Source organism: Pristiophorus japonicus, chromosome 1 (genome assembly GCF_044704955.1).
Source record: "Pristiophorus japonicus isolate sPriJap1 chromosome 1, sPriJap1.hap1, whole genome shotgun sequence".
Classification (NCBI taxonomy): Eukaryota; Metazoa; Chordata; class Chondrichthyes; family Pristiophoridae; genus Pristiophorus; species Pristiophorus japonicus.
Window position 1 is genome coordinate 102,263,427 of NC_091977.1, and position 144,179 is coordinate 102,407,605.

Genomic DNA, 144,179 nt, shown 5'->3' on the forward strand with positions numbered 1-144,179 from the left:
GCAGTCTGCACCTCTTAAAGGTGAGTTGCCTTCTGGTGATGAAAAATGTTAAAACTGCTTCAGCACAACCCCAAATGACTCAACAGGCCAGGGAAAGGATAACCAGGGTCTCGGACGCAGTACTTGATTCCTTTGCACAGTAGAGGAACTCTCGAAGAGAGGTGATCTACCCAGAGGTGCCAGGTGTCCCTCCAGAAAGAAGGATGTGGGACCAGATCATCGAAGCGATCACTGACAGCAGTGTTGCCTCCAGGATGTGTCTAGTGCCCAAAAATGTTTCATGAGCTCAGACGGATGGTCACGGTCAGTGAATGGATCTTCAGAAGCCATCTCCTACCAACTGTTCCATTAGTTTCACACGCTGCTCAATGCACCACACCCTCATCACTCACCTACCAACAATCTCTACCAAACATTAGCAACACCTTACATTCCTAGCTTTACCTCACGCTCACATACTTACCACTGCTGCAAGCCTCACACCCACATTTCACAGCTTGAATACGCTGTCAATTATTCGACCATTATAGCCATAACACCCAAACACATTACCCAACACTCACTGACACAATTCCCTTTCTTTTGCAGGAAAAGGTGGTGCATAACTGGCACCAGCAGACCTTAATCGGCAGGGGACAGACTCGCCTGTATCACCTCACCCTCTTGGAGGAGACAGTGCTGGCCATTCTTGGCAGGGGCATGGCTGAGCTCATGACCAGTGACGGGCTGAAAGAATACCATTCCAGTATCCTCATATATTACTCTCCTTCTCACATCCCACTTGCCTCTCATCCCACAATCTCTTCTGATTTACAAACTTGCACATGGTGTAAACATGCACTTCTTGCTTTCCACTTGTCCCCTCACCACAACCCTACCCTTGTGCCATCCTCATTTCAGACACCCAGGAAATTCAGCCTGCCCAGCCAGTGGTTGATCAAGAAGAGGGAGAGGAGAGTGAAGAAGAAGAAGAAACATTGTCGCTCGCTTTCACACTACCAGCCACCAGCTTCTCGAGATCATCCTGCAAGTCCATCTGCAGTCTCCCTCACTGAAAGTCAGCAGCCTTCCACCAGCCATGCTGTAGCCACTGGGGTTGCACTGCGTATGAGCACTATGATAGGCATAGGTATACGAAAGACAGACACTAACGGAATGCACAAGTGTGATTAGTTGATTTTTTTGATGTTACATTGGATGCATATATGGATAAAGTTGGATTGGAAAGTTTGCTTTGTGGTGGCTTTTTTTTCACTGTAATGGTCAGTAACAGAGGGAAGGTAAGGTGTGGGACAATTGTTGAAAGGGGAATTGGGGTTGTGTTCACTGGTATTGCAGGCGGATACTTCGATCCTGGAATGCCAACTAGAAAGGGGCTGTCTACATTGCATCCTTCCATTTCCTCCTCCTCTTCTTCCGCTCCCTCCTCTTCCACTTCCACCTCTTCCTCCTCCTCCTCCTTTTTCTCCTCCTCCCTCTGCAAGCAGTTTGTCCCTTTTGCTGCCTCTGCTCTATCTCCATGCCATTCTGCAACGCAATGGGGGATTGCAACTAGAGCCCTCAGGACTGGGAGCAAATGGTGTTCTCAGAGGTCTTCCTTCAAAGAGCTGCAGCCTTGCAAACGTCCAGAAACACTCCCTGAATTTCTTGCACACTTTAACAACTTTTTAAATGTCTTACACTAAGCCACTACTCAAATAAACAGTACAGCAACCAGCACAAAAGCAAAAATGAAAACTTACCTCAAAGTTCTGTCTGTCCCTTTAAGTTCCGTTGATGGGAGGTCTTTCCTGCAGCGCGTGCTTTGGAGAGGGCATACATTTGAGTGGAAATGCCCAAAATATCAGGTCGTGCATCAAATCAGCATTGCCATTTTACTATTTTTCTAGCAAACACAGGCAACGGTCTCGCTGCTGACCTGCCCAAAATGGCGGCCGCCGCGGGCTGCGGCAGAAATGGGCAGAAAGGAGGCAGCTGTTATTTTTTTGATGAAACCTGCCTTAACAGCCAGCACTAAGGTGGCGAATTTCACAGCCAAATTTTTAAAATTCATTTAGAGAACACCTATTTTACAAACAAGTAGCAATTTTCATTTGTTCACAAACACAGCATAAATCACATTGAAAGAAATATTTAGTGTGGTTGGAAATAAAGGAAAATCTGAGACACCACCATGACAGCTACCCAGGGATCTAAATGGTATTTGTATCAATTAAGGAAAATGTGTTCAAGGAGAAAGGTATGTGGGACAATGTGAATGTTGAGAGATTCCTGTAGATTATGACAATGGGTCTGAAGAGATTTTTTTAATGGTGGTAGAGGTCTGCCCTGTGTATTTGAGGTGAGAAGAGATGAATAACAGCGAATAAGAATTTAGGACACACGATTCAAGATGGGGTAGTATTACATATTATTAACAGCACAGAAACAGGCCATTTGGCCCAACTGGTTTATGTTGGTATTTATATGCTCCACACAAGCCTTCTCCCCACCTTACTTCATCTCAACCTATCAATATATCCTTCTATTCCTTTCGCCCTTCTGTGCTTATCTAGCTTCCCCTTAAATGCATCTATGCTATTCTTTTCAACTACTCCATGTGGTAGCGGATTCCACATTTTCACCACTCTCTGTGTAAAGAAGTTTCTCCTGAATTCCTTCTTGGATTTATTAGTGACTATCTTATATTTATGGACCCTAATTTTAAACTTTGCCACAAGTGTACATCTACCCTATTGAAACCCTTCATAATTTTAATCTATCACCTCTTAGCCTTCTCTTTTCTCGAGAAAAGAGCCCCAACCTCTTATATTAATAGTAATAAGGAAAAAAGATGTGCAACTGTGGGTGAGAAAGATATCTGGCATTGAGGTGAATTAGAGGAACAGAGGATTCTTATATTGATTACCACAACTATTAACTGTTTCCAAGCAGAAATTAGATCACAAGCTGTATGTGGGTTGCCACATATGGTTCAGGTCACTAGGTTTTATTTCTTATTAATTCTTTATCATATGTAGAGCATCTTAGTGGAATATGTATGACATGACAACGCATTCAGTATAAGTATGGCAGCCTAGTGGTTATGGTACTGGATGTTCAAATCCCCCCTTGACAAGTTGTAAAATAGAATTGAATAAATCAGGTAATTTGTGGGCTAGCTAGAATAACTATGAAAGCTACTGGATTGTTGGTCCTGCATATCTCCTGGGAGGATAGACGCACCAACGTCAGTGTTCTCGATCAAGCCAACATCCCCAGCATCGAAGCACTGACCACACTCGACCAGCTCCATTGGGCGGGTCACATTGTCCGCATGCCCGACACAAGACTCCCACAGCAAATGCTCTACTTGGAACTCGTACACGGCAAGCGATCCCCAGGTGGGCAGAAGAAATGTTTCAAGGACACCCTCAAAGCCTCCTTGATAAAGTGCAACATCCCCACCGACACCTGGGAGTCCCTGGCCAAAGACTGCCCTAAATGGAGGAAGAGCATCTGGGAAGGTGCTGAGCACCTCGAGTCTCGTCGCCGAGAGCATGCAGAAACCAAACGCAGATAGCGGAAGGAGCATGCGGCAATCCAGACTCCCCAACCCATCCTTTCCTTCAACGACTGTCTGTCCCACCTGTGACAGAAACCATAATTCCTGTATTGGACTGTAGTCATCTGAGAACTCACTTTTAGAGTGGAAGCAAATCTTCCTCGATTTCAAGGGACTGCCTATGATGATGATCTAAGAATGCTATTGGTTCACTAGCGTTCCTCACTCATGCCTACCTGTGTGATTCCATTCTCACACTACATCATTGACTCAGTGCCCTCCAGCAACAAGGGATGGGTAATAAATACTGCCGTGCCAGTGTTTTGCCCACACCCTAAGAACAAATTAAAAAGCTATTGATTTACTTGTGTTCAGATCAGCCCATGCCCAATGAGTAAAATGATACTCAGTATCAATGCATGTCAAATTACTTGGTACAGTATCACTTCTATTAAATTACACAGTTCAAGCAGTATCTACAATGACACCCTGCTATTGTTTTTGTTTAATGACATCAGAAATGATAATCAATCAGGACACCTTCGAAATTACACCGTGGAATAAGGAATTTCAGGCAAATCTATTTAAGCATTTGTCTCCCACCGCCTAACTTTAAGGCTCACATTTATATGCATTACACAGAAGATGGTACTCCGGAATGGATAGGAAGGCAACAGCACATCTCCGAGTGATGAATTAGTTAATTTCAATCTCTCCACATTTGTTAACTGCCTTGTGACACAATGCCTATTTATGGAGGGGAGGTGAACGATGATTTTAGATCGATTAATTAAACCTGCGAATGCCTCATTCTCATGGGAATTTCAGTCACTCAGTCAGCAAAGCTGGGCCAAGCCCGGCGCTGAGCAGTGAACCAGGCTGGGGCCATGTGCTCCCTGCTCGGGTAGAATGCCCCATACCGGCCTTCGCCGCCAGGCCCGGGGAGCTATTGGCGGGAATCGCCGTATTCCACCAACTTCACCCAAGTCATCTCCATCCAGATAATAGAACGGCATTACACAAAAGCAACACATTGTTTCAGTTTGTGTTACTGTTGTTCAAAAAAGAGAATGATTTCACTTTTGTCCCCATGTGGAAGTATCTCAGTGTCTTCTCTTGTCAATTTCCCGCTTAACTGTTGCTACAAAACCTTTCCATTTGGCCAGGCCTGCTTGGTCATTGAGGCGGCGAGTTAAGACTGGGAGATATTCGACAGATATTAAAGGCTATTGTCCGTGTTTACTGGCAGTAAGATTTTTTTTACGTTACTTTAATGAAATGTCACAAAAACTACTAACCTTGCACGGGACCGACCGCGCAAAACTACATTGCCAAATCAAGGAAATCCGAAATATTTAATAGTCTGGGTTAGTCCAACTAAAACAGACGCATTTCATTGGGGTTAAAATAAGCGTTTTTTCCCTATTGTCTTCCATCTCTGTCTTCTCGTCTCGGAGAAAAATGCAATTAAAGTAGCTCAACACATACTCTGACATCTGTGGAGTGTTTTCAGCTTCGAGGATGAAAAGAGTCCTCTATAATTAAAATAATAGCTTAAAAATTATGAACGAGCAATAAGGGTTTCCCTTTTTTAATAAAATATTCTCGAAAAATAAACCAGACCCAGCGTCGTCTTGTCCTTGCACTATGCGTTTCTTGTGATGAACAAAATTGCCATCATTGATCGCTGCTCAGCATGGAGTAAGTTTGTAAGGGTCCAGCAATCTGTCGTATGTACTGTACAACCACGTGAAACTAACAGTAGAAAAATCAAGAATGACTGGTCTGCAATTAGCCCTGTATGTCTTGGCTCTGGTACATAGGTAGAAACCAATCTATGCCTTGTTTAACAAAAAATGAGCTACTACAAATTGCACATAGATGTTTTATAGTTGATCTCTTTCGCACGCGCATTTTGAAGCTGATTCCTTTACTCACTGTCTCTGTGTCTCTCTAACCCACACACACCATCACAGTTTATCTATATTTGGTGTGTGTCTCTCTGCGTTTCTTACATTTTTCTGCCTTTCACGCATTGTGTCTCTATCTTGGTGTCTCATTATTTCTGACACTGCGTTTTTCTGCCTTTCACCTATTGTTGTTCGGTGTCTCGTTCTCTTCCTGTATCTATTTTTCTCACACATACACATCTTTTTTTCTCCCTTTATCCCACTGCCACACATCCTTTTCCGTGTTGATACCATTGTATTGAATATTGCGACCTTATCTCATTCGTTATTATTCATCTCTTCTCGCCACTTCCCCTCACATTACAGTTCTTAACTAACGTTATGAATTATTAAACGATAAAATAACGGTAAAATATTTAAATCCTAAAACATTGAAATACCTTTGACGAATTGTGTCAGAGCATAGTATGATAACAATTCATACCTAATGCAATGTCTGGATTGGGGCGGATAACTGTCCAAGGCTTATCACAATCATGTTTTATTGACCAATATTTTAGGGTGATTGAACTACTGCTAAGAGAAAGATGGACTAAATGGTTCTCTCACATAAACGTGTTGGTGTAAAGTATGCAGTTACACAACAATTTCATCTTTTCAAACCGAGTCATGTCTATGTAACAATTGTTTTCCCATTCAATATTGTACTATTTATTTTTCCCTTCTCACAAAGAATTGATTCGTGCGATTTCAAGCAGAGGATAAATCTGTCCTATTTTAGTTGTCAATGTTTCGGAGAGCTTCGTATGGATTTCACAGCAACTGAATGCATGGTTCCTGATGGTTTGTGCTTTACTGGCTGTTTACACAGGACTGATAGCATGCTAGTTTAGTTTAGATTTAAGTTTAGTTTATTGTGCAAGGAGGGGGGTGTTGGGGTAGTCACGTGACGGTGACAGGTCCTGCCTATTGAGAGCAGACCACCCACCTCGAGGATCGAGCTGCTTAATAGAAACAGGCATGTAATTGTGAGACCTTCCAGCACACAGCAGAATGACTGCAACCTAGCAGGATTATTACACTCCCTGTTCCTTTAAAATCACTTTTTAAACCTTGTGAAAAATAACATCGTACAGCTTCTGAAAATATAAAGCAAAGCAAGACCAGTACGGTCACACAGGGGAGCCTCGAGGAAGATGGTGAGTAAAATTACCTTTGATTAAAAAATAGACTGCAGAGCTCTTGGAGTGAACTCTTGGCAGATGGCATGGGCTTGTTGTTACTGATATAGTTAATTCAGCCACTGCTTCTGTAGCTAATAGTGGGATTATTATGGTTGGGTGGTATAACAACGTTGATATGTAGTATCTGAGGTGATTTTGTTTTGTCACTGTATTCGAAATACTCACTGTTAGGCTTGGCTGGTTGCTGAACAGACGGGTGCTTGATGGAAAACCTGACAGAGCTGGGGGTCCTCAGGATCCCTCTAACCCATTTCACGCTCCGAGGGGTCGCCCCCAGCTTCCGTTCAGCGCAATTCCTATAGAGATGCACCTCTGGGACAAAAAGAAATCCCTGATCACTGCTGTCTCCTAACAGGAAAAAGACATCTATATTTTCTCCAATTGAACCTCTGTAAGTAGTGTGGCGTGCCATAAGATTGCTGCTTTCTTTACTCTATTTCTGATTTCTAGAAGTGCCCATTTATATTGTGCTTTCTTCTTTACTTTACTTCCAGCAATGTAGTATTTAACACTTAAATGGTATTTAAAATCAGAATCTAATCCAGTTAGCTCGTCCATAAAAGTAATCCAAAGCGTGGATGATAGAACAAAGTGAATCTTCACAGATGAAAAACATTCATAAAAATAATTTGTTTCTGATCAAAGGCGACAGTATATAGTGAAATCAGGTAATTATATTTAAAGCGTAGCCCTTTGAAAATAAAATCTCCCACCACGAAAAGGGATGGTGGAGATCGCTGCGTGTAAAGAAATGTCTTAATCTTTCTCATTTTCACTTAAATAGTTTCCCCCCCTTAGACATCAGCAACCGCCACCCCCCCCCCCCTTTATTTTTTGCTGGTAATAGTCCTATTGAGTGATGTAGGCGCGAGGTGTAAACCGGATTAGCAGAGTCAAAGGGTGAGCACAATGAGGCGGAATTGTTTTACTTCCTTTCATTTCTCACGCCTATATATCCAATAAATTTGTTGCTACAGCGGTAGGTCAAAGGATCGTGTCGCCAATCGTGTTCGACAAGACGTGATGCTAGGTTGTCAAATGAATAGCCCCTGAAATGATTAAAATTACTTACTGAAAGCAGAATTTTTGTGTGTGTTTGTCAGTGTATATCTGTCTGTGTGTTGTATCCCTAATTCGGTGTCCATGCTCTGGCAGCATGCAATCCACTTCTCATTCAGCTCGATCAGGGGTAATTAGTTGCATTATTTTGACAGTTTTTGTGAGTAGTGCTTTTCCCCCCATCGTGTGTGGGAGAAGCAGAGGGGGAGGCTTGACATATTGAAACCAGTTACAAGAAAAACTACTGTGTGCTGTGTTTGAAGATTAAAGCTCATTGGAGGACAATATCTACTTCAGTTGAAAAATCTCTCTTAACTGAAAATAGTTCAAAGAAAAAAGTGCAAACATCTTTCACAATCTGATCAATCCTGACAAAAACAGCTACACTGAAAAAGCTAAATATGTTGCACTCTGAGATGAGTCAAGGTGATGTGTAATGTATTTCCCCTCAAAGTGCTCCAGAGTAAAACTCAAATGGAGCTAAAACAACATATCTGTAGGATATATCTAATTCATATTCAGCAGTCATATCAACCAGTTCCAAAGGCACACGGTGCGAGTTTGGAAACGATGTCGAAAGTCCCAGTTCACTTACGTTTATTGGAATTGAAAATGGGATGAGTGATCCATGTCTGTCAGTGAGACATTTATAGAGAGCCTGCACTTTTTGTACCGTTGGCGCCAAAGCTGCTTAGACATGAGTGGTATCTTTAAATCATAAAGATTTAAAACCTATATATGTTGGATTTGGAAGAGACAAGGGCGATATGCGATGTCTAAATGTGCTATAAATGCTGGCATTGCCGGTTTAGCAGGAGAAAATAATGAAATACTTCAAAATCTACAGACTGGTGGCAGCATGGGCAGATGGACATGGCATAGTAGATGGATGGGGGGATAGACTGAAAGAGGAAACAGCACAATATAATTACAATATACATTAATTTATGCAAATATACACAACTGGTTAGATCAATAAATAAAACGTACAGCGCAGATATATATAACCGTCTAAAAAGTTGTAAATTTAAATCATAAAACTTGGTGGGTTCCTCCAAATCAGGCAATGATGTTCAAAGAAGGATTATCTAACAATTCAGGGTATTGCATTTTACATATGTCTCCATCTAACCATAATGGTAAATGAAAAATAACACAATAAAAATCTACATAACGTAAATCGTGAGTATCCTTTTAATGTATGAATGGATCATTGATTAAACATACAGAAATCCTGTTAATAAAACACCATTACAAAAAGGGTCAAACGCAGGAGAGCCAAAGTAGCTTGCTAGTTGCACTGTGTAATACCCTACTGACAAATAAAATTGATTAAATCCATTTGAGAAAACGATTCTGACCAGTATGAGGAGACCTTTAGTGATTTGTTGAAGTTAACTCAACCGGGCGTCGAGCGCCGTTTACATGAGCAAGGCATGCATATTAAAGACAACAATGCTTCCAAATGTAAATAAGGCTAGATTGATTACGAACAACATTATCGCTTCGGAATGGAACACTCGCATGCATTCGCAATGAGGCAAATTGAGGGCATCCATAGCTGACCACCCAAGTTGAGAGTTTGTGCTCACACTTCTTCCTTTCTCTCCAGCCATACAGAAGCAAGGCAATTATATGCCAAATGTACTCCATCTATCCCCTTTGCCTTTAAAGCAGTTAACTATGGACCACAAGATTAAAATGCACCACCCTTTTAAACACTTTCTTCTTTCAAATAGAACAACCGTTTATAATAAATTGGAGGAAGAATTGTCATTGCATTTTAAACATTTTGTCAAAAACGGGCCCCAGAACACATGGAGCCATTATATTTTACCACCAACCAAATGTTTAACATATCACAGATTTGCACACACACAATCAGTACATTTGTCAATGGGTGCGCGGCAACATGACAGGCTAGATACGAGTTTCAGATAATTGTGTAATGTTAAAATAGAAAATACATTCACTTAGGCCAATGTCATAATCTTAGATTAAATTAATAAGAATTTTCATCTTATGAAGCTTTAAATTAACAGACGTTTAATGATGCATGATGCAGATTGGCAACAAAATAAATTGATCTTATTTCCTTGACAATTCCGATATGAAGACATTGTATATAGATTAAATTTCGCAGACAAAGACATCCACTTAAAAGGGTAATGTTCCTTTAAAGTGTCGTGGTACTATTAAAAGTAAAACATTATCAATTAAGATGGGGTGGTTTTTACCCGGATTAATTTATCTCTTGAAATTGGATATTACTTTATTCTCCTTTCACGTTTCATCTGTTGTGACGATATTCGATATTTATAAATGTTTATTATAAATGGAAAAACAAGACCCATAACACACAAACACCGTATTAAATTATATTTATATACACGTATCTGGTGTATATTGAACAGAATTTTGAGCAGAAACACCTGTCGTGGTAGTAAATGCTAGTTCAGAATTTAGATTGCAATTCGACCAATTCATTAATCTTCAAAGTGGTTCGTTGCAGTACCTATTGGGATCTCTAAGGGGCGTAGTATAAAATGTACTTTGGGGAGAGGTACAAGCATATAAATGTATTCATTACAAGAGTATGGTTAACGATATAGTGTTGCATTACAATTAATACCAGCCAGATGAATATTGACTATGGTGTGTGTGTGCATGTCATATATTCATAATTGGGGCCATATTTGATTTCACAGTCCTAATACCAACATGAATACTAATCCATGAAAATACATATGTTTACCATATGTAGGATACAGTCGAACTAAATTTAAATAGAAAATGATTAAATAAAACTCACTTGTACTTAAATAGTTCATTTATAAATTGAATAAATTAAATAAGTAAAAGAGATAGGTAATCTTTAGTTATTTATAATAGTGGAGAATGAGCCTTCCATTTATTCAAAATATGTATGAATTATGAAAGCCAGCTGTTCTAAGAATTAATATATTTGCTTTAAAGTAAAAATGCAAAATGTGTAAACATTCGTTGTATAAACGAATTCGATATATATTTAATATTGTAGTAAATATGCTTTGTTATGGAAAATATGGTCAATTAATGGTATTTGCTTCTTCCTATTTCTGAATTTATAAAGCTCGACATGTTAGATTTATCCTTTCTCTGGTGTTTATGTACTGTTATTCTACTTCCGTTTGATCTCAAGTCAAAACGTTAGAAATACTGAGTAAACAATTCCGAACGCCTACCCGATTCACCGGGTGCATTACCCACAAGGTCATATTTCAGTTCATTCATATCATGTGATTTCTGGCCCCCGTGATTATGTACTGTTATTCCAATTTAAACTTGAATTTGTTATAACATTCTGTAGTGTCACGTTACAGTATTGCGCACGATAAAATAATACATCTCAACGAGCCCAACTTAAGACCTTGAAATACTATCTAATTTTGAGATTGAATGAAAGGGCGATTGAAAAAAAATTCCTCCTAACGTGGATTATGCCTCTTCAAACTTCCACCCGGAGTACTGGTAAATGGTACAGTATTGGATAACGGCGAATGGACAGATCTTGTTAGGAATGCAAGCTTGTCTCAAATGCTTTACGCACCAGCGCACATGAAGGTGAAATTCAACTTAGCAGGTTTCCTTCCCCCACCACCTTCTTCCCTTCCAAAAATTAACAGAAGTCTGTTAATTAGCCATGCAAATCACATTGATCCTGATGGAGTTTGACAGGACCACTGAGGGGTTTGTTTTCTTCCTTTGCTACTACTGTAATTCAGCCATTCCCACATTGTTGCAGCGCGTCGCCCTGGGTACGCCGGTCACATGACCTCCAGTGAAACTCCCCTATCTCTCAATGAATAAAATGAAAACGTGTATGTGTGTGGTTTGTGCGGAGGCGGGCGGGAGGGATGTGGGTGATTTTTTTGACTAAAAATGAAAGATAACCTTATTTGTATCTAAAGTCCCCGGTGGAAAAAAAAATAAGGTTTAATGATTTTCCAAAGATTTGTATCCAGCCGGATAACTTTCCCATATATTCTGGGCGATATTTAAAAGTTTATTTTGTTTTTCATTTGTGTGGTTTGGGAAAAAGCAGCTATTAAGATTTCGAGTGAAAGCACACAGAAAAAATTCTGGCACTTCCCACTGCACGATCCAGGGACTGTCATTATTTGTGCAAGTCTGCCAGTTCAACGGAGACCTCCCAGCATTTGTTACAACTTGAGGCCAAGATACCGCTAAAGGATTTTCATTTAAACAAGAGCAAGTGCCTCAAAAAGTTCAATCTACTCGGGAGAATCGGCTTCTCTGTAAGCTACAGAATCCCCGATGTGTGGCTAAAGGAAGAAAAATAATCCTAGGATCGTATCTTTATATATTAAAAAAAACTCTTGTTTTACCAAGTGCGTGCGAAAGAAGAGAGAGAGGGAGCGGGGAGTGAAGGGCTATGATTTCTTTCAGGCGAACCGCGGCTCCCCTGAAGTGGGGATGGATGCATTCACAGCCTGGGTGGTCTCTCTACTTTGGTGAGCTGTTGCTAAGCAGCTAATAATAGTCGTGTTTGCTGAGTAATTTCTGCCTTCCTCAGCCAATCAGAGCCAAGCAATACAAGCCTTCTCCCAGCCATCTGACGGCCCTGGAGGCGGGTTTTTGCTTTCCTTCCCCCCTAAATGGAGAGAGAGGCTTTTTTTCTATTGAATCAAGACTCACAGAGTTCCAGGGCCTGTTGCACAGAATGGTTCAAGCGAGTGATCGGTGCGGGTAAACTTCCGAGTCTCTGCAAGAAGGTGAACATTTTCAAGCTTCCCTCTCCGATCTCTTTTAAAGCGCACAGCTCCCCGTGAATGTAGAAGATCGCCAGGATCCCCCAGATCGCGAAATGTGGGAATGGAAGGCGCAAACTTTGACTCGCCATCGCTACGAGGAGTATGAAGTTTGCCAGACAGCATCTACTTTGTTGAGGATTAAAGTGGCCGTTTGGCGGAACCTAAGACGGTGTGTGATTATACTACCCCAGTCCCATCAACAACATGGCCTCGGCTGTTAACATTACGGAGCGCCGAAGGACAGAGGAGGACCATGTTCAGCAAAACAGGAGGAGGATAAGGAGAAACCTGCGGCATCCGACAGCGGTTTTAGATTATCTGGAACGGCCGAGCTATTGCGATGCTGCCTTTGCGCTGGATCAGATCTCAAAGGTGCATTTCCAATTTGTAAAACCCTCTTTTTTCCTTCTTTTTTTGTGCACCGGGGGCCTTTTGTGTTCCCCATTATTATCCATAAGCGGTAGAGTGGGAGCTGAACGCCGCCGGATCATTGCTTATTACCCGTGTTATCACTGAATATCTAAAAAGGTGAAAGTTTTAATCAAGAGTAAACAAAGCTCAGCTCTCCGAGCGGTGTTTCCATAGTTGCTGCAGTACAAGTAGCACGGAACATCGACACACTTGAATGTGTGTGTGGGATTTCTTGTTTCTTAACACGCCATTTTTTGCATATAAAAACTTTAAACCGAAGAGGATCCCGCAAAATCTTAAAAAAAGACAAGAGACAGAAAAATCTCGGCTACGTGTTTAAGATTTAAAGTAAACAAAAAGCGAAACATTCTTTAAACGATCGTATCTGTTCAGAGTAGGGTTATAAGCTGAAATCCATGTGGCTGCCCTCTTCCGTTCGCAAATATTGTAACTCTCAGATGGCTGCTTCACTTCCTAATTCAGATCACAGCGTCCTGATACTGCTATGGAAATGAATTACTCCAGCTTATGATGTTACAGCAGAGCAACCACGTGGATGTACTGTTTGCTACTATGTATTCCATTAGATGTTGACCCTATAAATGGTTGTTTTGCTAGTTCCGAAAACTTAACACGTTGATCCTTTTTGGGGTTTAACTTTTATTTTTCCTGTAAAAAGAGTATATGCATTTCTGTTGTCCTCTTAATTCATTTGCTTTAAAAAAATATATCGATAGATTTCAAACTATCAGAAATCAATCTTTTTACAACATCTGTATTTCACTCCCCACAGTCTCCTGTCACCACTGTAGGTTGGATTGCAACGATATTCAACTCAGACAGATGAAGTGACAGTCGCTGCAGAGACTTGCCGTCACCTTTAGTAATATAATACGTCCGCGCCAATATGTTCCGGACATTGTTTCAGGGTGCTAGTTTAGATAAAAACATTGCGATGTAAAATTTTATTTTCTAACAGAAATATTATTGCCACTGGAAATCGTCAATCAAAAGGAATGCTGTCTCTTTAAGGATGCGATTGTCCGCGGAGTTCTCTCAGTTCCTCAAGTGTCTCTTCTGGTCTTTTTTTTTAGGGAAAGGCTACTGGAAGGAAAGCACCGTTGTGGCTTCGAGCTAAGTTTCAAAAACTGTTATTTAAACTAGGCTGTTACATTCAAAAGAACTGTGGAAAGTTCTTCGTTGTGGGCCTGCTAATATTTGGGGCTTTCGCAGTAGGATTAAGGGCTGCTAATCTAGAAACCGATGTCGAGGAGCTGTGGGTAGAAGGTAAGACCTTTTCTCCTCCCCGTTTTTTTAACCGAATCTAGCTTTAAAACAAAGAATAGATCTGCTATTAAAGGGTGGGGGGGAGCAGGGATGAAGAACCATCATGCCAGAATGGGATTGTTTATTGTATAGCTGTTTGGCCAAGAGCCAAGGAAAAGTTACAAAGAACTTGCTGTAATCCATTATGATGAATTTCTACATTTGTGTAAACCTTGCGGAGTCTGGTGTTGGGGTGATGATAGTGATTTGTGGCATATTGTTTAGGGGAGGGGGGCATTAAAAAGTTTTTTTTAGTGGAGTTTGTCCAAGCCGCCATTTTGTGAGTGCCCCCAGCAGCAGAATTTGATCAGTGCAGCTCTCTGTGAGTGAGTGTGTGTGTGGTCCTGTTTTGGACAGCTTTCAACTTTCAAAAAAACATTTGTCTCAGGAAAAAAGTGAAGTCGTACAGACTGGAACGCATGTTTGCAAAGTAGATTAATGTAACCTAGCGGGTGGTGACGTATGTTTAATGTAATTGCAGTTAGTATTGCATTTAAAAAAGTTTTCTATAAGTAGTGTTTTTTTTCTGTGGGAGGAAACTAAGTTCAATTAAGAAAGATTTTGTGAGCTTTGATTAAAAACAATGGGACAAAAATGGTGAATTGTTAATTGATGCATGAGTAGTTCACGATCTGAAATGCGGTTAGTGAGCTTTTAGTACTGCAAATGAACAGTTTTTATTGTTTGGGAGGGAAAATGAAAACATTGTATTTTGTTTAAATGCTGTCAAATGTTTGTCATATGCAAATCTTACAAATTAAAAGTAGACTGTGAAGCTTAAGCTGTGTAGGGGGAAAGTAACTTTTTATTCAAAATTTTAGTGTAATAATTGTGTATAAATCATATGAAACCACATTTCATGTGTGAAAGGTTTTTATGTTTCTTATATATATTGGTATAGTCTCATGAAAGAACAACATTTAATAAATGCTTCATTTTATGCTTTTTAATATAAAAATTTCAACATATGCTATTTTAATGACTATCCCTATATATTCTTTTTATTTTCACTTGTTTACGGTTTTTTTGCTATCTGTAGCTTCTTTTTATATGATTCAGAGGGATATTGCCTTTGTCCCTCTGTCTTCCCTCCCCCTCCCCAAATGGCTGACAGCAGCAGGAATCTTGTGTAGCTGTGTGTGTTCTCAGTGGAGTGTGTAACGCTTTGGTCACGAACATGGGCACTGCACAAATAAACCAAATGAGCAGCAGTTGCATATTTCTGTGGTTAAATGTATAAACATAAGGGAGTGAAGAGTGAGGAACTGAACAGGGAGACGAGTTATGGGGGGTCTGTATGGGGACCTGTTTTCCTGGTCTGCAAAAAATTGACATTTTAAATGACAGGGATAAAAATCATCACTAACGACAGTTTGACACCCTTTAATGTTCAGTCCATCAATTTTAAATCAAAAAGCTTTGAAGCATTTCAGTGTAAAGCTAATTTGACCTATTGCGGAAAGTATTGCTTTGATAGTCTACATAGCACCAGGTGCTGATGAGACTGTGCTCAGGGTTTCAATTCAAAAATTGTATTTCAAATTGATGTGAGGATATAAAACCATTTTAATCAACTTATTGTTTTGACCATTTGTCATATAATTATTTGTCAGATTCTCATCATTCATGGCAGCAGTGTGTGGATTTCTGTGTGCATATTGAGAAATGGTTTTGTTTTCCTTGGAGCTGAGAAGACTGAGAGGAGATTTGATAGAGGTGTTCAAAATCATGAGGGGTCTGGACAGAGTAGATAGAGAGAAACTGTTCCCATTGGCGGAAGGGTCGAGAACCAGAGGCCATAGATTTAAGGTGATTGGCAAAAGAACCAGAGGCGATGTAAGAAATAACTTTTTTACGCAGTGAGTGGTTAGGTTCTGAAAGGGTAGTGGAGGCAGACTCAATCACGGCTTTGAAAAGAGAGTTGGATAAGTATCTGAGGGAAAAAAAATTGCAGGGCTACGGGGAAAGGGCAGGAAAGTGGGACGAGCTGAGAGTCGGCAAGGGCTCGATGGGCTGAATGGCCTCCTTCCGTGCTGTAACCATTCTATGATTCTATGAAATGTGTTCAATATCTATCCCATTGAATGAGGATGGATGAACACAACATTTACTACATCTAGTCTTCACAAGATTCTGGTTTCTACAGGAGTGTGATGTTCACTAAATATAATAGGATTCTGTACATTTTCAGTTTTCTCCCAACAAACTCTTAAAAGTTATAATATGGTTATTCCAGAAGTGAATAAATGGTACTTTTTAACATTCCCTAACATATGAACCTTTCTACACACAAATACATCGATTTAAATGTTATACAGCATTTATAGCCGAAAATGTAACTTGTTATCATAATGGACCTTTGGAACAGTGTTAGAAGATTCATAGCATACTCTCTTAATTTTTTCTTTTAGCCATTTGTGCTTCCATCATTATTTACCTCTTCATTATGTGGCCTCATTGTTTTTTGCTCCACGTTTTATTCACCAGCAGGCATACTTGAGTAATATAGGATGTCTTCACCATCCTCATTCAATGGGATAGATATTGTACACATTTCATAGAATCATAGAATGGTTACTGCATGGAAGAAGGCCATTTGGCCTGGCAAGCCCATGCTGACTCTCAGATCATCCCACTCCCCTGCCCTTTCCCCGGAGCCCTGCAAATTTTTTCCTTCAGATCCAGATTTTCTCTTTCTTTTGGCCATGATTGACAGATGCTCTCTAGGAGAAACTTGAGTGTGGATGTCGTTTGTTACTGGAATTGATGTAGTTATAGGGCTTCTTGCGATCATTTTTCAAAAAAAAACATCAATGGATTTCCTTTTGCAATTGGCTTTCCGAGTAGTCAATTGATAAAAAGAATAATTGGGTACATTGAATCATCAATAAGTTTATATTCAGTGTCTGGCACTGTTAGCATCCTTCAGAACAAACTACAGCTTATTCAGATCATCTATCCAATTGAAACAGTCAGTGCCAACTGCCTTGTCAACGAACAAAAAAAACCAAAAATATTGTTCAGTGTTTGGTTAATATGATAACGTATCTGTGATTACATGTATAGAATACTAAACATCTGGGAGCAAGTTAAGAACATAAGAAAGGACAAAATGAGAAAAGAAAGACCACTTGGCCCATCAAGGCCATTCCTTCCATTACAAATTTAGCTTTTTTTGTTTTCAAATTGTTCTTTACAGAGCTTCCCAGTCCATGTGGAACAATCCACCTGCAGAATAAAAATAAAGCAATCTGCCAACAACAACACCAAATTGTATTTATATAGCGCCTTAATCATAGTGAACTGTCCCAAGGCACTTCACAGGAGTATTATGCGATAAACATTTGACACCGAGCCGTGTAAGTAGAAATTAGCGCAGGTGAAAGAGGTATGCTTTAAGGAGTGTCTTGAAGGAGGATAGAGAGGCAGGGAGGTTTAGGCAGGGAGTTCCAGAGCTTGGGGCCGAGGCAACAGAAGGCACAATGGTTGATTGATTATAATCAGGGTGCTCATGATGGCAGAATTAGAGGAGTGCAGACATTTCGGGGAGGTTGTGGTACTGGAGGAGATTATAGGGATGGGTGAGGCCATGGAGCGATTTGAAATTAAGGATGAGAATTTTGAAATTGAGGCATTGCTTAATTGGAAGCCAATGTAGGTCAGCGAGCACAGGGGTGATGGGTGAGTGGGACTTGGTGCGAGTTAGGACACGGGCAGCCGAGTTTTGGATCACCTCAAGTTTACGTAGGGTAGAATGTGGGAAGCCAGCCAGGAGTGCATTGGAATAGTCAAGTCTAGACGTAACAAAGGCATGGATGAGGGCTGCAGCAGTGGATGAGCTGAGGCAAAGGCGGAGATGGGCAATGTTACGGAGGTGGAAATAGGCGGCCTTAGTTATGCTGTGGATAACTGGTCGTAAGTTCATTTCAGAGTCAAATATGACACCAAGGTTGCAAACAGTCCGGTTCAGCCTCAGACAGAAGTTGGGGAGAGGAATGGAGCCAGTTGCTAAGGAGCGGAGTTTGTGGCGGGGAGCGAAAACAATGGCTTCAGTCTTCCCAATATTCAATTGGAGAACATTTCTGCTCTTCCAGAACTGAATGTTGGACAAGCAGTCTGACAACTTAGAGACCGTGGAGGGGTCGAGAGAAGTGCTAGTGAGGCAGAGCTGCCACTACCAACAATAATTGTCACTGAAGTATGGCAACTCAAAATTAAAAATATAATACAATTGGTAATTTCATTACCAGTTTACACAACTACCATTTATTGGATATGGATTATAATTATGGCAGGTCAGTCTGTGTCAACAAAATTGAATGTAATCAATTAAGAATCCAGCTCTACAACATGTACCAGCATGCAATAAACATTAACATTTCCTATAATCTACCCTGGGCATCACTGTTACAGTAGCACAGTGATTAGTAAATTACATTTTTCACTGAGATATTTTCTGCCAGTTCATGCAGTCATTTTCAAAAATACTGGGATCGGACCTTATTATCTTCTACACATCTTCATTCGCTAAAATTTGGTTTGGAAGTTGTTTTGGGTTCCCTAAGACAGTATAAATGATCTCTCGAGAATCATAGTGAACTCAAGAGTAATTCACTTTCAGTTCACATGGTGTCGTGTAACTGCACCTTTTGATCATCTCAACGTGTACGTTCTCTTGTAATCTTCAATTGTGTTCCCAACTCTTGGGGGGGCGAAATTGATGGCCTTACCGCCCACTACCGCCTACATTCCTCCTTGAGTTGCGCCCAGTGCCAGTTTCGATTTGGGCTGGAGCGGGCGGGAGGGGAGAGTCAGCGGGACCTGCCCGCTGACGTCAGCGGGCGGCCGAGTGGCGTAAGTGGACTCCCGCCCGCCGAGATGTCAGATTGGTGCGGGTGGGAGTCGGCGCCAGAGCGGGTGTGGACCGCTGTGAGGAGGCTGGTCTGTCTCCGACGGTAGGTATGAAGAGCGGAAAAGAAAGGTTAGTAAACAATTTTTTAAAATTTTCTTTTCAGCGACTTACCTTAATGGGGGTCCATTGAAGGTGTTTCAACGTTTTAAAAATGTTTTTCATGCTTTTTATTTGCTGCTCTTAGACCCTCCATGGGCCCAACTCCATTCTCGGCGGCACTTGGGCGGCAAGCACCTTTGCTGCCGAGGATGAGAGCTTCTGCCCGCAGCCGCCCAGATTGATGGCGTAAGTCCCTCTTTTGCCGCCGGCCACTCTTTCAAGGAATTTTTGCTGAAAACCCTGCCCAGAGTACCATCAGGTATCTCGGCGGTCCTTTGGGCGGCACTTGGTTGTTTTCACATATCCTGTACACTTTGGGGTGTGGGGGGTGGGAGGCGGAGGTGATGGAATTCTTCTGTTTTCCAGACTTGTTTTAGGCTTGTTAATTTTAAATTGTGTCCTCTGGCTCTGCACTCACTATGCTAGTAAAACAGTCTGCACATATCTACATCTTGTTTGCCTCTCAGCATTTTAATAACCTGGACCATGTCCATCTCAATCTTCTCAAATGAAAACAAGTTCAACAACTCTCATAACCTAAAGCTCTAAATCCCAGAACCATTATTGTTACTTTCACTCTAAGCGCTCTCTAACATATCAATGTCCTTTTGTAGGTAAGGTGCCCAAAGTTGCACACAGTATTCAAAATGTGGCATCACCAGTGATCTGTACAGGGTAGAACAGTGTACGGTTTTGATAGAGTGGATACAGAGAGAATGTTTCCACTTGTGGGGAAGAGCATAACTAGAGGCCATCAATATAAGATAGTCACCAAGAAATTCAATAGGAAATTTAGAAGAAAATTCTTTACCCAAAGAATGGTGAGAATGTGGAACTCGCTACCATAGGAAGTGGTTGAAGCGAATAGTATAGATGCATTTAAGGGGAGGCTAGACAAGCATATGAGGGAGAAGGGAATAGAGGGCTATGCTGATAGATTTAGATGAGGAAAGATGGGAAGAGGCTCGAGTGGAGCATAAACGCTGGCATGGACTGATTGGGCCGAGAGGCCTGTTTCAGTGTGCCGTATATCCTATGTAATCCTATGAATAATTTGTTTCGACTATTAATCAAATTTCATGATACAAAGTTGGCAAAACACATTTTAATAATTCAGCTGAAACGATTCATATTCAACCTAAATAATATCATCATGTGACATCAACACTGTAATACTGTACATATATTATAGGATTCAGCCACTTTCCCAAAAGCCTATTCCACTTGCTTGAGATTTTTAACACCTCATAAAGCACCTTGGAAAGTTTCATTATGTGAAAGATGCTATAACAGTTGTTACTGCCGTATACTATTGGAGGATGCACAATTGTGCAGTTGCTTCTTGAAAAAAAATTGTCCATGTTATTCCACAATAATGCACAGTTCACACCAATGGGTATTGCATTCTTGACTACTGTTGCGATCTCAAAGCTATATTTGGCTATACTTTCAGTTCTGCAGGGGTGTCCTCAGACCAAAGCTCCCTTGACCCAGGGAATCTTTGGTTGAAGTAATGGCCAATACTTTCAATCCATCGACAGTTCTAAAAATGGAATCCTAGCCATATGAAATGCTGGCCTTTAAAAAAATGTTGTTTATTCTCATTTTATTCTCATTTTTAAAAGTTGTAAAACATGTCTGTATCTACTGTAATAAACGGGTATAATAGGTATTGAAAAATAACTCACAATCCACATCATCAGAAATCTGTATGAAGGTGTGGCTATTACATTGACACATTTTATTATAGAGGTTGGGCTACTGGTTCACCCATTTTGGGATTTGCTGATAAAAAAGCCATTTTTCTATTGTGCATATTAATTCTGCTTTAAGCAAAGTCCTTTAAATTTGTACCTGATTTTAATCAATTCTGTCATCATAACCATTCCTATTACTGTGAAAGTTTGGTTGGGAATCATTTTTGTCTGTTATCAACTTAGCAAAAACAATTCTACTTTACTTACCTTCTTTATAAGAACATAAGAAATAGGAACAGGAGTAGGCCATACGGCCCCTCGAGCCTGCTCCGCCATTTAATAAGATCATAGAAACATAAAAAATAGGTGCAGGAGTAGGCCATTCGACCCCTTGAGCCTGCACCACCATTCAATAAGATTATGGCTGACCATTCACCTCAGTACCCTTTTCCTGCTTTCTCTCCATACCCCTTGATCCCTTTAGCCGTAAGGGCCATATCTAACACCCTCTTGAATATATCCAATGAACTGGCATCAACACCTCTCTGCGGTAGAGAATTCCACAGGTTAACAACTCTCTGAGTGAAGAAGTTTCTCCTCATCACAGTCCTAAATGGCTTACCCCTTATCCTTAGACTGTGTCCCCTGGTTCTGGACTTCCCCAACATCGGGAACATTCTTCCTGCATCTAACCTGTCCAATCCCGTCAGAATTTTACATGTTTCTATGAGATCCCCTCTCATCCTTCCAAACTCCAGTAAATACAGGCCCAGTCGATCCAGTCTCTCCTCATATGTCAGTCCTGCCATCCCGGGAATCAGTCTGGTGAATCCTCGCTGCACTCCCTCAACATCAAGAACGTCCTTCCTCAGATTAGGAGACCAAAACTGAACACAATATTCCATATGAGGCCTCACCAAGGCCCTGTACAACTGCAGCAAGACCTCCCTGCTCCTATACTCAAATCCCCCAGCCATGAAGACCAACATACCAACATGGCTGATCTGATCATGGACTCAGTTCCACTTCCCTGCCCGCTCCCCATAACCCCTTATCCCCTTATCGTTTAAGAAACTGTCTATTTCTATCTTAAATTTATTCAATGTCCCAGCTTCCACAGCTCTCTGAGGCAGCGAATTCCATAGATTTACAACCCTCTGAGAGAAGAAATTTCTCCTCATCTCAGTTTTAAATGGGCAGCCCCTTATTCTAAGATCATGCCCTCTAGTTCTAGTCTCGCCCTTCAGTGGAAACATCCTCTCTGCATCCACTTTGTCAAGCCCCCTCATAATCTTATACGTTTCGATAAGGTGACCCCTCATTCTTCTGAATTCCAATGAGTCATTCCAATTCCAATATCAAGAAGCTCCACAAGGTATTAGTAATTTCTAGTTTGGGTTCAATACTGAAACATCAATTTTAGCATCTTTTTGTTGCTGGTAAATATGGATGAGTCTTCCACAAGATTACAGTGTAACATCTAATTTCTTGTGCGTCACAGTAAAGTAGCACATTGGAATATTCACTCATCAGAGTCTACTTTCATTAAATCTATAAACTAGATATCTTAGACATTTACATGTTAAATCAACTTCTGTTGTACTGGTATTCCTGTATATTTTGTATTCTTCAAAGTTCAGGTCAATGGAGCAGCGTTTTAGTTTGGCAGAATTACTAATTATGTTAAGAGTAGTTTTGAAATAAAATTCCTTTTTAATATTGTGTTATAATCAAGTACCTCACATTGCATAATATGCAGTTAATAAAAAGCATCTTCTCTGACACATAAAGCTCTCCTCATTACAGTATTGGACAATAGAGGACAACATATAGTTATTCTTTTAAGCACATGTAGATTTTAGGATTTATTTTATAAGGCTCTGACCCTCATGCATGTAAAGAAATAATTTGTATGCTGGACCAGTGTTTAAACTGTACATATCTGTGCTTGAAGACTAAAATAAGACAGCTTCCAGATGTATGAACTGAGTGATCCATTTGTTTAGATTATGCTCCACAGCTGATGCCTAGATTAGTGCTGGCTGGACGAAGCTATGGGAGATTTGTCTGGTTTCCACGATGCCATGTTTATATTTCATTTGGATTGCTCCTTCAAAGCTGACCTCCCTGTGACCTACTGATAGGCTATGTCCACTAGGATACTAGCTTCATCTTGGCCGCAACTGATCTCAAATTGAAAAACTCAGGTTATGTCTTTTTTTCTATTCTGTTTTTATTGTCCTGTTTTGGGATTAACTTCGTCCAAATAATTTTGACCTTGTGCTGTGATGTTGCTGGTGGAAGTTGAAAATAATCGGTCCAGTACATCTTGTTGTACTTTGAGAATGTATTGTGACAACGGACTGGCTTACTATATATGTAGATTAAGATGTGCAGTCCTATGTGTTTATGGTTTAATTAGATTAAAAAGTAGTTTAATTCCATTGTTTATGGGATGGAGGGCAAAGTGGTTGATGCTATCATTATATTTAGTGATAAATATCAAAATAAAAGTATTACAAAAGGGAAACAGAAATAAATGGCTAGTGTACAGTTTTTAAAATAGTATTGCTTCAAGGCTTTTGGCCCAAAGCTAAGGAATCCTACCCAAAAATGCCATATGTATTACACAATCAAGCACTGCAATGTAAACAGAATACTGTGCCATGGAAGCAGGGTGGTCTAAACCGCCATCCCACTCCACCTCCCCCCCCTCCCCCCCCCCCCCCCCATAAAAATCCTCTCTGCTGTGAAATGACCACAGTAGTTGTAGTGTTATTTCTGTTTTGGCTGCTGAGCAAGGTTTTGGAACAAAACTGACAGTGAGCATTTGAATTATTATAAGGCTCTGCACTGCCAAAGAACTGCAACTGAATTCAAAATCCAGCAGAATCTGGTCAGATGTAATTGTCTCACTGTTTTTAAACAGTTTATAATATATATGTGAAATTCTAGTAACATAATGCATTTCATCTGTTGTATATATATATATACAACATTTTCTGCAAACAGTATAGCCCAACTTGTCTAAAACCTCATTGCCTTTGGTGTAGAATGTCCCTTTAGTTAAAGGGAATTCTATTTTAAATGTAAATGTCTTTAAACTGCATCTAAATATGCAGCCTTTGAATGATTTATTCTTTGTCAAACTCTGAAGGTGTTTGATATTTAAGTGGCTCAAAATGTGTGTACTATTTTATCTTTAAAAGTCGAAGGCTGTCTTTTTCCTGAGCATTCTGAAGGTGATTGTTGCAAAGTATCTTTGACCAGTCCAGAATTATTTTTTTGTTGATTGGTAACATTTATTCTCTGTGGAAATAATGAAGGAGGTGAATTCTTGCTATAAGTTTTTCTCATTACTTTTATTGTTTTAATATCTGCTGTAAAAGAAACAAATACTCTTCATTCTGGAGATCTTGGGAAGAAATGGGTGGACCTAGTGGTTTTTCTTCTTCTAAAAGCTACTGTTTCACATGGCTTGCAAAATATATTTCTCCTTTTTTGTTTCCCACACCAATTGATTTATCATTTTGCTTGCAAGCAGACTTAGAATGTTAGGGCAGGAACACACTCACTTTTTTCTCGTAACTTTTTTGTTGCAGGCCGAAACCAGTTGACTTGAATAAATTTTTCTGCAGTCTGAATGAAACCAGCAACGTGGAAAAATCTTGCCATTCAGGGTTGTCTGAATGTACATTTCAGCCACACAGTAAGCTGTATTTGTAGGCAGTGGACTGCTAAATACAACCATTTTTCGCAGCGGAGAGTTAGACAGGTGATTAGCATAATTAGCACAGACCAAGCTATACATATGGAAATGCTAAGTGTGTAAATGCCAGCTGCAGTGTAAAATTTATGTCAGGGGGTCGACAGGGCTGTGTGAAAGTATTGTGTTACAGCTGCAGGTCAAAGCCTCCATTGCCTACCCCCTTTCTTTTGATAGTGAATGCGCTAAACAGAAGAGAGGAGAGAAAGAACGAGAAAGAGAAGAGAAAAAGAAATATAACAGATAAGGCTTTGATAAAACATTATGATTGCTCTAAAAGTTCCTATTTTCTTCAGTGGGTTTATTTTTACTTTTTTTTCCTATCTTCAGTGCATCCCTGCATTTATTGATCGTTGACCACTTCCCATCATCATTTCCAGGCAATGTTGCACCCATTTTAGTTTCTAAAAGATATCTCAAATTTGTGAACTACTTTTGAAAGGTAGCATCTGTTTTAATTTGCAGTGAAATATAACGACAACTGCTTATAAACATTTAAAACATTTTTTGTGTTTAAAACGTTTCTTTCATGTACATAGATATCAATTTGGTGGCAAAACTGAATGAGTGTCATCTCTACTGTATCATAAGATGTGATCTCAATGAATATTTTTTGAATAAAACAGTCTAGATTTATTTTTTGTTTTTTCATGTGGGTTATTAAATGTATTTCTAAAGTTTCATCTTACCTTCTGACGGGAAAAACACACTAGGAGAATATATTTGGCTGTTTTGAGAGGAACCCATAAATTGGTTTGCTATAAATTGTTCATTCAATTTTTGATTTTGTATCTATTTTATGATAGCTTGTGATGTTGGTGGTGGAGTATAGTTAACATCACACTGACCCTGTGATGAGACTTCCTCATGACCGTAGGGGGTCCTTATGAGTCAGCCCCTAATCCAGCTAATCCTAGTCGCAACAAAATCATGAAAGTGGCCCCCAGTGATGTGTGTTTCCCTGCACAGATGCAGAGGAAAAGTGTTGGTTATAAATCACTCCGAAATGATATTCCATACAGACTGGGGAGCTTGTGTGAAGCTGGGGGCGACCATTGTGTTTTCCCCATGTGGCCTACAGTGGAAAACCAATGAAAAGAGACTTTGTTGCCTAGAGGTGAGACCTGCTCAGAACTGATCGGTGATGTCAGCTTCACAGAATGTGGATAAGAGGAGTGGGGTCAGTGTGACGCAACAAAAGTGAATATAGTGACATGAGGTTGCAGCCTTTAACCAGAGATTGTATGTTTCCTGAGACATCTACTTCAAGTTTCTACAACACTTGTCATATGTAATAAGACTAGTCATGTAGATGTTTGAGGTAAATATTTTTTGATACTTTGATGGAATTTAATTTTAATTTCTTTGATGTTAATATTAGTATTAAATGTTGCCAACATAAATTCAGATATAGTTTTGCAAGAGGATCACGGTAGTTATTTTTACATGGTTTTACAATTGTGAATATTTACTGTTCAAATTTAGATTTCAAACATTTGTAAAAATTGAATTCTACAAAATTGTCATCTTCAATTCTATACTTTTGCAGTGGGTAAATTCACAGAATGATGAGGTGCACAACCACGCAGACCATTTTCTCAAGTCCGATCTCTGATCTGTGCTGAGTTAACTTATCCAGTTAAGCAGGCACTGCAGTTGGTCTTCAAACCAGCGGTTAGGGTGGAAAACCAGCCCAAGGTTCCTGCTCATGATCAGAAACACTTGCTGGAAAGTAGGCATGTCTGAACATTGACTGACGATGGCATCAGTTCAGTTATATGTCAGTGCTGAATAGCACTTGTGCATGGTAGCAGAGGCTGCTAGCATTCATGGAATGGTACCACAGCATGACTTGTCTCCTTCAGGAAAGAAAATTGAAACAGTATCCATATTGAAGTTTTTGAGGTACAGAATCTTAACATTGCTTTTGACGAGCATGGTACTGGCTCAGGTGTGGTGGTGTTATGAACCAGATCAATATCCTTGTAAAGATGGTAAAACTTGATTCTTTCATTTTCATCTTGTGTTGCCTGAAGATTGTGGGCCCAAAATTTACCCAAACCGACACTCCTGGGGTGGAAGTCGGGCATGGGAGCCCGATCGAGATGGGATATCTTCCAAGACCCAGGGATGTTAGATCACCACTCAGAATCCTACCTGCTGGTACCCTGAACTTCAAACAAGGACCTGATTGGGGAGGAACTTGGGTCCGCTGAGGGGAGGGAATTCCAACCACTGGTAATTTCCCAGCTCTTGGCTTTCCTACTGCAGAGCAAACTGAACTCGATGTACAGGTCTGCTCAGTGGCATAAAAGGAGCTCACAGGGAGTCCAGGCTTGGTCCCAGCCCAGATTCCCTACTGGAAATCTGGTAGCATGACATGCACCGGGCCTCAGGCCTCATGCAAGTTTTTTTAATACTGTCAGCGAGTGACTTGCCAGCACTTTCCCCACCATCCCTTCTCTAGCAAGATGTGACCATCATGGCAAAGGCATCCATAATTTGAATACAAATCAATTGACCCTCCCTTCACTTTGGAAACTTCAGCAGGGTTAGGATGGGGATCACCAGCGCCCACTCTGCCAAGCTTATGCTGGCAGAGCAGGGCCAAGGATTTTTGGCTCCATTTAGTTTAGTCATGATATTAAAACTAATCAGAATGTGGTTTTCTGTATAAGTTGATTTTGAAGCCACTGATTTTAGTGCTGAAGCAGAGTGGAATAGCAGGAGATACTAACTACTAAAGATATATTTCCCCGTACCTACTTTTGGATTTCCAAAAGGCATTTGATAAGGTGCCACATAAAAGGTTGTTACATAAGATAAGGACTCATGGGGTTGGGGGTAATATATTAGCATGGATAGAGGATTGGTTAATGGTCAGAAAACAGAGAGTACAGATAAACGGATCATTTTCCGGTTGGCAGGCTGTAACTAGTGGAGTGCCGAAAGGATCTGTGCTTGGTCCACAGCTATTCACAGTCTAAATTAATGACTTAGATGAAGGGACTAAGTCTAATGTATCCAAATTTGCTGATGATATAAAGCTAGATGGGAAAGTAAGCTGTGAGGAGGAAACAGAGAGCCTGCAAAGGTTCTAGGCAGGTTAAATGAGTGGGCAATAAGATGGCAGATGGAGTATAATGTGGGGAAATGTGAGGTTAGTCACTTTGGTAGGAAGAATATTAAAACAGAATAATTTTTAAATGGAGAGAAACTATTAAATGTTGTTGTTCCGAGAGATGTAGGCGTCCTCGCACAGAAAACACAGAGGGGCCGAAATTCTTCATCCCACTGCCCGCTGTTGCCGACTGCCGCCCACTCCTGCCGACATTCCTCCTGAAGTTCTGTCCAGTGCCACTTTGGAGGTGGCCTGGAGTGGGCGGGAGGAGAAAGCCGCCGGGAACCGCCCGCTAACGTCAGCGGACAGCCGAGTGGCACAACCGATCCCCCGCCCGCTGAGCTCCCAGATTTCTGCGGGCGGGAGTTGGCGGGTCTCGGCGGCAGAACGGGGGTGGACTGCTGACTGCAGGCTGGTCTGTCCCCGACGAAGAACCTGAAAAAAAGGTAAGTGAATATTTTTTTTTAAAATTTCAACAGCAACTTACCTGCATGGAGTCCCCTGGAGGTCTTCGGATAGTTTTTGTATTTTTTATTGGTGCTTTCTTTTACAGGTCTTTGACCCTCCGTGGGCCCGAATCCATCCTCGGTGGCACTTGGACGGCAAGCGCCTCTGCCGCTGAGAATGAGACCGCCCGCCCGTTGCCGTCCAGATTGGTGGCATACATCGTCCATTTGTCACCTGCCGACCTTCAAGGGACCTCGGCCATGAATATCCTGCCCAAAGTACTGTCCAGTACCTCGGCAGCACTTTGGGTGGCACTTGGTCGGGCGGAGACCTTGATGAAAATCGGTCCCAGAGAGTTAGCATGCAGGTACAGCATGCAATTAGGAAGCATGTTGGCCTTTATTTCAAGGAGATTGGAGCACAAGAGTAAGGAAGTCTTGCGATAATTGTACAGAGCTTTGGTGAGACCACACCTGGAGTATTGTGCACAGTTTTGGTCTCCTTATCTGAGGAAGGGTATACTTGCCTTCGAAGCGGTGCAACGAAGGTTGACTAGATTGATTCCTGGGATGAGAGGATTGTCCTATGAGGAGAGATTGAGTAGATTGGGCCTATACTCTCTGGAGTTTAGAAGAATGAGAGGTGATCTCATTGAAACATAAGATTCTGAGAAGGCCGGCCATTTAAGACTGAGATGCGGAGGGACTTCTTCATTCAGAGGGTTGTGAATCTTTGGAATTCTCTAACCGAAAGGGCTGTGAGTGCTGAAATGTTGAGTATATTCAAGGCTGAGCTAGATTTTTGGACTCTAGGGGAATCAAGGGATATGGTCATCGGGCAGGAAAATGGTATTAAGGTCGAAGATCAGGCATGATCTTATTGAATGGTGGAGCAGACTTGAGGTGTTGGACAGCCTGCTCCTGCTCTGAATTCTTGTGTTGTTATGGGAGTGGTATTTTAACACTCATCTCCTGTAGTCAAGAGAGCAATGTGGATGGTTTGACCACCACCCGTGCTGTTGTTGGCCAGCCAGCAGGAGTGGCTCAGTGAGGGTTCGTTTGCTGATTTTTTTCTTCTTCTCCACATATCATGTCTGTGCTCAATTTATGCCTATGCAGTATAGCTGAGATTGGGAATTCATTCTGGTGATAAATTTTCTATTTTGTAAATTACTTTTGGCCATGTAGGTAACTGAAATCTTCTCCTTGTATTGTGATATTGTCCAAGTAAAATTCAGTGTAAATGGATGACAGAGATGGAATATTCAAATATCAAATTGCAAATTCCATAGTTCCCAATGAAAAAATAGAAGGTGTCAGTATATTGGCAAAAAGTTAGCTTCTACCTTAATTTGCAAATATAAAATGGAAGCCAGCTTCCTTGTTTCTAGCAGGATTATCAGCCAGCTTTAGTTTCCAGCAGCATTATCGCGCTCTTTGGACAGGCATTGCAACTGTGCATGCAGTGACATGATTTTAGTTTTACACACTGGGAAATGTTGATCTGACCCGATCATGCTCAGCAGAAGGAGAGTATACAGAGTAATTCTGAAGTTCTGCACCAATGCAAAACAGTTTTGAGTAAAACTTCAAGGCAACAGATGGCACAGACTGCAGATGGTGGTAAATCGTTTCAGCAAATTATACCCTATCCCATAATACTTTCATTCAGTTAATATGTAAAATGGCTGAGGCCTTGTTGCAGCCTGTATAAGTCTGTATTTCCAAATATAAATATAAAATTTACAGAATGTGTGATTTAGGCCCTAATCCTTTCCTTACAATTTGTTGAAGTAAAATATGTTTATTTACATAGTTTCTTTGAAAACCGATTATTAATCCATATCAAGATTCTTTATTATACAAATATTGACTGCGGTTAAGACAGTAGTTAACTATTGGCCTGAGGGTTCCTGAAGTGAGAGTGTGAGGAAAACTTAAGATCATTGGGTTGAAATTCCTCTTTGTGATATTATTAGCACACTGTTTAACGTGAAAATGTTCTGGCCTCTCGACTTTGGGTAGACGGCACGGATGCATCACCGATATTGCGCCAATTTTGTCCCGAACCAAAAATCTGCCCTGTGGCTCATGTCATCAGCATACATATGGAAACTGACACCATCATCATAGGCAGTCCCTTGGAATCGAGGAAGACTTGCTTCCACTCCTAAAGTGAGTCCTTTTGTGGCTGAACAGTCAATGCGAGAGCCACAGACCCAGTCACAGATGGGACAGACATTGGCCGGGGGAGGGGGTGGGGGGCGGTGGGACTGATTTGCCGCACGCTCCTTCCTCTGCCTGCGCCTGACCTCTTCATGCTCACGGCGTTGAGATTCGAAGAGCTCAATGCCCTCCCGGATGCACTTTCTCCATCTAGGACGGTCTTCAGCCAGGGACTCCCAGGTGTCAGTGGTGATATCGCACTTTACCAGGGAGGCTTTGAGGATGTCCTTGTAACTTTTCCTCTGCCCACCTGCCCACGGCAACTGACACCATGCTTGTAGATTATGTCATAAAAGTGCTGCATGTAGATGAATAAGAGGAAGGACTCCTAAGATGACAGTGTGGGGGTGGGAATGGCCAGGCCAACATCCCCAGCATCGAAGCACTGACCACACTCGATCAGCTCCATTGGGCAGGCCACATTGTTCGCATACCCGACACAAGACTCCCAAAGCAAGCGCTCTACTCGGAACTCTTACACGGCAAGCGAGCACCAGGTGGGCAGAGGAAACATTTCAAGGACACCCTCAAAGTCTCCTTGATAAAATGCAACATCCCCACTGACACCTGGGAGTCCCTGGCCAAAGACCACCCTAAGTGGAGGAAGTGCATCCGGGAGGACGCTGAGCACCTCGAGTCTCAACGCCGAGAGCATGCAGAAAGCAAGCGCAGGCAGCGGAAGGAGCGTGCGGCAAACCCGTCTTCCCACCCACCCTTTCCTTCAACGACTGTCTGTCCCACTTGTGACAAAGACTGTAATTCCTGTATTGGACTGTTCAGTCACCTAAGAACTCACTTTTAGCATGGAAGCAAGTCTTCCTCGATTTCAAGGGACTGCCTATGATGATGATGGGAATGGAACCCATTGATAAAGATGCTCTGGTTGCAATTGGATTGATAAGAGTGGAATCAAGCAACAGCATTTCCATGGAACTGAACAACAAGGGAAGCTTTGCAGGAGAATGGTGTGGTCAACCATTTCAAGAGGTCAAGGAAGAATAATGCACTGTGGCTGGAGTCATTCATGTGTGGGGGAAGGAAGCCGGATTGGAAGGATTCAGAGAGCTATGTGAGAGATGGTCATGGAACTGGGAGGCCAAAGCACAGATGGAGTGGTAGTTGGTGAGAAGAGAGGGGTCAAGAGTAGGTTTTTAAGGAGGAAGTAATGATGGTGGTATTCAAAGGGAGGAGGACAGTACAGTGCCAAAGGACAGCAAACTATTTACAATATCAGCTAGCTTAGGGCAAGCAAGGGGAATGGAATAAAAGAAAAAAGAATGAAAGACTTGCATTTATGTATCGCCTTTCGCGACCACCGGATGTCTCAAAGCGCTTTACAGCCAATGGTAAGAAGCTTAGCGGGAATGTTGTCAACAAACCAGGGGGAAGATGAGCTTGGAGAGGACAGAGTGAGACGGGGAAGAAACTAGTGGGAGATAGGGGTTTATGGCTAGAGTGGAAGGGGATGGCTTAGGGGGCAAGAGGAAGTGGGCTGGAGCAGTGAAGGCACTTGAACAGATGACCTCGATCTTAATGTAGTATAAACATCCTGCCCAACTTGTTCCCAAAGTAAGGGTTTAGTGTTTGAATTCAGATACTATTATGAACTCTTGATAATTTCAGTAACATGAAAAACAATTTGCTGTTATCATTACAGCTTTCAGTTACAGTCAATTTTATCCGGTGATGAGGGGGTTGACTTACGAAGATAAGTTGAGTAAGTTGGGCCTATACACATTGGAGTTCAGAAGAATGAGAGGTGATCTTATCGAAACATACAAGATAATGAGGGGGCTCAACAATGTGAATGCAGAGAGGATATTTCCACTCAGCAAATTGTTTTTCATGTTACTGAAATTATCAAGAGTTCATAATAGTATCTGAATTCAAACACTATACCCTTACTTTGGGAACAAGTTGGGCAGGATGTTTATAGGGGAAACTAAAACTAGGGGACATAGTCTCAGAATAAGGGGCCACCCATTCAAAACTGAGATGAGGAGGAATTTCTTCTCTCAGAGGGTTGTAAATCTGTGGATTTCTTTGCCCCAGAGAGCAGTGGAGGCTGGGTTATTGAATATACTTAAGGGGGAGATAAACAGATTTTTGAGCGATAAGGGAATAAAGGGTTATGGAGAGCAGGCAGGGAAGTGCAGCTTGGTCTATGATCAGATCAGCCTTCATCTTATTAAATGGTGGAGCAGGCTCGAAGGGCCAGGTGGCCTACTCCTGCTCCTTTAAAAAAAACATATTATGGACTGTATAGTTAGTTTTTAACAGAAGAAGTCTATATTCGCCTGCTTAGATTTTTCTATACATTGAGCTGAAGATTAATGGTTTCATGTTCATGGATAGACATGTTGGCCAACAAAGAAAAGTTTTTGGACAATCTGAAATCCATGGAAATTTTCAGGACAAGCATTGTAAAAGAGAAAAGCTGATCTTCCCGTGCTGGTAAAGCACTCTTGTAAGGAGATCTGAACATAATGAAAATATGGCAGAAAGTTTTGTCACACAGACTGCAGTTCAGTTTTAAATTAGTTGGAGTTCATAATTTATAATCTAAAGTAACTGGTAATGTTCCATCACACCTGTATTGAACAGTACAAGATAATCAAATCTCAGAGGGTAGGGGAGCCTCAGATTCTTGTAGCTGAGCAAAGTGTGTATAATCTGGGCACATTAAAAGTGTGTCCAATTCCTGGGAACTGCCACTTAGTTAAGTATTGCTAGGTTCCTATGAAGTCGTATCAAATGTGAATGATTTTTGGCAATTGTATTAAGAATCTATAAACTGCGACATGGCTTGAGTAAATGTAAGTAAACCAAAATGTGTGTGGTGGAACTATTAAACAGCTGTGCGGTGTAACATTTACTTCAATTTAAACCATTTTTTGTTGAATTGCTTTAGAAAAAAAGGTTGATTTAAGATGATGCTGTATTCTGGGAAATGTAAATTCTACTATGCTCCTACATTAGTTGTTGCTACATCCCATTCGAGATCTGGAAGAATAACATCCCCAGGTATAAGATATGAGAATGTTTTACTCGACAGATAGCTGAACATCAGTATATGTAACCTTTAAATTATGTAACTTAAACTTGCAGTTTCCTACTTTTCATGATGTTCTATTGAAACTTACAGATAGCATTCATAAGTTCCTCTATATATACATGACGACAACTAGTTGCAGAATTTTGAATATACCATATCAGACTTCCTCTGTGGATAAATGCAAAATTTATATTCCAATTTAACTTGTATATATTGATCTTGAACAGAAGACAACTTATTGGCAAATGTTCAAAATTATTCAAGGATGTTACAGTATGCACTTGCATCTATCTGAGAGGTCTGAGCAGTGTTTGACATTCAGTCACGTCTTATTGAATGCTAAACTTTGATTTGCTTAAAGACCTTTGGGTATTGAGAAACCCTTGATGCCTTTATGGTGGTGTCTGTCCTATTGTCAAAAGTATGGAACTGAACTATAATTATGTGCAAGTTGTTATTGAATACTAACAATGGAATGTATTTTTTCTCATGGGACTGTATATGTACTGTTGTCTCAAATTGATGTTAGACTCAAATGGACAGATTGTTCAGCCTTCCGGCCTTTCCTCCATTTGGCAAGATCCGACAAACATGTCTATTATTGCTGAATTATAAGGTCATGTAACATGTTCAAATCAAATCAAATCAAATACTAATTGGTTTGGGTTGAGTTAAAGGCTTTGGGGGCTCCAAAACATTACAGACATTGATACTAGTTTACAACTTAGTAACACCCTATCCGATCTGCTGCTATCATTTTTTGTTGTTGTCAAATTTTGTTTTATAACGCTTCTGTGAAATGCCTTGGAACGTTTTACTACGTTAAAGGTGCTATATAAATACAAGTTGTTATTATTGCTGTTGTTGTTTTGGTCTACCTAAAATCAGATGTCATATGATAGTAAGAGAAGCCAATTTGATACATCACATATTATGAAATCTGCACTGTTGATCTGGATTTAAGGCCATTTTCAACTAAAAATTACAAATGATGGTGTTTATTAAAATACTGCACTGGAAGACCATGAGCTACTATTGGGCACCCCTTTTGTAGCTAATCACTGAAGTTCTGGATAGCGAAATCAGATGGATCTAGGCTGTAGAGCCAAATGCTTGTGTCATATTTGTAGTAAATTCAAATGGAGCGACTGATGGTGGAATTTAGAGTTGTCCTTTTTAAGTGTTGAGGCAATGTCATGTAACATTAATCAACAAACCATGCTTTTCAGATCGTTAATGGAATTTGACAAGAGCTTGTTTAGGAAATAATAACTAGTGTTGATAGTAAACAGTTGGCCAGTTTGAGAAAAGATGAAGAATGACTTGTTTGTCCTGGTAAAGATTTGTCTTTGATGCAAATTAGTGTTAAATTCCATTGATCCCAAAAGGAAATATCATCTTGAGCAAGAATTCCTAATAGGGTACCTTTGGTATTGAATGAAAGACTGGCTTCTACAGTTGGTGATTTTTTTTGTCTTGACCCTGGTGGGGATTTAACATACCTGCATCATATTAAGCAATACTTTATCCGTATGGATGTCAGGCTCTCTACTGTTCCAGCTCTCAGTATTTCTTTGATTAGGATGATTGTGCTGGAAAATGTTACAGCTGTACTGATACTAAGCACTGGTGCAGACTGTCTCATTGCTGGGGTAATGGAAGCTATGTGCTGGTGATTGTTAATGAACTGTGTAAGTGGATCATTTTGGCTCCTTTTGGACAATGCTGATTGCTTTACTATTGCATTTTCCAGAAATGGAAAAATCAGATTGAGAGTAGAAAAAACATGCAGTTTAAGTTCCACAATATAGTGATTAATGAGAACCAGGAAGTAATTGTCATGATGGGAAATAATGATATGTAGTGCACAAAATTACTTTCTCGGCCCCACAGTAATTTAGATTTAAAGTAAAAGAAAGTAATTTATTATAGTGAATGCTGAGTATCTTTACCTCATTTTGCTTGTATTACTCATTTATTCTGGCGATAACCTGCAGCATTTCTTACAACAGTTTGTCAAGTGGACCATATGTAAAATTGTCTTTGATGCAGAATTTTACAAAGATATTTATGGCATAAAATAGAGAAGTTTTGCTGGGTAAACAGTAACTTTGTCATTTGTTGAAAGTGCTGTATTTAGGCAGAAAAATATTCAGATTACTTTAGAAATTGCATAAAATGTCAGTGTTTTTTCTACTTGGAAAGGGGAACATGTCAATGTTATTGCAGGGTTTTCACAAGTACTATAGAATATAAATTGAAAATAATTATCATTACATATATTGTATGTAGCCCATTTATTCTTGTGGAAGGTTGAGGGAAGGCTGATTTCAGTGCCAAAATCATGGTTCTTTGGTCTTGGATAATAATGGTAACATTGTTCTCAGAGAATTTGATCTAATACAAAAAAACATTTTAAATAACTTTTTTTTAATACATTAATTTGACCATTGGTACACACCAGGCGACTGGTACACACTATCCATGTGCCGGCTATGGGAATATTGTCATAATTTCAGCTACTTTCATTAAAACGCGCGTAAATAAACAGCAAGTGAAGCAGTAGCAGTAATTTTCATACCATTTATACATTACTAATCTATTTATTATCCTAAAATTTAAAATTATAAACTGTTCCATATTCACTTCTATATAATTTACCTTATTTTGTGTCGCAGTAAAGCTTGTTTAATGTTCCGTATTCTTCTGGTACTTTGTAAGCCACAATTAACCTGAATTAAAAAATTGAAAATATAATTAGATCTTTTCATACCTGGCCTAGGTGTGAATTACCCTGTCATTAACACCATGAATATATTATTTGTGGCCACAGAGTTAATCTTTTAATCTCTTCACACCTGTTTTGTAAAATATAGACAATCAACATTCCCATTTCTAAGTTTTTTTAGCCAATGTTATTTCTCATACTTTTTCTTATATGTGCTGTTTTCAAAGATTTTTCAGTCCACTTAATATCACACATTTGGTAAGAAAATCAAATGATAATAAGACAGCCTCATTGTGTTGTTTAGTGCTATTTTGTTCCCGTACTGCAGAATGCATTTTATACATCTCTTGTTTTGTAATAAGGATCTCTAATTATAAGGTTATCAGATCTTAACTCACAATTTTATCATGTTCTATTTAATACTAGATACTGAAAAATTCACAATTTTTGAGAAGCATTTAACTCCAAAGGAATGCCTTCCATTAAGGACGGATCGTACAAAAAATGTAACTTACATTCTGTTGTTGTCGTTTTTAAATTGTCGGTGGCAAGAAAAGTACTTTTAAAAAAATGTGCAAGCTTTTCAATCTTGATTCAGAGACCTGAGCAAATTCAAGGCACTTCCTAATAGCTGTGTTAAACTGAATGTGGGCTGTGCTGACATATCCAACACAGTGGAGGAACTGTACTATTACACTAGCACATCCCCCTTAGCATTGCACACAGTCTGTCGGAGGTTTGATATGAATAGGTATGTTATTTCAAGTAGTATTATCAAGAACACTGATTAAACAGGATTGGGAGCAGCCTGGGGTTTGTTAATGTGGTGGGGGTCTCAGCATCTGGGACTGCTTTGGCATGGGTTCAAGTACTGCGAGAGGAGATTGCATGGTTTTGGGAGTTCTAGGAACATTGCAACAGATCTTGGGATCTGGGATCATTGCGATAGAGGTCCTGCGAATTGATAACATTTGGGGGGAAGAATCCATTCTCAATAATAATCTTTGCTAATGGTTTGAAAAGAAAATTAACAAATCACAACTGCTACTAAGCACTGTCCCCAACTAACTGAGCTCTTTGCAATAGAAAAGTTGTTAATACTTTAAATTACATCAGCCTGAAATAAATCCTTGAGAATCCATTTTCTGGTTAGTTTGATAGTCTTCTGAAAAATCAAGAATCTTACAAATCCTCACAGGAAGAGGAGATTCACCTTTCTGCTTCTAATACATGCTGGGAAATTCTGCAAACAGCACAGATATGGTTGGAAGTTCAGTGCAGCTTCTTCCAAAGATAAAAGCATCAAGTCATTTGGGGGCGGGGGGGGGGAGGGGGTGGAGATTGGAAAACTGCAAATGTAACGCCCCTATTTAAAAAAGGAGGCAGACGAAAAGCAGGAAACTATAGACCAGTTAGCCTAACATCTGTGGTTGGGAAAATGTTAGAGTCCATTATTAAAGAAGCAGTAGCAGGACATTTGGAAAAGCAAAATTCGGTCAGGCAGAGTCAGCATGGATTTATGAAGGGGAAGTCATGTTTGACAAATTTGCTGGAGTTCTTTGAGGATGTAACGAACAGAGTGGATAAAGGGGAACCAGTGGATGTGGTGTATTTGGACTTCCAGAAGGCATTTGACAAGGTGGCAGTTAAAAGGTTACTGCACAAGATAGAAGTTCATGGGGTTGGGGGTAATATATTAGTATGGATAGTGGATTGGCTAATTAACAGATAGTCAGGATAAATGGTTCATTCTCGGGATGGCAATCAGTAACTAGTGGGGTGCCGCAGGGATCAGTGCTGGGACCCCAACTATTTACAATCTATATTAACGACTTGGAAGAAGGGACTGAGTGTAACGTAGCCAAGTTTGCTGACGATACAAAGATGAGAGGAAAAGCAATGTGTGAGGACACAAAAAATCTGCAAATGGACATAGACAGACTAAGTGAGTGGGCAAAAATTTGGCAGATGGAGTATAATGTTGGAAAGTGTGAGGTCATGCACTTTGGCAGAAAAAGATCAAAGAGCAAGTTATTATTTAAATGGAGAAAGATTGCAAAGTACTGCAGTACAGCGGGACCTGGGGGTACTTGTGCATTAAACACAAAAGGATAGTATGCAGGTGCAGCAAGTGATCATTAAGGCCAATGGTATCTTGGCCTTTATTGCAAAGGGGATGGAGTATAAAAGCAGGGAAGTCTTACTGCAGCTATATAAGGTATTGGTGAGGCCACACCTGGAATACTGCGTGCAGTTTTGGTTTCAACATTTACAAAAGGATATACTTGCTTTGGAGGCAGTTCAGAGAATGTTCACTCGGTTGGGCCTCTACTCATTGGAATTCTGAAGAATGAGAGGTGATCTTATCGAAACATATAAGATTATGAGGGGGCTTGACAAGGTGGATGGGGGAGACTAGAACTAGAGGGCATGATCTTAGAATAAGGGGCCACCTATTTAAAACAGAGATGAGGAGAAATTTCTTCTCTCAGTGGGTTGTAAATCTGTGGAATTCGCTGTCTCAGAGAGCTGTGGAAGCTGGGACATTGAATAAATTCAAGACAGAAATAGACAGTTTCTTAAACAATAAGGGGATAAGGGGTTATGGGGAGTGGGCAGGGAAGTGAAGCTGAGTCCATGATCAGATCAGCCATGGTCGTATTGAATGGTGGAGCAGGCTCGAGGGGCCGTGTGGCCTACTCCTGCTCCTATTTCTTATGTTCTTATTAAGTCCAAGCCCAGGCTTTTTAGATAGGCTGAGAGCAATGCTTTGAAGAAGGCATTAAGACCCCCAAAAATGAATGATGATTTTAATCATGTTGTTGTGAAATATGTCATTAAAAATATTTTATTAAACCTTATTTTGGACATTATAAATTTCAGTTACTCAGAAAAAATGACAAACATAACATTTTTGACAAACATTTTAATTGGTTTGACAGGCAAAAGTTTAAGTTTCAAATTACAATTATAAATATTTATATAGGCAATTTCAATTTTTAATATTGACATAAAAATTATGACAATAATTAATGTTTGTGGATAGAAGGTGTATGCACATGCAAGATTGTTAATAAGATAAATTGGTATTCTGGAGTATATGCAAAATGTTACGTAACAAAATCCTGATGCATTTCAGCCTTTAGTTCCACATTGTTGACCAGGACAATCCTATCTGCATTTTGAAGCTGCTGGTAGGAAATTTCTTGTCAGCAATGTGAAACTTTTGAAATGCATCTTTACTGCCTGCCTGCTGCTCCCCTCTCCCCCTCCCCTCCATCCCCCCCCCCACCCCCCGCCCCAAGCATGCACACGACTATGTGTATACAATATATATATATATATTAATATACACATACATACATACAACAAAGATTTGGTCATTTAAAAGTAGAAAAATGCAATATTTAGATCTCTCGCTATGTAAACAATTGTGACATGATAGAGGTGCACCTGAGTACTTAACATTAGTACCCAAGCAGTAAACCTTAAATACATTGAGGAATGGGGCATTTTGTCAGCTTGTTCCTGTAAGGTAATAAACAGTCTGGCATATTGGTGCTAAACTGGCTACTTGATACCATATCAGTGGACTAAGACCCCCAACTAGGACAGTGTCTTTGAGTGACATAAAAAAGTGTTATTGGGAGTGTATTTTAGATTGTTTCTTTGTTAATGAAAGTGCTATAATCAATTCATGATGTACCAACAGACATGGGGTAGATTTTCAACCGAGGCATCTGGATGTAGTGCAGAGTGGGAAATTAGGTGGAGAGGATTGCACGCTTGTTACAGAACCTGCCCCATTTTCTTCCCGTTAATTTAAATTGAAGGAAAATTGGGCAGGCTGTATTACTGGTGTGTAATCTTCCTCAACCCGAGTTTACTCTCTGTGGTCCTCTCAGGCAGTGCTTAATGTCCAGGCAGAAAGATGAAAATCTACCTAGCAGTATCTTGGAGAGTGTTATGGTGAAATGTTTGTGGGTGTACATAAAAAGAATAACAATGGGTAGGAGGAAGCCACAAGACAGTAATCTAGTTATGGAATTTTGTTAAAATGTGCAAAATGAGGTTGAAGAAGTTTGTACAGAAGTTTTGAATCTGATTGTTTTTAATTATTCCCCTTTTTGATTTTTATGACATGCATCATTTCAGGAACAGGTAATGATAAATGATAGTAGAAATGTGCTTCTTAGATGATAATTAATGGTTGGACTGGCGAAATTCTAATCGTTTCTATATTCTGAGCTTGTTTTAACGCCATGCATATAGAGAAGTGGTACATGCATGCATGTACACCAGTCTGAATCTAATACCGAATCCCTGCAAATTGCTTCTACAATCAACCATTTGTTTCTTAATTTAATATACATATGTGGAGACTTTCTTCCTACTTGCCTTTAATCTTAAGGAAGTTAAGGTATGTAAAAAAAAAATCATGGATAACATCAGAAAAACAGCATTGTGATCGACATTTGAAGGAGTGTAGGAAGCTCTAATAAAAATATGTAAATTAAACACCTAAATTCTATATAAATCCGGAGATATAAAGCATGAATTTGTAGAAAAGTTTTGTATCATATCTATATCCTAAAAAAAAATCTTGGTAGTAATAACTGAAAAATGCCTTTTGTTCCCTTAGTTGGTGGTAGAGTGAGTCGAGAATTATCATACACACGACAGAAGATAGGGGAGGAAGCCATGTTCAACCCACAGATCATGATTCAAACACCTCCTGAGGAAGGTGCTAATGTTCTAACAGTTGAAGCACTGCAGCAGCATCTTGACTCTGCACTTAAAGCCAGCAGAGTGCAAGTTTATTTGTACAATAAGTAAGTGGCATTGAATCAATCACACCTTTTTATATTTTCTAACTTTGTGAAGAACTTTTTTCAAAATCAAAGAAAATGTTTGTTCTTTGTAGGAATTTGAACCTTTAGCGTAGGCAAATGTACCACAGTGCTACTTTCAGGATGTTAATCAAGTCCAGTCTCCTTGTTGGATTGCCATCTGATCTTCCTGCTTTTTCATTTTTAACTTGTCTATGTATGTTTTAACTAAGCACATTTTTTCTTTTCTTTTCATTTAGACAGTGGACTTTAGACAACTTATGTTATAAATCAGGAGCACTTGTAACAGAAACGGGTTGGATGGATCAGGTAAGTTTCAATCCCCCTTAACATTCATAGAACATTTTTTATCAAAAGTATGTTCTATTTGGCAAAGTAATGTTATATCTGTTTCATTTTTGATGCTTGCTTATTAAGCTAAGTGATGCCCTTCTATGTTTTTACCAGCTTATCGAAAAATTGTATCCCTGTGTAATAATCACACCCTTGGACTGTTTCTGGGAAGGTGCTAAGTTACAGTTAGGAACTGTCTACCTGCCGTAAGTAAATCTTAGTTGCCTTTAGTTTTAATTCCTTCAGTTAAAATGCCAACTTTGGATTCTTAGAAAATAATCCTTGTGATTATTTTATTTTTTAATTATAAATACGCAAATCCTTTAAAAAGCAAAGCTAACTGCAAGATAAAGCACAGTCCATACATAGATTCAGAATTTTAATGAGGTCCTTCACTGTTGTAGGGGCCAGGAACTTTAAAATGATGAGGTTTAACAATGTCAGCCTGTAGACTATGGTTAAGGGTGGGTGGGCACAGGGAGCTGTTTAAAAACAGGCAGGTATAGAAATTAGACCTCAAGGCACCTGCTTTATGGGCATAAAACAGGTGCAACAAAGCCTAATTTTGGGGACCAACATCCTGTGCCCCAAAGACGCCTGAAAATCATCTGATCCAAAATTGGGTCAGGCCACTTAAAACCACCTAAAACAAGCATTACATCCCTTACAAATGTAGGCTCAACACCTATTTTAGGCACCTGTGCAGAAATTGGATATGATAGAGTGGAGCATGCTCCGCTCTGGATTCTTCAGTGGCCGTTGCTGTTGAGCCAGGAGGAACAGGAGTGCTCCCGAAACTCCACAGTGTACCGATTGCCACTCCACACCCAACCCTCTTCCTGGGACTTACCTTCGCGCCACTGCCAGCGAGGCAAGCAGCCCAATATTCATTTCTCCAAATGGTTGAGCTGCCTGTGGACTTGCGACAGGAGCCAGCAGCTCGCCCAATTAATAGTAATAAGGCCTGAGGCCCAATTTCGTGCCAGACTCTGGCCTCCTGGTTCGAGTTACGTGTTTCGGCCACATTCGCAACCGAAACCAGGCACCGACAAATTTTTACCCTACAATCTTTTTACCCAGTTCGCACAGCTTATAATTTGGTGGCATCAATCTCTGTTCTACTGTCCATTCCCATCAATTAATGGAGACTTTTGCCTGCTGACATCAATTAACAGGGAGTAGTGAATACATATTTTCTCACATGTAACTGGTTATTAGTCAATAATGTTTAGTATTTTAGTCATGGAATATTATATAGATTTATACGATCATGATCCCAACAAGAATCGTGGACTACTTTTTCTCTGAGTCTGGAGGTTTGTTGGAAGGGTGGGCAGGCACAAGGAACTGATAATGTAAAAATGGAATTGTAAATAAGGGTTTTGTGTTTTCTGGTTGGGAGAGTTGAAATAATGACTCAAGCCTGGTTAAGCAGATACAATGTGGTTTGAACCACAAAAAAACCCCAGCCAAAAGCCTCTCCGGTCTGTCAGCATCAGGAAGAAATTCAAAAGGGGGGGGATGTTGGTCGATTGCCAGGTTGTCAAAAAGCATAAAGAAGTAAGGTATCATTAGCAGTAATAAAGGTCACGTACTATGATTGATTCAAGTAAAAAACAGTTATTATTATTATACAGGAGGACTGTAATCTGACATTATGTCACAATCTTTTGATGCTGCCAGATGCTAGTTTCTTATCCTGTTAATATGTAAAAATGACATCATATTTTCACAGTGGAAAAGTCTCAGTGGGTGCAGGATGTCAGCACTTTAATATTAAATACTAATTTATCTCTCAGTATCAATCAAAGTAACAGAGCAGAATTTGGAAGAGCTCATCTGGTAAAATATATATATTTCTTCAGATTAAACAGAAACAAATAACTGTCTTGGGAAAGAGAGAAATATTGAATTCTTTGGAGAAGGAAGGCAACCAATTTTTTGCTGTTTTCACATTTCCAATTTGAAGAAACTTAGACACTATGATAGTGTTTTTACTCCACTTTGATATCTGCGCATATAAATGTTCATATTTTTAGCCCCACTCGCAATGTCTATTTCTATGAGGATATTTTTTGAGCAAGTTATTCCTTTAATTTTTGTATTTTATTATTTTCATCTACTCAGCCTGATACCTGGAGAGGATAGGCTCACAGCCCTCCAATGGTGTTGGCAGCCGCCAGGAGGTGCTAGAGATCACCTAGGTGTGTCCCTCTGAATTTTTATCCTTTCTGCTGGGAAACTCTTCAGCCTCCCACTTGGTGCAGATTATAAATGCAACTTTATCGGACTCCACAGCACTGAATACTAGCATGCTAACCCTCAATATCTCTGAACCTCCCCAAAAGTTCATTTTAACACATTGTACACTGAAGAATTTTAGCACAAAATTAAAATGTTAATGTTATTTTTCAAGCGTAGAATGAATTAAGAAGCTTTTTGCAGTGAATTCTTTAAGTATGATTCAAAATCTTTTTAAAGTGATGTATTTATAATTGCAGTTCACAAAACTTTATGTTAATTATATGTTAAACTTCAATGAAATTGGTAGAAGAAACGAGGCTAAATTTCTTGTTGATATATAACAGAAAATAGTGGGGTAGATTTTAAGTTCATCAAGGTGGGTAAATTCAATAGTGTGAATTGGCCGCCAGTTAGACACACCTATAAATTTTCCTTTCCATTTTGATAGAAAAAAATCGAGCTGGGTCTATAGCAGGTGGTCGACTCACTTCCGCCAGTTTTCAGCTGACAGTGAAAATTTAATTATATAATGAGTGGAAAATCTGTGCACCGATTTCCCAATATATGCTTTTGGTGTGGCAAGCTCTGTGTTGGGAGTGCTGAAGATGAAAATTTACCCCATGATTTTGCACTTACTTACAGCAGCAACATTTCCATGCTTTTGATTTGTCTTCCTGTCTCTAGTTATAGAGCTACCAATTGGGCTCAGGGTTGAGATGACATGGGCTACAGGGAGAAGGTTTACAGCATTACCACTCTGGCAGCCTTCAAAACTGGCTGCTACAAATGTTGCACATTTTAACTTTGTTTTTGCCCTACAAAGTGAAAGCAGAGATTTCACCATAGCAGCAAACCTGCTACCCTCTCTTAACATGAAAATCTAGCCCACTGAGTAATATATAATAATATGCAATATAATATGTGAAACATAGAAACATCGAAAATAGGTGCAGGAGTAGACTATTCAGCCCTTCGAGACTGCACCACCAATCAATAAGATCATGGCTGATCATTCACCTCAGTACCCCTTTCCTGCTTTCTCTCCATACCACTTGATCCCTTTAGCCGTAAGGGCCATATCTAACTCCCTCTTGAATATATCCAGTGAACTAGCATCAACAACTCTCTGCGGTAGAGAATTCCACAGGTTAACAACTCTCTGAGTGAAGAAGTTTCTCCTCATCTCAGTCCTAAATGGCTTACCTCTTATCCTTAGACTGTGTCCCCTGGTTCTGGACTTCCCCAACATCGGGAACATTGTTCCTGCATCTAACCTGTCCAGTCCTGTCAGAATTTTATGTTTCTATGAGATCCCCTCTCATCCTTCTAAACTCTAGTGAATACAGGCCTAGTCGATCCAGTCTCTCCTCATATGTCAGTCCTGCCATCCCAGGAATCAGACTGGTGTAACTTCGCTGCACTCCCTCAATAGCAAGAACGTCCTTCCTCAGATTAGGAGACCAAAACTGAACACAATATTCCAGGTGAGGCCTCACGAAGGCCCTGTACAACTGCAGTAAGACCTCCCTGCTCCTATACTCAGATCCCCTAGCTATGAAGGCCAACATACCATTTGCCTTCTTCACCGCCTGCTGTACCTGCATGCCAACTTTCAACGACTGATGTACCATGACACCCAGGTCTCGCTGCACCTCCACTTTTCCTAATCTGCCGCCATTCAGATAATATTCTGCCTTCGTGTTTTTGCCACCAAAGTGGATAACTTCACATTTATCCACATTATACTGCATCTGCCATACATTTGCCCACTCACCTAACCTGTCCAAGTCACCCTGCAGCCTCTTAGCATCCTCCTCACAGCTCACACCGCCACCCAACTAAATGTCATCTGCAAACTTGGAGATATTACACTCAATTCTTTCATCTAAATCATTGATGTACATTGTAAATAGCTGGGGTCCCAGCACTGAGCCCTGCGGCACCCCACTAGCCACTGCCTGCCATTCTGAAAAGGACCCGTTTATCCCGACTCGTTGCTTCCTATCTGCCAATCAGTTCTTTATCCACGTCAGCACTTTACCCCCAATACCATGTGCTTTAATTTTGCACACCAATCTCTTGTGTGGGACCTTGTCAAAAGTCTTTTGAAAGTCCAAATACACCACATCCACTGGTTCTCCCTTGTCCACTCTACCAGTTACATCCTCAAAAAATTCTAGAAGATTTGTCAAGCATGATTTCCCTTTCATAAATATTTGATGCCATGTCTAATGAACTAACTATCTGAATAGTTTATTCTATAACATTTACAGCATAGAAACAAGTCATTTGGCCCAACGGGACTATCCCGGTGTTTATGCTGCACATGGGCCAATTATGTTTTTCTTGACCCATGCTGAACATTAACAGTCTATTTCCAGTGAATTGGGAAATTAAGCTCATAATGCAACTCTATCTCTCGGAATATTTTTTAATGTTTTTTAAAATTAAAGATGGGATCTATTTCTTGACAGAGGTAAACCGCAGTTGCAGTGGACGAACCTTGACCCCTTAGAATTCCTGGAGGAGTTGAAGAACCTAAAATATGAGGTGGATGGTTGGGAGGAGATGCTGAACAAGGCTGGGGTTGGGCATGGTTACATGGATCGCCCTTGCCTGAACCCTGCAGATCCTGACTGCCCACATACTGCCCCTAATAAAAACTCAACAACAGTAAGTAAGACCTTCTACCTATGTCTCTATGTGGTCATTTCTTTTAAATCAGGATTCACACTTGGTAATTATTACTGTACTTTTATTGTGAAACATTGACATATACAATTTGTCTTAATTATCCTTTCATCCCAAGTGTCAACTAAAATGTATTTGAATTATATATTGAAAAATATGGAAACTAATGAACTCTTTTGCTACCATTTATAATCATATATGGTACCCAGTTGTCTAATGATGCTCACTATATTTACAGCCTCTTGATATTGCCCGTGTGTTAAGTGGTGGTTGCCAGGGCCTGTCGAAAAAGTACATGCATTGGCAAGAGGAGCTAATAGTAGGGGGTACCACAAAGAACAGCAGTGGAAAACTACACAGGTAAGTAACCAAACCAGAATAGAACAGAATCAATTTGTCCAACCCAAGTTATAGCTAATTTCAGTTACAGTTACAACTAAGACACAGAAATACACAGCATAGAGACTGAGCCTGGGATTCTGCAGTCTCAGGGCCACACTAAATGTTGTAAATATTCACTGAGCCATCATCCGGGAAGGGGAAACTCTCCAAATAGATTTTTTGTTAAAAGTGAAGAGCTTAATAGCTCGAATTGTAGACTTTTTGTAGACCAGAGAGGAGTCTTGTCTTAGGAAGAACACCTCTTTTCTTTTTTGTAAAGGCACAGCTATTTAAATAACCTTTTTTTAAAAATTGTCACATTTCCAGTTATGTATGGAAGAACATAGATAGCCATATTCAAATGTATTTTTTAAAAGTAAATATCTAATCTAAAGGAGCATGCTTATTTGTGATCTTTTAGTTTGGATGGCTACTGAGCCATCATTTGGGGAGGAGAGATGTTTTATTAAAACTGAAAAAGGGAGCAGTCTATTAGTTCGATTCATAGACTTCTGTAGACCAGAGAGGTAGGTGTGTTGTTTTGGAGGGATTGGGGAATGGCATTTTCCACTTGACGGTGCTTGAATCCCATCTTTTTTCATCTGAGTACCATGATCAGGCCACCATTGACAACAATCATGAAGTCCCCAGTTCTGGCTTCCTGCCTTGAGGACATTGCCTGTTAACAAACAGATCATGAGGGAAGTACGCAAAGAAAAATACAAAAACATTAAATCCCCATCCCAAAAAATGGTAGTTTAAAAAAAACTGGTTTCAACTGGTGTTCAACTTTACTTTGCACAATACAGAACTTAATGAACTAATTCATAATAAAACAGGACTCCTAACTTTCAAAGCAAAAATACCCTTTTTCTATACTGCTTCTAAGACAAACTGTGGACAGGCACATTGTATGTTTATTCACAAGTTCACTTAAATAAGTGTTTCATTATAAAAATCAAGTTTTTAGAGAATGAAAAAAAAGTAGCTAAAAGATTTTGAGCTTTTAATTTATGACTTCGTAAACTGAGTTCTCTTCCTGATAATGTTTATTTTTTCCCATCCCCCATCTCTCTGTGCCTCTGTTCAGTGCCCAGGCTTTCCAGACCATGTTTCAGTTAATGACCCCCAAGCAGATGTATGAGCACTTCAAGGATTATTACTACGTTTCGGATATCAACTGGAATCCGGACAAAGCTGCAGCCATTCTAGAGGCCTGGCAAAGGAAATATGTTGAGGTAAAATGGGAAAAAAAAGTAAATTAAAAGTGCTTTTGTTTATAAGGCGAGGCCTGTATGTTGGATCAGGACATAACTAACATTTTAGGATCTAAGGAAAGAGGTAACCTACCACAGTATATATTCACTGTACAACACAGTGCCCATTCATCTGTCTGTGGGATCTTGCCATGCAGAATGATTGCTGTTTTAGCCCTACATAACAACACTCACTGTACTTCAGAGTAGTATATTGTGTGTGAAGTGCTTTGAAACATTTCTCAGCGACATGCAGGTTTTCAGACCTTTTTACAAAACTGTCATTTGATAATTTAACTTATTCTAAATAAGTAAAATCCCATTTACCATTGTACGTTTTTGTGTATTTGTTTTTTTAAAATTGTGAGTTGGAAATAAGTTGCATTTCAGTGTTTAGAAAACCGTGCTTATAAAGCTATGTGTAATAGGAAGGATGTGTCTGTCAAATGGTCAATTTAGCCTCCAGATGTGGCTTCCTGCAGTGAAGCCTGCTTCTGTCTCTTTTTGCTTGCACAGTTTTCAAAAAAAAAGTCTGTGCTATGCAGTGCCTGATTTGAGATAAACCTGTTGGGATTCAGAATCATTGGTATAGTTTTTTTTTAATACTACCTGTAGAGATTGTAGTTTTAATACAAATAGACGCTGTGTTAATATTTCAACCAAACTTAGAATAATATTTGTTTTCAACTGCATTTACAAACATAATATAGAAACAAACAAAGCCTACACTGAACTGAGCAACAGTCGCCCACTGTGATTGTTACTCTGTTTATTAAAAAAAAGGTGTCTGGAAAACATTAGCTAGGCACAGAATCTGCTCACAGCTGCAGTCCCATTGGTAGGGTCATGTGACATCATCTGGCATTTGTTTCCCGGGCAGTGACCTTTGTAAAGCAGCCTGTGACCCTGTGTACTGGGCAGCCAATGAAGCATGAATGAGGAGCCCCGAAGAATTTTTTTTGTTTGAGTGAAGAAGAACCTGATGAATTGCCTAAGCTGTAACTTTTACTGTCGAGCGGGGGAGCGAGGAACAAAGATTGTTTTGCATATAGGCAGAATAGGAGGTTCATTAAATGTCTGTAAATCAGAAATGCAGTTAAACTAAGGTGACAATGAATTAGTTTATCATTTTCTACTGTTACTGTGCATTTTTGGTGGAGTATACCCATTTAAAATTAGAGCGTAAATAATATGGAACCTCTAAATTTTTAATTCCAATTGATTAATTATTAACTGGTCTGATCACTTTTTTAAGTTCTTTGATGTAACTCTTTTAAGAAAATTATAAAATTTGGATACAACTTTCACTGAAAATGCTTATCGACAAATCACACTAATATCTCCTTTTAAAGTTCTTTTTGTACAACACTTTCTGCAGATTGTCCATCAAAGTGTTGCACAGAATTCGACCCAGAAGGTTCTTTCATTCTCTACTACTACCCTTGAGGACATCCTCAAGTCATTTTCCAGTGTCAGTGTTATACGAGTGGCTGGTGGCTATCTTTTAATGGTAAGTTATTCTGCGTACCTCAGATTGCAACTATGGAAATAATAGCATCAATACTGCTTAACAATCAAAAATAATATTGGGGAAACTGCTAGTTAAGAACTGGTTTGATCTTATTCTCATAAAATTGTCACAATTTATGGCATTCATATGTTGGAATGGGACTAATGTATGAATTCATTGTGTTGTTTTATTTTGAGTTGTATTTAAGTAATTCTTTGTTTGAAAATCATCGGGATGAATTGGATTTTAATGTTTGTCTTCTCCCTTGTTCTGCTTGTAGCTTGCCTATGCCTGTTTAACCATGCTACGGTGGGACTGTGCCAAATCCCAGGGTGCCGTGGGGCTGGCAGGTGTCTTGTTGGTTGCACTGTCAGTGGCTGCAGGATTGGGCCTGTGTTCTTTGATTGGAATTTCCTTTAATGCTGCAACAACTCAGGTACAGTATAAAGTCAATTAATTTGTACCAACATCTTTTCAGTCATATAACTATTTAAGTAATGTTATGTGTTATAATATCTATTAGAAGAGAAGTAATTTGTCCCATGGTGTGCCCCACAGATTATTATTTTGTTTTAAAGACTAAGTCATAAATAACATTGTAATGGCATCTCAATCAAGTTCTATGAATAATCAATTTACAGAGTAAAGCAGATGAGGTAGATATCTTTTCCTTTCCTTGCCTCAGTAAAGTCAACCACTAGAATCCCATTGGAGTATTCTGAATTCCTATCACTGGCGCCAGTGCAATAACTTTGTTGCTTGACTGATTAGGAGACACTCTGCTGAGTTTTTGATTTTCTAATGTTTAGCAAAAATCTGAGTAAAACAATTTTAAAAGCTGCTCTCAAAATGTCACCAATACTAAGAGGTGGATGTGACTGACCCAAAGATGTCAGCAGGACACATTTACTGCAATGTTTTACTCAGCTGTTAGCTTACTTGAACAGCTCCTTGGAGAAGCTTAAAATGCAATCACTTAAAGAATACTTTTTCAGGAAATGGAATTAAATGGGATGCTTTCAGAAGTTAGAACTTAATGTTCATGGTACTTGCTCTTTGAGTAACCTTATTCTGAATAGAATTTACATGCCTTCTTATTAATTTCCATACCTGGGCTCTAATTCCAAACTGTCAAAATTAAAAACAATTAAAATTGTGTTTTCAAAATCATCTGCTTCCCAAAAAGTGTTTCTTCTCTCTTAGTCACTTTGGGGCTGAAATTGTCCTTTCCCTTAAAGCCTGTTACCGCCAGAAATCGGCGGCCACACTGCGTAGTGCAATGGCCGCCGATTTTTCATGTAATGGCCGTCTCAGCGGTGACCCGCTCCCACCCCTCCCCCGATGGCGAAATTCCAACAAAAAAAATCTTGCTCTCGCCACGTGGTGCCAAAAGCAGCTTTTTCTGCTGGTGCTGTGAGGTTGTAGTTCTTCTAAATTGGCAGTGCAGCTCCCATTAAAGGGAAGGACCTACTGCCACTGCCGCCATGTTTTTTTTTGTTGGCTGACTGCCATGTCGAGCTGACAATTATGCCCCCGGGTTAGGCCAGGCCACCAACAGCTTGGGTGCCAGGCTGCAATCATCCCTGGTGGTCCAGTGGACCGAACTTCCAGAATCGCGCAGGCTTTCCCCACCACGCTGGTAAAAACAAGAGAAACAGGGTAGGTGCGCCCCCGCTTCCAGTGGTGGGCAATTTCGGCCTCTTTGAACTAAAAAATATTTATATTTATGCTCATTTAACTTGGATTCCAGAACAGCAGCATCCATGAGCCAGATCCCAGCACTTATACAGATACTCGCAAATCAGGCACCTGTATTCTGGGAGTAGAATAGTGAACCTAATTTTTGATGGACCTCCGATTGTGCCGCCAGAGTAAAGGAGTCAGATCTATTAGTTTAAACAATGAAGGCCATATTGTGGACACCAATCTCCTGAATCAGACCTGAACATGTGTCAGTATAACCACCACTCAAAAGTTGATTTCCAACACTGCAGTCAGATTAGACTCTTAAATTGAGTCAGTCATGGACTATGACTACTTTTGATCCTGAAGCTGTGTTTCCATTGCCAGTGGAGTACACCAAGGAGTATTGTCGTAGGTTTACTAGTACTGGTGATCCTGAACTACTATTAGCAATGGAAAGTATTTTGTTTCACCAGTAACTACGCAGTAAATTATTTCTACATCACAATCTTCAGATTGCATTGGACATTTTGATGTAATTACACATTGTTCATTGAGCTATATAGCACTGGCAGTTCAGTTGTTGGCTCAAGACTTAATCCTCAGTAATCTAAACACATTTCATTTCCTGATCTTAAACTTTACAAGCCAAGAAATGTACGGATGTGTCACTGAGGACTAAAACGGGACTAAATGCTAATGAAATAAACAGCCTTAATCTTGTATGCATATTACTGAGTTTAATGTCATTAATACTACAGTAGCAACTTTCATTTATACAACACCTTTAACATAGAAAAATGTCTCAAAGTACTTATTCTTAATACTTAAATATTAAGGAACCCCAGCGGATCTCCGGACCGAAGGCCAGAAAATGGGGTGGAACCTGGTTCGTCTGAGATTCCGTCCCATATTTCAGGTATGGGAGGCTGTGGGAAAATCTTCAATCCACTTCCCCCCCCGCCCCCCCCCCCCATCCCATCCCCCATGTAAATGGGGCGTGTCTGGGAGAATTCTTGGGCTACCTCGGGAATTTTATCCAGTATGCCCTTATAAGGCCTCAGCAGAACATTTGCCAGCTAAAAGCAGGCATGAGGTTTTGAAGCCTTCACAAAAGTAGCAATGTTTACTAAGCAAAGGTACTCAAACTTAGGGTTCCATTAGAGGTGAAGAGCTTTAAATGTTTTTTAATCTTTCACCCCTGTGTAAGCCTCAGACATAACCGACGAGCATCTGCCAGATCAGGATGGACACGACTGATGTGCCGTTCCAATTGCCAGTGGCCTGCCCCATCTATGCAGATGATCTTCTCCCTGCAATATGAGATGGGGTCGAGGGCTCTGGACATTAGTACACTTACAGTCTGCTCTACCGTACTTCTGCCAGTGAGCAGGCCAATCAGAATTTTGGTCCCTGAGGTCTTTGTTGGATTTTGCACAGAACTAAGCATTGCAAACACTTGATGGAATAAATTACACATGAAAAATATTCTGTGACAATTGTTTATTCAGTTTACTGATATAGCACCAGTGATATCAGTTACTTCATCAGCAACTACATTTTTAATTCAGCATCTGAGCTACTTGATTGGTGAATTTAGATTGTATTGTTGTGCCTTTTTCTGCAGGTTTTGCCTTTTCTTGCTCTTGGCGTCGGAGTGGACGATGTCTTCCTTTTGGCACATGCATTCAGTGAAACGGGACATAATAAAAGAATTCCATTTGAGGTAAGAATAAAAACATAATTTAAGGGAAGCTGGTAAAATGATCATCTTTTTTGCATTCAATTTATTTTCTTTTCATATATTAGTGTCCCATCGGGTAACTCATTTGACCATATTTCAGAGCAGGTGTCATATTTTTATAACTAGATTTATTTGCAACTGGAGATGGGAGAGTGCTTTGAATAGAAAGTACTCGCCTAGACTTTAATTGGCCTTTAACAAAGCTCATGTCTATGTCTGTAACCTAGGTGTGGGCTTCTGGAGCTCAATGACAAAGTGGCAGTCTAAAAGAAACCTGTATGTACTTGGCTTCCTCCCCCACCCCCAGCATACACTGACTCCTCAGTTCCCAGTGTCTTTGTTACAAAGCTTAAAGCATTTTGACTGTCTTATTCTGCTGTAGCTTTTATGTGGTTTAAATCAAAAAGTAAACAGTTCCTTTGGTAGAAAAACATTATCTCTCTGGTTTTGAATGACAGACTTGCTCAATGTGTGGTCCAGCAGTTTATTGCTGCACCATTTAAAAAAAAAGAGTGGCACTCTATATTTGCAGCCCTGCAGATATACCATCAGCTGAGATATGAGGATAATGCAGGAATAGTTGTATCAAAAACAGGGATTGTTTAGCTTTGATGAAAAAATGCCCACAGTTCTTCTCCAGCACAATAGGGTTGGGGTGCATTTTGCAAGGGGAAGATTTAACATATAATTAGATCATCCTAAAGAAGTTAACTGTTTTCATACCATGGAGGGGGTGGAGTTTGCTGTTCTGCATCCATAGGGCTTCTGGCATAATGAAGAGCTTACAACTTTACTTTAAAAACAACAATTTGCTGTCATTTCTGAGTTACTGTCCTATAAAACCAAATGCCCAGTTCTAGTTTTCAGAGCACGGTACAAATTTTTGGTACAGCAATGTTGCCATAGCCGTTAGAGAGTTAACATGAATAGTATCTTCACTCAGGAAAAAAACAGATTTGCAGTTCCAAAGTTGGGAAGTTGATTGTAATTGGTGTAGTATTTGTGTACTGTTGGCTATGTCCACAACCAAGATGGTAATCTCAACTGCCTTCATTCATTCATTTTACTTTTTATGAACAGTACTGGTGCTGTGTGCTTTATCCATGTATTCAGAAAAAGTGTTTTTGTTTACGCTTTTTCTATCATCTGATGTCTTATGGGAATAACCATCATAAATCTTGTTTTGATATTCTTCTACCTATTATATCCTCCAAAGGACCGAACAGGAGAATGTCTAAAGAGAACTGGAGCAAGTGTGGCCCTCACCTCCATCAGCAATGTGACTGCCTTCTTCATGGCTGCTTTAATACCCATTCCTGCCCTAAGGGCATTTTCCTTACAAGTAAGTGAAACAATACCATTCAGTCCATTTTTTTGAAAGTCATGTTTGTCCCTATCATTGTTGATTAAATTGTGTAAAAACAAATGTTCAGTCTCTGAAATTGTGTAAACAAATGAATTGTGATTTAATAAAGCAACAACGTGTATGCAATTCAGTCAGTCTTATTGTTTTATCAATACTGTTACTGGAGTAAAATGAGAACCATTAGTTATCTTTTAATGGATGATTGAAGAAATATAGCTGAAGTACGCAACATTGTCGATGAGCTGTCATTAGGAATAATGCCAGAGGTGCCTTTACTCAGCAGCTTACTGTGGTAATCTTGTTGTTGGAGAAAAATACTTCTGGTACATTTCCACAATTGTCATGAAACTATGGTAATCCTTTGCAGTTTGAAGGTGGCCAGTGTTTAATGGCATTTATAATGCTGCCTTGCTTGCCAGAACTATTAAACACTGAGACTGAAATTCTTTGTGAAATCATTTAATGCTTTGAGCTTGTATGTACAGGAGGCTGCAGTCACATTTATTGCTACATAGATAGGTTAAAATGAGTTCTGTTAAAATTATGATCTAGTAATATCTTTTTAGACACACTAAAGTGGGCTTCTTCATGTATCTGGAAAAAAATATTTTTCTAAAGTAATCTGACTGCTAAATAAAGCATGTGATAATAAATAAATCATTTTTTGTTTTGAGTAGCCATTTTCCAAAGCCAAAAGTATCAAAAGGTAGTGCTGCAGGTTAGCTGATATTGGTGAAATCAAGGAAGGTCTTATTCATTTTCAATATTGCTTACTGGAGGCATAATGTGCTTCAGCTTAACATGGAGACAATTTATGAGGACTGCTAACCTCTGCAAGTGCAGATAAACCGTACTATTTCAGAAGAATAATTTTGCTTTTCATAACCTGTGTCTCCACTCATTTTTCATGCTGCTTAACCTGTAACCTCCCCAGCAAATGTGAAGGGTTGTAATTTTTCTTATTTTTCTTGATACCTGGGATAATAATTCCAGCAGCTAGATAGAACCTTAAAGGCAGCACTTTGAAGCTAGGAGTGACAATTTGGTTACAATAATAGTTATTTCTAAATTGAGAGGGTGACATTTTTTTTTGAGAACTGTATATTTTGTTAAACACTTGCATGAAAGGGGATGTCAAAGTAGATTGTACAGAAGCAAATGCTCACTCTTCCAACTCTTTTGATGATATACGTCCAAAGCACCTGTTCAAATCAATTTGATTGGCTTGCCAAGCAGAAGTTTAGCATTGAATGTAACTTTAAACAGAAGGAAACTTCTTGTTTTTTCATTTTGGTTTGACAATTTTTTCTATGATTTAAAAAATAATAATTCCAGTTGATTTATGTGTTCAGAAAGGGAGTTGGCTTTGACCTTTTCCTTAAGACAGTGTGAGATAATTATCAAAGCGTCCACATCTTTTGAGGCCCAGTATCTGTAAAGCAATCCAGCCGCTGAGGGAGAATAAATGGTTTCCTGATTAGCTCTTGCAAATGCAGTCTGCTTTCAGTCTTGCATGTCAACGTTTTTTTCTTTCCTTTTTTCCTGTTATTTTGCTTGGAATGTTTGGCATAGTTTTCTCCTCCTGAATTGTTGGTCGAGTAACAAATCTAGGTTTGATCAGTCTTTGGTGTCACAGTTGACAAACAGTGTGGTAGTGTATATTAAGATAATCAGATCTAAGTTGGTAATTTTGTGGAACTTGCACGGACCTGTAAAGAAGACTGGATGAAGCACTATTAAATACATGTATACATATTTATTTATATATATTATAGTAAGAATAGGTTTCATTGGAAAACATTACAGAGTATTGAAGAGAGGAAAAAATCCTGAAGCAGTTGTGGCAGATTGAGTAAGTGCAGTGTATGGCCTACATAGCCCCCCCTTCCCCAATTCTTTAACCTTTGTAGACCCCTGCCTTGGTTGTATGACAAATAGAATTGCACTCTGAAGAAAAGCTGTAGCAGCAGTTTAGAACTGGGTATTGAAAAGGACAACAAAGGGAGGATCTTGCAGAGTTGCAAGCAGGCAGAAGTAAGGTGGGAACTGTGGATGACAGGCCTCATCATCTGCTCATCACCTCTGGCTATGCAGTACACCCATGCTCTCTGGGTGGTCTACCAGGAATGGTGGATACAGCATGTACCTTGGACTGGGCCCCTACCAACCAGTCATGCTGGCTTTTCTTTGTGCACCTCATGCACAGGCTTTCATTCTTTTTAACCTTAGCATGAAGTAACCAGTTTTTCTATGAACAGCTTATTGATGATGCATGTTTGAATTGTTTGATTTATTTGATTTCTAAAAAAAGTGAGAATAGATGCTGTGCTTGAAACCACACAGACATCAATCTACTTAGTCCTTAAAGCTTAATCCCCCTAACTTTCAGAGTTGGTGTGTTCATTCAATAAACAGTTTTGAAGGATTTTACTCTGTACATTTTTCTTTTGAATTAGCACTGCAAAACATAATTGTCTCAAAATCCAAAAAATAACTTTAAAATTCAAGAATTTTGCTGGAGCATTTGGGTTGATATGTACCTCTGCCTTTTTAAATACATTTGTAAGAAACACAATTTTATACTTACTTAAGCCATGAAAACACAATTCTGAGATTTATTTTAGGTAACCTGTACAAGGAGCAAAGAAAAAATAACTATCTCAGATTTCTACGGTGTTGCTGTTTTCACAAGTGCTAGCCTTTCGCTGCTGTCCTCATTGTTTAGTTGTGGTGCAATGCACATTACTACATGGAATGTTGATCCCAGTCTTTGTTCTTTTTGATAAATGTTGTATAAGTTACATATGGCGAGGGCTACATTGATTTTGATGAGGCACATTTATTGTGTGAGCAATACATGGCAAAACCAAGGCGATACTTCACCACTCTGAAAAATAAAATAGGAGAATGGTAATTTTATTAAAAACTTTTTTTTAGAAAATTGACAATTGTGTTTTACTTATTTACAATATAGCATTCAGTACTACAGTAGAAACTCTTCAAAAATCTTTCAAAAAGGGCTGCAATTTTACATTATTTATTTGTTAATTTGCATTAAATAATTGTGGGAATTAACCCTTAAAGGGCAATATAAACCTTTGTTCCTCCTTAAATTATTAAAGTAAGTGTTAACAATTTTGAAGCTGTGATTACTTAATATGTGCTATGTATGTGTCCCGATACTTACAGCAATATGTCCAGAGTTTACTATGTCTCCCTCTTTTTTAAAATGGGCTGTCTTTTATTTTTGTTTCCAGGCTGCTGTTGTTGTGGTATTTAACTTTGCCATGGTTCTGCTCATCTTCCCTGCTATTCTCAGCATGGACCTCTACCGCAGGGAAGACAGGAGGCTCGACATCCTCTGCTGTTTTACAAGGTATGGGCCAACTGAAAAGCTGACTTTTGTAAGTTTCCTAAAGGTTCTGTGGCATGTGAATGAAAGGCCCCACAGCTTTGCGACACTGCTTTTCTTGAGAAGTGGGATAAGAATGAGTTTTATGGCTCTTTTTGACTGGATAATTTACTAGAAGCAGAATTGTTTGAAGAGCAATAAACTTTCTTCGCCCCTGAAAAAGTAAAAGATAAATCAGAAAGTTATAGTCTGTAGAAGAGAATTACAGATTTTCCCATGGATTTTAGTAGAACTGATTAATTCCATTCATATTTAAATGCTTAAAGTTGTTGTCCCATTTTACAAAACACTTGTTTAATAATACTGATCTGAAAAGTTTATAGGATTCCTTGTTAAGACTGAAGAAACAAAACCAGCAATATTATGAGAAATTCAGGGTCATAGCTAAGATTTTAGTACTGCAGTTGGTCTTAGTTACAACAGACATGGTGTACAGTGCGCACGGTGGACAGATACAGAGTAACAGGTAGTGAATCTTCACATACTAGATTATGGATGACCCAGGGTCTAGATTTGGTGAATGGTATTGGTTTTTAGGTGTACTGCTGTGGCTTCCTATTGCAATAATGCCAAAGGCATGGTAGAGTACTGCACACCTCACTCATATTTTCCTAGGCTATAAAGGGGATTTTGCTGGTGTGCAGTAGGTCAGGAGGGATCAAATTTTGTAGAATTGTTCTTAGTTCTGTGCATTATTTTTCCAACTGAGCTATTTTCATTAGCATCTCAGTGCACAGTTACCACGTCAGTGAGTTTCATATCAGGCTGATTAGAATAAAACGCAGGAGTTTGGCCTTATCCTGTTCCATTGGTACCTATGGAAAAACCCAGAATGCAGTGTACTGGCCTTACTTGTTTACGTGTTTGGTGATCTCTGGATTCCAGGCAGAATGAAAGATGTAAACAAAGAGATGCACAATAATGAACTCAGAGGGTTAAAGTAAGTGCGAACTTTGCACTGTCATCACATAAATGTTTTTTCTCTTTCTTTCAGTCCTTGTGCCAACCGAGTGATTCAGATTGAGCCACAAGCATATAGAGATACCAATGACAACCATCCTTGCCAACCACCACCACCTTACATCAATCAAAATTTTACCCACGAGACCCAAATTACCATGCAATCTACAGTCCAGTTGCGCACAGAATATGATCCTCACACCCAGGCATATTATACAACTGCTGAGCCTCGCTCTGAGATATCTGTTCAGCCAGTCACCCCAACCACGCAGGAGTCACTTAGCACTCAGAGCCCGGATACTGCCAGCTCAACACGGGATCTTCTCTCCCAGTTTACAGACCCCATTAGTAACTGTGTAGATCCACCCTGCACTAAATGGACTCTCTCTTCTTTTGCCGAGAAGCATTATGCACCACTGTTGCTAAAGCCAACAACGAAGGTGAGTACTAGAGTCAAAGCCTTTTGCCTTGTATACATTCTTACTGTTAGCTGAAGTAATATTTAAAGCAATGTCATAACAAGCTATTTGCATATAAGCCTTCTGGGAAGATGTGGGGTATAATTTTGTACGTTCCAGCCTGGGCAGTAACTTGACAGAGTGGATCATCCAACTTTTAAAGAACCCACCCTATTTGCATTCCGATCAAAATTGGGCAGGCTCTGCAACTGCTTTGGGGGCATAATAACATTTGCAGACAATACAAAAATAGGGATCATGTTTAATTGTGAACAGGACAGTAAGCAACTTCAGGAAGACATAGATAAATTAATAGATTAGCCAGATAGATGTCAGATTAAATTTAATGCAGTGAAATGTCAGGTGATACATTTTGAGAGGAATGAGGGGGAAATATACACTAAATGGTAACACATTAAAGCGTAGAGGAGCAGAGATATCTAGGGGTTCAGATACACTAATTTTTATTGGGAGGACAAATTTGTTAAGCATATGGTTCTTGAGTCACTAATGTGTAAGAATGTCAAAAGAATAAAGGGAGAGGTTAGGAGATTATTTTTAACACAGAAAGTTGTTGGAACATGGAATGCCCTACCAAAAACAGTGGTAGAAACAGAATCCATAATAGCTTTTAAAAAGGAAATGGATAAATATTTGAAAAATAAAAATTTAGGAAGGGATAGAGCAATGTTCTCCCTAACTGCACCAATCTCAAAGTCCCACACAGGCCGCTCACCAGCGCTCTCGCTGGAATGCGGCCATGCAGCAAATTTAAAGAGCCTGTGCAGGAAAAATAATTAGAGGGAACATTGGTATGGAGAAAGGGCAGGGGAATGGGACTAAGTGGACAGCTCTTTCAGAAAATCGGCACAGGCGTGATAGGCCGAGCAATCTCCTTCTGTGCCATAAAGTCCTGTGTATACGTAAAATATATATATATATGTGTGTAAAAAATGTTGAGTGGGTCATAGCACTCCATTTCCAAATGCATTGACAACTACGATGAGCTCTGTCGATAGCAAAATTCAGCTTTAAAGAGGCAACATGTACATGCAGTACCAGTTACACCTATAGGTTGTGCTATGATAAGCCTTTACAATGTTAAAAAACTTGTCATTATAACATCAGCTGCAAGTGCCCTTACAGTATTGTGGTTTTCCTTGCATTAAACTCTAATTTGTACCTTAGTGAAAGGAAATTAATTTGGAGCTGTAATTATTTTGAACAGTCAATAAAAGTGAATGTAAAAATGTCACAGGCAAAAATATCAAAGCTTTGTTGAAAAGTTAAGGCACAGCCATCTATAAATGCCCTTTTCCCCCCACTACTCACCACTTCTCTCCTCTCCCTTTTCCCCTTGACAGTTCTCTGTTCTTCCCTCCTCCCTACCCCCTAACCTGAACCTCTTTCCTAATTCATCCCCCTTTCCCTCACCTCTCACCCTGCTTGATTTGAATACTTTACTTGGCCTTGTCTTCAAATATGTAACTACTTGAGATCGACTTTTCATTCCCTATATAAAATATATCTCTGAAATACTCACCATTTATAAGTAAGGACTCTAAATCTACTGTTTGCATATGCAGAAAGTATCTCAGCCGTTGCTTATCATCAGCATTTGCCTATTTCCTTTGGAGAAATAGAACTAGCTACTGTTCTTCAATAATCACATAATCAGCCAACAAATGCATATAGTTTAGACATATTTTGCTTGTAAGATGATAGTAAGATAAAAGTGAATTTAAATTTTTAGTATTTGGTATAAAAAGGCCTGCTAGATAACGACAATGATAAAATGATCTCCGCTCATGTATCCATCACTTGTTAGATTTCTTATCAATTAACACTGGTGCTGATTCATTCATGATTAGATCATTTGTTTGGGCTATGACCAAGTGTTTTTTTAACTAATCTTGCCCAGTTCCCTCCATGTTTGAGCGCTGTGATTTTTTTCGCTTCTCAACCTAACTGTTCCTTTTTTCTTTATGTCACAGATTGTGGTCATATTTCTTTTTTTGGGTTTACTTGGGATCAGTCTCTATGGAACTACAACAGTCAGAGACGGACTGGATCTTACGGACATTGTGCCTCGTGATACGCGAGAATATGATTTCATTGCAGCACAGTTTAAATACTTCTCTTTCTACAACATGTACATTGTAACTAAACAAGAAACAGACTATCCCAATGCTCAAAACCTGCTGTATTACCTTCACAAAAGCTTCAGAAATGTGAAATTCATTTTGTTGGAAGATAATGGAGAACTTCCAAAAATGTGGCTGCACTATTTTCATGACTGGCTACAAGGTAAGAACAGCAATGCTTCTGTCTTATTTTTAAATTGTAAGATTAGGATATATTTTTTTTTTAAATACATACAGTAGATATTGTCTAATTTTTTTAAAGCACCTAATAGAATTACACAGTTGCAAACAGCAGGCAAGTGTGCATTTATTAGCTTTTCTTCAATGCTGCAGAAATATCAAATTGGTATTTATACATTGTATTGTTAATTTTTTTTGTCTGTTTACGCTTCTGTGAAACGCCTTGGGATCTATGTTAAAAGTATATAAATGCAAGTTGCTGTTGATGTGTAGTTATGACATTTTTTGGAATTCAATTATTACAACAACAACAATTTGTTAACAATGTCCATTTATATTTGGTAAAATCATAAGGAAGGCCTTTTCAAGAACAGAAAGGTCGGCCATGATCTATAATTTAGAACTTAAATCAAAATCTTTTGGCGAGTATTGGGCCCCGAAAATCCAAAAGGGAAGAGCTCATCTCAGTATAAGTGCTGAGATGCTCCCCCCGAGGATATCCACCGTTGAGTTTGTGGGGTCAGGGGGTTGGTATCCTGATTTGCCTTGCAGTGGTGGTTCTTTGTGCCACAGAGGCACATCTAAGGTGCCCACCACTAGAAGCATTCTGGAAAGTCCCATAGAAGCTGAGGAATGTCAGGCCCACACCACTCCCCGAATGAAAATTATAGTTACACCCTCGCGGCCCCTTTTGCAAATTTTTCCCTGAGGGGGTCCCCATTTCTAGGCCTGTTTGGGAGTTCGTCTGACCAGGTATATCTCTGCCAATCATATACTGGCTACTTTTGAGGCCCAGGACATAATGGGGGAGAAATTCCCCTGTTGTGCGCCTCCCATTAGTGCCTCCAGGAGGCACTAGCGGGGCACGAAAGTGTTTTCATCTGGGGGGGTGGGGCGGTACCAGCTCCCGCAAAATTGTATGGGTAGCTCCGCGCCTCGCTGGTAGAGCTCCGGGCCGCTGCACTTCTGGAGATGGTGTCATTGCTATGCGTGGCGATCCCTTTCTACCCCCCTCCCTCGGTGGCCCCATTCCCATTCTGCCCTGTGGCGGAAATTGGCCAGCGCCCTGTGAGCCTGCCACGGGCGATGCTCGTGCCAGCCTTGCGAGTCACAAACCAGGCCGCACACCCATCGCGGGGCGAATGTCAAAGGGGAGGTGCGCTGTGCCGCACGCTGCCATTTTTTTCCCCGACTCACGGGTCGAGCTGCTGTCAAACAATGTCGGGGGGCTCCAGGCCATGATCAAGCAGCCTGGCACTAATCCCTGGTGGTCCAACGGCCATCATCAAAGGGCCTGCAGAGTTCACAGCATCCCTCCCCTTTGACGAAATGGGACAGGCGTTGAAATGCCACACAAAAAGTTACTGCAGAAGATAAAGGTACACGGAGTCAGAGGAAATGTATTAGCATGGATAGAGAATTGGCTGGCTAACAGAAAGCAGAGAGTCGGGATAAATGGGTCCTTTTCGGGTTGGAAATCGGTGGTTAGTGGTGTGCCACAGGGATCAGTGCTGGGACCACAACTGTTTACAATATACATAGATGACCTGGAAGAGGGGACAGAGTGTAGTGTAACAAAAAAATGACACAAAAATTAGTGGGAAAGCAGGTTGTGTAGAGGACACAGAGAGGCTGCAAAGAGATTTAGATAGGTTAAGCGAATGGGCTAAGGTTTGGCAGATGGAATACAATGTCGGAAAGTGTGAGGTCATCCACCTTGGGAAAAAAAACAGTAAAAGGGAATATTATTTGAATGGGGAGAAATTACAACATGCTGCAGTGCAGAGGGACCTGGGGGTCCTTGTGCATGAATCCCAAAAAGTTAGTTTGCAGGTGCAGCAGGTAATCAGGAAGATGATTGGAATGTTGGCCTTCATTGCGAGAGGGATGGAGTACAAAAGCAGGGAGGTCCTTCTGCAACTGTATAGGGTATTGGTGAGGCCGCACCTGGAGTACTGCGTGCAGTTTTGGTCACCTTACTTAAGGAAGGATATACTAGCTTTGGAGGGGGTACAGAGACGATTCACTAGGCTGAATCTGGAGATGAGGGGGTTACCTTATGTTGATAGATTGAGTATCTGGGTCTTTACTCGTTGGAGTTCAGAAGGCTGAGGGGTGATCTTATAGAAACATTTAAGATAATGAAAGGGATAGACGAAGATAGAGGCAGAGAGGTTGTTTCCACTGATCGGGGAGACTAGAACTAGGGGACACAGCCTCAAAATACGGGGGAGCCAATTTAAAACCGAGTTGAAAAGGAATTTCTTCTCCCAGAGGGTTGTGAATCTGTGGAATTCTCTGCCCAAGGAAGCAGTTGAGGCTAGCTCATTGAATGTATTCAAATCACAGATAGATAGATTTTTAACCAATAAGGGAATTAAGGGTTACGGGGAGCGGGCGGGTAAGTGGAGCTGAGTCCACGGCCAAATCAGCCATGATCTTGTTGAATGGCGGAGCAGGCTCGAGGGGCTAGATGGCCTACTCCTGTTCCTAATTCTTATGTTCTTATGCATCAGCGCTACACGGAGAGGCTGCATAGTGCTCCGCGATGCGCCCAGGTAGTGCCCCCAAACCTGCTCTGAAAGGAAATGGAGTGCGCGACATTGAATTCCACTTCCTCTGAGAGGCGGTAACCCCAATTTCGCTTCCGGCATGGGACTTCTGTGCTAGGCACAGAATGTCCGGTCCCAGAGAGCTTAGTACCCCCAACTGGGGCGAGAGCCAATTTTAGCCCCACTAGCTCCTGATGTAAACAGTCCAAAACCCCTTATCCCCCATCAGCTGATTGTCTTGTTTGGATTAGATAGATGCTTGGGGCTGGATTTTCGGCTTTTCTGTTTTCAGGGCGATAATCGCGACGGAGCGGGAAAGTTAGTGGCTGGGAATAGTTTGCGCTTTAGTATTTACGTTTGGGCATCTGGGCCCATTGTCGGGGTGCAGCGGTAATTGAGGCATTGTACACCTCTCTTGGAGCAAGGAAGGGAAACTCTCGAGCTAAACAGCCAGGCAGGGAGCGCTCCGAGAGAGGCCTCGGCAGGGTGGGAGTGGGGAAACCAAAAAAACACAAAAACATTCCTCAAACATAGCCCACGCCATCGCAACACGAATCGCACAAAAATTTAAAACAGAAAACACTCGAACTTACTTTTGTAGTACTTTACTTTCCTCTCCGCCAACGGCATGGCTGGACCGTTCTGATTTCCCAGGCAGTTATTGCAGGCGCACTTCCGGGCGGATGGGTTGGGCAAGACTCAAAGCTCCTGCCGGTGTCGCAAACAGGGGCGTTGTATACCTGGCGCTGCTCTTCCCGACGATGCTGCTCAGCGCGGCCGCAAAACCCGGCCAGAGAATCATGGCGGGGCGCTGGAGACCTCAACGCCGTCTTTCACACTGCTCCAGGATGAAACCCGGAACACAAAGGACCAGAACATCCAGCCCTTGATCCGTGCATGATCATTCAGATAGTTTAGTGCTAGATTGGGAACCACTGTATTTGGTCCTGACCGAGTTTCCACTGAAGTTATGGTGGAAACCCAGCTGTAGATTTTCAAGGCTTTGCAGTTATAATGTAATAAGAACATAAGAACATAAGAAATAGGAACAGGAGTAGGCCATGCGGCCCCTCGAGCTTGCTCCACCATTCAATAAGATCATGGCTGATCTGATCATGGACTCAGCTCCACTTCCCTGCCCGCTCCCCATAACCCCTTATCCCCTTATCGTTTAAGAAACTGTCTATTTCTGTCTTAAATTTATTCAATGTCCCAGCTTCCACAGCTCTCTGAGGCAGCAAATTCTACACATTTACAACCCTCTGAGAGAAGAAATTTCTCCTCATCTCTATTTTAAATGGATGGCCCCTTATTCTAAGATCATGCCCTCTAGTTCTAGTCTCCCCCATCAGTGGAAACATCCTCTCTGCATCCACCTTGTCAAGCCCCCTCATAATCTTGTACATTTCAATAAGATGATCTCTCATTCGTCTGAATTCCAATGAGTAGAGGCCCAACCTACTCAACCTTTCCTCATAAGTCAACCCCCTCATCTATGAAATCAACATAGTGAACCTTCTCTGAACTGCCTCCAAAGCAAGTATATCCTTTCGTAAATATCGAAACCAAAACTACACGCAGTATTCCAGGTGTGGCCTCACCAATACCTTATATAGCTGTAGCAAGACTTCCCTGCTTTTATACTCCATTCCCTTTGCAATAAAGGCCAAGATACCATTGGCCTTTCTGATCACTTGCTGTACCTGCATATTATCCTTTTGTGTTTCATGCACAAGTACCACCAGGTCCCGCTGTACTGCAGCACTTTGCAATCTTTCTCCGTTTAAATAATAACTTGCTCTTTGATTTTTTTCTGCCAAAGTGCATGACCCCATGCTTTCCAACATTATACTCCATCTGCCAAATTTTTGCCCAATCACTTAGCCTGTCTATGTCCTTTTGCAGATTTTTTGCGTCCTCCTCACACATTGCTTTTCCTCCCATCTTTGTATCGTCACCAAACTTGGCTACATTACACTCAGTCCCTTCTTCCAACTCGTTAATATAGATTGTAAATAGTTGGGGTCCCAGCACTGATCCCTGCGGCACCCCACTAGTTACTGGTTGCCAACCAGACTCTCTGTTTTCTGTTAGTTAGCCAATCCTCCAATCATGCTAATATATTATCCCCAACCCCGTGAACTTCTTTCTTGTGCAGTAACCTTTTATGTGGCACCTTGTCAAATGCCTTCTGGAAGTACAAATACACCACATCTACTGGTTCCCTTTTATCCAATCTGTTTGTTACATCCTCGAAGAACTCCAGCAAATTTGTCAAACATGACTTCCCCTTCGTAAATCCATGCTGACTCTGCCTGACCGAATTTTGCTTTTCCAAATGTCCTGCTAATGATATATCAAACATACTGCCCCATTAATTACTGAGTATAATTTTGACATAATTGTCACTAACTTTATAAACAGTACCATTTTCAACACTGGGGTTGCATGTTGGCCTCAACACCCCTAATCTGTGGAAGGAGCAAGGGCATCCAGGGCCTGCCTCTGATCACTGTCTAGTGAGCCCTGTTGGAAAGTGAGAGTGTGTGTACATTAACTGAAAGAAAGAAAGACTTGCACTTATACAGCGCCTTTCACGACCACTGGATGTCCCAAAGCACTTTGCAGAAGTACCTTTTGAAGTGTAGTCACTGTTTTAATGTAGGAAACTGAGATTAAGATCAGGCTCAGCTGTTATGATTAAGGATACTGGAAAGTTGCAAACCCGTTTCTTTTGTTAAACCTGCAAAAATCATTTGCCTTCACTACTACCATGATATTTGCGTTCCCATTCATCTCTCCAAAATCATTCTACTCCATTCCATGATTCACCTCACACTGCCAGTTCTGGCTCACATCTGATCCTACTGCTTTGATCCAGCTTTGGACTCTGCTATGATTTCCGACGGGAGTTCTGGTATTGTGATAGTTTTACCAGATCAGGAATTCCTGCCTGCAGTGCATAGCAGCATCTGATGCCAAAGCAAAGCAGCAGCATTAGGTAGATATCAGAAGCGCAATGAGGGGAGACTTGCAGCAAAAGGCTGCTTCAGTAACTGGGGGAAGGGGGCGAGATTGCCTTTATGAGCTGGGGGAAGGGGGGGAGATTGCCTTTATGAGCTGGGGGAAGGGGGGGAGATTGCCTTTATGAGCTGGGGGAAGGGGGGGAGATTGCCTTTATGAGCTGGGGGAAGGGGGGGAGATTGCCTTTATGAGCTGGGGGAAGGGGGGGAGATTGCCTTTATGAGCTGGGGTGGACGGCACAAACAATTTTGACTTTTCTATTGTATATCACACTAAGATTTGGAAACATTTTACCTCCTGCGTGTTCAATTCAAATATAAAACAGAAAAAGACTGTTCAGGTAGTTAATAGTAAAATTCTATAAAGTACTATCTTTTATTATTGGTCGGTCACATATGTTCATTACTGTAGTGATAGTGGGTGTTTGTATTGGTGGGTTAGACAATAATCCAGTTGCGTGATCACTATTTAGGGAAGCTAAGTTTTGAAAGCATATGTGCACGCCAAGGCCACACCGAGTGGAGTGCTTTGAAATCACCTAGGTGGTAATTACAAATTGGTTCCTCTTCATTCCAAGGCAGGTCTGGGAATGTGCATCAAGTTTGGCAGGTGTGCTGTGTGTGTTTTTGAAACTGCTGCTATTGTTTCAAACCAGTTTGTTTTAGGTTGGTGTCTGCAGGTCGACGTGGGAGTTTTTTTCCAAACTGGAATGAGCAAGCTCAGCCCTTAGGCAATGGCATTTGTGCCTGGCTTCTTTAGCCTTATCTCCTTACAGCTGTAGTTAACCTATCAGATCTGTAATGATGGTTTTGATTACAGCTTCAGTGCAGCTGTGAGGTGGGTCTAAAACGTCGGGTATGTGGTTTGTCATCTGCTCACACAGAGGCTCGTTGTACAGGGTTGTGGCTTCCTGTTCCAAATCTGATCCAAATTACCTGCTTGGAACAGCCAGTGATCTTCCATGCTTTTTTAAAAGGGTGCAGAGGAAAATAGCAGTTGAGAATGAATAGGTGTTGGCTGTGATCTTTACACGTGCTGGCAGCAGATCTCACGACTTGTAAGTGCTGCCCAAGTCAAACAGATGGAATGAATTGAGGACACAGTGCTTACTCATGCTGTGCTCGAGGAACGGCTGAGTTCCTTTTTCTTTTTAACTTGGAGGTTCACACTGTTTTCACTCTGTGCTGAACACATTTTCCTCCAATCTGTTCCATGGAATTTGGTTGTGTAATATTGCTGTTAGAAAAGGTTTCCGTGACTATACTATGCATATTGTACATAGTAACAGACTTCACGTTCAGGGTTTTATTATAACCTACATTGTCAAACAAGAAAATAAGCAGGGAGCTTAAAGACAATTAAGGATCGATTTTAACTTAGCACTGGATTTGGGAGTGCGGGGCCGAAGCGGGCGATGATCAGTCCATCTCGCCATTGTGTGAGGTCTCGATACTGACTCCTGCCCAAATCAAGTGGGAATACTGTCAGTGTTGGTGGGCAGGAATGGAGAGTCGTGGTCGGGGGGGCAGTCAGGTCACTGTTGGGGACTCATGGAATTGGATCGGCAAATATTGGAGGAAGGGGGGTCAGCTAGGGGCAAGGGAGGCCCAAGGTATCCTTGTGGGACCAGGATGAGCACTTCTGCTCTTTCTGGCTCACAAGGGACCTTGAAAAGGAATATAAAACTTACCTGAGTCTTGTACATCCAGGATGCTGCCTGCCGCCAGCTTTCGTGGATGGGTCCAAGACTGTGCGGCTCTTAGTTGGTCTACAGTTAAAATGGCATGCAGTTTAAATTAGGCCCCCAATCCTCTGGGGCGGGCAGCCTTCCCGTGCCTAATTTCAGTTAAGTTGAAATGGTGAGGGGTGGGAACACCAATCCTGCTGGGTTTAAATCGAACATTGCAGTCTTTAAACTTTTGGGTTTGTAATGGCCTTGAAATTACATTGTGTGAATTCCAGCACAATTCATTAGAGTGTAATTCTGTTCTTGCTATTTTAAGAGAGATATTAACTTTTTCAAAGCAAACTGATTAACACCTACATTAAAATATCAGAATAGGAATTTCATATGGATATATTAAGCATTTGCATGTTATTATTCACATGGCATAAATTCAAGATCCAAGCATTTTAGATTAAGTAACTACGAAAAACCATCTCCTTAAATTTCTCCACCAATCTGTGTATGTCTCTTCCTTGTTCCTTCTTTGTAAAGCCCTTCAAAATCCATCTTGTTGACCAAGCTTTTAGTCACCCTTCCCAATCTGTTTTTGGCTCTGCAGCCATTTTGCTTAGACCTATTAGTGAAGTGCCTTGGCAAATGCAAGTTGTTGTTGTAATGTTTCTTCAATAATTTTTTTCAATTTTAATAGATCTTTTTTAATCTTTACTCTGGTTTTGTAATTAAAAAAAAAAATGAGATTCCACTCTCTGCTAACCACCTATCTCTATGACCCAAAGGATGGGCACTGATGGCTGAAACAGCCCTCCTCCCAGGTTCTCTGTGACAAACGTTGACTCTCCATTGCTGTTATCCCCTCTTTTGGGATAGCCTTGCTATTATTCTGCATTTTTTCAAAACATTCCAACTGGGACAACAAGCTCACTTAATGCAGAGTCCCAGTCATAAACTTGAGACCTGCTACTGTGAGCACAGCAGGTTACCAAACCAACTTGCTGTGCTACCAATTTTCCCTGAAAGATCTCTTTAAAATCCTACCTGATATCAAGTGCCTCTTAAAATACATTTTCTATCCCAGACTCAGTTATTCTACTGGAATTTCTTCTCTAAGATTCCCCATCTCCATAAAATCTACATTGCCTTTGCCAACTGTACTCGTTCTTACCAGGGTCTGACATATACATTTTTTGTCATCAATATTTACATCTCCTTAACAAAGCGATTCATGGTGGGTTATAAGGGCAACGGTGGCCCTCGAATGTCATATATAATTGTTCATTTTTCATACATGAGTCTGAACAGTGAATCCACAAACTATTCAACCACAAGGGGCAGCACTGTCAAGCCCAATCTGTTCTAATTTTAGAACTGTACAGATGGAATTTACAGTAGTGGCTGCTGAATAGGGAGAAGTAATTATGACCAATATCCCCTCTTTAACCAAGGGATGCTGTGGGGGCAGTTTTCAATTACCAGCTGCCAATTTCTCGCCTTAAAAATGGGTGACCAGCAGTTCACAATCAGAGGGGTGGGAGTGCCACCTCAGTCGCCCCACTGATGCGCAAGGCCCTGCTGATGCAATTTTAAGGCAGCCCTGTAAATTGACAGGCAGCATGCCCATCTGTTTCGGGCGGACGTGCTTACATATACAAATCAGGGTCTTACGCTGGTTGTAGGACCGGATGCAATTTTCAAATACAAATGGGCAGGCCAGTCCATTTTCAACAGGAATCAAATCTGCGACCTTCGCAACCAATATGACTCAATGCCATAGCATGTGGTATATTTTGTTTAACTTTTAAACTCAATAAGCTTTCCTATTTACCAAAAATCTGAATCCAGTCGCTGCTGCAGAAAGAAGGCAATCACACAGAAAGCTGTTCCACACTTTCATATGTTTTTACATTTGTTGTGATGTATGCCCATTATGATGTCAAGCCAGTTCTCAAATTGAAATAGTGAATGTGAAAGATATCATAGGCTTTGGAGTTCCAGGTTATTTGTTATTTACAAAATGTTTCAACTCCTTGTCTAATCAGGTCTGCAAGACACCTTTGACAGGGAATGGCAAGCTCGGAAGATTACTCACAACAGTTACAAAAATGGGTCTGATGATGGTGTTCTGGCGTACAAGTTGCTAATTCAGACTGGCAATAGGCATAGACCAACCGACTTAAGTCAGGTAAGAGTTTTGCAAGAAATCAACGCCTGTTTTGTTGATGAGTGAGAAAATAGCTGAATTTCTTTTGTCTTTTGAGTTGCTGAGTGTGAACCCAAAATTCCTCAAACATTTTAGTGGCCTCTCCTGTAGTAATACATTATTTCTCCACATGGCTTCTGCACACAAGGTTACAGAATTACAATTTTTTATTGACTGCCTTCATTACAACGTGAAGTCTCAGTGGAAATGGTACTGAGCACTGAAAAAGTAATTAGGTTCTCATTCAAGCCATTTGTCTTTTTTTCCCTTTTTTGGCAGAATACCATCAATAATGTAGCTCTGCTTGTTCTCTACCTTCCCCACCATATTCAAGATGACAGTTTTACAGAGTACATTGTTTAAAGTTATTATGTGGTGTAAAACATGTTGCTTTACTGCAGACTACAGCGTACCCGTTAACACTGAAAGAATTAAGACACAAAACACTGATTTAGAGTTGCCTTGAATGAGCATTTACTCCGGTAAGCTTTAAATACAGTAGTTCATTCTTTACCAGGTGTAGCTTGTGGGACCAAGTGTTGGACTGTAACTTCTGATGTAATTTCCTGTGCCTGGGAGGGAGAAAAGTGTGCCATGCCCACAGGGGTTGCTAGCTGCACTGCTTGATTCCAGATACAGCTGAAGACATACAGTTGTTGAGTATCCCGTGGATTAATTGAATCCAGAGCCTGCGAATCAAATATTTTTTTGTACTCCTGTCACAGTTGTGTTTCATTTCATTCAAAAAAAACCTGAAGTGGAAGCATGGCCATTGTGCTTAAAAGATACATATTTTCCATATATTTAATTTAACATTCAGCCTTCCATCCCCCCACACTGCAAAGTGCAAAAATTGGCAGCAATAGGCAGTTCCTTTTGACACGATAATGCATGCTGCTTTCTGTCCAAGATGAACACTCAAAAGATGGTTGCCCCCCCGGTGACCCAGGCAGGATCTCGCTTCTGTCTGTTTCTTGGCGTGGTGCATTTTCCGAATATACATAGGTCAGGAGAAGCAAGTGCTAGCAAAATTTGTACAGATGTTGTTTTATTTTTATAGCTCTCCTCCATTTGCTGGGTGGCATTTCCTTCAGTGTTAACAACAGAGGTTAACTGCACACAGACGTGCACAGGGACTCTTGCCAAATTTTCTTACTTTCTCTTTTTTATTGTTATTCTAACTTTAATATTTCTCACTCGCTCTCTCTCTCTCCAAATATATACCATACTCTAGATACTTAAATTCTTGAAGAGGACTTGCTACAAAGTGAATGTTTGTGATGTGTTTTGTAGCTTCATATTGAAGTAAAACTTGGTTGTGATTCATTCCGTGTCTGAAGTGTGAAGGCAAGATTACTTTACATGAGCATTATGATTATATTAGTTGTTCCTTTTTTGCCCTGTGGCTGTGAGGTACATTAATGAAATAAATTCAAAAAATAACCCTGTGTTTTTCATCTTGTTGCAGTTGACTAAACAGCGCCTAGTGAATATTGAAGGAATCATCAACCCAAACGCTTTTTACATCTATCTGACTGCCTGGGTCAGTAATGACCCTGTGGCCTATGCTGCCTCTCAAGCCAACATCCGGCCACACCCTCCAGAATGGGTTCATGACAAGGCGGATGACAGGCCAGAAACTGCGCTCAGAAGTAAGTCGATCATTTCTCCTTCCCTTAACTGGTTTATCTAATTTCTTTATTGCAAGAACTTTCACTGGTATGGTTGTAATTAAGGATCTTTAAAGTCAGTTTTTATTGCCAGTTTAAAAACATTTTGGTGTGTTTTAGAATTTTTATTTTTAGCATCAAAAACCAGATTAAAATAAAGGGGAAAAATCAGAGGCCAAAAAAAACAATTTGGAGAAAATCAGTAAAAATCAGTTTTTATATCATCATGTATTTAACATAAGCCTACATTATCATTTACTCTATACAATCTTAACTTATGTACTTTATAAGGGGTTGAACTGACAGATTCATATTTTTCAAACTTTGGAATATATAAAATGGGATTTCATGAAGCCAAATATCTAGCTCTAATCATGCCAATATGTCAGACCCCTACAATTCTGCACTGTAGGGTCCAGTATAGCGAAAGATTTTATTCTATATTTAATGAAAAACAAATTCATTGCACTTGCAAACAGTTTCAAATTCCGTGGGTCAGTGGTTGGCAGCAAAACAATGTACTCCTTGGATTACCCACTTCGTAAATTATTTTCCTCTTTGACATATCTGAAATTTCCAGTATTCTTGAGGATGACAAGGGTCATTTTAACCTAAAGTGGGAAAGTAACGGGATTGGATCAGCCACCCGTTTTTCACCCCAGCTGACTTTACTTACCACATCGTGCTGTTGGTATCATTGCACATGTTACTTGATGAGTATGCATGGAATGTGAAGGATGATGTCACTCACGAGACACCCGCTCATCTCAAGATCCTTGAGACAAGGGAAAATTCTTGTTTTAGAAGTGGGAAATGGGCCAAAGATCATTTTATAATTCTCCAACCTGGAAAAGTATAGGACTTTATCAGTGGAAATCAATTATTATTTTAAAAACACAATTTTAGGATCATTAATTGTAATTTACATTAGATTGTAAATTCATTAATGAGTTTCTAGAATTGCATCAGTCATATCCATTACTGCAAAAAGAAATGCACAATATACATTTGATTATAGAAATTCGTACACCTTGCTGAAGCTCAGAAATTGTAAATCGGAGTAAGACAAGGGCCGGAATTTTAAGTTTCTGACCCGCCTGGAGTCTGATGGCCCGGTAGACTGCGGGAAACCCGAAAGTCTGGTTTTCCCCGCGCATTGTGGCGTTTTAACTCCAAAGCGTGCATATGGTTTCATGGACAGGTTCCCTGCCCAGAAGTCAGCCTGATTGACAGGCTAGCTTCCAGTCGGGTGGGGAACACGGGACAGGAGGCCACAACCACAGGTAGGAGCAAGCCCCAAGCCCCGGGGGTTCCCATCCCTGACCTCGGGGAAGCTTTTTAATACTTTTAACTTCCCCCATGGTGTGGAAAATGACAAAAAAACTCAGGTTTTTTTCAAGTACAGCATAGTTATTTAAAAAAATACTTCATACAGGTATTATCAATAGTAAAATAAATGCAATGTAATATCTATTATGCTTGGATTACTTAAAATGAATATACAGAACTACAGCTAAACACTATTTTAAATATATAACTGGAATGATATATAACTCCCTCTCCCCAATGCAAAAAGGAAGCTAAAGGTTAAGTGAGGGAAAATGTTACATGTGTATTCTTTTTTAGAATTCACTTTATTTCCTGTAGAAAAAGAGTACATTTTACTTGCTCCAAAATTGCAAAGGGTTTTCCATATCCATTAGTCAATGATATGATACCAGTATGTGGGTTATTGCACACCTGTGCTTCATCACAATAATTCTATGGAGTATTGGCCAGGGAGGGGGTCCTTTATGTCTCAAGAAGGGAACTTGGATTGATTTAATTTCCATTCAGGTTTCAGTTATGTGACTGCCTGCTAGTTGAGGTTATTGGTCTGTGGAGTGGGCTCCTGAAAATGTGATTGGATAATGAAGCTTCACTGTATTCCAAAGCCTGGAGCCTGGTGGCAGCCAGCCAAGTCTTGTCTTAATGAAAATTTATAGTTGAGATTATAATAGGGCAAATCATGTTTAGCAAGTCAGTTGAATGACCCTGCAGGGTCTGGAACACACAGCAGCAAAAACTAAATGCTGGTTTTGTTGGGATTTCTTTTTTTTTGTGAAGTCTTGCACTTAAAAGAAAGGAAAGGCACTCAATGAAAAATACAGTTGACCTACAGATGTAGAGATTTTACATTTTGATTTTAAACAAAGGCTTCATTGTCATATTGTATGATCAAATTTAGTTTCACCAGTTAATTAGGGCTGGATATTCTTTAGTTTTTATGCCACTGAGGCCACCCAGATGTAAACTTCTAATCTGGATTCAAATAGTGGTTCTGTAGATAAGTTGCAAAATATTGTGAATTTGTAGTATAGATATTTATTGAATTGCTTTTAAACTAATTTAGGCTGTTAGGTACAACATTAATTTGGGCATGGATAAAATTAATGGTCTTACTGGCAAGAAATCCTTTTCTTACAGTATGATTAGTTAGTTGTACAATATATTGTAGTTCTTGGGGGGAAAGTTACAACTTTTTATATTAAACTTCAATTCCAATTTACAGGCTATTTTATTTTTCAGTTTTTTGGGACTACACCGATATCTTCATTAAATGAGAAGATTTCCCTCTGTAGTTTTATATTTTATCTAGTAGCAAAGTAGAAGTTGTTACATTTACTACAGCAATTTGGTTGGCACAATACTACTGATTAAAAACAAAATATTGCGGGTGAAATTCAACTTTGGCAGAGGCACAAAACGGGCATTAGTGGATTGGCTGCCCGTGATAGACCACACCCGATTTCCCCTTCCTAATTAGCTACTGCCAATTTTGCTCCTGCAACAAAGTTACATTTCACCCCTATTCTGATTATTTATTTCTCCTCCCTCCTGGAGTTGCTGACTCCTTTATTGGCGTATGATTCCCATCAAAGTGATCATTATTTATGTGTGAGCCTTTCACAGTGAATACCTGCAAGCTATCTAATGTGGTGAACACCCGAGCCAAGCTTAATTCTGTCCATGCTGTGCATCCACACATGGGCACTTCCATCAGGAATAACTAGGTGATGATCAGGAGCAAGATTGTGGCTGAGTTTTCCCTTCTCCATCCCAGAAGCTTTGCTACCAATTGCAACAGCCCTGCTGCTTAGCTAAGATAAGCAAAGTCAGTCACAGGTCAAGGATTGAACGTGGACCTTTCTGCTCTGAGCCATTAGGACAGAAATATCATTGTAGGTTTAAAAATCTTTCATTTGTTCAATAATTCTGATATACAATAACAGACTAATCTACTTACAAATAATTCTCAATTACACAAAGTCTGTTTAAAATGAAGATAGTAGTTTCTAAATTAAACTGACTTATTTTATGTTTAGTTCCAGCAGCTGAGCCCATTGAATATGCCCAGTTTCCTTTCTACCTCAACGGACTGCGTGAGACGTCAGACTTTGTGGAGGCTATTGAAAAAGTCAGAAATATCTGCAGTAACTTTACCAACCAAGGAGTTGCTAGTTATCCAAACGGATATCCATTTCTTTTTTGGGAACAATATGTTGGGCTCCGACACTGGCTGCTGCTAGCCATCAGCGTGGTTTTGGCTTGCACTTTTCTGGTGTGTGCCCTTTTCCTTCTGAACCCGTGGACGGCTGGGATCATTGTAAGTTTACAAGGAGCTTTGTTGCTGCTGAATTCCTTTTGGTATAGCTCTTTCTTTAGTCGGGAAGGTTTTGTTTATGTCTGGGCCTCTGGTGGGGTATGCCTGTGACATCATTTATGAAATGTTTATTCGGCATGGAAAGATGACGACAGTGAAAATTTAAACATTGGAAAAAATACTACTGTAAAACTTAGTTTCAAGTTTTGCAAGAATTTGAAGGGAAAAAAAACATTTTATTCTTTTAGATGATTTACCTAAGTGTTTGTCACAAAAATCATGCAATATACTGTTGCTCTTGCTTTGACTAATTTCAGAGTAAGAGTAAAATTGCACAAAACATTAGAAATTGTTCAAAATAATACCAGATGTGAACCAATTAACTGAGACTGAATTGCAAACTTTGTGTAAGTAAACATATTTTATGAAGAAAAATGTTTAGTCTGCGATGTGTTTTGTTGGATGGAGTGTTCAAATGATTTAGGATATTACTTCAAATTTCATTAAAACTTAAAGCTTTTTCACACCAGACAGCACAGATCCCTTTTACATAGGTTGCTTGGTCAGGACCGGAAAGAAAAATATTTTGCTTTTGGTTTTTGTGTTTCATTGCAGAACATCAGTACACTCTGTGTAAACCTTATCAGTTGGTGCTACTAGCATATATTGTTTAAAAAGTTTCACAGCTGGATGCAAAAAAAAGACATGGCTTTGCCTCAGATTTAATTGTTTAATTTAAACTGCGACCGGGTCATTCCTTCCGTTTTTTTTTAGGAAACGAAGAATCCCCTGTCGTCTGACATTTATCAGCTGAAAATGGCATTTAGTCTTTAGTGCTTTTGGCCTCCCCCAAAGTCAACTTCATTTAAGGATTCCTGCAAAACTATTCCGAATAATCCAGCTTTCTTTCTGAACCTCTGCAATCAGGTTTCTGCCCCCGGCCACAGCACTGAAATGGCTCTAATTGAAGTCACAAATGATACCCCTGTGAGTGTGTGCATGGTGCTCTATCCCTACTCATCCTTCTCAACTTCTCTGCAAATTTGACACGGTTGACCACAGCATTCTTCTCCGACGCCTCTCCTCCGTTCCCTAGCTGAGTGGTTCCACTCTTACCTATTTCCTGCAATGTCTTCATCCTGGCCCTGCATCATTACCTCTAGACTACCCCAAGGATCTATCCATGACCCCCTCCTGTTCCTCATCTACGTTCTGCACCATGGCAACATTATTCAAAGACATGACGTCAGTTTCTATTTGTACGCTGGCGATCCCAGGCTCACAACCTTGGTGCCCTATTTGACCCTGAGCTGAGCTTCCGACTCCATATCCTCTCCATCACAAACACTGTCTACTTCCACCTCTTTAACATCGCCCGTCTTTGCCCCTGCCTCAGCGCTTCTGCTGCTGACCCTTATCCAAGCTTTAATCAACTCCAGACTCAACCATTTTTCAATGCTCTCCTGGCTGGCCTTCCATCCTCCACCCTCCATAAACTTCAGCTCATCCAAAACTCTACTGCCTGTATCCTAACCCGCACCATCCCATTCCCCATCACCTCTGTGCTCACTGACCCACATTGGCTCCCACATCACCAATGCCTGAAATTTAAAATTCTCATCCTCATGTGCAAATCCCTTCCTATTTCTGTAACCTTCTCCAGCCCTACAATGTTCTGAGAACGCTGCCATCTTATGAATCCTCCACTCACTTCACCCCTCCTTTGGCATCCGTGCTTTCAGATGTCTAGGCCCTAAGTTCTGAACTTCTCTCCCTAAACCTCTTCACCTCTCTACCTTTCTCTATTCCTTGAAAACCTTCCATAAAACCTACCTCTGACCAAGCTTTTAGTCACCCATCCTAATCTCTTTTCGGTTCAGTGTCATTTTTCTTTGATTACCCTTCTGTAAGGTGCCTTGGATTAAAGGTGCTATATAAATGCAGGTTGCTATTGAATGAGAGTGAAGCATAAATTTGAACTTTTGGCAAATGCGTGCTGTGGAAGAGTGTATTGGCAAGACCCTGGTGTTTGCAATGTTAGGGGCTGTCCAGCTGCTTCATGCAGAGAATTCCATCAGTACCTGTCAAACACAAAGTAATAGATTTTAACTAATAGAAAAGTAGAGTTATTGCAGCCCTCTGTCTCTTCCTGGAATAGTTTCAAGTTACATTTTATTAATTCATTTTTCTTTTTGGAGAACCTAGAAATCTGTATGTATCTTCATTGTTGTATAAAGATACACTCTGTCAAATGGCAAAAGCAGTTTAGTTTTTATTTCTCTACCATGGCAAGTTGACTTATTTTGATATAATTGATGATTGTTTTAACCCCATTTAGGTATTAGTCCTAGCACTGATGACCGTGGAACTTTTTGGAATGATGGGCCTCATTGGAATAAAACTTAGTGCAGTTCCTGTAGTGATCCTCATTGCCTCTGTTGGAATAGGGGTGGAATTCACCGTTCACGTTGCTCTGGTATGTAAAATGTCTTTCATTCACTTTTCCTTTTGTCAAAACGGAATGCAAGAAATGCATACACCTTTCCTGCAGACCACTCTGAGAAAAACCACAGAACTATATTTTCAGGATTTGAGGCAATGTCCTTTTGATTGTGGGCATTAATTACATGTAAAAATTGTTAATTGAACAGTTAGTGGTCATAGTTTAATTCATGTAGATACAATGCAAAAGGTTTTTATGGTTATGTCCAGATAATGAATTGATATTTTAATTTGAACGTGACTGTGAAATAGAACAGTACAAAAGTTGCATATAAATTGGATAGAAAGCATCATATTTACAACTGTGTAGCAGCAAACATCTGGAGATATGCCTGGAGAGAGTCCATTTTTGGAAAACTTTATTAAAAATATTTTGTACTAAAATAATTATGAAATAAGGTCCTGCCTTCACTGGGACTAAATGGGAGTTATTTAAATGCATTTTACAAAAATAAAATGACAATTCTGGTTAACATATTGGTGCAATTGTTGTGTATTTGCTCATATGGTACTTCCAGGAGTATATGAGTCTATTGGCATATATTCAATTCAGTATGACCTGACTGTTCAAATACTTGTTCTACATAGGAACAGACTAGGATGAGAAAAGGCCATTCAGCCCTTTTAAACCTGCTGTTCTAGTACACTAACACTCCCATGAAGTATCCGCTAACATTTTGAAAATAAACTTAAATATAAAGGCATCTATAACAAGCATAAGAAAACTATTGTGTGTCACTGTGAAATCACAAATAGCAGTAGTTTTAAATAATTCTTGGGATATTTTATGTGGAGAAAAAGTAAAGCTTTATATGGTGGAGGATTTGAGGAGCAACTATGTAGGTAACCACTAATATAAAACTGTATCCTCCGATTGGCTGCTATCATTTTTTCTCATCTGAAATATCTAATATATAAATGTTCTTTTGGTTGAAATTACGCAGGGGTCCTCTCGATCATCTGCCATAACTACATCGGAAGATCCCCAGAAAAATATTGTAAATGCAACCCCTCTATTTTTAGATCTTTGGTTGTCCCACTTTGTTTAAATTAAAAATTGTTCATAAGGAGTAGGCATTTTTGATTGCTTGGTTAAATTTAATCTGAAGTATTCAGTCTGTTACACATAATCAAAACAGCTGCTGAACCATTGGGTAGGGCTTTACAGGTTTGGTGTTATGAACTTCTTTCAGTAAACACGAGGTCTGATTGCATTGATCTTATTGCCTGTAGGCATTTTTAACTGCCATTGGAGACAAGAATCGCCGGGCAGTTCTTGCACTGGAGCACATGTTTGCACCTGTGCTAGATGGGGCTGTATCAACTCTTCTTGGCGTTCTCATGCTTGCTGGGTCTGAATTTGATTTCATTGTCAGGTAAGAAACTTCCCTTTTTCATGGCTAGTACCAGATGTTCCGTTCTTCACTATCGCCATGTTCATTTTGAGCTGCATGGCCATTTCTTTTTAAATCTTATATTGCTTTGTCAATTATGTTTTGTTGCAAATTACTTTTTGATCTGAAGCCTTATTTTCTGGTAATTAATTGGCTAAAACACATGTGCATGATGGTTACAATTGAGATCATTTTACCCCATTTGCTATTAATTCTATCCTAATTCTATCAAGGCTATTGTACTTTATAATTCTAACAATGGGAAATGAATGATTGAATTATCATAACTTTTATATGCTGTATTGCAACATAACATTATATCAAAGTATTCTCAGTTTAAGAGTATAAGAAATTGTAGAACCACAACAAAACTCGAAGCTGACAGCTTGAAGGAGTTGAGGGGGCAAAAGAAAAGCAGCAATGGATCAATCTGTCCCTTCAGTGTCAGATCAGTGTTGTATCTGTTTCAAGACAATATTTCCCCCTACTTGTTTCTATGGAAGTCCATTCTTTTTATCCTTATGCATTAAAAAAGAAACTGAAAATTGGTCTAATTACTGTACTTTCTGTTTTCAGTCCCTCAAATCCCACTTTCAACATGAAAAATTGCCCCGATGTACCTACAAACATATAAGGGCTGATTTTAACCCAGCTCACACAGGTAGTTAAATTGGCTCATGCAAATTACCCACACCAATCCCACTGCCTTCCAGTGGGTTACGATCTGAACCTGCTGTTCTGAGCAGGTGAGAGTTATACCTGTCAGTAGGCAGTGAGATCCTTCTTTAAAGGTGCAAAATGAGGCTCCGATGATGTCATTACTAGAGCGGGCATTGATCAGGGGGTCACAAGCATATAGAAGTGTCACCTTGAGAGATTGCATCATGTTCTATTCTTGCTACCAGACTGTGGCAATCCTATTCATCTACAGGAGAGCAGACTCCAGGAGATCAGTAACTTGAATGAATCCCTTATCCATTCAGTCTCCCAGCCTGTCGAAGAGGAATCCAGAGCCGGCACGGCTCCAGTGTGAGCATCCCTTAGAGATGCTTTAGCTGGTGACACGGACTTTATCAGGGGTGGCAAAGCTGCAGCGGCCATTGAGGTGGTCTTGCACTCCATAGTTGATTGCAGAGTGCCAATGCTCGACATGAAAACACCACACACCAATGCCTTCATCAATTGCTGGAGCACAAAAATCACTTTTCTTTTAAATGCTGGCTTCCTGAAGTCTGCGTCTCAGTCCCCTTCAGCAGAGCTGGAATGTGATCTAGCCCTCTTGTTCCAATTTTCTTCCCTCTTCTCCTGAAGGCACAGACTCATGCTAATGTATGGATCCACAGGTGCTCTTCAGCTCCTCACACATATTGCCAGTTTTCATTTGTGAGCTTAGTCATTGAGTGTCAGAAGGCTTTTCGATCATGGAGGATATCACGGAAGAGCCTAATTATGTCCTCTACCCAAGAACGCCACACACAACTTTCCCTCAGGGGTCACTGGATAGTGATTAAGATGAGATCTCCGGTCAGTTTTTCCCCTTCCCAACTGATGCAAATTGTAGCATCTTGTAACATATGAACTGTTGCTCCTGGCTGAGATCAGCTAATCCAACACAGACCAAGGATCAAATATAGTCTGTATGGCTCAGTTCTGCAACTGAACCAACTAGGGAGCTGGAGCCTGGTTTTTAAACTACCAAATTAAATGGATACATTGCTTATTTTTTGTAGTTTATTTATTTTAAAGAGAAGCCTGTTGGCTTTTGTGACTTTGACTCATTTTACTGTTTTTGTGGTAGAATGTAGCTTGGTCGGTGCATGTTTATATAAGTAAGATATAAAATAAACACAGGATTTTGTTGCAGGCTGGGGGTGGGGCCCAAGAATAGCTCTGCATAGCCAACAAAACTAGAGAAAGGAGCCAGTAAGCCAAATGACTACAGCAACTTAACAAATGCAATATATTTGAAGTGGTCAGACATAAAATAGCTTTATGTTTATACTAATGTGAGACAGATAGATACAAATGGATCTATAACATTTTGCTGATATATTGCATGATATGAACATTTGATAGTTTATATTATGCAATAATGACAATGTCTGTATTTTGTTAACAAAATCACCCATGGATGTCATCGTGAATTTAAAAAAACAAGCAGATGTCTATTGTTGCTCAACGTCATGCATTCTATATGTAAAAAAACATTAAAGTGTCTTTGGACATAGTGAAGGTAACTTTGTGCTGTACTGCTACACAACAAGATAATAGATTGATCCTTAAAAACTTACCGAAGGTTATGTCCTTGAAGTCATTACTCATAAATGTGTCCATAAGTTTAGTCTGTGAGTCCCAGCTGTGTTGAATACCAACTAGTAAGACCTCTTATGGTTAAAAGCTTACCTTGGTATTCATGAAGACTCCCAGTCCATAGCCTTGAATGGTGGGAATGGACAACCACTTGGACGCTTTTCCTTTTTCACCAGCATTCTAGCTTTTATGTTTGAAATGGTTGACGCAAAACAAGAGTATTCATAGATGCTAAATTGTACTACAAAAGATTTAGTTTGCAGTGCAGTGATGCTATTGTGAAGTGCTCTTATCAAATACAATGCTAGAATCTGCTATAGAACTGGCAGCATTTTATAGCAGAATCCTGGTTCATGCTTTATAAAGGATTGCAATTTGAGCTATTTAGTAAAACTAAAACCCAGCATCTCTGAGGATTGTAGGCAGAAAGTTTTGATTAGTGTTGTGAGAGGAAGCCTACTTGATACACTAGAGATTTAATTAGTGATTCTGTTGTGAGATGCAGCAGCATTTCACAGTGGATTAGCTGCCTGAGACTTTGCTTCTCCTGCTTCTAGACTAAATTGTTTAAATTCTGCACCCTTTACTTCATTTGTTTGCTTCTGCTGGGGTTAAGGTAATGGGGCCCCTTTCATTGTGCATGTTGTATGGGCCTGTTCAGTCATTCAGTCCACGTTCCATATTTTTCTCTGTGTGTAACAAACTATTCATGAATAACAGTCCAGACTATGTGTTTGTCAATAAAATTAACAAACTAACATACTCTTCTTTTTTTTGGTCAACTAACACTGTTGTTGTGGAATGTAGCCTCACTGATGTAAAAGGTAAAGAATTGCCATGGTATTTTCTATAATTATGTATTTACATTAAAGTTTGTGCTGTAAATGACTTTTAAAATGTAATTTGTTTGTCATAAATAAAGAGCTCCTTGAAATTAATTGCACTACTCTTTGCAACTGTTACAGATACTTCTTTGCAGTCCTGGCTATTTTAACTGTTCTGGGTGTTCTCAATGGATTAGTATTACTTCCGGTTCTTCTTTCATACTTTGGACCATATCCTGAGGTATTTTTTTCTTTTTTGATGATTCTATCATATTTGGACTTCAGAAAAGTTCTTAGTGGAAAATAAGGATAAATTCACTAATCTGTATTCTCAACAGAGACGGGTTTGAAGGGAGCAGAGTTAAAGAACCAGCACGACAGTGTTGTAGTCCTATCTCTGACCCACACACCCTCAAAGCACGGCACTGGGAGCACAGGATTGGTGAACTTATTCTATAAAAACCTGGGTTATCAGGAAGCTAGGCAGATGCAGTCATGAATAAATGATGGATTTCAAAATCACAGAAAAGGTTTTTTTTAAATCCAACCCACATTCTTCACAAAAATAAATTAAGAATTTAAAGTGCCAGCACTGAACAGATCCACTGAATGCCTTCTTTACCCCATACCTAAATCCATAGCCCTGTACAACCAGGGGAAAGTCAACATCATTGATCGGGATAATGCTGGACAGATTAGAATACTTATGCCCCTCACTCTGTATTCTTTGAACTACAAATGAACAAGGAAGATTACAGGTTACTGGCCATTGGTGTTGCTGAAGGGTAGGCCTTCATTTGGCAGGTGCTTACATAACACCAAAATAATCAGGGGTCAGCAGTAGCTGAGAGTGCCAAGAAGGGAAGAAAATAAAAATCTAAGAATAATACTTGAGGTTAGCTATCCTGTCCTGGCTGTATAAGTCAGAGGGTTGCAAACTCAAGCATACTTGGCATATAACTGGTCTTGCCATCAATTGCCAGACTTGGCTTCATCATATCAAACTTTATTGTGTCTTCCTCTCTTTAGCCAAAACAAGGCCAACCCCTGAAATCCCTTTCTCACTCCCCTATGCCTGAACACTTCCAATTCCAAGTGACAAGAGCTCATAAATGTCTTTGTTTCTAAGGTCCAGACCATCCATATAACTGCCTCTACTAATCCTTCCCTTTCCTCTCCCTCTCTGCCCACAACATCTCCCAGCGACTCCAGCCTAAACCCTCATCACTTTGCAATTTCTCCCCCATCTGTCATCTTTCCCTTTCCAAAATAATTTCTTCCAAGAGACACACTTGCTGTTCCCTTGATTCCCTCCCTACTCATTCCTGCTCACTCAGCTACCCCCACTGGCCCCTTTGCCAGTGAACACTATTAACCATTCCTTTTTCTCTGGCACCATCCTTTCCCTTTCAAAACTGCTGTCATCGCCCTGTACTTAAGAAAAAACACCCTTGATTCATCTGTCTTAAGCTACCATTCCATCACTAATTTCCCTTTCCTCTCAAAAAAGGTCCTCAAGTATGTTGTTACTTTATACTCAGATCTCCTGTAACTCCCTTGAAACCCTCCAGCCCATATTCCAGTCATCTCACAGTACTGAAAGTCATAAAAGACATTCTATAATACTATGACTATGTTGAACATGATAATTGTGCACAATATTATCTCTGGACAGAGATGCTGTTCTGCAAAGAGCCATGTCACTGGAAGAGCTCTGACCAAACTACCCCAGCACCCAGTGTGAAAGAAATTATGCCATGCCAGGTGTTTCAACTGACTGGATCTGACTACAATAATAATAATACGTTTTATTTATATAGCGCCTTTAACATACTAAAATGTCCCAAGACGTTTCACAACAATTTTACAACATGTTTGATATTGATCATTGAGAGAAAGAGAGAAAAAGAGGGAGAACAAAGTGTAAAAAGAGGTTAAAGGCTCGGGTCTGAAGTGGCAGCCGAAATGCGAACACAGTTACAACAGTGAGATGGACGCTAAGTGAAACTAATTACACTTCGCACATTTGGTCCATAGGTTTCACCTTTTGATGGGAGAACCCGGTTGCCTACTCCATCACCAGAGCCACCACCTCGAGTTGTGAGGTTTGCAGTTCACCCTGAGCAAGGAAATAATGGATCTGATTCTTCAGATTCTGAATACAGCTCACAGACTACAGTTTCTGGGATCAGTGAAGAACTTCAGCATTATGAAACCAATCCCAGCACTATTGCACCAGCCCATCAGATCATGGTGGAAGCAACTGAGAATCCTGTCTTTCCCAGGTCCACAGTAAGTGAAGCCAATTTATTTCTTTAACTTTTGTCAATATTTAAAGCCTCAACATTTTCTTTTAGCTATTATTGCTTTAATTTCAGTCAACATGATGTACCTACAATAGGAAGTATCCAGATTATTTTACCTTTATGGCATTGCATTATTAGAAATATTTGATGCAAGACCATTATTTGCCAGTGACACCTATATTCTGACTTAATGTGGATATAGTGCAGCTACAAATACAATTGCAGTAAATTCCACAGCAGATATAATTTCTTACATCTTCAAACAATAATTGCACAGTAATAATGCTTCCTAATGATTATATATTACATACATTCCCTTCATATTCCTCCCCCTAAAAATAAGTTGGACAAGACCTAGCAACCACATGTAAAGTGGATGTATTTTCACTACTTGATGTGGTTTCTGGACAAGTATTTTGCCTAAGGCACTTGCGTGATTCCAGAAACCAAATTCCATAGTGATCAGGGACAGCTTCTGTGATAATACGAATTTTAACATAACAATAGAAGAATCTTTAGGAACAGTAAAGGGCCATTAGACCATCTCTCTCATCTGGAAGGAGGAGTGCATGCCTGGAGATCTCACAGATGCCATAATCGTGACCATCTTTAAAAAAAGGGGACAAGTCTGACTGCGGCAACTACAGAGGAATCTCCCTGTTGTCGGCCACTGGGAAAATCATCGCTATAATCCTCCTCAACCGTCTTCTCCCTGTGGTTGAGGAGCTCCTCCCGGAGTCACACTGCGGATTCCGTCCACTACAGGGTACATCTTCATGGCGGAACAACTGCAAGAGAAATGCAGGGAACAGCACCAACCCTTGTACATGGCCTTCTTTAACCTCACAAAGGCCTTTGACACTGTTAACCATGAGAGACTATGGAGCGTTCTCTGTTTCGGCTGCCTCCAGAAGTTTGTCGCCATCCTCCGCCTGCTCCATGACGACATGCAGGCCATGATCCTGACCAACGGATCCACTACAGACCCAATACACGTCCAGACCAGGGTCAAGCGGGGCTGCGTCATCGCACCAATCCTCTTCTCGATCTTCCTCACTGCAATGCTCCATCTCATGCTCAACAAACTTTCTGCTGGAGTGGAACTAAATTATAGAACCAGTGGGAACCTGTTCAACCTTCATCGCCTCCAGGCCAGATCCAAGATCGTCCCATCCTCTGTCGTCAAACTACAGTGCACGGACGACACTTGCATCTGCGCACATTCAGAGGCTGAACTCCAAGTCATCGTCAACACCTTCACCAAGGCATACAAAAGCATGGGCCTTGCACTAAACATCCGAAAGATAAAGGTCCTCCACCAACCTGACCCCGCCACACAGCACTGCCTCCCGGTCGTCAAAATTGACGGTGCGGCCTTGGACAACGTGGACTACTTTCCATTCCTCGGGAGTCTATAACCAACAAGGGTGAACATCGACGACAAGGTCCAACACTGCCTCCAGTGCGCCAGCGCAGCCTTCGGTCGCCTGAGGAAGAGAGTGTTCGAAGATCAGGCCATCAAATCTTGCACCAAGCTTATGGTCTACAGGGCTGTAGTGATACCCGCCCTCCTGTATGGCTCAGAGATATAGACCATATACAGTAGACACCTCAAATCACTGGAGAAATACCACCAACGATGTTTCCGCAAGATCCTGCAAATCTCCTGGGAGGATAGACACACCAACATCAGTGTTCTCGATCAGGCCAACATCCCCAGCATTGAGGCACTGACCACACTCGACCAGCTCCATTGGACGGGCCACATTGTCCGCATGACCAACACAAGACTCCCAAAGCAAGTGCTCTACTCGGAACTCCTACATGGCAGGCGATCCCAGGTGAGCAGAGGAAACAATACAAGGACACCCTCAAAGCCTCCTTGATAAAGTGTAACATCCCCACCGACGCCTGGGAATCCCTGGCCAAAGACCACCCTAAGTGGAGGAAGAGCATCCGGGAGGGCGCTGAGCACCTCGAGTCTCGTCGCTGAGCATGCAGAAAACAAACGCAGGCAGCGGAAGGAGCGTGCGGCAAACCAGACTCCCCACCCACCCTTTGCTTCAACGACTGTCTGTCCCATCTGTAACAGAGACTGTAATTCCCATATTGGACTGTACAGTCACCTGAGAACTCACGTTTAGTGTAGAAGCAAGTCTTCCTCGATTTCGAGGGACTGCCTATGATGATGATGTGGTTTCTGGGCATGTGTTTTGCCTAAGGCACTTGCGTGATTCCAGAGACCAAATTCCATCGTGATCAGGGACAACTTCTGTGATAATATGAATTTTAACATAACAGCAGAAGGATCTTTAGGAACAGTAAAGGGCCATTAGACCTAAATAGCCCAACCTTTTTGGTAGTCTCAACTGTGCTTTCTCACTATAATCCCTTCTCTGTCCAAAAAAACATTGATTTGTTTCTTGAACCTATTTATACTGCTACTTTAATGGCCCTCCCTGGTTAATTATTCTATTTCATAACTTTTGAGTCAAAACATACTGCATCACTTTTGTCCATACTCAGGATTTTAGCCAATAAAATCATTTGTAATTAAGTAAGTTTTATTGTCATTTGTTTACCAAGTTATACTGCAGTGTAATAGTAAATAAATTTGAATATGTACAGCATTGATAGTTCATCTTATTTACAGGTTGTTCAGCCAGACTCCAGATTCCATCGATCAAGACCAAGGCCGCCTCCTCAGCAGGATATTAAGCACCAACAATCCTGGAGGAATTGTAGGGACCACAGTTTGGAGGCTAAGGAAGGGTTTCGACCGCCTCCTTACGGACCACGCATGGACGCTTTTGAAACTGCTCACGAGGGGCATTACAGACTCAGCAATAGGGATCGTTCAAGTCATAGATCCCGTTCTCATAAGACTAGGAACCCAGCATTCACTGCCACTGGTGCTTCAGCACCGACATACTGCCAGCCTATCACTACTGTGACTGCCACAGCCTCAGTTACTGTCGCTGTGCATCCTCCCATACCCAGCCAAAATGTATTTGGAGGGTACCCACATTACGAGGGGTACAGTGAAACTGATGAAGGAGCATTTGTCGATCCTCATGTACCTTTTGATGCACGTTATGAAAGAAGGGACTCAAAGGTGGAAGTTTTAGAGTTGCAGGACGTTGAATGTGAAACAAAGAGCAATGGGAACAGAACACATTAGGTAGGTTTCCTGGGGAAATTCAATGAAAGATGCAATACTGGTTAAAAATATGAATTGTTGATCCATCATATTCTTTGTTTGGACTAAGTAGAAGAGAAAATATTTGCCAAAGTTCCTTCTAATAGGTAGAGAATTATATGTTGATGTAACTATGTTACTTCACAAATTACATGTGTGTTAATAAGTCATATTTGTATTTATAAAGTATGGGACTAGAACCTCCATTTTCTTTGCATGCTTAACACCCACTTAACGCCCATTTTACCACTGAAATGACGTATAATGCCCATATATCGCGCATTTTGGCACAAAATGGAAACTGACGGGCATTTTTAGGAGACTTACCGCCGAGTGTTATTTTCCCAATGGGCTTAACGCCAAGAAAAAATATTACCACCAGCCCATTTTTTGGGGGCGGAATCAGCAAAATGGGCAAATTCAATGCCCAGAATATCGCCCAGCGTTACTTTCTGCACGGAATTAACGCCAAGATTCAATATTAACGCCCGCCCACTGCTTTTTGTCGTAAAGAGCATATTTACCCAAATTAGCGGCCATGGAGATCGCCCATCTTAAATTTCACCATCTCGCACAAATATCGCCCACAATATCGTTCGCTCAAAAAATCGCCTACTAAAAGTGGAACTAACCGGAACGAACGCCAGCGGTATGGCTGGCATTTGTTAAATCCCACTCTTACGTGAAGAGCTGTTATAGGAAAGATTTGTCTGAAAGAGCGCTGATGTGAGTGACAACGCTGACATACTGCTGTGTGTGTGCAGCTCAGACATCAATGGTGCCCATCACCTTGGTGCCAGTTAAAGTTTACATTGAGTGACGTTAAGTTGTATTTAACCTTTTTATGGTGAGGAATCACCAGTGGGTAACAGTCCAGCTATCTGAGACAATGCGCAACAAGGTTATGTTCAATAGCAAAAGTTTAATACCAACATTGGTCTGAAATTATAAGCATCACAGCCAATAACACCCAACCCCTGCCCACACCCCACTTTTTCCACCGTTGACATAAATCACATGTTCAACATGTCCAGCAACACAGAATACAAAGGCAAAGCAGGAGCGTGGTCCCCAGCTCCCATACATTGCAACAAATTGCATACACCCAGATGGAGATATAACACAGCCATCACCTGCGCACATCCACCTCACTTTCCTTCCCCCCTCTTCTCCCCACCTCTACCCCTTCTCCTCCTCGCTCCACAGCGCATGGCCGAGGAACTCCTCAGGCGATGCCTCATTGGGGGCGGAAGACGGCAGATGCGTTGATTGCATGGGTATGGGAGCGGGGGGGGGTGCCGAGTGGGCAACATTTTCTGATGCAGAAACAGGATCTTGGTCCTTGCTCTCATTTGTCATTCGCAGTGGTGGTGCGGAACCTAGCGGTGGAGTGCCACGCTCGGGGACCTGTGGCAGCAGTGTTCCTGGCTAGCGCATCCAGGGACTCCGCCATACGCGGAATGTACTCGGTCATGGTGGACAGATGTCAGGATATGCCCCCCAATGCTTCGATGAGCTGGTCACCGATGTCTACAGTCCTCCTGGACAACTGTACCATCTATCCGCTGTCATGTCGCGCTCGTGGAACAGACCTGCTGCGTCCATGAGGCCTCCGCGGGGTCGGCGCCATCCTGCGAACAAATGGGGTGCCCTGTGGTGAGGTGCTTGAGGCCAGCACCTCCAGAGTGGAGGCAGGAATGACCGGTGGACCACTAGATGGCCTTGGGGTGGAATGGCTTCTGGAGCGTGGCGATGCAGGTTCCTCGAGGTCGCGCTCTCATCCGTTAAGAACAGACCCAGCAGATTGCCAGGCGACAATCGGAGCTCCTCCGCACCAGATGTAGTAGGATCGTCCGCCGACTCCTACCCCGCGCCCCCACCTTCTGGCCTCTGTGGCCTTGCCTGGGGCCCCGCTGCTGGTTGAGCTGCAAGACACAAATGAGGTTATTAGAGGAAAAGGGGGTGCTAGGGTGACAAGGTGAGTCCAGCGTTACACACAGCATATGCATGACAAAAGCACCACCCCTCTCAAAATCATAGCAGACATCACATTTCATGACCATCAATACGTTGTGCATTGCAATAATTTTCATTAGGCCAGCATTATTTCTATGACACTTGTGGAAATCATCTATCATATATAATTGTTCAGATATGAGTTGGTATGGCATCTATTGACTTTACATCACGCAATGGTGTAAGCTTTACTCACATGGCATCACTTCAGGGTCTGCAGGTGTGTCCGGAGGTGCTTCCCCATGAGTGTGAGCACTCGCTCCTCCATCTCTGTGATGTCGCTGGGGACTGGTGGTCCCCCGCCCTCTGCACGGACCTCATCGTCGATATCTTCTTCTGTAAAAGGTGACAGGACAACATGGCATGAGATCATTGCGTGATATCATTGCTAGGTACTGTCACAGAGACTGATACAACACATAACCGACAGATGTAATCATGATTATTATCATTATTATCATTCCTTGCCTAAAGTCGTACACCATGACTGCAGGCTTTGAGTAAAACATTCCCGGTAAAAGTACAAAACCTCACATATGCTGATAGTCACTCATGACTGTTACAAATCAAATTATATAAATGCTTAAGTACATGTAAATCAATGTAATACTTACTCTTGCAGATCCCACAAGGTCATTCCATCGTTTGCGGCATTGGTCCCCCTCACGCATCTCGTTGGTCGCTGACGAGACCACCTCTGCTATCTCAGTCCATATACTCTGGTAGGCCTTTGGGGTGGGCTTCCCACGCCCTCCCAGTGTCAAATCACCCCAGCAAGACTCCGACCAAGAACCTCCTGGCTCTTTTGTGGCCTCCAATGTGCTCCTCTCTCACCTCACTGCTATCTCCAGCGTCAGTCTCCACAGCGTGCTGTGATGTCTCCTCCTCTCCCTCCATTATAGGGCAAATTCGGTCATATAGGTAGCTGGTAACAGCTACTTTTTTTTTGCCTACTTGCTGTGAAGCTCTACAGTCTCCCTCCTTCCTCCCAAAGCAGCCACACCACACCCAACCACGCCTTCAGTCCCTCTGAGCTCCCTCTCTGTCTCCTCTTCTGCGCATGTCATGATGACCCTTGACCTCCTGAATCGCGGGAATCGAGCGTTGCCATGCCGTTGCTAAGGACGGCCACACTTTACAGCAGAAGGTCAAAAAAATTTAACGCTACCGCCCATTTGATATCATTCATGGTAACACCCATTTTCAAAAATGTAAACTAGGTGTTTTGAGACCAGCAATCTGAAAACCCTTTTTACTGTCCATGCCGGAAATAACGCCCATTTTTGGGCGATAAGCACAAAAGTGGAGGTTCTAGCCCTATATGTATTATGTAAGATGAAAATACTTTTTATGTCCTGATACGAATGTCTTTTTAAAAACTTGAAATGAATTACAACAATTTTTCTCAATATCCATTCCTAATAGTTTTGCTTTTTTTTACCCTTTCCAGTATGGAAGTATGGAATTTATGATGCACAGATGGCCAAAGATGGGAAACCCCTTCATTTGCATAGTCTGATCCTTGAAGCTCCAGGCTATAAATACAGGCGATCCTGAACTGGGAAAACAGTTTACTGTAACTGTTGATCTATTGTATTATTTGTTAAATATTTCTTCTCTAAAATATTTAAAGGATGTACACATATGTATTATACAGATGTACAATGTAATGTAGTATAACTTTAGGAGTTGTAAAACTCCTGTGAATGGATTAGAAACAATATTGTGTGATCCATATGTTTTGTACATTGATCTGTGTATCTGTGCCACATTTACGCTTAATCTAGTCATAAATGTCAGCATATGTTGCTGCTGCTTGAAATATTGTATAATTTACTTGTATAATTATTCTATGCAAATATTGCTCATGTGATAGGATTTTTTTGTAAAGGTACACATTTTGTTAAAATATTTTAATTTTGCATATCACAACCCTGTGGTAGTATAAAATGTTACTGTTAACTTTCAAACACGCTATGCGTGGTTCTTAAAATGATCAGATATGAAGAAAAGCACGTTAATCTTTATGACCATGTTAGTTTTAGTTGTTTGACTCTTTTGCTGTGTATTATACATGTCTGTGTTGTTTTAATTTAACCCTTAGTGTCTGTATATTTATTGACCCCTCCAGATTCTTTGAATGATAAACTGTATCTGCAATTTCTAACTGTCAGACTAACAAAGAGACAGTCTTTTTTATTTTTCTTTATTTATTGTCAATTTAAATAGAATGCATTTTTGAAAATGACCAACCATTAAGCTCTACACTGTTCTCTTCAGCATAGATTTGTATATTTGTAAAAACATACATCCAGCCAAGTAAACTTGTGATAGGGAGGCTTAAATCCAATCCCATCTTTATTTGTAAATATGTAGGGGGGGCGGGAGGGAGGTGAAACTGTCTCTTCATAACACTGGTTTATGTTAATGTTAAACTCATCTACTACTACACATGTTTGGCATCACTGTTCTCAAACCAAGTGGGCATGCAAGGTCTGAATCTTTCAGGAGCAGCCTTAAGTATATCCTTTTTGAAAAACTATAGAGTTGCTGCATTACAACAGTGACTACATTTCAAAAGTACTTCATTGGCTATAAAGCACTTTGGGGCATCCTGAGGTCATGAAAGGCACTATACAAGTTCTTTCTGTCCATTGGATGTTCCAAAACCCAAATTACATCTATGATTGAACCACAATTTTCTGTTAATGACTATCCTGATGCCTTACTAAGCTTTTGTTTTGGTAGTGAATGTGTTGACCATTAATGGGATATAATTGCTTTCAGTGATATTTGTAACAAACAGGCATTCACATGAAATTCATCTGTGCATCATCTTAATGCATTTGTTAACCTATTTAAAATAAATCTGTAATCAAGTGCATTAAAATAACTCACAGAGGAATTCCATACAAATACAATAAGCTATTACAAATATTTGTGAGAGCTGAGTGTTTCTTTTGATGTTCAATATTGAAAGATTGGGGGTAATTTTGACTCGGCCGATAGTGTAGAACGGGCGATATTGGATCCGCTGCCCGTTATATGCTCGATTTTCATTTCTGAAAAGAAAAATCAGGCAAGCTGTATAACGGGCAACCGATCTAATACTGCCAGTTTTACACTATCACCAAAAGTTAAAATTACAGCCATTGAAACTTGTGATTTTTTTTTCATTGTGCTACTTTGCAACAGTCTTGTTACTGTTGAAGTTACAGATGATGCCAAATTATGTCACGTAGCAAGTAAGTTGAGTTATAGCTTCTGTTTTAAATGTTAAAATAAGCTACTGACATTAGCACACTAAGGGTTAACCCTAATTGCCAACTTTTTTTTATAAAAAACAGTTTACTTTCTGGCATAGAAATGTGTGTGACATTCAGCAACAGACTTCAATGTGGCACTTGTGGTGGATTGACCTGAGATCATCCAGAATTCACAACAAAAACTGTATGGTATTAATTGGAACTAACTTCAGCTGCCATAGTGTATATTAGATTGTGTCAAAAGTTCAGAGTGGCTTCCCACTGCTACTGCCTTGATGTCTGTCTGTCACTTCTCACCAGTTATTTTCCCCCTCTTGTTTAACAGCACAGATTCTATCAAATGCAGATATATGTTTGTGTACTTTCTCCCCTCCCTCCCTCCCTCCCTCCCTCACTGTCTGCTGCTTCTGCACAATGTAGACATTTTCTCCTATAGTCACATTGGCAAAGGGAGAACTTCTCAGTGGCTGGCAACTATGTTTTTAAGAAAAAAATGTATTTTTTGTGATATTTATATTTTTGTATCATAAGAATGTTTTCTTACAGTATTTGTTGTATGCCAGTTTATAACAAAAACGCAGGGATTTTTTCTTCTGTTTGGAACACTATTACAGCTATGTTTTACTTTGTAATGGATTTTTAATCTGTATAAAGTGCTTACTAATGTTAATAACTAAATAGGAAAGATATATAACAGTTACATTAAGAACTCGTAGATTTTAGTATGAGGATGCAAAAGGAAAAATATTCAAACTGGGTCTCATCACCTGCCAGTTTTTGGCAGAGATGGGTTTGTGTCATTTCAGTTACAAAGATAAATGTATGCCATATAATTTATTTATATGAAAATTTATTTTTGTAGTGTACATAGTAGTCATCAAGTCTTTTGACAGAAGTATATTTTTAAAGAGTTTATATGTAATGATACCATTATGTTGGATCATAACTGAGACAGTTACAGTGCACACTTTCATTGTAACTTACACTTGGAGAAGATGTTTTACAGTGTTAAAAAGAAAGCAACTATTCTAAATGTTACATAATTTGGTTTCAATTTCCATGGAATACGTGCCTCATGTGTTTTATCCATTTTGCATCATGGGACATGGAAATTGTGCAAGCTCTCTAAATATTAATGTTCAAACACTGATAGAATTTCTAACAAATAAAAATAATATAACTTAACTGTGGTATGGTGTCCTTATTAGTATGACTTGACTTTAATAGTTTTGAATTTATATCTCCAAAAATCCACAAACTTTCTGGTGCACTCAGCATCAGAAATTGGTTATGCCCGGTCTCCACCCAATTGAACCTTTAACTAGAATTTCCTGTGGGGTTCGAGGCAGGCGCTTGTAGCAATGCGCCCTTGCAGATTGACATCATAAATAGAGATGGGACCAGCAGAATGGCATCAGCCACCAGAATTCTTGCTACTCTCACTTCTGGTTTCATGGCCTGGAACACTGAATAAAAGGAGATGTTGCACTCGAAAATCAGCCTTTCTGGAAAGGGGCCGATTTCCAGTCCTTGCCACCATCTTCAGCCAGACCTGCCGGCTCTGCACCTAAGCGCCTAACCACCTCCACATTTGCCTTAATCTTGTCCCCCACTTAGCAAGTGCTCTAGCTGCACTGATACTAGCACAGGTGCCCGCTAACAACATGCAAATTGCTTGACCCTAAAAAATCTGACGGGGGTCAGTAACTTCCCTTTCAATAGTTCTAATCCACAATTACTGTGGTCGGACAGGATCACAGGTTTTTGGTGTCCACTTGTCTAAAAATTAAACAGTTAATGTAATATATTTATATAGTGGGTTGAATGAAAAAGCAAATCATACAGGTCTAGACTAACTTTGTTTTATTATTAAAGTTGCCCATATTTTGGAGGTAATCAAGATTGGGGATGCCTATTTACATGGTTTTACATAGTATTTACAGCACGGAAACAGGCCAACAGGCCATGCTCCACACAAGCCTCCTCCAATCCATCTTCATCTAACTCCATCAACACGTCCTATTCCTTTCTCCCTCATGTATTTATCTAGCTTCCCATTAAATGCATCCACTCCTTGTGGTAGCGAGTTCCACATTCTAACCACTCTCTGGGTCAAGAAGTTTCTCGTGAATTCTCTATTGGATTTAATAGTGACTATCTTATATTTATGGCCCCTAGTTCTGGTCTCCCTGCAAGTTGAAACATCTTCTATACATCTACCCTATCAAACCCTTTCATAATCTTAAAGACATCTATCAGGTCACCCCTCAGTCTCTTTTCTAGAGAACAGCTTGTTCAATCTTTCCTGATGGATATAACATCTCAGTTCTGGTATCCTAGTAAATCTTTTTTTGCACCTTCCCGAGGCCTGACAAAACCCCAAGGAATAAAATGTTAACCTGCTTAAAATAAACATAACCAATGTGTTAAAAATGGCTTTAATTTCAATGTCAACTCCAAAATTCAGAATGCACAGCAGAGTAAATGACTATTTTACATGCCAGTAAGAGCTGAATTTGCAGGAATTTTGTGTTCGGTACTGAGCTGCGTGTAGAATCCTCAAGCTATTTTGCCTTGGAATTCCAAGCTGTTGTGAAGAGACTTTCATCTCATTTGATTTAGAGTCAAATACAGGTCCCAGAGATGAAAGAATCAATCTTCAGACCCATTCTCCCAACCAGTCTTTAGCACGAATATTTCAATATTTCGAGGTGCCTTTCTTGGTGACAAGACTGTAAGATGAGTAATATTTCAGGGTCTGAACTTGTTATGCAACAAAAAGCTCTATGTACATCGTTACAGTTACAGTCTCCCAGCAGCACATACTCGTGAAGTTCATGATATATTACTCACTAGTGAAGCTGTTGACCATATCCAACTGCTTAATTATATAACTCATTTATTGGGACATTGCATGAAGATGCAGTGTTTTGAGAAATTGCTGAAGAACTTTGCAAAATCAAGGTTCTGATGATGAAGAAAGAACGTAAGAAATAGGAACAGGAGTAAGCCATTTGGCCTCTCGAGCCTGCTCCACCATTCAATAAGATCATGGCTGATCTGAACCTGGCCTCAACTCCACTTCCCCGCTCGCTCCCTCCCCATAACCCTTCACTCGCTTATCATTCAAAAATCTGTCTATCGCCACCTTAAATATATTCAAAGACCCAGTCTACACAGCTCCCTGGGATAGAGAATTCCAAAGATTCACGATCCTCTCAGAGAAGAAATTCATCCTCATTTCTGTCTTAAATGGGCGACCCCTTATTCTGAAACTATGCCCCCTAGTTCTAGATTCCCCCATGAGGAGAAACATCTTCTGTACATCTACCCTGTCAAGCTCCCTCAGAATCTTATATGTTTCAATAAGATCACCTCTCATTCTTCTAAACTTCAATGAGTATAGGCCTAACCTGCTTAAGCTTTCTTCATATGACAACCCCTTCATCTCATCAATCAACCTCGTGAACCTTCTCTGAACTAACCAAAACTGTACGCAGTACTCTTACCAAAGCCCTGTACAGTTGTAGCAGGAATTCTCTACTTTTATACTCCATCCCCCTTGCAATAAAGGCCAACATTCCATTTGCCTTCCTGATTACTTGCACCTGCATGCTAACTTTTTGTGTTTCATGTACAAAAATACCCAGATCCCTCTGTACTGCAGCATTTTGTAATCTCTCATTTAAATAATATTTTCTTTTTTATATTTCCTACCAGAGTGGATAACCTCACATTTTCCCACATTATATTCCATCTGCCAAAATTTTGCCCACTCACTGAGCCTATCTATATCCCTTTGTAGATTATTTGCGTCCTCCTCATAAACTTGCTTTCCCATCTATCTTTGTATCATCAGTCCCTTCATCCAAGTCATTAATATAAATTGTAAATAGTTGAGGCTCCAGCACTGATCCCTGTGGCACCCCACTAGTTACAGTTTGCCAACCAGAATAATGACCCACTTACCCCAACTCTGTTTTCTGTTAGTTAGACATAAAAACATAAGAATTAGGAACAGGAGTAGGCCACCTAGCCCCTCGAGCATGCTCCCCCATTCAAAAAGATCACAGCTGATCTGGCCGTGGACTCAGCTCCACTTACCCGCCGGCTCCCCGTAAACATTAATTCCCTTATTGGTTAAAAATCTATCCATCTGTGATTTGAATACATTCAATGAGCTAGCCTCAACTGCTTCCTTGGGCAGAGAATTCCACATATTCACAACCTTCTGGGAGAAGAAATTCCTTCTCAACTCGGTTTTAAATTGGCTCCCTCGTATTTTGAGGCTGTGCCCCCTGGTTCTAGTCTCCCCAACCAGTGAAAATAACCTCCTCTATCTTGTCTATCCCTTTCATTATTTTAAATGTTTCTATAAGATCACCCCTCATCCTTCTGAACTTCAACGAGTAAAGACCCAGTCTACTCAATCTATCATCATAAGGTAACCCCCTCATCTCCGGAATCATCCTAGTGAATCGTCTCTGTACCCCCTCCAAGGCTAGTATATCCCTCCTTAAGTAAGGTGACCAAAACTGCACACAGTACTCCAGGTGCGGCCTCACCAATACCCTGTACAGTTGCAGAAGGATCTCCCTGCTTTTGTACTCCATCCCTCTCGCAATGAAGGCCAACATTCCATTCGCCTTCCTGATTACCTGCTGCACCTGCAAACTAACTTTTGGGGATTCATGCACAAGGACCCCCAGGTCCCTCTGCACTGCAGCATGTTGTAATTTCTCCCCATTCAAATAATATTCCCTTTTACTGTTTTTTCCCCCAAGGTGGATGACCTCACATTTTTTTCCATCTGCCAAACCTTAGCCCATTCGCTTAACCTATCTAAATCTCTTTGCAGCCTTTCTGTGTCCTCTACACAACCCGCTTTCCCACTAATCTTTGTGTCATCTGCAAATTTTGTTACACTACACTCTGTCCCCTCTTCCAGGTCATCTAAGTATATTGTAAACAGTTGTGGTCCCAGCACCGATCCCTGTGGCACACCAGTAACCACCGATTTCCAACCCGAAAAGGACCCATTTATCCCGACTTTCTGCTTTCTGTTAGCCAGCCAATTCTCGATCCATGCTAATACATTTCCTCTGACTCCGCGTACCTTTATCTTCTGCAGTAACCTTTTGTGTGGCACCTTATCGAATGCCTTTTGGAAATCTAAATACACCACATCCATCGGTACACCTCTATCCACCATGCTCGTTATATCTGTAAAGTCCTGTCCCCTCAGTACAGATTCACACGACGCATGTAGTGAAGTCAAGGTCACTCTGGACCTGCACCTTTATTTCACAGCTCTGGAATGCTGCACTTGCCTGAGACCTCTCCTTATATACCTGTATCTTGCAAGTGCACCCCTGGTGGTAACGTATGCTGGTGGTTACAGGTCATATCTTATTACAGTCATGTATAGCATGTTAGGATACAGTTATATATATAATGTAAGATACATGACATCACCCTCCCCCAAGGTCTTATTGTCTTTATAGCTTCAGTCTCTCAGGTGGTCTACGCTCTCGCGTGGAGCGTCTGAGTTGTGGTTCGGTTGTTTGCCTTGGTGTCTGTTTTTCTTTGGGTGTGGTTGCTATGGCCTTCATGAGAATGATCCCCGGGTGCTCGCGGTGGAGCTCCCGGACAAATGCCTCTCTGCCTCGCAGAGGCATGACTACTCGGCTGCCCCACATTAGGCTGTCTGCTTGTAGTGATAGCTCATGCATGCGCCTGTGAAAGGGTTTTAATTCCTTGGGGCAGGCATCGCGAGCCTCTGCCCAGTCACCGGTTAGGACACATCTTTTTACTAAGGGTAACGTGGGGTCGCTGGCCGTCCAGGCTCTGATTTGGCAAGCCGTCATGGGTGAACCTGTGGACTCAAAGGCATTGATTGCGCTGACTATCTCACAGTCCTGTTCGTCAGACCCTTCCGTGGTCGCCAGGGGTAGCCTGCTGAGCGCGTCGGCACAGTTGTCTGTGCCTGGTCTGTGCCTTATGGTATAGTCGTAGGACGCCAGCATTCGCGCCGAGGCGTTGGCGTTTATTGCCTTGCTCTCGGATAGAAGGGACGTGAGGGGCTTGTGGTCGGTTTCTAATGCGAACTTGGCCCCCGAAAAGGTATTGGTGCATCTTTTTGACACCGTACACGCACGAGAGTGCCTCCTTCTCTACCATTCCGTACCCGCGCTCCGCCCACGAAAGTGACCTGGAGGCATAAGCTATGGGTTGTAATTTGCCCGCACTATTGACATGTTGCAAAACGCACCGAGCCCATACGCTGACGCATCGCATGTGAGAACTAGCTTTTTACCTGGATCAAAGAATGTCAAAACACTGTTGGAACACAGAAGGTTGCATGCCTTATTGAAGGCACGTTCCTGGGCGTCCCCCCAAAACCAATCGCACCCCTTCCTGAGTAGCACGTGGAGAGACTCCAGCAGCATGCTTAAGTTTTGCATAAAGTTCCCAAAGTAATTGAGTAGCCCGAGAAAGGCGCGCAGTTCTGAAACATTACGGGGCCTGGGTGCCAGGCGAATTGCTTCTGTTTTGGACTCTGTTGGACGGATTCCATCAGTGGCAATCCTTCTGCCCAAAAATTCAATCTTGGGTGTGAGAAACAGGCACTTGGATTTCTTGACTCGTAGGCCTGCCCGATCCAACTGCTTTAGTACTTCCTCCAATTTACGGAGATGGGAGTCGGTGTCCCTGCCCGTGACAAGTATGTCGTCTTGAAATACAACCGTCCCCGGGATGAACTTGAGCAGACTCTCCATGTTGCGCTGGAATATGGCAGCTGCCGACCTGATGCCAAATGGGCATCGATTGTACATGAAAAGGCCTCGATGTGTGTTGATGGTGGTGAGTAGCTTGGATTCCTCGGTCAATTCTTGCATCATATACGCAGATGTGAGGTCTAATTTTGAGAAAAGTTTACCTCCAGCCAATGTGGCAAATAAGTCCTCCACTCTGGGCAGCGGGTACTGGTCCTGTAGGGAGACTCTGTTTATGGTAGATTTGTAGACCCCACAGATTCGTACGGATCCATCAGGCTTCATGACTGGGACGATGGGACTTGCCCAGTCGCTAAATTCCACAGGTGATATAATGCCTTCCCGCAGAAGCCTGTCTAGTTCGTGTTCAATCTTTTCCCTCATCACATAGGGTACAGCTCTGGCCTTGTGATGGACCGGTCTAGCATCCTGTGTGATGTAGATTTTGACTTTGGCCCCTTTGAAAGTACCCACACCTGGCTGAAAGAGATGTTCAAATCACTTTATAACTGTTGAGCAGGAGGTCCGTTCCTTTAATGACATGGCATGGACATCATCCCATTTCCAGTTTAGTTTTGCCAGCCAGCTTCTCCCCAGCAGTGCTGGGGGGTCTCCGGGGACAATCCACAGGGGAAGTCGGTTCACTGTCCCTTTGTGTGTGACAGAGAGCATGGCGCTGCCGAGGACTGGTACGATTTCTTTCGTATAGGTCCTTGTGAGTTTTGGTCTGTCTCTTTTATGTGGCCACAGTTTTTCAAATTGTTGAGCGCCCATGAGAGATTGACTCGCTCCCGTATCTGGCTCCATGTTGACAGGTATCCCATTGAGTAGGACCCTCATCATTATAGGAGGCATCCTGTTGTAGGAGCAGTGGCCATTGATTGTGTTGATCCGCTGTACAACAGTGTCCTGGGTACTGTCCCCATCATCTTCTGATCCGCTTTCCGACCCATCCGATTCGTATACCAGCCGAGCTGCTGTTTTTTTGCACACGCGGGCCAAATGCCCAGTATTTTCACAATTTCTGCAAACAGCCTGCTGAAATCGACATCCCCTTGACGAGTGCCCACCCCCACACTCCAGCACAGACCTGTTCCATTGTTCAAAGTGTTCCCAAAGAATGAGCTGCGTCTGGCTGATCTCTCTTGAGCTTCTCTCAGTTTGTAGTTGATTGCTCACATTGTGGGTTGATGAGGTGTGAACGGTTGTTCCTGTGGCCCTTGATGGTTTCTGCCTGCTGTCGAGAGCCTGTTCTCCCGGTTTTGTCTGTGTGTGGGGGCAGCAGCTTGTTTAGTGCTGTGAACTTCTTGTTCCGATAGTTCGTTAGTTGTCGTACCTGCATTGTAAATCAACTTTGTTTCTTCTTCCACTACCAAGAATGTCTTTCCACTACCAAGAATGTCTGTGCAACCAGTGCTGCTGCCTCTAAGGTCAGGTTCTTGGTCTCTATGAGCTTTCGGAATATGCCTGCGTGGCCTATTCCTTCAATGAAAAAGTCTCTCAGCATTTCTCTCCTCAATTCATCGGAGAACTCACATAAACTAGCCAATCTCCGAAGTTCTGCCACGAAGTCGGGTATGCTCTGGCCCACACAGCGTCTGTAGTTGTAGAACCTGTGTCTGGCCATGTGTAGGCTGCTCGCTGGCTTCAGGTGGTCTCTTACCAGTGTGCTCAATTCTTCAAACGACTTGCTTGCTGGTTTCTCGGGTGCCAACAGATCCTTCATTAAAGCGTATGTTTTTGAGCCACAGCTGGTCAAGAGATTGGCTCTTCTCTTGTCTGCCTTATCATCGCCTAACCAGTCTTTGGTTACAAAACTTTTCTGGAGCCTTTCTATAAAGTCCTCCCAATTGTCTCCCGCATTGTACTTTTCATCTGATCTGTTGTTCGCCATTCTGTGGATTCTGTAATCCCGTAACTCGTCGCCACTGTAAAGTCCTGTCCCATCAGTACAGATTCACACGAGACAGATAGTGAAGTCAAGGTCACTCTGGACCTGCACCTTTATTTCACAGCTCTGGAATGCTGCACTTGCCTGAGACCTGTCCTTATATACCTATCTCTTGCAAGTGCACCCCTGGTGGTAAGGTATGCTGGTGGTTACAGGTCATATCTTATTACAGTCATGTAGAGCATGTCAGGATACAGTTATATATAATAATGTAAGATACATGACAATATCCTCAAAGAATTCCAGTAAATTAGTTGAACATGGTTTCCCCTTCATGAATCCATGTTGCGTCTGCTTGATTGCACTATTCCTATCTAGATGTCCCGCTATTTCTTCCTTAATGATAGCTTCAAGCATTTTCCCCACTACAGATGTTAAACTAATCGACCTGTAGTTACCTGCCTTTTGTCTGCCCCCTTTTTTAAACAGAGGCGTTTCATTAGCTGCTTTCCAATCTGCTGGTACCTCCCCAGAGTCCAGAGAATTTTGGTAGATTATAACGAATGCATCTGCTATAACTTCCGCCATCTCTTTTAATACCCTGGGATGCATTTCATCAGGACCAGGGGACTTGTCTACCTTGAGTCCCATTGGCCTGTCCAGCACCACCTCCCTAGTGATAGTGATTGTCTCCAGGTCCTCCCGTCCCACATTTCCGTGACCAGCAATTTTTGGCATGGTTTTTGTGTCTTCCACTGTGAAGACCGAAGCAAAATTATTGTTTAAGGTCTCAGCCATTTCCACATTTCCCATTATTAAATCGCCCTTCTCATCTTCTAAGGGACCAACATTTACTTTAGTCACTCTCTTCCGTTTTATATATCGGTAAAAGCTTTTACTATCTGTCAATCCGCTATCCATGCTAATATATTACCCCCAACCCCGTGAGCTCTTATCTTGTGCAGTAACCTTTTATGTGGCACTTTATCAAATGCTTTCTGGAAATCCAAATACACAACATCTACTAGTTCGCCTTTATCCACCCTGCTCATTACATCCTCACTTCAGCAAATTTGTCAAACATGATTTCCCTTGTATTAATCATGCTTGACAAATCTTCGAGAATTTTTTGAGGATGTAACTAGTAGAGTGGACAAGGGGGAGCCAGTGGATGTGGTTTATTTAGACTTTCAAAAGGTTTTTGACAAGGTCCCACACAAGAGATTAGTGTGCAAAATTAAAGCACATGGTATTGGGGGTAATGTACTGACGTGGATAGAGAACTGGTTGGCAGACAGGAAGCAAAGAGTAGGAATAAATGAGCCCCCTTTTCAGAATGGCAGACAATGACTAGTGGGGTCGCACAAGATACAGTGCTGGGACCCCAGCTATTTACAATATACATTAATGATTTAGACAAAGGAATTGAACGTAATATCTCCAAGTTTGCAGATGACACTAAGCTGGGTGGTAGTGTGAGCTGTGAGGAGGATGCTAAGAGGCTGCAGGGTGACTTGGACAGGTTAGGTGAGTGGGCAAATACATGGCAGATGCAGTATAATGTAGATAAAGGTGAGGTTATCCACTTTGGTGGCAAAAACAGGAAGGCAGAATATTATCTGAATGGTGACAGATTAGTAAAAGGTGAGGTGCAATGAGACCTGGGTGTCATTGTACATCAATCATTGAAAGTTGGCAAATGGCATGTTGGCCTTCATAGCGAGAGGATTTGAGTATTGGAGCAGTCTTACTACAGTTGTACAGGGCCATGGTGAGGCCTCACCTGGAATATTGTGTTCAGTTTTGGTCTCCTAATCTGAGGAAGGACATTCTTGCTATTGAGGGAGTGCAGCGAAGGTTCACCTGACTGATTCCCGGGATGACAGGACTGACATATGAAGAAAGACTGGATCGACTAGGCTTATATTCAATGGAATTTAGAAGAATGATAGGGGTTCTCATAGAATTTTATTAAATTCTGATGGGATTGGACAGGTTAGATGCAGGAAGAATGTTCCCGATGTTGGGGAAGTTCAGAACCCGGGGTCACAGTCTAAGGATAAGGGGGTAAGCCATTTAGGACCGAGATGAGGAGAAACTTCTTCACTCAGGGAGTTGTGAGCATGTGGAATTCTCTACCGCAGAGAATTGTTGAGGCCAGTTCGTTCGATATATTCAAAAGGGAGTTAGATATGGCCCTTATTGCTAAAGGGATCAAGGGGTATGGAGAGAAAGCAGGAATGGGGTACTGAGGGAATGATCAGCCATGATCATATTGAATGGTGGTGCAGGCTCGAAGTTCCGAATGGCCTACTCCTGCACCTATTTTCTATGTTTCTATCAGGCCGTGGCCATTTTCCTTGCAACCCCACCCCCTGAAAATAAACAAAATGAAGCACCCGCCCCTTCAAATCATGTAACATATGAGTGACTTATGCACCATTATTTACACTGGGCCCATGGGGACACCTTCAATTACTTTGTTTTTCATTCGCATTTGCCACCCTTCTGCCTCACCTCCCTGCCCCGCCAACTACTCCTCCTCAATGGTTCCCAATGGCTGCTTGAGGGCTGCTGTGTCTCTGAGGAATGCAGGTCAGATGACCGAGGATGAAGCCCTCGTTCAGCAGTGGCCATGGAGGGCCCGACTGCTGACTGCACCACCTCAGGATGGGTGACAACAATGTAGGGTGGCTGGGGTGCAGGCCGTGTCGGGGGCAATGGCGGACTGGCAGTGGTGGGAGCCAGAATGCTGTCATCTTCCATTTCCAACGGGACACGACCACTCCTCCGGGGCGGCGCCAGAGCATCAGGAGCAATATTTGCCCCCACAGATTGCTGGCCTGCTGCGGCACCGTCTGTTCCCCGTCCAACTGTGGGGGAGAGAGAGGATAGCGGCAGATACAGCTTGCATGGCAGCACTCTGAGGCTGAAGGAATGCTGCGAACACCTGAAACGCTGCAGTCTGCGCTTGAACCGCTGCAGTCTGAGCTTCAACCGCTGCAGTCTGCGAGTGCATGTCAGCAACCAGTGTCTGCATGACATCACAAAGATCTTGCGTGGCTTCGGCCTGTGATGTCATGGCTGCTGCCATGTCAACGATGGCACACGCTATCAACTCTGGGAGCCCACTGTCGCTCGCTGAGGCCATTTCCCAATCTAGACAGGCAAGGATGGTCTCAGTGAACTGCTGAGAGGCGGGCCTATGCTGGAGGCGGCCTCCGCCACACTCACACCAAGTGCAGCCACACTCTACGGCACAGTCCCCAATGCACCCATCATCTGACGGTGCATCTGCGATGACTCCCAGTTCAGAGCCTCCTAATCGAGGTCCTCATCTGCCCGATTCTTAGCAGGACATATGGGCCGAATTACCCTCCGGAGAGCTGCCTCCAGGGCTTCCCCTCGCGCTGAGCATTGCTGCAGGCCACTGGATCCAGGATCGTCAGCACCTGGGAAGCCCCGGAAGTTGCTGGTGCACTCCCCCGAGCTGCTGTCCCCACTCGCGGGCACTGGTGTCGGCTCCCAGTCGGTGGCCAGAGACGTCCCGACATACTCGTCATCCTCCCCCTCGTGTGAGGACGCTGGCTGATGGGCAGACTGTGGCACATTTGGTTCATCATCTGCAAGCACAAAGCAACACAAGTGTGGGTAGCAGTTGGGGTGGAGGCACAATGGCAAAAGGAGGGGGCATCGTTATTTTGCAGATACATGTTGTAAGGCATGTGGGATGAAGGGTGAGGGCTATCACAGAAAACGAGCATCTCATTGACAAACCATCAGTGTCCTGCGGGGGCTCTGCCTGACCGACCACCACTGTTTCCACTGCTGGGCCCATGAGGGCCGACACTCACTGCTCTATGTTGGTGAGGTCCTGAAGGTCTGGTTCCCCGCCTCCCATCCTCTGTTGCTTGTTGTGGGCGAACTTGGCCTGCATTGAGCAAAACCAGAAGTTGTCAGTGGGTCTGTACCTACTGGTGTGCAACATCTGTCTGTAGTAAGTGACTCGCTACTGATGTCGCGAGGTGTGAATGTCTGCATCTCAGATTACGTGGCAGCTCACATTGGATATGTAAAAGGTGGGGTCTGGGCACAAGGAGGTACAAGTAAGTAAGTTGCTGAAGGCCTGTGACCGCATATGGAGACTTAATAGGTGTTGGTTTATTAAGGATGTCGGGAGTTAGAAAGTGAGAGACGCTTGGATGGGCGGGGCATGTCTGGGGAGGCTATGGAGAGCTTTGAGGATGTGAACAGCAATGAGGAGCATGACCTGGCACACACACAGAAGGTGTGGGCAGTCTGAAACAGTAAGGCTCACATTAAGGCATTGCAAGGATAATGTAATGAGTACTCACGCTGTTGACCCTGGGCACCATGTCATGGGCAGCAATGTGCTGCACTACCTCCCGCCACAGCTTCCTGAAGACTCAGGGGGAGTGGCCTTTGTCCCCTTCCAGGCAGCAGGTCATCTTGTCACCATTCCACGGCCTCCAGGAGTGCTCTCAAGGGCCGTGACCGAGAAAAGGTGCGCTCGTTGCCTTGCTGTGTCCACATCCATCTCCCGGACTCAGGTGAGTGAGAGTCTTGAAGTGCGCATGCTTATGGTTGAGTCGCTGCGGCTTTAAGACTCGGCTGTTCCCGGGGTCTGACTTGGAGTTCAGCGCATGCGCAATAGGTCCGCCAAATTAACCAAACTTTCGTTATGGCTCCCCAGCTCTGGTGAGCAACAGCTGATTTAGCGCACTGTCAGCTCATCGCCCAATTCTGACAAATTGCTGGGCGGAGCATGCAAATATTTTCAAAGTGCTAAAGTTACCACTCTCCCAAGTGAGGCGTGACCAAATTGCCACCCGTTTATCTTTAATTTGTCAATGATATTTTTCATCGAGTCCCTTTGAATGTATAGGGTTAAAAATACGAATAGGCCTGAAAACAGGCAAGGGGATCGCGATGCGCAATTGGCCCATGCCCGTTGAAAGTAATGCAGGCAGCATGCAACATTCGTGCTGCTTACTAATTATCATTATTGACGTTGTGTATCTGTAAAGCATGCACTCCCATGTTCCGCCACCAAGGAGCTCATCCCCTGAAGTCCCAAGGGATCCCAGCATCCCTTGGAAGCACTGTATATAAGCCGGCCCCTAAGGCCTGTTCCTCACTCTGGACTGTCTTATTAAAGACTGAGGTCACTGTTACTTTAACCTCCCTGTGTGCAGTCTCATCTGTGTTAGGAACATCATAACTGGTGATGAGAATACGAATCCAATGCAAAGATGCAGCAAACTGTGGGCATCCTGGAGAAGTTCTCAGAGGGTGAGGACTGGGAGGCCTATGTCGAATGGCTAGACCAGTACTTTGTAGCCAACGAGCTGGATGGAGAAGGAAGCGCTGCAAAAAGGAGAGCGGTCCGCCTCACAATCTGCGGGGCACCGACCTACAGCCTCATGAAGAATCTTCTGGCTCCGGTGAAACCCACAGATAAGTCGTATGAGAAGCTGGTTCGGGAGCTGTACACTGGTTCGGGAGCATCTTAACCCAAGGGAGAGCGTGCTGATGGCGAGGTATCGGTTCTACACGTGCCAGCGATCTGAAGGTCAAGAAGTGGCGAGTTACGTCGCCGAGCTAAGGCAACTTGCAGGACAATGTGAGTTTGATGGCTACCTGGAGCAAATGCTCAGAGACTTTTTTGTACTGGGCATTGGCCACGAGACCACCCTACGAAAACTTTTGACTGTCGAGACACCGACCCTCAGTAAGGCCATTGCGATAGCACAGGCATTTATGTCCACCAGTGATAACACCAAACATTGCTCTCAGCACACAAGTGCTAGCAATGTTCATAAATTAACTGGAACTGTGTTTGTGAGCAGAAATGTACAGGACAGAACCCATGAGTCTGCAACTGCCAGCAGGCCTCAGGTGACCCAGGTGACTCAGAGTCCCCAACAAAGGATGAATGCAAGGCAATTCACACCTTGTTGGTGTTGTGGAGGCTTCCATTCAGCATATTCATGCCGCTTCAAAGGATATGTTTGCAAGATCTGTGGAACAATGGGGCACCTCCAATGAGCTTGCAAATGAACTGCAAGCTCTGCAAAACCTGCTAACCATCATGTGGCAGAGGAAGATTGTTCCATGGTGGATCAAAGCAATTTTGAGCCTCAGAGAGAGGAGGCAGATGCTGAAGTACACGGGGTGCACACATTTTCGACAAAATGTCCACCGATAATGCTAAACGTAAAATTGAATGGCTTACCCATAGCCATGGAACTGGACACTGGCGTTAGCCAATCCATCATGAGTAAAAAGATGTTTGAGAGACTGCGGTGCAACAAGGCATTCAGACCAGCCCTGAGCCCCATCCACACGAAACTGAGAACGTACGCCGAAGAGCTTATCACTGTCCTGGGCAGCGCCATGGTCAAGGTCACCTATGAGGGCACGGTGCATGAACTGCCACTCTGGATTGTCCCGGGCGATGGCCCCACACTGCTTGGAAGGAGCTGGCTGGGCAAAATCCGCTGGAACTGGGATGACATCCGAGCGCTATCACATGTCGATGAGGCCTCATGTACCCAAGTTCTTAACAAATTTCCTTCCCTTTTTGAGCCAGACATTGGAAACTTTTCCGGGGCGAAGGTGCGGATCCACTTAGTCCCTGAGGCACGGCCCATTCACCACAAGGCAAAAGCGGTACCTCACATGATGAGGGAGAGAGTGGAAATCAAGCTGGACAGGCTGCAACGCGAGGACATCATCTCCCCAGTGGAATTCAGCAAGTGGGCCAGCCCGATTGTTCCAGTACTCAAAAGTGATGGCACAGTCAGGATTTGCGGCGATTATAAAGTAACTATTAATCGGTTCTCGCTAGAGGACCAATACCCGCTACCTAAGGCAGACGACCTATTTGCGATGCTGGCAGGAGGCAAGACGTTCACCAAGCTTGACCTGACTTCGGCCTACATGACGCAGAAGCTGGAGGACTCTTCGAAGGCCTCACCTGCATCAACACACACAAGGGACTGTTCATCTACAACAGATGCCCGTTTGGAATTCGGTTGGCTGCAGCGATCTTCCAGAGAAACATGGAGAGCCTACTCAAGTCGGTAGCACACGGTGGTCTTTCAGGACGACATATTGGTCACGGATCGGGACACCACCGAGCACCTACAAAACCTGGAGGAGGTCCTCCAGCGATTGGATCACGTAGTGCTGCGGCTGAAGAGGTCGAAATGCGTCTTCATGGCAACAGAAGTGGAGTTTTTGGGGAGAAAGATCGCGGCGGATGGCATTCGGCCCACGGCCCACAGATGCCAAGACAGACGCTATCAGGAACAGGCCCAGGCCACAGAACATCACAGAGCTGCGGTCTTTCCTGGGACTCCTCAACTATTTTCATAACTTCCTACCGGGGTTAAGCACCCTTTTAGAGCCCCTACATGTGTTATTGCGCAAAGGTGAGAACTGGGTATGGGGAAAAAAAACAAGTAATTGCTTTTGAGAAAGCCAGAAACATTTTATGCTCCAACAAGCTGCTTGTATTGTATAACCTGTGCAAAAGACTTGTACTAGCATGTGACACATCGTTGTACGGAGTCGGGTGTGTATTACAACAAGCTAATGTTGCGGGGAAGTTGCAACCTGTCACCTATGCTTCCAGGAGCTTGTCTGAGGCCGAGAGGGCCTACAGCCTGATTGAGAAAGAGGCATTAGAGTGTGTGCTCGGAGTAAAGAAAATGCATCAGTACCTGTTTGGCCTCAAATTTGAGCTGGAAACCGGTCACAAGCCCCTCACATCCCTGTTCACTGAAAACAAGGGGATAAATACTAATGCCTCAGCCCGCATACAAAGGTGAGCACTCGCTCTATCAGCATATAACTATACCATCTGCCACAGGCCAGGCACCAAGAACTGTGCGGCTGCTCTGAGTCGGCTACCATTGCCTACCACGGGGGTGGAAATGGCGCAGCCTGCAAACTTCTTGATGGTGGCACAGTCCGCAGACTTGTTGATGGTCATGGAAGCGTTTGAAAATGATAAATCACCTGTCACGGCCCGCCCGATTAGGTCTTGGACCAGCCAAGATCCTCTGCTGTCCCTAGTAAAAAACTGTGTACTGCATGGGAGCTGGGCCAACATCCCCATTGAAATGCAAGAGCTAATCAAGCCGTTCCAGCAGCGAAAGGACGAGCTGTCCATTCAGACAGACTGCCTGTCGTGGGGTAACCGCGTAGTGCTACCCAAAAAAGGGCAGGGAGACGTTCATTTCGGATCTCCACAGCACACACCCGGGTATAGTAATGATGAAAGCGATAGCCAGATCCCATTTGTGGTGGCCTGGTATCGACTCTGACTTAGAGACCTGTGTATGGCAATGTAGCGTATGTGCTCAGTTGAGCAACGCGCCCAGAGAGGCACCACTAAGTTTGTGGTCCTGGCCCTCCAGACCATGGTCGAGGATCCATGTTGACTATGCGGGCCCGTTTCTCGGTAAAATGTTCCTGGTGGTGGTGGATGCTTTTTCAAAATGGATTTAATGTGAAATAATTTCGGGAAGCACCATCACCGCCACCATTGAAAGCCTGAGGGCCATGTTTGCCACAGCCTGGCTGACATACTGATCAGTGACAACGGGCCATGTTTCAGCAGTGCCGAATTTAAAGAATTCATGACCCGCAATGGGATCAAACATGTCATCTCGGGCCTGTTTAAACCAGCCTCCAATGGGCAGGCAGTACAAACCATCAAACAGAGCCTTAAACGAGTCACAGAAGGTTCACTCCAAACCCGCCTGTCCCGAGTACTGCTCAGCTATCGCACGAGACCCCACTCGCTCATAGGGGTGCCCCTGGCTGAGCTACTCATGAAAAGGACACTTAAAACCAGACTCTCGCTGGTTCACTCCAATCTGCATGATCAGGTAGAGAGCAGGCGGCAGCAACAAAATGTAAACAATGGTCGCGCCACTGTGTCACGGAAAATTGATCTGAATGATCCTGTGTATGTGCTAAACTATGGACATGGTCCCAAATGGATTGCGGGCACGGTGATAGCTAAAGAAGGGAGTAGGGTGTTTGTAGGCAAACTAGACAATGGACAAATTTACAGAAAGCACCCAGACCAAACGAGGCTGCGGTTCACAGACTGCCCTGAACAACCCACAGCAGACATCACCTTTTTCGAGCCCACAACACACACCCAAAGGATCAACGACACCATGCCGGACCAGGAAATCGAACCCATCACACCCAACAGCCCAGCAAGGCCAGGCTCACCCAGCAGCCCTGCAGGGCCAACAACATGCCAGCCCAGCGAGACATTTGTACCGAGGCGGTCCACCAGGGAAAGAAAGGCTCCCGACCGCCTCACATTGTAAATAGTTTTCACTTTGACTTTGGCGTGGGGGAGGAGTGATGTTGTGTACCTGTAAAGCATGCACTCCCATGTTCCGCCACCAGGGAGCTCATCCCCTGAAGTCCCAAGGGATCCCAGCATCCCTTGGGAGCACTGTATTTAAGCCGCCCCCTAAGGCCTGTTCCTTACTCTGGAGTATCTTATTAAAGACTCAGGTCACTGTTACTTTAACCTCCCTGTGTGCAGTCTCATCTGTGTTCGGAACACAATAATTGATGGGTGCAGCCTAGTGCTGAGAGCGCTGCTGAGTGCTTGAGTGCTCAGCAGAGGGTTGAAGTTCGTGTGAGTATAGATCTATGTAAAGTTGGCCTCCACTACTTAAAGGCAGTCTCCACCTTATTATGGTGTGACGCATTCTGCATTCAGCAGCTGCTGGAACTGCTTGTCAAAGCAACTGTCATTCAGTTATGGCTCAGAAGGGCAGAGGAAGGGCACCAAGGTTGTCCAACACAGCACTTAGTGCAGGGGTAGAACAGAGGAGACATGTCCTCTACCCGCAGGGAGCCAGGAGGCACTCCAAACTCACAGTCAGAAGGTACTGGGAATAGATAGTTCAAGCAGTCACTGCCAGCTGCATGCCCTGAGGACCTCGATCCAGTGCCAAAAGAAGTTTAATGACCTCACACGAGTGATCAAGGTCTGTGACTGCATCTTCAAAAGCATCTCCCACCAACTGGACCACTCGCCTCACACACTGCTCAATGTACCACACCCTCATCTACCAACATCAATCATGTCTCATACCACACAATCATAGCTTTACCTCACCCACACACACTGAGCACTGCTGCAAGCCTCACACCCACATCTCTCAGCTTGCACACACTGCCAGCTATTCAATCATGACAGGAACATCACCAAAACACATTGCACCACACTCACTGACACACTTCCCTTTCTCTTGCAGGGCAAGGTGGCTCACAACCACAGACAGCAGCAGCTAATCGGCAGTGATTGGGCAAGGCTGCATATCCTGAACCAATTGGGGGAGACCATGCTTGACATTATTGGAGGGGCCATCACTGAGGCCATGACCATCGGCGAAGCTGAAACCATTGAAGATGACGGTATGTTTATACATAATCCTCTTTCTCACATCCCACTTCCCCCTCATCCCACAATCGCTTCTCAATTACAAGCTGCTGATGGTGTAAGTATGCACCTCTTGCTTTTCCTCCTCCTCTCATTACAACCCGACCCTTGTGCCTTTCTCATTTCAGATACCCAAGACACAACCTGCCCAGCCAATGTAGGAAGAATAAGAGGGGAGTGATGGATGAAGAAGAAGAGACATTGTCACTCGATCTCACACTCATAGGTACCAGCTCAGAAACTGGCACTTTAGAGGGTAGTATAGAGTTGGGATCTTCACGTAGTGAGTCACCGGGCACAAGTGGCCTGCAACTAGGGCAGGGTGAAAGGGTAACGCAGGTGCCAGCTTCCCGGCAGGGGGGCGGGGGGGGTGGTGAGGCCGCGCACAACTTCTGCAGCGGAGGACTCAGATGATAGGGCTGCCTACAGAAGAAGCATGATGTGCATGCACACAGAAATGCTTGGTGCAACGGCAGGCCTACCAAAGCCTGTTGTCACTGTCAAGAAACATAGAGGGGTCCAGCTCCAACATTGCACAGGGCTTTGCGCAGAGTTGGAGCCCATGATATCTAGGATGGAAGTGATGGGCAACTCCATTAGAGTACTTGTGGATCCAACTGTGATCAGCATCTGATGGCCGTTATCTCAGCTTCCATTACAGTACAGGCAGAAGTGACCCAACATCTGAGTGATGCAGTGGAAGCTCAGACTTCTGTCCAACAAGCTTAGCTTGCTGCCACGCAAGCTCGGACTGCTGCCATCGTGGATGATTTTAGAAGTATGGAAAGGAGCTTGCAGGGTATCACAGCAGTCCAGCAATCTGTCCTTTCAACAGATTACTAGGAATGCTGAGGCGCTGCACCGGGAGCGCGAACCTGCTGCCCTCTCTCAGGATGACAGCATTCGTACTTTCACCACTCCCACTCCGCCAGTGCTCTTGCTGTTGCCTATCAGCCAGCCAGCCCAGACTGCTGTCGCCCATGCCGAGGTGGTGCAGTCTACAGCTGGACCTTCTTGGTCCAGAGCTGCTCAAGGTCGTTCTGCAAGGTCATTTGCAGCTTTCCCCACTGAAAGTCAGCAGCCTTCTACCAACCATGCTGCAGCCGCTGGGGTAGGACTTCATAGGAGCACCAGGACAAGCAAAGGCATACAGAAGAAAGGGACTAAAGGTATGCACAACGCTGATTATTTGACCTTGCTATGTAGTATTGGATTGAATGATTTATAATTGTGTTTTGGAATGTTTGTTTTGCGGTGACTTTCATCTCAGCATTGTGACCAAGAGGACGCTGTGATGTTCCGTGACAGAGGGTAATGTGGGCAAGTGTTGAGCAACAGAGATCTGGGGTTTCATTCAGGGAACTGGTGTCGGATGATGCGCTCACAGACAGCCCAACTAGAACGTGGATGTGCAGGCTGCCTCCTCCCTTCCTCCTCCTCCTCTTCCTCTTATCCTCCTGAGATGATCATGGGACTGGTGGTGGCAAGGGCTACGCCCACATGATGGCCAAGTTATGGAGTGTGCAGCAGGCTCCATGAATTGGGACATCTGCTCCAGCGAGTAAAGGAAGGCTCTTCCCAAAAGGTCAAGGCAGTTGAACCATTGCTTTAGTACCCGATGGTCTGCTCGATGAGATTCCACGTGCCGGCATGGCTCTCATTATATGAGTGCCGGCCACGAGTGATGCGGTTGGGTTGCGGAGGGGAGTCATCAGCCAGGTGTAGAGTAGATAGCCCTTGTCACCAAGCCAGCATCTCCGGGTTCGACATGGTGGCTGGAAGATTGCTGGCACATAGGACTGGCACAGGATGAAGGTATCTTGATTGCTGCCAGGATAGCGGGCATTCACCATTATGATGGGTTGGGCGTTGTCATACACCAACTGCAACTTAAGGGAGTGATACCCGTTGCAGTTATGGTACATCTCACAAAGCAACGTGTGTGCAGCTAAGGCGCACTTGCACTATGAGGAAGCCCGCTATCCTGGCAAAGCTACATGTGCATTCGTCCTGCTTGTCTCTGTTTAGAGAAAAGACAATGGAGTCCCCTCTCCAAGCATACAGAGCTTCTCTGACCTCCCAGATGCAGCAATGGACGGCAAACTGCAAGATGTTTGCTATGTTTCCTACATTACAACAGCGACTACATTCCAAAAGTACATCATTGGCTGTAAAGCGCTTTGAGATATCTGGTGGTCATGAAAGGCGCTATATAAATTCAAGTCTTTCTTTCTTTATGTTGCCTGTTCCAGCCTGGAAGGATCTGCTGGTGAAAAAAATTCAGGCCCATGGTCACCTTAAGGGCCACTGGTATCACCATCGTCCCCCTGCTCTGAGACTGCAGGTCTGGTTCAAAGAGGTGGTAGAGTGACCACCTCCTTGGTGAAGTGGAACCAATGCACATACTGCTCCTGGCTTAGGTGCAGGTAGGAGAAGTGCTCCCTGAAGACCCTTGGTGAGTATGGCCTCCTGTCTCCCCCTCCTCCTCCCTCTGCGAGCAGCTTGCCTTCTTTGCTGCCTTTGCTCCATCTCCCTGTCCTGCTGCAGCGCGAGGGGCCTGCAGCTAGCGCCCCCATGACTGGGCAAGCGGTGTACTCAGAGGCCTTCCAGTAGCAGCCAATGCCTTCCCAACATCCAGCAGCACTCCCTGCACACTTTAACAACTTTCTTAATCTCTTACAGCAAACCCAGTACTCCTACAAACTCCGCAAGAGCCAGTATAAAAACAATAAGCAACTTACCTGCAAGTTGGATATATTCCTTTAAGTAGCGCTGGTGGTGGGACGGGGGGGGGGGGGTCCCTCTTGCAGCTGTACGTGTTTAGGAGAGGGCGTTGAATGGAGCGGCAACTTCAAAAATGTCAGGTCGTGCATCAAATCAGCATTACACTATGACTAATGTCACGATCTGCCTACTCGGCATTCTGCTGGCGCACACACGTACCGTCCGTGCTATCGCCCTTACCACGATGATGAACATTGCGGGCTATGCCGAGGTGGACATCCAAAAGATGGCCAAAACAACCGGTGCTACAGGGTTGAATTTTGCAGCCAAGGTATTTAGCAAATTTGGATAGTAAAAACTGAATGGGGGAGAAATCCGGTCGCACCTCTGTTGCAGCGTTAATCCAGGCGGAGCGCTACTTTTAGCACCTTGAAAAAGTTTGTGGCTCCTGCCCAGAAATTCATCAGAATCAGTCAAAAAGCTGACACGGCCGCTAAATCAGCCATTGCATACCAGAGCTGGGGGTGGGGAGGGTGATAATGAAAGCTTGGTCGGTAAATTTAGTGGACCCATTGCACATGTGCCGAACTCCAATTCAGATCCCGGAAAAATCCGAGTCTTAAAGGCAAGGTAATTAGCGCATGAGCAGCTCCAGCTCCACAGTGTCTTCAAAGCGTGAAAACGGAGGAGCAAGAAGAATGCCATCAATCTCTCAGGAGGATATCATTCCGGCTCCCACCACTGCCATTCCGCCTTTGCTGCGGTCTGCACCCCAGCCATCCAAGAGTGGTGCCTCCCGTTCTAGGGCGATGCTGTCAGAGCTGGTCCAGGGCATCGTGCTAGGCCATCTGTCCTCCCTCAGACACAGCAGCCCTGAAGCGGCCTTGATGCAGGCACTGAGGACCCATTGAGGACGAGCAGTAGGCGAGGGAGGGTGTGAGGCAGAGGGGTGGGAAATGCCAGCGGAAGACCCACTGAATAAATGAATCCCCATGGGACCTGTGTGTATATGTTGGGAGGCTTCAGCATCTGTTGTGTTTTTTGAAGGGGCAGGTGCTCCATTTTGTTTTATTGGAGGGTGTGGGGTTTTTGGTGTTGTTTGAGGGATGTTTTCCAAATAAAATGTGAGTTGAACCATTTCCTTCAGCCTCTGGTGTCTGACTGTACAGTTGTGATGGAGATGTGGCATTATCGTGGCACAATGCATGGTCATTTTTAGCTGCATCCCTCAACTACCTCCATTTAAGCGAAGCGCTCCCTTATGAGTCGCCGCCAACATTGGCACGCTGCCTCCTCCGTGGCTGCTGCTGGTCCTTGTCACGTTGTTGGACATTCATGGTATCGGCAGGCTCCTGTTCCTCCTCCTCCTCCTCCTCCTCCTCCTTCCCCTCCTCCTGAGGTAGGTCTGCGAGCCCCACTAGCAAGGCCTGGGCCCTCATGATGGCCAAATTGTGCAGCATGCAGCATACCACAATAAATAGTGAGACCTGTTGAGTGGAGTATTGAAGGCTGCCTCCAGAGCAGTCCAGGCATCGGAATCGCTTCTTGAGCAGCCCTATTGTCTGCTCTATGATGTTGCGGGTGGCGGCATGGCTCTCATTATAGCGTCCTCCGGCTCTGTGGTACGGTTGCAAAGGGGGTTCATTAGCCAGGTGACCAGGCCATATCCCTTGTCCCCGAGCAGCCAGCCTCAGCCGTGCCGTGGTGGCTGAAACAGTCGAGGCACAGTGCTCTCCCACAGGAAAAAGACATCATGCCGCTTCCAGGATAGCGAGCATTGACTGCAAGGATGCACTGCGTGTGGTCGCACACCAGCTGCAAATTTAGGGAGTGGCATCCCTTTCTGTTTCTGAAAACCTCTGCATTCTGGAATGGTGTTCACAAGGCCATGTGCGTGCAGTCAATTGCACCTTGCACCCCGGGAAGCTCGCTATCCTGGCAAACCCACATGTGCACTCATCCTCTTTCTCCCTGGTCCTCTGGAAAATAATGAAGTCCATTCTGCGTGTGTAGAGAACCTGTGAGATGTTGCAGATGCAGCGATGTGATGTGAATTGTCAGACGCTGCATATGTCCCCCGATGCAGCCTGGAAGGACCACAGAGGCAGAGAAGGTGAGTGCCACCGTGACCTTCACTGTGACGGGCAGTGCAGTCCTGGTGCCGATGTGAGGCTGATAGGCTGCCTGTAGGAGATGGTATATCTCTGTAACTATCTCCTTTCAGAAGCGCAGCCTTCTGACACACTGCTCCTCGGACAGGTCCAGGTATGAGTGTTGCCGCTGGTGAAGTCGTATGGGGTATGGCCTCCTGCCCCGATGTCTAGGGGCTGTCCTCCTTCGGTTGCCGACATGCACAACAATTCTTCTCTGTTGACGCCGCCCTCCTAGAGCATGTACAATAGTAATACACCCATCAAGGTTTAGCAAAATACTTTTTCTAACACTGAACTGTTACGTGCGTCTGCCACTGCAAACTCGGAGGGGTCAAAATTCAGGTGCACCAGAAAGCTGGCGCACCTATGAGTTTTGCAGTGGTGCTTACCACTGGAACTCCTGGTACAGTAAGTAGATCCATTTTCAGGACTTTGAAATATTTTCAAATTCCTACAGGAAATGGATCATAATGGGGGCCTCAGACTGAAAGCCAGGCTGATTGGCTGAAAATGGGTCGGTCAGGGCCTCTGCTGCTGTCAATCAGCGGTGGAATCATGGTGACGTCACAGCGCGTATACGTCACCACGCTCTCTCCCCTCCATTAAAAGGGAGAGATTCTATCATTTTTACATTTTGGCCATTAGGGAGGGTTTCGGCCAAGTAAGGTAATCTGTATAAAGAATTAGAAGGGGTAATCTGTAGAACAAGTTATAGCGAACCATGGAAGGATGAAAACCAAGGGTGGGATAGGTGTATTGCCTGAAAAAGAAGGAATACAACCCAAGAGGGAGAGGACCCCAGCGATCGTTAGAGGAAAAATAAGGTGTATGTCACGAAGCATGACATGGTAATAACACGGAGAAGCCGGTGGGGTGGGATCCCAGGATCCTAGGAAAACTGGATAGTGGGATAAAATGCTTGCTGAGAAAAATGGAAAATTAAGAAAAGAAAAGAAAAATGCTGGAAAAACACATTGAATTTACAAAGGACAGCGTGTTTTTATCAAAAGACAGCTGATAGAAAGAGAAACAAAGATGTTTAAGAAAATGGACTGGAGGAAGATCATCAAAATACAAAACCTAATTTGAAGAAAGATTTAAATTGGCTGTGAAAAAGATATTGGTTTAAATATAAAAATTTACGAGTTGAACCCGACACAGAAGTTTTGTGCTGAGAAAGAGAAATAAAGATGTTTAACTATGGACTAGAGGAAGGTTATCAAAAAATTATTAAGTTCAGATTCAAAAGGGGGAAAAGATCTAAGCTATGTGAACTCAGCACAGAAAGAAAAAACTGTGAATTAGAGAATTCTTAAAAAAGATGGAACCGGCACGGGAAGTTTAGATGTTGCGCCGAGAGAAATAAAACACAAGATTTGCTCAGTGAACGGGACCGGAAAAACGAAATGCTGGAAGGTATATAGCTTGTGTAAAAATTGGATTTCAGTAAACAAAATAGCTATTAAAAATGTGTGGTCTCGTTTTAAATCAATGAAAAAATCTTTGGCAAGTATTTGAATTGGAAGTTTAGAGAAATTGGAGTTTAATCTAAAATGCTGTCTTTCCCGATGAGAAGGTTTTATTATGACAACTTTACTAATGATTTCTGCTGTTTTAACAAGTCTATTTTCTAAGTTAATTTCTAAGCAAGTTTTGAAAGCACAAAGACGTGGGGAAAAATTTTTGGATGATTACGCAAAGTCATATAATGACGTCAGACCTTCTTACAAACCTGTAAAGGTGTTAACCCTTTCCATTGACAGCTGTTTTATACTGGACATTATTAATTTGGATTTCTTAATAAAAGAAAGAAGACTCACCTGACAGACAGAGGAAATGATGGGAAAGTCAGAATAAAAATAAAATGAAGAAAGCCTATGTAATAATACTCACCTGCTACAGAGGAGAGATAGATACTCAAACAAAACAAATTCAAGAGTTAGAAGCTAAGATAAATAAGCTGGAAGAGATAAAGAGGACCAGACGGATAGTGCAGTGCACAGCCATAGCTATACGGTAATAGAGCCAAAGTACCCCACGGTGGGTAAGTGTAGTCCACAAAGCCAACCTAACAATGAACCAGACTGGGATAACGAGTGCAGAGTAGAGTGGCCCCCGGCACATGATAATGGCTACTTATCAGCGGCACCGATACGCACTACCACAATTCCCTCCAACGGACGTAGAGCAGCTCAGATTACCATACAAGAGGTACCCCTCAGCCCACAGGAGAGACAAATTCTATTAAATAAGTTACCAACCCCTAAAACAAAATAGTAGAAATACAGAATTCTGACAAAAGATTGGAGAAGAATACTGTGACTCAAAAGGCAGGCAAAAGAGTAGGGGAGTATGGGGGACAAAAGTGGATTGAATACAAAAACCACTCTGGGGCTGATGACCCCAACAAAAATGATGCAGCATTCTTGAAAGTGTTTAAAGACGGACTAGGAGAGGCACATCAAAAGATAATTAAGTTAGGATTTAAGATAGGAGATGATTACAATGAAACTTTGGAATAGGCAGAACATGTAGAAGAGTTAAAGCCAAAACAAAGGGAGAAGATAGCAAAAATAGCAGCAGAGATGAAGGAGGAGGAGACACACCCCTGCACAGCTCCCCTGATATGTTTTAGCTGCAATAAGGGAGGAGGCGCAAGAAGGCGAGACCCACAACAGGCAAAGAAGGGAGCACCTTTTTGCAGCAGGTGGATGATATCCTTATTGTCTCCAGCACAGAACAACACCACGTACTAGCTTCAACTACAATGCTAGGAGCTATACAGAGTGCAGGATTAAAAATAAATTCTAGGAAGGTGCAGGTGGGAAGGAGCGAAGTAACATCTAGGATACATGACATATGCCTAAGGATAGAAAGGAAACAATTCAATCAATGCCCAGGCAAGGTACCATGAAAGGGATCAGGTAGGTACTAGGTCTATTCAACTACTGCAGAAATGCCAAGATCAGGAAATTGTGGTTGTAAGGTTAAAACAAGCTCTCACAAGTGCTCCAGCCCTGGGATTACCTGACCAGAATTGGCCCTTCCCCATCTATATCCACCACAGTAAAGATCATTACATGGGGACAGGCATAGGCCAGTGGCATAGTAATGTCGGGATACATACCCAGATACCTTAGTAGAATTGCTTAACACAGGAAGGCTAAAAACGGTATCCGATGCGCGAAGGGCAAGATGGGAAGCATGCTCTTACCCCCGCCCCCCCCCCCCCCCAAACGGGACGGTAATATAAAAAACAATCCTGCAGGATGGATCATTACGTAAAGAAAGGAGCATCAGTATAGCCCGACAGGAGAAGACGAGGGAAGTAGTCAGGCTTGAGGAGGCAGACATGGATCTATATGTAGATGGGTCTTGGCGCTATATGGGACACCACGGATGGGCCGTGGTAGATAGTAGCGGACAGGTCAAAAGGGAAGGATGGTTAGAAGGGGGTCAATCAGCTCAAGTGGCTGAATTAGTGGCTCTCACTGAAGCTCTGAGGCTGGCTAGGGAAACGGAGTAAACATCGATACAGACAGTCGATATGCTTTTGGAGTAGTGCATGATAAGATGATAGCCTGGAGCAGAAGGGGATACATGACCTCAGGAGGAGGGCCGATTAAACAAGAGGAGATTGTTAAAAGATTACAATTGGGCCTGAAGAAGTAAACATGCTTAAGGTACAGGGAGAAGCCACTCCACAGGAAAAGGAGGGATGGAAGCAGAGAGGGGCCCAACAAAGGACCAACGGGATATGAAAGAAACAATGGGAATATGGTGGCCCTGGAATGCATCCAGGGGAGCCTATTAAATTTATACCACAAGTATGTCCATACAGGTAGAACCAACATGATAAGCTCGATGTCCAGATGCTGGTGGTGGAAGGAAATGGGTAGAGATATAGAGGACCACTGTAGAAGGTGCGTGATATGCGCAAAATACAACCCGGGGGGGAAGTAAAGGTCAGAATAGGACATCAGCCCTAACCGAAAGGACCTTGGGAAAACTTGCAGATAGATTTTATTGGACCGTTACCCAGCAACAAAGGGAAGACATACTGCCTAGAACTAATAGACCAGTTTACGAAGTGGGTAGAGGCTTTCGCCACTAGAAATTGTTCAGCAGAAACGGTGGCCAGGATCCTAGCAGAAGAAATAATGCCACTACAGTAGACTTAAATAAAGGTACACACTTCACAGGGAAGGTGATGAAACAGGCCTGCGCTTTACTAGGGATCAGGCAAAAATATCCCATATCAAAGAGACTGGAAAGGGATGGGTAGACAGGATACCCTGAATACTAATGAAGCTCAAGATAACCCCTAGTTGGACGACAGGACTGACACCCTTTGAACTAAAAAAAAAGATAGGATATGGAAATTTGTAATGGAACTCTGTAAGTAGTTACATGATTTAAAGACACAGGCTAGAGATTAGCAAATCAAGGATTTAGAGAACGACACTAAGGAACAGAAGGTCCAAACACCCCAAATAGGCATTCAGGTGATTACCCCAGAGAGGTCTTGGCTCGTACCCAAATGGACCGGACCCTATCAGGTAATAATGGTAAGTTATGATAGTTATAAGGGGTATCGGCAAGTGGAAACACTGGACCCAGTTAAAAAAGCATGGTCACTAACTAACCGGTGACGACCGGGGAATATTGTTTTTTGCAGGACTCTAGTGCTCATGGAAACAACGTGGGGTAATGCAGCCTCATATCAAGGACAGCAGGCTGAGGAACGGCAAGGCCTGTATTACAGGGATTCGGTTGACATTAGTTTAAGAAAGAATCAAAAACACTGATGGTGACGGACGGAGCAACAGTAGACTTAAATTGTAGTGTCTCTACACTGTATTATAAAGTCACATGAGGCATATACTGCAGACAAGGTCACTCATGACCTGCACCTTTATTCCCAGGACCAAGGAGTGCTGAGCCTGCGTGGAACCTCCCTTTAAGTACCTGGCTGACCAGGTGAGGAGTGTTTCCCACAAGTTCACCCCCTGTGGTCAAGGTGTGTATTTCACAGTGTACAGTGTTGTTACATATTGGCCACAGTTATGTGAAGGTTCCAAACATGACATCACCTCCCCCCTAATGTCTTTGGGTCAAAGATTGAGTCTTTCAGGTGGTCGACGCTCTCTCATGGAGCGCCGCAGTTGTGGCTTTGGTGGTTGAGCCATGGCATGCGTCTCTGTCGCCTGAATTGGTTCCGGCCTGTCCGCAGGGACTGTGCATGCTGTTGAATGTTCTTGTTGCTCGTTCACTGGCAGTGGTGTGGTTGACATCCCATGGTCTATTTCAGGTTTCTCAGTGTCCATGCTGAACCTTTTCTTTACCTGGTCCAGATGTTTGCAGCATATCTGCCCATTGTTTAGTTTGACCACTATGACCCTGTTCCCCTCTTTGCCTATTACAGTGCCCTCAAGCCACTTGGGTCCCAATGCGTGATTGAGAACGAATACAGGGTCATTGATTTCGATGCATCTCCCCACTGAGTTGCGATCATGGCACTCGATTTGGGACTGGCGCTTGCCCCCAACAATGTCCGACAGAGCAGGATGAATGAGGGACAGCCGCATTTTAAGCGTGCGTTTCATGAGTAGTTCCGCGGGCGGGACTCCCATGAGCGAATGCGGGCGGGACCTATAGGCCAGCAGGAGGCATGATAGGTGGTACTGAAGAGAGGGTCCTTGAATCCGGAGCATGCCCTGTTTTATGATTTGAACCACACGTTCCGCCTGGCCATTGGAAGCCGGCTTGAACGACGCTGTCCTGACGTGTTTGATGCCATTGCCCGACATAAACTCCTGGAATTCATAGCTAGTAAAGCACGGGCCATTGTCGCTAACTAGGATGTCTGGCAAGCCGTAGGTCGCAAATACCGTGCGCAGACTCTCCACGGTGGTGGATGTCGTGCACGAATTTAATATGATGCACTCGATCCATTTCGAGTATGCATCAACAACAATCGGGAACATTTTTCCCATAAATGGGCCAGCGTAGTCTACATGAATGCGTAGGCCAGGGCCACAGGCTGAGTGGGGCCTCCCTGGGGGCATTTCCCAGCTGAGCACACATCGTGCACCCGCGAACACAATGTTCCAGGTCTGAGTCAATTCCCGGCCACCATACATGTGACCGGGCAATGGCTTTCATTAGCACGATACCTGGGTGCTCGCTGTGGAGTTCCCTGATGAAAGCTTCCTTTCCTTTCTGGGGCATGACTACCCGGCTGCCCCATAGTAGGCAGTTGGTTTGGATGGAGAGCTCATCCATCCGTCTCTGAAACCGTCTGACCTCCTCGGGGCACGCTCCGTGTACGGGCGCCCAATCCTCAGATAGGACACATTTCTTTATCAGTAACAGGAGGGGGTCTCTGTTGGTCCAGATTTTGATCTGGCGGGCTGTGATGGGGGAGCCTGCAATGTCGAAAGCCTCAACGGTCATGACCATCTCCGCGCTTTGTTCCGCTGCCCCCTCAGTGGTCGCCAATAGGAGCCTGCTGCGCGCATCAGCGCAATTTTCAGTGCCTGGCCGGTGCCGTATGGTGTAATCATACGCAGCCAGCGTGAGAGCCCATCGCTGTATGCGAGTTGACGCATTGGCATTGACAGCCTTGCTGTCGGACAACAGGGATGTTAACGGCTTATGGTCCACTTCTAACTCAAACCTTCTGCCAAAAAGGTACTGGTGCATCTTTTTTACCCCATAGCCACATGCGAGTGCTTCCTTTTCAACCATCCCATATCCCCGTTCTGCCTGGGAGAGCGACCTGGAGGCATAGGCCACAGGTTGAAGTTGGCCCTCATCAGTACTCTGCTGCAGCACACACCCAACCACATAGGATGATGCATCACACGTTAAAACCAGTTTCTTACAGGGGTTGTACAAGGTCAACAGCTTATTCGAACAAAGCAGGTTCTGCGCCCGATTGAAAGCCCGTTCTTGCCAGTCCCCCCAAAACCATTCGCAACCCTTATGCAAGAGTACGTGTTGTGGCTCCAACAATGTACTTAAGTTCGGCAGAAAGCTCCCGAAGTAGTTTAAGAGTCCCAGGAATGACCGCAACTCCGATGTGTTGCCGGGCCGGGCGCATGACGGATCGCCTCAGTTTTGGATTCGTTAGGCCGGATACCATCTGCGGCAACCGTCCTGCCCAAAAACTCGACCTCTGGGGCCAAAAATGCACACTTGGACTTCTTTAGTCGCAGGCCTACTCGGTCCAGTCGGCGTAGCACCTCCTCCAGGTTGTGGCGGTGTTCCTCGGTGTCTCGACCCATGATTAGGATGTCATCTTGGAATACGATTGTGCCAGGAATGGATTTAAGGAAGCTTTCCATGTTCCTCTGGAAGATAGCGGCTGCTGAACGATTGCCAAACGGACACCTGTTGTAAACAAATAGCCCCTTGTGCGTAGTGATGGTGGTTAGTAGCTTGGATTCTTCGGCCAGTTCCTGAGTCATGTAGGCTGAAGTGAGGTCCAACTTGGTGAACAGCTTGCTACCTGTCAGCATGGCAAAAAGGTCCTCCACTCTCAGAAGCGGGTATTGATCCTGTAGTGACACTCGGTTGATGGTGGCCTTGTAGTCGCCACAAATCCTGACCGAGCCATCCGCTTTAAGGACAGGAACGATGGGGCTTGCCCAGTCACTGAATTCAACAGACGATATTATGCCCTCTCTTAGCAGCCTGTCCAACTCACTCTCAATTTTCTCACGCATCACATACGGCACGGCTCTGGCTTTGTGGTGCACTGGTACGGCGTCCGGGGTGATGCGTATCACTACTTTGGTGTCCTTGAAAGTCCCGACCCCAGGTTGAAATAGTGATTCGAATTTCTGTAGGACCTGTGAGCATGAACTTCGCTCCACAGATGAAATGGCGTGCACATCCCCCCATTTTCAGTTCATCTCGGCTAGCCAGCTCCTCCCCAAAAGCGCGGGACCATTCCCCGGGACAATCCAGAGTGGCAGCCGGTTCTCTGATCCATTATGCGTGACCACCAAATTTGCACTGCCGAGCACTGGGATGATCTCTTTGGTGTACATTCGTAATTGCGTCTCAATGCGTTCTAGTTTGGGTCTGCTAGCTTTGAGTGGCCATAGTCTTTCGAATTGTTGGACACTCATAAGTGGCTGGCTAGCTCCTGTGTCCAGCTCCATGCGTACCAGGATGCCATTTAATAGAACTTTCATCATCATAGGCACCGTTTTAGTGTATGAGCTGTGGATGTCTGCCACGTGAACCCGCTGGACTTCAGCATCCATGGCTGTGCCCCAAGCATCCAACTGCCTTGTAGACTCTTCGCCTGGTTCCTCTGCCTCATAAACTAACCTCGCTTCAGGTTTTCTGCACATTCTGGCCAAATGTCCCTTGAAATGGCAGTTTCTGCAGATAAATTGTTGAACACTGCAGGTTTTCACATTGTATCTGCCCCTGCATCTCCAGCATGAGCTGAGATTGCTGTGGACAAAGGGACTGTTACCAGGCATTCTTCTCTGTCTCTTTGATTACTCCTGATCACTCTGTTGCTGTGTGTCAATAGTCCCATCCCGGGATGCATTGTCCCTTGTGATGGTGTGAATTGCCGATCCTCCTGGCATTGTCTCTGTTGCTGTCCCACCCTGGAATCTGTTGCTGCCTGGGCGGTGTCGAATTGCCCTTGCCTGCCTGCCTGCCTGGGCGGTGTCGAATTGCCCTTGCCCCTGCCTGGGCGGTGTCGAATTGCCCTTGCCTGCCTGCGGAGTTCTGTATCACTTTTACAACATTAACTCCTGGTTCATCGCCACGTTGAAACCAGGGCTGCGTGCGTTAATTATCTTGGTCTCCTCTTCCCCTGCCAAGAAGGTCTGAGCTATCAAAGCTGCCCTTTCCAAAGTCAAGTCCTTGGTCTCAATAAACTTCCTGAAAATCCCGGCATGACCAATGCCCTCAATGAAGAAATCCCTTAACATCTCCCCCCTGCAGGCATCTGTGAACTTACAGAGGCTGGCCAAACGCCGAAGGTCCGCAACGAAGTCCGGTATGCTTTGTCCCTCCCGACGTCTGTGTGAATAGAATCAGTGTCGGGCCATGTGTGCGCTGCTCGCCAGTTTGAGGTGCTCACCGATCAGTTTACTGAGCTCCTCAAAGATTTTGTCCGCCGGCTTCTCAGGTGCGAGCAGGTCTTTCAGCAGCGCGTACGTCTTAGGCCCACAGCTGGTCAGTAGGTGCGCCCTTCGCTTGTCGGCTGCTGCCTCTCCCAGCCAGTCCTTCGTGACAAAGCTCTGCTGGAGCCTCTCAACGAAATCGTCCCAGTCCTCACCAACACAGTACCTTTCATCTGTGCTACCAGTGGCCATTCTCGTGAGTCGTTGATTCCTGTTTCCCCTCGCCAAATGTAGTGTCTCTGCACTGTATTATAAAGTCACACGAGGCATATACTGCAGACAAGGTCACTCATGACCTGCATCTTTATTCCCAAGACCAAGGAATGCTGAGCCTGCATGGAACCTCCCTTTAAGTACCTGACTCCTCACCTGGTCAGTGTCTCCCACAAGTTCACCCCCTGTGGTCAAGGTGTGTATTTCACAGTGTACAGTGTTGTTACATATTGGTTACAGTTATGTGAAGGTTACAAACATGACATAAATAACAGGCATAAAGCAATGTAACAAAGAAACAAAACAACATTGGGGATGGGTCAATAATACGTGACCATAATTAGTGGGGATAAGACGACGGTGTGTTTTATTATCAGGAGGGACAAAGGTACTACACCCGGGGGAAGGGGTGCAGATTTCTCTCAACATCTATGAATGGTGGTGGAGGGATATCTCCCGAGATAGACCCATTAACACGGCCCCACCCACTACTTTAGCAACAGTGAGCACTACCAGGGCCCCGAACACCACAACCCCAGCGCCACAAACGTATCCAACTATGAACGCTGGGGTAAAATGGGGATTGATAAGGCAGACCAAGGATTAGATACACTTCGGGGTACGTCAGCGAATAACTACTGTATTCATAATTTAAACACTATGGGCCCAAGTTTCGGGCCGCACCTAGAACGGCGCAGCCCCGACCTGGACGCCCGTTTTTCGCACCACAAAGTGCGCCTTAAAAAATCTTCCAGATTCTCCGGCTCCCTGCTGGTCCTCTTGGGCCGGGCGCGGCGCAGTACGAGCAGTTGGGGGCGGAGCTAGGTCCCTGCGCTGAAAACAATGCCGGGACCTCTGCACATGCGCCCAAAACTGTGTGGGAGGGGCCCGAAGCACGCAGCCCATAACCCTGGCCGAATGGCCTCACTGGGGCTGCGTGCATAAGGCTCCTCCCACGCCCAGCTCCTGCTTCCTCCCGACCCGACTCAACTCCCGCTTCTCCCCCCGCAACCGGACCGGACCTGACCCCGACACCGACACCGACACCTACCCGACTCCCGCTTCCCCCCCCCCCCACCCCCTGACCGGACTGGACCCAACCCCCCGGACTGGACCCGACCCGCGCTCCCCCCTCCCCCCCCACCCGACCTGACCTCCCTCTCCCTCCCCCGACACAAACCGACCCGCACTCCCTCCCTCCTACCCGAACCAACCCAACCTCATCCTCCCCCCCCCCCGACCCGACCCGTACTCCCGACCCCCCCCCGGACCGGACCCGACCCGACCCGCGCTCTCAACCCCGACCCGCGCTCCCGACCCTGGACCCCGGACCCGACCCAACCCAACGCCATCTACCTGTAACGGCCCGTTCAGCCTCCCCACAGCCCCCCCCCCTTCTCCTCCCCCTCCCTTCTCCTTTCCTCCCTTCTCCTTTACTTCTCCTTTCCCCCCCTTCTCCTTTCCTTTCCCCTTCTCCTCTCCCCCCTTCCCCTTCTCCTCTCCCCACCCTTTCCCCTTCTCCTTTCCCCACCCTTTCCCCTTCTCCTTTCCCCACCCTTTCCCCTTCTCCTCTTCCCCCTTCCCCTTCCCTTCTCCCCCCCTTCCCCTCTCCCCACCCTTTCCCCTTCTCCTTTCCCCTTCTCCTCTCCCCCCTCCCCTTCTCCTCTCCCCCCCTCCCCTTCTCCTCTCCCCCCCCTCCCCTTCTCCTCTCCCCACCCTTTCCCCTTCTCCTTTCCCCACCCTTTCCCCTTCTCCTCTCCCCCTCCTTTCCCCTTCTCCTCTCCCCCCCTTCCCCTTCTCCTCTCCCCCCCTTTTTCCCTTCTCCTCTCCCCCCTTTTCCCCTTCTCCTCTCCCCCCCTTCTCCTCTCCCCCCCTTCTCCTCCTCCCCCTCCTTCTCCTCCTCCTCCTGCCCCCTCCTCCCCCTCCCCTCGCTGTCAGAAACATAGACACTGACAGACAGAGAGTGAGAGACACAGACAGATAGACAGACAGACAGAGAGATAGAGACACTGACAGAGACACACTGGGGGGCCATCCCAGCACGCTGTTGGAGGGCTCCCGGTGCTACAGTCGGTAAGTAGAAAATGTTTTATTTATTGATTTAAAATTTTTTTATTTCTTATTAATTTTTTTTGATTGATTTATTGGTTGATTTATTGATGTTTTTATCATTTATTATTGATAATGGCTCTTTATTTGTAAAACTGAAGTGTGTAATGTTTGTAAACTTCCCTTTAAAACCCCCCCCCCCCCATTCCCTACGCCTGATTTGTAACCTACGCCTGATTTTCTAAAGTGTAGACAAGGTTTTTTCGAGCGTACAAAAATCTTTACTTACTCCATTCTAAGTTAGTTTGGAGTAAGTTTTCACTGCCGAAACTTTGAAAACAGGCGGAAGTGGCCGGACACGCCCCCTTTTGAAAAAAAAATTCTGTTCCAAAGTGAAACTGTTCTAACTGACTAGAACTGGAGCAAACTAAATGCCGAGAATTTGAATTTCTAAGATACTCCGTTCTACACCAGTTGCTCCAAAAAATCAGGAGCAACTGAGGCCAAAACTTGGGCCCCTATATAACCATCCCCAGCTTCTGCGGGTCAAACACCTTAAGCCTGTATAGAAACCTGACCCTGCGAGCACTTAAAGATTCTGAATCAAAAACCATGAAGTTTAATGTGGAAAGAGGGTCAGGTAAAAAATGGGACCGGGGAAAAAGAGGGATACTAGAAATGGTACGCGGCGGAATACGTGGCGGAAGTTGTGATGGTAAATACTATAGACCTACACATGATAGATAATCGAGTTAATGCTCTAACACGAACCTTACAGGGATTGCTGGAAAGGGATCAGGATAATGAAAAGATACAGGCACAACTGGGTAATGGCGCAGAAAGGGAATTATTACAAGTGGCCCAAACATTGCAAGACCACGCTAGAACTATAAATTCGATGAATAGAGCAGAACGGAACTTAAGTAAAACCATACAGACAGAACTAGTATACACAGGATATGGAGCATGGTTGCTCAATGGAATACAACATAACCTAGAGCAGCTTCAGAATGGAAAGGTGCCGGATTGGATAACACTTGATGTATTTACCAACTGGACCTTGGACAAAAACATGACTCATGCCTGCGAGGTGCAGAGAAACAGTGATGCTTGGGTCCCAAAGGCCAGATGTGTAACTGGATATTTAAATATAATGGGTTTTGTATTATCTATACCACAGTATGATGTGACAAAGGGAGATCCTCTATACCAAACAATGTAGGAGAAATAAGAAATCAAACTCGCGTGCGGCACAATGACAAACCAGAAATATAACTGAAGAGAACAGTATTAAGCGTCTCAGCATAGATGATTGTTATAAAAATCACCCCCCTAACACAGGACTATTAAATATAAACAGATTTATTATAACCCCTGAGCTTAAGGAGGAACGATCGATGGGACAATGATGGACATTACCTGAGGAGGTTATGCAAAGGCCATCGGGCCACAAGGAAAACCGATAACCAAGTTGCTTTATGTCGAGATCCACTACGAATGATCAAAGATGACAGTGGATATAACCAAGTGGACGGGTGCACCTTGAGTATACTCGAACTGAAAGAGGAACAAACTCGACTGAATTGGACACCATTCGACAACATAGAGGATACCCCAGGCGGGGCATAAATTCGGAAGAATAGAGAAGGCCCCAAGTGGAGGAAAGATAGAAGAAACAGAGGATACCCCAGGCAGGGCATAATTTGAACACTGAGAAAATGTTAGCTAAAAAGGACTTATACATGAACTATGCTGAACTCAATGTACTGGTTGCAGTGCAAGGGAACTCATCTTGCTAGTATTATCCTGTAAAAAGGTGTAACCAACGTAAGAGGCAGGCCCTAGCCCGTACTATAGTTAAAACATTGAATAAAGGGAAATCGGACAGTCCGGCAGAAAGGACTTACTTAGTATAACCTTGATGGGAAAGCCAACAGGTAGATCCTGCAGCTTGGGAAGTAGCACTACCCAGGGACAACCCTGGAAACTCACCCGTGAGATATTAATTGGAAAATGGCCTACCTTGGGCATAGAGCCAAGTGCTATTAGGGGGGAATTGTAAGGGATAAATTGTAAGAGTTGCAAATAGGTGGTCAGAATTATGCTGAAGGTAGTGAACTTATCAGTATTAGGAGGGTCTGTATAATTGCCTACATATGTAACACTTGCTTATGTAGGTATAGCACAAATGTATAATGCATTAAACTGAATCCGTAACCTTGGTAATATTTAAATAGCAAAATCAACAGTTGTTGATCAGAAGTCTCTGAGGAAGAGGTAAGGAAGCCAGTTTAGACGCCTATTATACTGTGGCAAAGTGCAAGTCATGGAACAACACCATAGAAGATGGGCAATTGCATATACCACTCAGAGATAGTTTGATAAGAGTCGACAAATCAATGGAGCTTCACTGATAGAATTAGACCCACCGAGGATTTTGTAGGAGGGTGCTCCTCTCCAAAACCTGTATAAATTGTACTTGAAACCTCTTGTATTTCGGTGGTTTTAGGCTGAACCTTCCCGCGCATTGCTCGTAATAAAACCGGTAAACCTGAGGTTTCGTTTGTGGTCGTTATACAGTGGGAGCTGGGCGAGGTGTCGGTTAACTATATCAGTTAGTCTACCTTGAAGGAGAGAAGCCTCCTTTGTACCCCTACAAATGGGTAAGTATTTTTATTGCTTTTTTATTGTTTTCATTGACGGTGCAACCACTCGGGCAGGATGGGCTCCAGGCCGAAAAATCTCTGACCTGAATTTTGGCCTGTTGACCCCAAAGCGGCAGCCATTTAATTTTTGGGAATGGCCACTGCAAACAGGCATTAACGGGTTTCTTCGAGACCCTGAATTTCAGCTCCGGAGATTCACGCACTGTGCTCTGTGTAAACGTTGCACTGACTGTCACCTCCGAGGAAAGCGCTTCCTCATCCCTTTAAGTAGCCACCAGTTAATGACTTTGCACGCCTGTACTGACTGTTTTTCCAGACGTTATTATTGGAGGGCGTTCAGTGAGGCGCACACACCGAACTTAGCAACCAGGGCGCAAGCGTGCACATTGCACCAGGATTACATCACAATCAAAGTGATCGTCAGCAGCCAAGCGCTAATGGTTTCTGCCCCTGGTGAGCCTCGAATGAATTTTCCGTTGAGGCGCTAAAAGCTGCATGCCCGGTCGCTAGGCTCTAACGTTCGCATTAACACCTCCTCTGGGCGCTAGCTGAGGATCTAGACAACCGAAAATTCAGCCCATGGAACCTAGCAACATGTGGCAGGGTGTCTATAATCTATCTAAAATAACATCAAAAAAGCGATTTTATTGAAATAAAAACAGAAAATGCTGGAAATGCTCAGCAGGTCAGGTAGCACCTGTGGAGAGAGGAAGGTAGGATTAACGTTTCGGGTCTATGACCCCATATTATTGTGTGTTTGTACGGCCATGGAGATGAACATTGGTTGGTCATTCACTTAAGCACCTATTCAGCGATGATGTGCTCATCCTTACAGCCCAGGAGCATGCCTCACTGAATTGGACATTTAGGCAGACACTCGATCCGCATTGACCAAATTCAATGATCTGCAATATTATGAGGACTCACACAGAACATGCAAAAGCTTCACTATATCTTTTGATTTTAGTCAATCATAAGTATATTGGTCCTGTGCTAAAATCATCTGTTTGCTCTTTAGTCCTGCTTGTTCTTTTAAAACAGGCACTGTTGGGATTTCCTGTTCTGGTCTTTAGGAGTTTGATTCTTAAAGGTGGATTAACAGCTTAGTACGAAATTTAAAGTCATTTTTTTTGCTTTTCACATTGCTGAATCTGTATTAACTTTGTTGCATTATTTGATGTTGATGTATAGAATCAGAGAATCATAGAATGGTTATAGCACAGAAGGAGGCCATTTGGACCGTCGAGCCTGCAAGAACACTTCAGCCAGTCCCACTCCCCTGCCCTTTCTCCGTAGCCCTCCAAATTATTTTCCTTGAGTACTTATCCAATTCCCTTTTGAAAGCCACGATTGAATCTGCCTCCACCACCCTTTCAGGCAGTATATTCCAGATCCTAACTACTTACTGCGTAAACAAGTTTTTCCTCGTGTCATCTTTGGTTCTTTTGCCAATCACCTTAAATCTGTGTCCTCTGGTTCTCGAGCCTTCAGCCAATGGGAACAGTTTCTAGAACCGTCATGATTTTGAACACCTCTATCAAATCTCCTCTCAACCTTTTCTGCTCAAAGGAGAACAATTCCAGTTTCTCCAGTCTATCCATGTAACTGAAGCCCCTCATCCCTGGAATCATTCTCGTAAATCTTTTCTGCACCCTGTCTAAGGCCTTCACATCCTTCCTGGAGTGCGGTGCTCCAGTTGAGGCCGAACCAGTGTTTTATAAAGGTTCATCATAACTTCCTTGCTTTTATACTCTATGGGGGGAAAATTCCGTTTCGCCCCTCCAGGAGGTGGGACATTTTGCTCCAGGCGCGGAAGTCCTGCCCCACTTGCTAAATTCGGGTTACCGCACCCCAAATGAAGGTGAAGCACAAAGTAACCCGATCCACTTCCTTTCTGGGGCGGTAGAGGGATGGACGCATTGGAAGCGGGGCACAGCACTGTGCACCGGGCCGCGTAGCGCTGCCGCATGGGAGGGACTCTTCCCTGAATTCAAATAAAGGCCCAAGCTGCAAATTCTGCTATAATGAAAGGGGCCCACTGGACCACCGGGGAATGAGGGTGCCGTGCCAACAGCCCGGCACTCAAGCAGAATGGCGGGCTGACTGATCGCGGCACAGACCTCGCGTGCAAAGTGTCAACGGGGCGCTCGGCAAACTCAGCTGAATTTTCTTTTGTAATGGCCCACATCTCCCCTTTAACTTACGTCCCACGAGCGGCCGGCCATCCTGTACCCGCCTGCTGAAGCTGGCATTGCTCAGCTCAGCTTCAGAGGGAGATACCCAATTTAAGGTCTGGGACACTAATGGAGTGCTGTTCACGGTGGTGACGTCGACATCGCAGGCACAGTGGAGCAGGGCACCGCAGGTTACCACCGTCGCTAAACCCCCACGGAATTTAGCAGGAGTTGTTAGCAGCGGCGGTGGGCCTGAGTAAAAAGTCATTAGCTAGTGCGAACGGGAGGCACAAACGACTCGAATTTCTATGCCTATGTCTCTATTTATGAAGCCCAGGATACCGTTTGCTTTTTTAACAGCTTTCTCAAAATGCCCTGCCACCTTCAACGATTTATGTACATATACCCCCAGGTCTCTCTGAAGCACTGTTGTTCAGTCATGTCCAGGAAGCTCATCCTCACACTTTTCTGCGTTAAATTTCATCTGCCATGTGTCTGCCCATTTTACCAGCCTATGCATTACAAAACCCCTTTTGCAGATGTATTTTCTTACCTCACTGTTGCCAACAATACCTGCTTCATTAGCAGTAATTACAATGTTCAGCATGGGAATTACACTGGAAATTCCAATTGGCAATGATGAATTTGGATGAAGAATAATAATTTATGCAGAGGGAACAAAAGTAGGTGCCACGTGACATTGTACCGGGAGCCAAGTCTTTTACCACACTGACTTGGTGATGCCATTTACGCTCATGAGGGAGGCTGTTATGGAGTTGACCTATCTTCTATGCTGAGGTGCTTTTGCAGAGAGTCAGCACGGGCTACATTGGCCAAATGGCCTTCTTCTGTTGTGTAACCATCCTATGATTCTATGGGGCCGAAATTGCCCACCGCCCGAAATGCAGCGTACCTACCCTATTTCAGATGTTTTTACCGGCACGGTTGATGTGGTGGCTTCTTGAGCGAAATTCCGCTCTTTGACTTTTTTCCCAGCGGACCGGAGGTCGATCATACTGGGGGCGGAAGTTCACACACTAGAGGGGGCGGGCGGACTGTCCTCTGCTGTCACTCACCAGCGTAGCGCTGATGACATCATCACGCTGGTGCATCACCACATCTCTCCCCTTCACTTAAAGGGGAGAGCCGCTGCCATTATTTAAGTTAGGTCTACTGGACTACCAGGGAGCGTTTCGGCCGGGCCAGCGGTCTGGCACCCAAGAGAGGATGCTAGGCTGCCTGTTGGCAGCCCGACCGAACCCAGGGGCATCATTGTCGGCCCGACATGGTAGTCGACCGACAAAAAAAAATAAGATGGCGACTGCGGCAGTAGTTCCTCCCCTTCAATGCCAGCCACACCGCCATTTTGAGCACACTCCAAGTACAGTGCACCGGCAGAAAAAGCAGGCGGTGGCACCAAGCGGAAGGAGCTCAGCGGCCTCTCCATGTAGCACTGGTGCATTTCAATGCCCCTCCCCTTCTGTAAAAGGGGAGGGATGCTGCGAACTCAGCAAGCCCTTTGAAGGCCTCTACTGGGCCACCAGGGCTAAGGGGTGCCGTGGCCGCAATAAAAAAATAGTGCACCTCCCCTTTAAAGTTCACCCTGCGATGGGGGACCGACCCAGTTCGCGACCAATGAGGCTGGCATGGGCATCGCTCGAGGCATCCTCACGGGGCGCTGGCTAATTTCTGGCGTGGGGTGGTAACAGGTCGCCATGCATGGTGGTGTCGTCATGGCTGGAGGCACAGCGGCCCAGGGTGCTACCGGCTGGGGCACGCGTTACCGTTTTCGCGCCTCCGCTAACGCCCATGTAGTTTCGCGGGAGCTAGTAGCGACCCCCCCCCACCCCGTGGAAACTGTTTTGTGCCGTTTTATAGTGCCCCTACTCCCTTATATTCACCCTCAATCCCCTACATTCATTCCATCACTATCACTCAAACTTCTCTTCTTTCCCTCTTGCAGGAGAAAAGAGCCCACAACAACAGGGAGAGGCAGAGAACCAGAGGTTGCCCTCCAGTCTGCACAAATTTGACTCCAGCAGAGGAAGCGACCCTAGAAATCTCTGGAGTTGTAGAGCTGCTGGTGGTGGAAGGAGGAGAGAGGGGGACCTCCCAGCAACCTGATGAAAAATTACATCTCATTCGGCCACATGGCATACCAAAGTCACTCTTATGGTGACAGATGTTAACAACCAGTGAAATGTCATCATATGCATAATGGTAACGTCACCCATTCTGATCATAAAACTTCTAATTCGTATCTTTTCTTTCCCACAGGTCCTTCAAGTTCCCCCCCCCCACCCCACTCCCCACACACCACCCCACCCTCCACAACCCCAAATGACCAGCCAGAGAAGAAAGACAACTTCTCTGAGCAACCTCCACTCTGAGGGTGCACTGTCACAAGATCCATGTGCACCCAGCACCAACGCAGCAACGCACACCTCAGTGGGTCCTGTGCGAAATACAGTAGTGTTGTCACCTGGTGTTTCACACTTCACAAGTGAGCAAAAGCAGATGGTGGAGACAGGGACAGCGGTGGAGACTCCTCGCCAGAAGGCGCAAGATGCTCCAGGCTCTGCTGAGTTATATGCAGATGCTGAACCTCGGAGGCCATCGAGAAAGGGGCTGATCTTGGAGGGGCAGCAACAATTACATGAGGGTCTGATAGTTTTTGCAGTCTTTCAACTAGCAGTTAATGACCTCCGTGAGGTCGCTCGCCTTTCCCAAGCGAGTCCATGGCGCACCGCGAAACACCTCCCAAGTTAAATGTGGACGTCGGCGGGATGACGGCGGGTTCCCGACACGCTGTCAATTTCCGCGAATTGAACTGCCGACCTGCCCCCAAATCCACATGCTCAGCACCAGGAAAATTCCAGCCTCAGGTTGACACTGACAAGACACTGGACAAATGCACAGTGCAATGGCCAAGTGGCAACAAATGCCGATTGATTACTCAAGAATGCATTATCGTATAATATGTTATTTTTAAAGTTCAATAAATAGAAGTTGGAGCTTAGAAGCCTTTTATTTTTTGATAACATTTGTCATTAAGAAATTTTAGTTGGCCACAGCCTACACACATTTAACAGCTTTAGGGGCCGAAATTCAGTCTCAGAAAGACCCGTTACTGTCCGTTTGTGGCAGCCATGCGTCAGAATCCCATGGCTGCTGCTTTGTGGTCAACTGGCCAGCCTGGCCCAAATTCAGGTCAGGGATTTTTCGGCCTGGACCCGATACCGCCCGATGCTGATGACCGCCGCAAGCATCTCATCAGAATGCACACCGCCGCTTTCCCTCAACTTAAAAATGCTACGACCAAAATTCAGCTCGATAAATCGTTCCCCTGCCACGCGGTGCCTCCGACAGGCTTTTCTGTTGGTGCACCTTCCACTGACTGTGTACGGCCCGGCAGCATAGCGGCCCTTCAAAGGGAGGACCCACTGCCGCAGCCGCCATGTATTTATTTTTGCCAGTTGACTTCCCGATCGGCTGGCAAAATAGTGCTCCCGGGTTCTGCCGGGCTGCCAACTTAAAATGCCCGATTCTCTCCCCTTTAACGGAGGGGAGAGAGAGCGTGGCGATGCACCCACACTGTGATGTCACCACTACTCCACCGCTGATTGATAGCGGCGGAGTCCCTGTCCCGACCCATATTCAGACCTTCAGCTTGCTTTTCAGTCTATGTCCTGGCCCCACTGTAACCAATTTGCTTTGGGACTTTGAAAAAATGTCAAAGTCCTGAAAATCGATCTTCCGACCGCATCAGGGATCCGTGTGGTAAGTACACAAAAAAAACTCATAGGTGCGCCAGCTTTCTTGCGTTACTAAATTTCGGCCCTTAATCTGTTGCTATGACTCACTGTATTCTGAGTTTATCTGAGGTCAGCTCCAGCGTCAGATTTGTTGACAGCATGTCATCTTTGTGATGCAGTCATATTATCAGACAGATACTAAATTAAAACTGTAGTGAACAGAAGAAAGATTTCCATTTGATGATTAAAATCACGCAAATTTCTATGCTGGTCTGATGCTGACTTTAATCAGACTCACCTATGTGGTAGGTTTTAGGCTGTTGTCAATCTCTCTGTATAACTGGAGACAGACTTGTTACTGAATTCAACCTCACATTATTTATTTATTCTCCCTACAGTCCACTCTTGCCAACCTTTTAAATTTGAATGGTAAAACTGTGCGGGTATGCAAAAATACAATAACACTCATGGAGCTTCCCTGTTAAGAATAAGGATTATGAACAAAACAGTTTCATACTGTCTACATAGGTTTGTATAATAAGACATATTCCTCAAGGTCTCACTTTAAACAAGACACAACACAGACTCAATCATCATCTGGGATCAGAGCAGGAAGTAAGAGGGCAGGACATCCTGGTGATTCAGGTCAGAGCAGAGCTCTGCTGCACCATTGAGCAAGGCTTTTAATTATGATGGGTTTATTAAGAGAGTAATTTTGAACTAATATCTGAAAAAGTAATCTCATTGCTAAATGTAAATTGTAACAGTAAAATCACTAAAATTGTGGTTTATGTCTAGCAAGTAAAGAAGAAAAATGAAGAAAAAGTAATGTTGGTGATTGCTTTACACTGGATTCCTAGTTAAGTGCCTTGATGGAGAGGATCCATAGGGGATAATGGAAATTGCCAGATCATCTGACACAGTGGCCTTGAAATTGTGCAATGGGATATGAGCAGAAAATGCTTAATGAGTTTGTCTGAAATTGCTCTCTCAGTTATTTTAGCAAAAGTACTAACCAATTTTTGTAACAGGTGACACCTCCACTAAAAGAGAAAGGAATTTCAGGCAGATGTGTGAAACATTTGTCTGCTAGTATCCTATTGCAGAGTTTCATAATTTCACGGCTAGTGAATTTGTTACTTCTGATTGGTTAATTTAAATCATTTAATCAAATTCCCAAAATGTACAGACAAGATCTACTTTTCTTCCAACTTAAAATAAAATACTCTTGAAAAAATGCTGGCAATGTAACCTGAAACTCTGACTCTCACTCCTGATGCAAAAGGCCAACATAGATAGTGAATTTTTCCAGGTACTGGGCATTCAGACAACTCCTTATCCTGCTGATAGCCTCAGAGGGTGTGAAAAATCAATTAAAAAACAAACAAATTCCATTTTAACTGGGTTCTGCAAATCTAAGTTCCAACTCACATGAACATTATTGCAGTTAATGGGAGTGCAGCAAATCAAGATTCCATTGCAGTTCAGTTGTGTAGGTTAAGAGGCATTTCATCACCATGGCTTCCACAAACTCCAGGATATAGTCGACGTATTTACCGAGGCTTATGAAAGCATGGGCCTCACGCTAAACATCAGTAAGACAAAGGTCCTCCACCAGCCTGTCCTCGCTGCACAGCACTGCCGTCCAGACATCAAGATGGTGCGGCCCTGGACAATGTGGACCACTTCCCATATCTCGGGAGCCTCCTATCAACAAGAACAGGCATTGACGACGAGATCCAACACCGCCTCCAGTGTGCCAGTGCAGCCTTCAGCAGCCTGAGGAAAAGAGTGTTTGAAGACCAGGCTCTCAAAACTGTCACCAAGCTCATGGTCTACTGGGCTGTAGTAATATCCGCCCCCTGTATGGCTCAGAGACGTGGACCATGTACAGTAGACACCTCAAGTCGCTGGAGAAATACCACCAACGATGTCTCCGCAAGATCCGACAAATCCCCTGGGAGGACAGACGCACCAACATTAGCGTCCTCGTCCAGGCCAACATTCCCAGCATTGAAGCACTGACCACACTTGATCAGCTCCGCTGGGCAGGCCATATTGTTCGTATGCCAGATACGAGACTCCCAAAGCAAGCGCTCTACTCGGAACTCGTCCACGGCAAACGAGCCAAAGGTGGGCAGAGGAAAAGTTACAAGGACACCCTCAAAGCCTCCCTGATAAAGTGCTACATCCCCATTGACACCTGGGAGTCCTTGGCCAAAGACCGCCCTAAGTGCATCCAGGAGGGCGCTGAGCTCCTCACGTATCGTCGCCGAGAGCATGCAGAAATCAAGCGCAGGCAGCGGAAGGAGCGTGCGGCAAACCAGGCCCACCCACCCTTCCCCTCAACCACAGTCTGTCCCACCTGTGGCAGAGACTGTGGTTCTCGTATTGGACTGTACAGCCAACTAAGAACTTATGCTAAGAGTGGAAGCAAGTCTTCCTCGATTCCGAGGGACTGCCTATGATGATGAGGCATTTCATCTATACCAGTTAACAGTCCCACCATTAGCTAACGGTATTTTCACCTTCGATGGATGGGTCCTGGCTGACTGTATGGACAGCATATCCCACTGCCTAATCTAGTGCTCCCTGCTATCAGCCACTGAGAAGGTTGTCGCTAGAATTCTGATTCCTCCCGGAATCACAGTATGGAATTCGTCCCCTACAGGACACAACGGACATGATCTTTGCAGCGCGACAGCTGCAGGAAAAATGCATGGAGCAGCACCAGCCTTTATACATGGCCTTCTTCGATCTTACAAAGGCCTTTGACACTGTCAACCGTGAGGGTCTATAGAGCGTCCTCCTCAGTTTCAGATACCCCCAAAAGTTTGTCAACACCCTTCGCCTGCTTCACGATGACATGCAGGCCGTGATCCTTACCAACAGATCCATTACAGACCCAATTCACGTCCGGACCGGGGTCAAACACGGCTGCGTCATCGCTCCAACCCTCTTCTCAATCTTTCTCGCCGCCATGCTCCACCTCACAATCAACAAGCTCCCCGCTGGAGTAGAATTAAACTACAGAACCAGTGGGAAGCTGTTTAACCTACGCCGCCTCCAGGCCAGGTCCAAGATCATCCCAATCTCTGTCGTTGAGCTGCAGTATGCGGACGATGCCTGCGTCTGTGCACATTCAGAGGCTGAATTCCAGGATATAGTCAATGTATTCACTGAGGCATATGAAAGCATGGGCCTTATGCTTAACATCCGTAAGACAAAGGTCCTCCACCAGCCTGTCACCGCCACTCAGCACTGCCCTCCAACCCATATCTCGGGAGCCTCTTATCAACAAGGCAGACTTGATGCGGAGATTCAACATCGCCTCCAGTGCGCCATTGCAGCCTTCGGCCGTCTGAGGAAAAGAGTGTTTGAAGACCAAGCCCGCAAATCTTCCACCAAGCTCATGATCTACAGGGCTGTAGTAATACCCGCCCTCCTGTATGGATCTGAGGCATGGACGATGTACAGAAGGCACCTCAGGTCGCTGGAGCTATATCACCAATGATATCTCCGCAAGATCCTGCAAATCCCCTGGGAGGACAGGCACACTAACATCAGTGTCCTCGTCCAGGCTAACATCCTCAGTATTGAAGCACTGACCACACTCGATCAGCTTCGCTGGGCAGGCCATATAGTTCACATGCCAGATATGAGCGTTACAAGGACACCCTCAAAGCCTCCCTGGTAAAGTGCGACATCACCACTGACACCTGGGAGACCCTGGCCGAAGACCGCCCTAAGTGGAGAAAGTGCATCTGGGAGGACGTTGAGTTCTTCGAGTCTCAACGCAAAGAGCGTGAAGAGGTCAGGCGCAGACAGCGGAAGGAGCGCACGGCAAACCAGCCCCACCCACCCCTTCCCTCGATGAATTTCTGTCCCACCTGTGACAGAGTCTGTGGCTCTCGTATTGGACTGTTCAGCCACCAGAGAACTCACTTTGGGAGTGGAAGCAAGTCTTCCTCAATTCCGAGGGACTGCCTATGATGACCTTCTAGGTCTTATCCTTGTGAGAGAATGAAGTGTGGCTGGTTGCTGCCTATTCAGAGTGATCCCAAGGATGGTGCTGGCTCTGTACGTGGGTACAGGGTCACAAGATGTTCCTGCAATATCACATTCGTTACTCATAAAGTTTCTCTTTTTAAACCAAAGCCCAACCTGCTTAAAATTATCTACTCACTATTTTTATTGATATACACATTTTTGAAAAATAGACACTGGCTGCCTTAGTCCACCTGAATAAGGCAGCTTGAGAAGCATGGATGTAGAGTTAGCTCTGAGACACAGCTTCTTCATCCATGCCTGCTCCTGCCATGCAGGTTGTTGAATGCTCCCTTAGCATATTCTGTCATGTACATGGGAGTAGAACACAGAACTAGAAAGAGTTCACTGAAGCTCCAAATTCAAGCACTGTCCAGCCAATTCCTTGGCATGGTGAATCTAGGCAGAATAATCTCTGGATTACTGAGCCACGAGCAAATTTGCATAGGGTAAACAAGATCAGAGAGATGAGCTCAAAGATTGGTGAAATGGGTTTCGATTCATGGGACACTGGCACCAGTACTGGGATAAGAGGGAGCTGTTTTGTTGGGATGGGCTTCACTTGAACCAGGTTGGGACAAGTGTCCTGGCGAATTGAATAATTAGGGCTGCAATAGGGCTTTAAGCTAAATAGTGAGGCGGAAGGGATCAGTTGAGCAGAAATTTAAAAGTCAAAGAGAAAGGAGAAGGCAATAGTGCAGGATAGCGATAGGGGTAATGATAAACAGAGTCTGACAGGAAGGGACAGAGGGCCATCAGAAAGTGGGGTCAGAGTAGGGAAAAATGGTAAAAAGACAAAATTAAAAAGCTCTTTATCTGAATGCGAGCAGCATTCGTAACAAGACGGATTAGTTGACGGCACAAATAGAAATAAATGGGTATGATCTGATAGTCATTACAGAGACGTGGTTGCAAGGTGACCAAGGCTGGGAAATGAATATTCAGGGGAATTTGACATTTCGGAAGGATAGGCAGAAAAGAAAAGAAGATGTGGTAGCTCTGTTAATAAAGGATGAGATCAGTGCAGTAGCGAGAAATTATATTGGGGCAGAATTTCCGACGTCCCGGGCCCGTACAAAGTTTCTACGGACCTGGGAAGGCATCGGAAAAGCCAGTTTTCAGCGCGCAATCTGGCTTTTCCGATCTGTCAAGCTGGAGCTTGACAGATCCTAGACAGATCGGCAGCGAGGACATTTGTACATGGAAGTTTGGACTATTTACCCATATCTTGCACGGCAAATGTTCTCAAAACACTTGCGCCTGAAAAAGCAGGCACATAGCTTACTTTTACAGGCGTAAGAGTTTAAAAACATAGAAAAAACATGATTAAAATTAAAATTTAAAAAACACATTTATGTTAAAACCCTGCCCACTCAGATAATGTTATTTTAAACCATAACCCTAACTTTTTTTTTTAAATCGGCAAATTTTTTTCTTTAAAAAACATGTGTAACATTTTTAATTTCTATTAGTTTATTGTGTGAGGTGTTTTTCAAATGTTTTATGTATTTTTTGAGAGTTTTGGGGTTTTTCTCATTCATTGTAATAACTTACGAAACTTCTATCACAATGAATGAGAAAATACTTACCTGTGATTGGGTGTCCAGGCACACGTGACTCCTGCAGACGTCCCGATGTGCATGCGCTGCGCGTCGCAGGGAGAGGAGGCCTGTGGATCAGGAGTTCCAACAGGTGCAACTGCTTCAGGTAAGTGCGCATTTTATTTCTATTTTTTATTGATTTGCCCGTGGGAAGCCCTCTTCGGAATTTCTGCCCCATTGTCTCAGAAGATCAAGATGTAAAATCAGTTTGGGTGGAGATTAAAAATAATAAGGAAAAGAAGTCACTGGTGGGCGTACTCTATAGGCCCCCTAACAATAGTATAAATCAAGAAATAATGGAGGTT

The 144,179-nt window shown here is 43.1% G+C and overlaps 1 protein-coding gene across 1 annotated transcript; it reads left to right on the forward strand.

Moving 5' to 3' along the window:
- Window positions 1–12,683: 12,683 nt before the first annotated feature.
- Window positions 12,684–93,083, forward strand: ptch1 (patched 1). The gene is made up of 24 exons (XM_070860859.1): window positions 12,684–12,943; window positions 14,077–14,269; window positions 41,001–41,190; window positions 41,448–41,517; window positions 41,656–41,747; window positions 46,260–46,458; window positions 46,715–46,836; window positions 47,948–48,095; window positions 49,492–49,623; window positions 49,904–50,059; window positions 52,934–53,032; window positions 54,267–54,392; window positions 57,674–57,792; window positions 58,823–59,228; window positions 61,241–61,553; window positions 70,870–71,012; window positions 72,499–72,682; window positions 76,066–76,346; window positions 78,682–78,819; window positions 80,079–80,221; window positions 83,515–83,614; window positions 85,411–85,665; window positions 88,333–88,860; window positions 92,345–93,083. Exons 1-23 carry the CDS (start codon window positions 12,776–12,778, stop codon window positions 88,858–88,860), a joined length of 4,305 nt encoding a protein of 1,434 aa, XP_070716960.1. The 5' UTR covers window positions 12,684–12,775; the 3' UTR covers window positions 92,345–93,083.
- The last annotated feature ends 51,096 nt before the right edge of the window (window positions 93,084–144,179 follow it).

Bases quoted from the DNA above. Each gene is read 5' to 3' on its own strand.
- ptch1 (XM_070860859.1), top strand. From the start codon at position 12,776: ATGGCCTCGGCTGTTAACATTACGGAGCGCCGAAGGACAGAGGAGGAC. The intron at 41,518-41,655 runs GTAAGTTTCAAT...TGTTTTTACCAG, and splicing joins AAACGGGTTGGATGGATCAG to CTTATCGAAAAATTGTATCC. The intron at 46,837-47,947 runs GTAAGTAACCAA...GCCTCTGTTCAG, and splicing joins AGCAGTGGAAAACTACACAG to TGCCCAGGCTTTCCAGACCA.